This window comes from Paramisgurnus dabryanus, chromosome 1 (genome assembly GCF_030506205.2).
Source record: "Paramisgurnus dabryanus chromosome 1, PD_genome_1.1, whole genome shotgun sequence".
NCBI classification, from domain to species: domain Eukaryota; kingdom Metazoa; phylum Chordata; class Actinopteri; order Cypriniformes; family Cobitidae; genus Paramisgurnus; species Paramisgurnus dabryanus.
In genome coordinates this window covers 50723844-50843287 of record NC_133337.1, presented here as the reverse complement: position 1 = coordinate 50843287, position 119444 = coordinate 50723844, and the positions used below count along the sequence as shown (strand labels likewise).

General features: G+C 37.7%; 14 protein-coding genes across 25 annotated transcripts; 8 read left to right on the top strand and 6 right to left on the bottom strand.

Annotated features, from left to right (window-relative positions):
* Positions 1 to 1165: 1165 nt before the first annotated feature.
* mrpl10 (mitochondrial ribosomal protein L10) lies at positions 1166 to 3621 on the bottom strand. The gene is made up of 5 exons (XM_065262679.2): positions 3491 to 3621; positions 2390 to 2559; positions 1872 to 2036; positions 1638 to 1782; positions 1166 to 1553 (listed from the first exon to the last, which is right to left on the bottom strand). The coding sequence occupies exons 1-5, from the start codon at positions 3528 to 3530 to the stop codon at positions 1318 to 1320; spliced, it is 756 nt and encodes a 251-aa protein (XP_065118751.2). The 5' UTR covers positions 3531 to 3621; the 3' UTR covers positions 1166 to 1317.
* A 119-nt stretch (positions 3622 to 3740) lies between these two features.
* pnpo (pyridoxamine 5'-phosphate oxidase) lies at positions 3741 to 5979 on the top strand. Its single transcript, XM_073815389.1, has 7 exons — positions 3741 to 3959; positions 4271 to 4395; positions 4533 to 4632; positions 4713 to 4767; positions 4850 to 4977; positions 5087 to 5157; positions 5256 to 5979. Exons 1-7 carry the CDS (start codon positions 3771 to 3773, stop codon positions 5419 to 5421), a joined length of 834 nt encoding a protein of 277 aa, XP_073671490.1. The 5' UTR covers positions 3741 to 3770; the 3' UTR covers positions 5422 to 5979.
* A 14813-nt stretch (positions 5980 to 20792) lies between these two features.
* Positions 20793 to 27594, top strand: cdk5rap3 (CDK5 regulatory subunit associated protein 3). 2 transcript variants are annotated; one of them, XM_065262708.2, is made up of 14 exons: positions 20793 to 20946; positions 21390 to 21435; positions 21701 to 21832; positions 21918 to 22018; positions 22125 to 22173; positions 22255 to 22433; positions 22556 to 22692; positions 22777 to 22921; positions 22992 to 23099; positions 23198 to 23273; positions 25781 to 25869; positions 26147 to 26352; positions 26529 to 26700; positions 27090 to 27594. In XM_065262708.2, exons 1-14 carry the CDS (start codon positions 20941 to 20943, stop codon positions 27153 to 27155), a joined length of 1512 nt encoding a protein of 503 aa, XP_065118780.2. In that variant the 5' UTR covers positions 20793 to 20940; the 3' UTR covers positions 27156 to 27594. The 2 variants fall into 2 exon arrangements, with proteins under 2 accessions (XP_065118780.2, XP_065118779.2); XM_065262707.2 differs by having other exon boundaries at positions 21387 to 21435.
* Positions 27595 to 29620: 2026 nt separating this feature from the next.
* LOC135744550 (BEN domain-containing protein 6) lies at positions 29621 to 32673 on the bottom strand. Its single transcript, XM_065262760.2, has 7 exons — positions 32251 to 32673; positions 32045 to 32140; positions 31213 to 31278; positions 31010 to 31115; positions 30645 to 30892; positions 30370 to 30556; positions 29621 to 30289 (listed from the first exon to the last, which is right to left on the bottom strand). Exons 1-7 carry the CDS (start codon positions 32335 to 32337, stop codon positions 30099 to 30101), a joined length of 981 nt encoding a protein of 326 aa, XP_065118832.1. The 5' UTR covers positions 32338 to 32673; the 3' UTR covers positions 29621 to 30098.
* A 3001-nt stretch (positions 32674 to 35674) lies between these two features.
* On the top strand, positions 35675 to 41617 carry nfe2l1b (nfe2 like bZIP transcription factor 1b). 4 transcript variants are annotated; one of them, XM_065262519.2, is made up of 6 exons: positions 35675 to 35879; positions 36713 to 37586; positions 38174 to 38401; positions 38594 to 38644; positions 38742 to 38873; positions 38957 to 41617. In XM_065262519.2, exons 2-6 carry the CDS (start codon positions 37035 to 37037, stop codon positions 40331 to 40333), a joined length of 2340 nt encoding a protein of 779 aa, XP_065118591.2. In that variant the 5' UTR covers positions 35675 to 35879; positions 36713 to 37034; the 3' UTR covers positions 40334 to 41617. The 4 variants fall into 4 exon arrangements, with proteins under 4 accessions (XP_065118591.2, XP_065118588.2, XP_065118590.2 ...); XM_065262516.2 differs by having other exon boundaries at positions 35676 to 35879; positions 38555 to 38644; XM_065262518.2 differs by lacking the exon at positions 35675 to 35879 and adding an exon at positions 36175 to 36279 and having other exon boundaries at positions 38555 to 38644.
* Positions 41618 to 43924: 2307 nt separating this feature from the next.
* On the bottom strand, positions 43925 to 48765 carry cbx1b (chromobox homolog 1b (HP1 beta homolog Drosophila)). 2 transcript variants are annotated; one of them, XM_065262521.2, is made up of 6 exons: positions 48607 to 48765; positions 48082 to 48148; positions 46890 to 47064; positions 45490 to 45640; positions 45273 to 45367; positions 43925 to 45128 (listed from the first exon to the last, which is right to left on the bottom strand). In XM_065262521.2, exons 2-6 carry the CDS (start codon positions 48125 to 48127, stop codon positions 44984 to 44986), a joined length of 612 nt encoding a protein of 203 aa, XP_065118593.1. In that variant the 5' UTR covers positions 48128 to 48148; positions 48607 to 48765; the 3' UTR covers positions 43925 to 44983. The 2 variants fall into 2 exon arrangements, with proteins under 2 accessions (XP_065118593.1, XP_065118594.1); XM_065262522.2 differs by lacking the exon at positions 48607 to 48765 and adding an exon at positions 48363 to 48537.
* Positions 48766 to 49682: 917 nt separating this feature from the next.
* phkg2 (phosphorylase kinase, gamma 2 (testis)) lies at positions 49683 to 54887 on the top strand. The gene is made up of 10 exons (XM_065262458.2): positions 49683 to 49845; positions 50093 to 50196; positions 50352 to 50527; positions 50621 to 50675; positions 50767 to 50832; positions 52471 to 52634; positions 52727 to 52817; positions 52888 to 53041; positions 53424 to 53549; positions 53619 to 54887. The coding sequence occupies exons 2-10, from the start codon at positions 50102 to 50104 to the stop codon at positions 53862 to 53864; spliced, it is 1173 nt and encodes a 390-aa protein (XP_065118530.2). The 5' UTR covers positions 49683 to 49845; positions 50093 to 50101; the 3' UTR covers positions 53865 to 54887.
* cfap119 (cilia and flagella associated protein 119) lies at positions 54656 to 58753 on the bottom strand. The gene is made up of 9 exons (XM_065262459.2): positions 58616 to 58753; positions 58476 to 58510; positions 58319 to 58384; positions 58055 to 58218; positions 57883 to 57953; positions 57631 to 57747; positions 57460 to 57532; positions 56914 to 57042; positions 54656 to 55058 (listed from the first exon to the last, which is right to left on the bottom strand). The coding sequence occupies exons 1-9, from the start codon at positions 58628 to 58630 to the stop codon at positions 54880 to 54882; spliced, it is 849 nt and encodes a 282-aa protein (XP_065118531.2). The 5' UTR covers positions 58631 to 58753; the 3' UTR covers positions 54656 to 54879.
* Positions 58754 to 59170: 417 nt separating this feature from the next.
* Positions 59171 to 74788, top strand: rnf40 (ring finger protein 40). The gene is made up of 20 exons (XM_065262911.2): positions 59171 to 59213; positions 59900 to 60043; positions 60286 to 60453; positions 61195 to 61516; positions 61853 to 62044; positions 62158 to 62279; positions 62385 to 62531; positions 64102 to 64176; positions 64287 to 64406; positions 68184 to 68363; positions 68463 to 68598; positions 68872 to 68993; positions 69520 to 69782; positions 71399 to 71516; positions 71619 to 71768; positions 71898 to 72110; positions 72253 to 72378; positions 72489 to 72629; positions 72708 to 72809; positions 73456 to 74788. The coding sequence occupies exons 2-20, from the start codon at positions 59906 to 59908 to the stop codon at positions 73630 to 73632; spliced, it is 3012 nt and encodes a 1003-aa protein (XP_065118983.2). The 5' UTR covers positions 59171 to 59213; positions 59900 to 59905; the 3' UTR covers positions 73633 to 74788.
* Positions 74789 to 84785: 9997 nt separating this feature from the next.
* Positions 84786 to 92430, bottom strand: znf646 (zinc finger protein 646). Its single transcript, XM_065262903.2, has 4 exons — positions 92273 to 92430; positions 88516 to 91426; positions 87329 to 88420; positions 84786 to 87198 (listed from the first exon to the last, which is right to left on the bottom strand). Exons 2-4 carry the CDS (start codon positions 91179 to 91181, stop codon positions 86295 to 86297), a joined length of 4662 nt encoding a protein of 1553 aa, XP_065118975.2. The 5' UTR covers positions 91182 to 91426; positions 92273 to 92430; the 3' UTR covers positions 84786 to 86294.
* A 234-nt stretch (positions 92431 to 92664) lies between these two features.
* Positions 92665 to 96072, top strand: znf668 (zinc finger protein 668). Of its 2 annotated transcripts, none has more exons than XM_065262905.2 (2): positions 92665 to 92947; positions 93774 to 96072. In XM_065262905.2, the coding sequence occupies exon 2, from the start codon at positions 93781 to 93783 to the stop codon at positions 95644 to 95646; it is 1866 nt and encodes a 621-aa protein (XP_065118977.2). In that variant the 5' UTR covers positions 92665 to 92947; positions 93774 to 93780; the 3' UTR covers positions 95647 to 96072. The 2 variants fall into 2 exon arrangements, with proteins under 2 accessions (XP_065118977.2, XP_065118976.2); XM_065262904.2 differs by having other exon boundaries at positions 93771 to 96072.
* Positions 96073 to 96390: 318 nt separating this feature from the next.
* Positions 96391 to 99800, top strand: gjz1 (gap junction protein zeta 1). Of its 6 annotated transcripts, none has more exons than XM_065262767.2 (5): positions 96391 to 96494; positions 97466 to 97509; positions 97610 to 97658; positions 98473 to 98549; positions 98699 to 99800. In XM_065262767.2, exon 5 carries the CDS (start codon positions 98731 to 98733, stop codon positions 99436 to 99438), a length of 708 nt encoding a protein of 235 aa, XP_065118839.1. In that variant the 5' UTR covers positions 96391 to 96494; positions 97466 to 97509; positions 97610 to 97658; positions 98473 to 98549; positions 98699 to 98730; the 3' UTR covers positions 99439 to 99800. The 6 variants fall into 6 exon arrangements, with proteins under 6 accessions (XP_065118839.1, XP_065118836.1, XP_073671480.1 ...); XM_065262764.2 differs by having other exon boundaries at positions 96392 to 96494; positions 98415 to 98549; positions 98699 to 99799; XM_073815379.1 differs by having other exon boundaries at positions 96392 to 96494; positions 98399 to 98549; positions 98699 to 99799.
* Positions 99801 to 99838: 38 nt separating this feature from the next.
* On the bottom strand, positions 99839 to 107666 carry cd37 (CD37 molecule). Its single transcript, XM_065262762.2, has 12 exons — positions 107575 to 107666; positions 106285 to 106352; positions 106132 to 106195; positions 105904 to 106034; positions 105652 to 105726; positions 105248 to 105355; positions 104921 to 105082; positions 104744 to 104827; positions 101011 to 102012; positions 100802 to 100869; positions 100438 to 100569; positions 99839 to 100098 (listed from the first exon to the last, which is right to left on the bottom strand). Exons 2-9 carry the CDS (start codon positions 106348 to 106350, stop codon positions 101941 to 101943), a joined length of 762 nt encoding a protein of 253 aa, XP_065118834.2. The 5' UTR covers positions 106351 to 106352; positions 107575 to 107666; the 3' UTR covers positions 99839 to 100098; positions 100438 to 100569; positions 100802 to 100869; positions 101011 to 101940.
* A 2660-nt stretch (positions 107667 to 110326) lies between these two features.
* On the top strand, positions 110327 to 112624 carry gall (galanin-like). The gene is made up of 6 exons (XM_065262922.2): positions 110327 to 110425; positions 110998 to 111081; positions 111168 to 111222; positions 111294 to 111392; positions 111717 to 111770; positions 111876 to 112624. Exons 2-6 carry the CDS (start codon positions 110998 to 111000, stop codon positions 111932 to 111934), a joined length of 351 nt encoding a protein of 116 aa, XP_065118994.1. The 5' UTR covers positions 110327 to 110425; the 3' UTR covers positions 111935 to 112624.
* Positions 112625 to 119444: the final 6820 nt, after the last annotated feature.

The window sequence follows — 119444 nt, the reverse complement described above, 5'->3', positions numbered from 1 at the left end:
TTTTAAAAAGTGACAACTTAAACTGTCTAAGATTATTTAACATATTATATAATAATAACAAATGCCATGAAATAAAAGTAATGCTCCTATTGTTTGTGGTCCCACTGCCCAGATCAGGACTAACCAATCAAACTCCACCAAGATCCAACCTTACAACACACATGCCTTGTAAATTTTATAGTAAAAATATTGATTTGCTGGCTCAAATCTGTGTTCATGGCTGGAGCCATAAAAAAATGACTGCTTCCCTTGGCCCATATGTTTTCAATAAGAAAGCTAACAGGAGGGTGATTCTTACCAAATTAACCACATTTTTTTTCCACATTTAAGGGGAAATTTTTCATTACCGCAACGTGTCCATGACTGGATTTGGGTTCTTTGACATGGAAATATTTTTTATTAAAAATATCTAAAAAATAAAAAAGCTTCAGTGCATGTTATACTATAAACATTTACAGTAAAGAAACATGTGGTATTTTGTGATCATTGGTAAATGTAGAGACAATAATAAGGAATATAAATGTGTCGTAGAAACATTTTCTCATCCTCCGCAACAATTTTCAATCATTGTTTAAGCCCTCAAGGAACTAACATTTTAAAAAAAAAATTGTTGTAAGGGACATAATTGACTGTGACACACAAGATGGCTACCAGGTAAGCAGTTCTTATTTTTTTCTCTCCAGATAAAAGTTTACATTTTGTTTGTCATAGTACCTAGATAACTTTTTAGTTCTCATTACGGAAAAATGACTTTGTAAATGCATATATTTAATGTAATATCATGTTGCAGTAACGATAAATTTTGATAATCTAAAAAATTTAAATAATTCTATAGGAAATATTTTTTAAATCCTCTAAAAATAATGGTTATAGTAAGTTCAGACCTTTATCTTATATGTGCAAAAAAAATTGGCTTCAAGGGCTTTTTAAAAAAAATCTGATTCTGGACACCTTCTAAATCTGGATTTCATGAGAATCACCCAGGAAGGTTTTACTATAGGTGTGATATTTAGGAAAATTAACACCTTTCCATACAGTTAGAAGTACTGTGCAATGTATATGTAAATTGCAAAACCTCCAACTGCCAATGTTTGCACATGCAAAAATGTTTTAATGTAAGAGGAGACCGCATCTTGAATGCAGAGAAGTAACAAATCTGTCTAGATACCACTTTAAATAACAGAGTTTTATTATATGCACATGCATGTATCAATCACATAGAGCAGGTTTTTTCCCAATACATATTGTGATGCTGCCCCAAATTCATTCAGACATCGAGACAGTTACTGAAATTTCTCATCTATGTATTAATAAAATTCAGGCAGCATCTTTGTCTGCAACAGCATCTGTTGTGTCCCCAGCGCCCTGCTGTTTGATATACTGCTGAAGCAGCGAACAAAGATGGGTTGGGTGATGACGTAACAACGAAACAGTCTGTGAGGTCATCATGGTTAGACTACTAACCAGCTCACCCTGAATGGTGGTCATTGAAGGAAGTTTGGAGTAATTGAGAAGGCCTTGACACGAGAGTAATGTGTTCTCTATACATGCTCCTAAAAGGAAAGGTTAAAGAAAGTCCTTTGTTAGATAATAACAAGCACAATGAAATGACAAGTTTATGTATATGACAGTATTACCTAGAAGCGCCATCTGTGGACTGCCCCTCAACACTTGCAGCATCTCTTTAACTTTTGGCTCTTTACTAACACATATTACAGTCTGGCCAAGGAATAGCGGTAACATGTTACTGTATACACTGTTGTTGAGAAAGGACCTCATCACCTGCAAAGAAAAACAAGCAGAATCTTGTTACATAATATTATAGAGTTAGTTCTGGTCCTTGAATGCAATTGGACATGGCTTTGGTTTACCTGATTTGGGAAAAATTTGACATTGATGTTGTGTCTTTTAAGCCTATGTTTAAGAAGTAACATGTCTTCTGCATTGGATGCATTATTCTGGACCACAGCAATCATCTTACATTCCTTAAACAACCTTTCCAGGTCTTTCCTCAACAGAATTGCCAGGGCGCTTTCCTAGAAGAGGTGGAGTTGAGTTAACATATAGTATCGTAAACGTACACTTTTTATATTTTGAACACAAATTAAAATACTAATCATTGTTTAAATATCTGTTGAATAAAGACTGAACAGTATCAGTAATATATTTTTAAGTGATTGACTGTCGTAATCAAACACATCTAGATTTATTGACCATGTAAGTTCAAATGTTTAAAACACTGCCAACATATATTCTATTTTGCATTCTTTTTTGATTTAATACAAAAAATATCACAAAAAGAAACATTTTGAGAAAAAGGTACATTTTTATTATTCAATCCTTTTATCATAAAGATACTGTTTTATTAACTATAGTAGTAGCTGTTTACCTCTTCAGTCTTTCTAACTCGTGGAGTCAGGGCACCAGGGGGAGCAATGGGTTTAGGAGGAATGTACGCTGTGACAGCCATCAGCTTTTGCTTGAGAATGTGCATTGGCTTTCTGTGACGTGTGACTGATTTGGAGCCATGGCGAACACTTTGAGTTAATGGTACCCATCCTATGGTTTTTAAAAGAAGCGTATTGGTGACATTTGTTTATGTTGCCTTGTATGCACACAATTACATTGTCAACACTGTATAAATTACTCACTAATTATGCTGCTAAAAAGAAATTGCATTACTCATTACTTCTTTAAATCTGTATAACACAGATGCACATGGACAATATTCATTTAAATTTGTATATTCATTTAAAAAAATGAAATTCAGTGTTTACACTTCAATACATGATATATCAAATATGTGTATATATAGAATTATATAGAAAAATTGATTTAGAATGCATTACTAAATCAATAGCAAATACCTACATTTAAATTTAGATTGTTTTATACAGAATTGTTGATGACACATAGAGTAGGTAAAGCAACTACATTATCAGTAAAGGCAAATAAATTATTTAAGTTGCCCCTTATTTTATCTTTTCCAGAGGAAAGGTTATTAAATTACAGTAATTTAATTAGTTACTATAGTAATCCATTACAGCCAACACTGATGTAATTAAATTTGGTTCTCAATAACAAAAAAAAATTATAAACAAATAGAACAAATAAATACAAATAAATGAAAAAAAAAACACAAAAAGCATATTATTGGGAAGAAAAGTACTCATGTACTACAGTGGCAGCAGAGCCAAAACACAGAATAAAAGACATAACATTAAATAAAGACTTCTTATATATTTAATGAATAACACAAACATCATGGGGAATATTTTAAATCATCATCTCAAATAAACTCTAATCTCAAATAAACTCTATGTATAAGCGTTTACAGTATTGATGTTGTGCAGTTACCTGACTAAAGTCTTATATTTTACCTTTAACATTTTATAGCCTAATTACAAACCGCAGACATCGTCTGCAATATTGCACGAGTACGATAATACAGCTAATAAAGCTAGTAATTATTTTTAAAACAATAATTTACCTGCTTTCGGCAAAAGCCTGCTACACAAGGTCGCTGCCATCTTGATCCGGATATGATGTATGACAGCGTAGGTTCGTCATATATACAAAATAAAAGTTCAGCGTATAAATGTTTTAGTGCAATTTAATGTAATTTTCGAAATAATTTATTCCATTAAATTGATGAACAAATAAGTAATTTGTTTATGTATTTATTTATTTTCAAATTGAAAATTTAGTTGTCAAAACGAGTTTTCATAACATTTTACGTAACGCAATGACGTTGGTCTGTGCATTCAGGCATGAAACGAATACTGAGCTTCTGCACGTCAAGGAATATCGGCAATATCGTGAAAGCTTTAAAGCCCCGTATTTCCTTTGCGAGCTATAATCAATCCTTTTACACATCGTTTGTCTGCAGTAAATCTACGGACAGCGGCACCAGCATGGATCTGAGTAACATGAGAAAAAGCTATAAGACCGACCAAGAGGTGGGACTTAATATTTGTTGCATGTGTTATGTTCATGATCTCAGACCTATTTTAATAGTAAAGACATTGCACAGATAAGCAAATGAAATTTTATAACAAAACCTACGCAGTTAAGTCAAATATTTGTGCAATACATAGTCATTAAGTTAAGAAATATGACACAATCTTTTTAATGCTTTTATTATCAATTATACGTGTTAATGTGCAATGTATTGTGATGTCTGTGCAATAATCCTATGCAAACATTATTAAAACAACCTAGCACAGCCAGTCTTTTATGTAAATGCAATGTTACTTTATTTTATTTACAGTGTTTTGAGGAAGACCAGCTTGCTTCCCTAGATCCAATTAAGCAGTTCGGCAACTGGTTTGAACAGGCAACAAAATGTCCTGAGGTTGGAGAAGCCAATGCAATGTGTCTTGCAACAGCCACCAAGTAAGAATCCTGGTGCGGTTCGTAAATACCTTGTACTACAATATGCAGAGTAATACAGAGATGCATACTGAGATACTTAACTAATCAATGATAAAGGCACTTGTATGTTTGAAGTTTTCCTCTGTCTCTTTTAAAAGAGATGGCCGTCCTTCTGCCCGTGTGGTCCTTCTTAAAGGTTACAGCGAGGAAGGATTTTGCTTCTTTACCAATTACGAGAGTCGGAAAGGTTTGGAACTGGTAACTGCACTTTCAACTAAAATTCAATGAATATCTATTTGCATTTAGTTATTCACAATAACCCTTTCTTATCCAAATAGGAAAGTAATCCCTATGCCTCTCTTGTCTTTTACTGGGAACCATTAAATAGGCAGGAAAGTATGAATTCACTGAATTGGAGATGAAAGTGTCCCTTTAAAATGTATGCTGTTAATGTAAAAAAAAATGTTGTCCTAGGTTCGCATTGAAGGCACTGTAAACCGGATCCCGTATGATCGTTCGTGTGAATACTTCCATTCAAGGCCCAAGAGCAGTCAGATCGGTGCTGTTGTCAGCAGGCAGAGCACAGTAATACCAAGCAGACAGGTGAGGGGACTTTCACCACCTTTTTAATCCGCATGATAATTCGCACCTCCATGCTATCATTCTTGTCCTGCTTGTTTCATTGGTCTATTTTTGTGTGTTCCCCTTTAAGTACCTAAGAGACAAGAATGCAGAACTTGAAGAAAAGTATAAGGACACAGATGTGCCGATGCCAAGTTACTGGTAAGCCTTATAAAATGAAATGCTTTACTGTGCCAGAGAAAACTATTGATATTTATATATGTACTCAATGTATTTTTTGTGGTTATATCTGTTTACAGGGGTGGATACATCGTCAAACCTTTCCTGATTGAGTTCTGGCAGGGTCAGACTAATAGATTACATGACCGAATAGTCTTCATGCGACCAAAAGAGGGAGAAACTAAGCTGGGAGATATGCAGCATCCAGCAGAGGGAGGTTGGAAATACCAACGGTTGTCCCCTTGACAGAGTACATAGTATGTGATCAACATCATCATCTGTGACATCAATGCCATCATAAATAAAAAATGAATGTTACATGTTCATTTTAAATGTGTAGTCTTACCGAAAGGGAAATTTGATCATTGTGGAGATGAATTATGAATATATAAAAGTGTTTGTCATTAGGATCAACAGACTGTAATCTCACTTGAAAGTGCAAAGTCGTCTGCCTAATGTTGTTTAATAATTAAAAAGCACAGCTGTACGTGCAATATTAACTGTAGTTTTACCGAACTTAGCCTTTGGACCTTTGTGAAACCTATGAAAACTGTCACTTGTCTTGTGACTGAAACTGGGTTTCCGTGTTGCCATGATATTTTGCACATTTTTAGATAATGATACACATTGTGCGATTTAAAATTTGTTAGTGGATTTTTCCGCAAGACTAAAAAAAAAATCATAGTTAAAAGTGCCAAGTTGAACTGAATTAATTTGATTGATGACTGGGATGACTGGTTATCTGTTCTGCAACAGTTAAAACCACTAATAACCTGTTAAATTAATAAACCTCTTTAATTTGTCCAGGTTGTCATTGTGTTATTTTGCCACCAGATGGCAGTGGCTTCTAGACAATTTGTGCTCTTCTAAAATGAGGGCCCTGTTCAATACAAGAAGGTTTGCCTTTGGAATTATACACAATCGCATGCCAGCAATGTCAATAAAATATCTTTATTGGGATGTTTAACAATAGCCCGCACAGTTTACAGGAAACAATAGACAGAACAAATCAGGCAAATTGAAAATGTTGTTGTACCGGGTAGTTGGAGGTTCAGGCTATAGCCTTATCTGGTTTCTCACATGTCCACACCCCAATTGAAACTCTTTTATGGTAAGCTAATAAAAAAGCAGATAAAGGAATCAAGATCTATTTTAACCACATAAAAAATAATACAAAAAAACACATCAACAAGTGATAATCAAAAGGCACAGCAGTCCATTTGAATGCAGGCTAAACAAAAGTCTGTTTCCTGCAGGTCTGTGATCATTTACTTTATGCAAAAATGTGCATGCAACTTTATGACCATCCTATAAGTGCAATGCAAAAGTTAATTTGAAATTGGGATTTGTCTTTAAGACTTTTATATGTTCGACAGTGATAATAGCACATTTAATAAGCATAACAATACCATGTTTCGTGATTTACAGTTAAGCACAAAATTAAACACTATAAAGGAAATTTTCCCCAAAAAAATTAAATTCTGTAATTTACTCACTCTCATGTTGTTACAAACCTGCATACATTTCTGTTCTCATCAACACAAAAAAATATTTTTTAAGGAATGTTTTTATCCAAATCGATCTCGAGCCCCAATCACTTCCATAGGAAAAAAGAATACTATGAAAGTGAATGGGGCACATGAATTTTCCTTCGAAATTTTTACAGATTTGTGAGTAAATGATGAGAGAATTTTCAACTTTGGGTAAACTATCCCTTTAATGTGTTTGACATTTTAAAAATGTTGAGACATTTGCTGTTCCAGTTTCTTCCATGCATAAGTAGCTCCGTTGGGACTTGGATAAAGTGACAAAAAGTCTTGCAGACATAAACTGTTATGGTCCCATTTAATGTAAAATATTTGTTAATTTTCAACCACGTTATTCTTGTCTGTCCTAGCAGATTCAGGGAATAGACTGGGATTTTCCGCCAGAGTTGCTCGAATCTTCTTCTTCTCTTTGAACCGCCCAGAATTGGAGACTTTAACATGACGGCCCTTTGTGGCAGATTTGTCAACAAGTTTTTCCAACCTGGCATCTAAATTGCTGTCTGTGGCATTGTTGCCTAGTTCTTTATTTCCATTGTTGGCGCCGAGATCAGGAGGTATCTCATACAAGACCTTTGCCTCTGACTTTTTCTTCCGCAGGAAAGTGAGCTTCCACCACGCAGGGTCAGCCATGATGGGTGCAAGGGTGATGACAACCTGTAACATGGGTGCACCTTTGGTTAGTGAAATAAAGTTACAAATACAGAATAAAATATCAAAACTAGGGCTGGGTATCGATTCAGATTTTCCAGATCGATTCGATTTCGATTCACAAGCTATCAAATCGATTCGATTTCGATTCTCGATTCAATTTTCGATTCCGGTTCTTGGGGCGGTTTTTATACTCAATTTTCGATTCAACTCGATGAATATACATTTATTACAAATACTATATTAATAAAAAGAACAGTGAACAGCAGGTTACAAGTGGGTAATTAATAAAATCGATGAAGCACCTGAAACTACCATTTTAAGCACTGAATGAATGAATGACAGGTTCGCCTCTCTCTCCTAGATAACATTGCGCAAGGCACAAAAGAGGGTGACATCTAGTGAAGAAGACTAGTAATTCGATTAACGTTAATCTTTCGTTCAATGTTTGCAGAAATAAATATGAAAGAAAAAAAAATCGATTCTGCTCTTTGAGAATCGATTCTGAATCGACCAGGTTTTAAAAAACGATTAATCGAAAAATCGATTTTTTCGCCCAGCCCTAATCAAAACCTACAAAGAAAAAATTGAGAATCAAATAAACATGGACATTCATGCATTGGGCATAAGATCCATCAAGAAACGTATCTTTCATGGTTAAATTGTACCTGCGGCTGTTGTTAGTATGCATAGGTAAAAGAACATACGGGACACATGATGACAGTAAAGAATGGCTGATGTTGTATATCCAAAACTGCACCGACACAAACAAGCTTTTTTAATGGCTAATAAGTACTTCATTAACTTCAGTGCATAGTGTCACAGTATGCGATTTCGCATACAGATTAGGTCTCTATGTGGTCATACATGTGTCTCCCTTCATCCAATGATTAGATTCGAATAACAAGAGGGACATCTGACTCTACTCCTCAGTTGTTTTATTCATGAACATCACCACTGGATCCCCGAGATCCACGGTGCACCCGAAATAACACGCATGAACCAAGATACAAGAATCAACTTTGTATTTGGTCTCTCCGCTCTGATAGTCTTCTACCTTTGTTATGTAATATTGGATAGTGAATGGCTATTGTAAACATCACAAGGCATATACAATGACTAGCCCATGTGATACCAACCAGTGTAAACACAGAAGACCCACACACCTGCATATGGGTAACAATAGCAGAGAGCCAGCAATGCTTTAGTTGGTGTGGCTTGTATCACACCAGGGTGTGTCATTCTGTCCCTAGCAACACTGCTGTAGTCAACATCAAACGTGATGTATTAATGAATGGGCTATCAGTGTGACCAATGTATTTTATAACGTTGTTCTGCGATAAGATTTCAAGTTTAAGGGAGATCTTACGATAGCATAAAACACTGGGTAATAATATAAAAGCACAATCAGTAGTTTACACACCCTTCACAAGGGAGTTATGGTTATTTCCCACGTCTATATACTTTAATGTATCTGACATAGATATTCGTGGTATTTGGTTATTATTCGAATGACCTTCAGTCTTTGTTTTAGTTTATCTAATGCAATGCTTATTGAAATCGAATAAGAAAGCTGACTCAGTATTGACAATTAAAACAGAATGCATGCTATGAAACATATCTGTGACCCTGTCTGTGAAATCCAGACTATGTCTCATAATATAATTAGGAATTTAGGTTTAGGATTTCAGTAATTGATTTCACTTAAATTACAATCTTTGACATGACCTCACGTCGAAAGATATCAAGGTTATATTTTCAGGTTATGTTCTTTACATAATGTGGGATGATTTTATGTTTTCAAAAAGTAAATGTCTTTAACTGGGTTTTTACGTGCGGGCAAGGCCGGCTTGTAGGGTTGTGGGGCAATAGACAAGATCATGAAGATGGTAGAACTGTAATTCTGTATATATTATTTTCTGTTAATTGTCAAAATGGACTGATGTCAAGCTGTAACAACTGGCAGATGTCCCGTTTCGCTTGTAAATGAAAATCGAGCTGATGTCACAACCCAACGTCCGTTTGAAGTCAAAGCCCAACTTCGATCTGAGGTCGAGACCCCTCGTCGATCTAAGTTCGAGACCCAATGTCGGACTGACCTCAAAACCCAACTTCGATCTGAGGTCAAGACCTAATGTCGGACTGACCTCGAAACCCAACGTCTGACTGACCTCAAAACCCAACGTCGGACTGACCTCAAAATCTAACATCAGACTGACCTCGAGACCCAATGTCCGACTGACATCGAAACCCAACGTCGGAATGACCTCGAAACCCAACATCGATCTAAGGTCGAGACCCAACGTTGATCTAAGGTCGAGACCCAAAGTTGGACTGGTCTCAAAACCCAACATCGGACTGACCTCAAAACCTAACATCGGACTGACCTCGAGACCCAACATCGGACTGACCTTGAAACCCAACGTCGGACTGACCTCGAAACCCAACTTAGATCTAAGGTCAAGACCCAACGTTTATCTAAGGTCGAAACCCAACTTAGATCTAAGGTCAAGACCCAACGTTTATCTAAGGTCGAAACCCAAAGTCGGACTGACCTCAAAACCGAACATCGGACTGACCTCAAGACCCAACATTGGACTGACCTCGAAACCCAACGTTGGACTGACCTCTAAACCCAACTTCCATTTGAGGTCAAGACCCAATGTCAGATTGACGTCAAGACCCAACGTCGATCTGAGGTCGAAACTCAACGTCGGACTGAGGTCGAAACTCAACGTCAGCCTTAGGTCGAAACCCAATGTTGTACTGACATTGAGATCCAACATCATACTGACCTCTAAACCCAACTTCGATCTGACGTCAAGACCCAATGTCAGATTGACATCGAGACCCAACGTCGATCTGAGGTTTAAACTCGACGTTGGACTGACCTCAAAACCCAACTTCGATCTGAGGTCAAGACCCAATGCCAGATTGACATCGAGACCCAACGTCGATCTGAGGTCGAAACTCAACGTCGAACTGACCTCAAAACCCAACTTCGATCTGAGGCAAAGACCCAATGTCAGATTGATGTCAAGACCCAACGTCGATCTGAGGTCGAAACTCAACGTCGGACTGAGGTCGAAACTCAATGTCAGCCTGAGGTCGAAACCCAATGTTGGACTGACGTTGAGACCCAACATCGGACTGACCTCGAAACCCAACTTCGATCTGAGGTCAAGACCCAATGTCAGATTAACATCGAGACCCAACGTCGATCTGAGGTCGAAACTCAACGTTGGACTGACCTCAAAACCCAACTTCGATCTGAGGTCAAGACCCAATGTCAGATTGACATCGAGACCCAACGTCGATCTGAGGTCGAAACTCAACGTCGGACTGACCTCAATACCCAACTTCGATCTGAGGTCAAGACCCAATGTCAGATTGACATCGAAACTCAACGTCGGACTGACCTCGAAACCCAACTTTGATCTAAGGTCGAGACCCAACATTTATCTAAGGTCGAAACCCAAAGTCGGACTGACCTCAGAACCGAACATCGGACTGACCTAAAGACCCAACATCTGACTGACCTCGAAACCCAACGTCAGACTGGCTTCTAAACCCAACTTCGATCTGAGGTCAAGACCCAATGTCAGATTGACATTGAGACCCAATGTCGATCTGAGGTCGAAACTCAACATCAGACTGACCTCAAAACCCAACTTCGATCTGAGGTCAAGTCCCAATGTCAGATTGACATCGAGACCCAACGTTGATCTGAGGTCGAAACTCAACGTCGGACTGACCTCGAAACCCAACTTTGATCTGAGGCAAAGACCCAATATCACATTGATGTCAAGACCCAACGTCGATCTGAGGTCAAAACTCAACATCGGACTGAGGTCGAAACTCAATGTCAGCCTGAGGTAGAAACCCAATGTTGGACTGACGTTGAGACCCAACATCGAACTGACCTCGAAACCCAACTTCGATCTGAGGTCAAGACCCAATGTCAGATTGACATCGAGACCCAACGTCGATCTGAGGTCGAAACTCGACGTCGGACTGACCTCAAAACCCAACTTCGATCTGAGGTCAAGACCCAATGCCAGATTGACATCGAGACCCAACGTCGATCTGAGGTCGAAACTCAACGTCGGACTGACCTCAAAACCCAACTTCGATCTGAGGCAAAGACCCAATGTCAGATTGATGTCAAGACCCAACGTCGATCTGAGGTCGAAACTCAACGTCGGACTGAGGTCGAAACTCAATGTCAGCCTGAGGTCGAAACCCAATGTTGGACTAACGTTGAGACCCAACATCGGACTGACCTCGAAACCCAACTTCCATCTGAGGTCAAGACCCAATGTCAGATTGACATCGAGACCCAACGTCGATCTGAGGTCGAAACTCGACGTTGGACTGACCTCAAAACCCAACTTCGATCTGAGGTCAAGACCCAATGTCAGATTGATGTCAAGACCCAACGTCGATCTGAGGTCGAAACTCAACATCGGACTGAGGTCGAAACTCAATGTCAGCCTGAGGTCGAAACCCAATGTTGGACTGACGTTGAGACCCAACATCGGACTGACCTCGAAACCCAACTTCGATCTGAGGTCAAGACCCAATGTCAGATTGACATCGAGACCCAACGTCGATCTGAGGTCGAAACTCGACGTTGGACTGACCTCAAAACCCAACTTCGATCTGAGGCAAAGACCCAATGTCAGATTGATGTCAAGACCCAACGTCGATCTGAGGTCGAAACTCAACGTCGGACTGAGGTCGAAACTCAATGTCAGCCTGAGGTCGAAACCCAATGTTGGACTAACGTTGAGACCCAACATCGGACTGACCTCGAAACCCAACTTCCATCTGAGGTCAAGACCCAATGTCAGATTGACATCGAGACCCAACGTCGATCTGAGGTCGAAACTCGACGTTGGACTGACCTCAAAACCCAACTTCGATCTGAGGTCAAGACCCAATGTCAGATTGATGTCAAGACCCAACGTCGATCTGAGGTCGAAACTCAACATCGGACTGAGGTCGAAACTCAATGTCAGCCTGAGGTCGAAACCCAATGTTGGACTGACGTTGAGACCCAACATCGGACTGACCTCGAAACCCAACTTCGATCTGAGGTCAAGACCCAATGTCAGATTGACATCGAGACCCAACGTCGATCTGAGGTCGAAACTCAACGTTGGACTGACCTCAAAACCCAACTTCGATCTGAGGCAAAGACCCAATGTCAGATTGATGTCAAGACCCAACGTCGATCTGAGGTCGAAACTCAACGTCGGACTGAGGTCGAAACTAAATGTCAGCCTGAGGTCGAAACCCAATGTTGGACTGACGTTGAGACCCAACATCGGACTGACCTCGAAACCCAACTTCGATCTGAGGTCGAAACTAAATGTCAGCCTGAGGTCGAAACCCAATGTTGGACTGACGTTGAGACCCAACATCGGACTGACCTCGAAACCCAACTTCGATCTGAGGTCAAGACCCAGTGTCAGATTGATGTCAAGACCCAACGTCGATCTGAGGTCGAAACTCAACATCGGACTGAGGTCGAAACTCAATGTCAGCCTGAGGTCGAAACCCAATGTTGGACTGACGTTGAGACCCAACATCGGACTGACCTCGAAACCCAACTTCGATCTGAGGTCATTACCCAATGTCAGATTGACATCGAGACCCAACGTCGATCTGAGGTCGAAACTCGACGTTGGACTGACCTCAAAACCCAACTTCGATCTGAGGCAAAGACCCAATGTCAGATTGATGTCAAGACCCAACGTCGATCTGAGGTCGAAACTCAACGTCGGACTGAGGTCGAAACTAAATGTCAGCCTGAGGTCGAAACCCAATGTTGGACTGACGTTGAGACCCAACATCGGACTGACCTCGAAACCCAACTTCGATCTGAGGTCGAAACTAAATGTCAGCCTGAGGTCGAAACCCAATGTTGGACTGACGTTGAGACCCAACATCGGACTGACCTCGAAACCCAACTTTGATCTGAGGTCAAGACCCAATGTCAGATTGACATCGAGACCCAACGTCGATCTGAGGTCGAAACTCGACGTTGGACTGACCTCAAAACCCAACTTCGATCTGAGGTCAAGACCCAATGCCAGATTGACATCGAGACCCAACGTCGATCTGAGGTCGAAACTCAACGTCGGACTGACCTCAAAACCCAACTTCGATCTGAGGCAAAGACCCAATGTCAGATTGATGTCAAGACCCAACGTCGATCTGAGGTCGAAACTCAACGTCGGACTGAGGTCGAAACTCAATGTCAGCCTGAGGTCGAAACCCAATGTTGGACTGACGTTGAGACCCAACATCGGACTGACCTCGAAACCCAACTTCGATCTGAGGTCAAGACCCAATGTCAGATTGACATCGAGACCCAACGTCGATCTGAGGTCGAAACTCGACGTTGGACTGACCTCAAAACCCAACTTCGATCTGAGGTCAAGACCCAATGTCAGATTGACATCGAGACCCAATGTCGATCTGAGGTCGAAACTCAACGTCGGACTGACCTCAATACCCAACTTCGATCTGAGGTCAAGACCCAATGTCAGATTGACATCGAAACTCAACGTCGGACTGACCTCGAAACCCAACTTTGATCTAAGGTCGAGACCCAACATTTATCTAAGGTCGAAACCCAAAGTCGGACTGACCTCAGAACCGAACATCGGACTGACCTAAAGACCCAACATCTGACTGACCTCGAAACCCAACGTCAGACTGGCTTCTAAACCCAACTTCGATCTGAGGTCAAGTCCCAATGTCAGATTGACATCGAGACCCAACGTTGATCTGAGGTCGAAACTCAACGTCGGACTGACCTCGAAACCCAACTTTGATCTGAGGCAAAGACCCAATATCAGATTGATGTCAAGACCCAACGTCGATCTGAGGTCGAAACTCAACGTCGGACTGAGGTCGAAACTCAATGTCAGCCTGAGGTAGAAACCCAATGTTGGACTGACCTCGAAACCCAACTTCGATCTGAGGTCAAGACCCAATGTCAGATTGACATCGAGACCCAACGTCGGACTGACCTCGAAACCCAACTTCGATCTGAGGTCAAGACCCAATGTCAGATTGACATCGAGACCCAACGTCGGACTGACCTCGAAACCCAACTTCGGACTGGCGTCAAAACACAACACAGGCAGTTGTTACATTTTTTTTGAAATGTAAATCAAGTTGACTGAAAGTAGGGTTTCAATAACATATTATTAAGTTTAAAGGTAATACAACTTCCTGAACAATACTAAAACAATGAACAACTCAAAGTCAATTTACTTAAAGAGCACCAGTTATCCGATTCACAATTTTAAATTTCCTTTGGTGTGTATTAGGACATCTTAAAGGTAGGGTAACAGATTTGATCCTGAAACATTTTTAGTTATGCTGGTTAAAAGTCTCCTCACATCCTGATAGCAATCACTGTGTTCAGTTGTTTAAATGTATTTGTAAAAATTTATGTCATCTGTGAAAGGCGTAGGACCAAAAAATGTTCAACAAATCATAGATTTCGGTCCGAACGGACGTTTCCTTTTATGTCCCTCATACGTAAGCGTAATTTGAATTCCCACCGCGCAGCGAGTCCACGCAGATACCATACGTCATCGGCGCATTCACGTGCGCTCTGTCTGTAAACAGCGAGAACACCAAACTTTTCTGCTGAATTGACAACCTACACAGGAGCAACAAAACTAAATGCACCTTTTTAACAACAACAGCAAAAACTGCCTGGATCAACAAGAGCAAAAATCCAAATTAACATCAGTAACTTTACTGCTTTACCACGAGATGCAAACAGCTACAGGAGGCAAAGGGACTGAAAGGGTCGTTGCACTGTTTATTTTGGTAAGGTAGGTACGCGATATGTTTGTATTGAGATGGATTCAGATATTATACTTTGATGAAACGTTGTGTTGCTTATGAAATTTGTGTTCGTTTACGGATTAGCATAACGATATAGTTACTACGTCTACACAACCGAACGTGTGCTTAAACTAATTCTGATGTAAACCAGTTGTTTATGTTGGTTATTTTGGAAGTGTTATTCACTTTGTACTGCAAAGTTTTCTCACTGGTGAATGAGACATGAGACGTGACCGTCTGATCTGTGCGTGTTCATGTGTTTGGAAAGAGGCGTGACTTTGGAGAGCGATTTGACTTGAGGGTGGGATCGGGATTTCATTGCTAGGCGGCTACCGTTAGCATTTTTCAAAATGTGTTACCCTACCTTTAATGATATGCAAATGGTACAAATCCCAAAGTAAACAAGGAGACGAGTTATCTCTTTTCTTGGACTACAACAAACACTCGGATTGTAGACAACAGTTTACTTCCTGGGCCTGCTGACGTGGACACAAAGATCATCATCATAATTCCTCCCACTTGTGACTCATCATAGCCTGTAAGTAGTCTATGTTTTCATATTTAAAGAATTTACTACTGACTAAACCATGATTCCAACGTAAGTTATGAGCAGAGCAGAGTAGCGCTTGTGGTTTGTCGTTTCTACAATCCCAAATGCAGACATGGTTTTAACATTTTAGTATCCTTACCTTACCAATCTGTACAATCTGCTCAAGCCATGCTGGCAAAGTTAATCGATCAGCTTGGCCATCTGCATTTTCTGGATCAGATTTGGTTCGTACAGATAACGTAAAGATGATATTAACTCCTGTCAGCATTGCATTGGGAGCTTATCCTCCAAACATGGAAAGGAGCGTCACATTTCCAGCCGACGTCCGAGGTATTCAGGCCAATCACAACAGCTGGCCAATCGGAGGACACTGCGCTTTTCAGAACGATGAGCTTTGTACAAAATCAATGCATTTCAGGGAGGCAGGACATGTAGGGTATGTGGTAAATTATGTGTTTTTGAACCACTAACCAAGCGAACACATTGTATTATACCAAATACACAAAATAACATTGTTTTTAGCAGCGTAATAGGTGCTCTTTAAATAATGAATAAAACCATTTCAGTTTATTGCAGCAATTTAACTTCTTTAAGTTCAAGTGGGTTGTGCTTTTATGGAACACCAGATATGTTGATATGATGTTTGCCAATCACAAAATAAAGGAGCCCTGATAAAATTGGGAATAGATCCATTTTATTGGATAACAAAGATCTCTGATCTTCTGCAATTACATAATAACAGGATTCAATCACTTTTAGTTGCAACTATACTCTTTCACTTAAGTGCACTTAGTTTATTGTGGCCAAGTAGATTGTGGAGTCTTATTGCGCTTTTGAAATGACTGCACAGCTTAATCCTTAGATAAACAATGCAGGTGCTTTCCTAACCTGTCCCATGGAAATTTTAGTACACTTTAAAAAATGCTGGGTAATTTTCAAACCCAGCCGTTGGGTTAAAAATGCAAACGTGTTTATATTTGACCCAACAATGGGCTAAAACAAGCATAGTAAAATTACAACCCAACAGGTAGAGTTAGTCTCTTTTGGACCAAAGTGTACTCCCAGTTTATTCATTTAAATGATTTTATTGTTGATGTTCATTGATTATTATTATTAGATTATGTCAAAATATGAGGCACAGCCTAACTGCTTCACATTATTTCACATCACAACATTTTAAGGATGATCAGTTACAGGCCTCCAAGAACATCACATCAAATGCCAAAAAATAAAGCAAAATTTATCTTTTACTATGGCTTGTTACCAGAGAGTCATCTGATCTAAGTAACTTATATTCAGGAACCATATTGCTTAAAACTGGATAATAAGTTACTTTGTGTTCCTTCTTGTGTGGCTGAGCAGCTCTTAAAGTACCTCAAAGATCACAGAGAATGTACACGGCACTTTGTCTGAACCTAGGAAATCACTAACCAAGTTCAAAGCCTTCCTGGTGATACAATGTTTGAGGACAGGAGAGGTTAACCCAAGGGCAGCCAGGCCCAGCAGTACATGGAGGGTGTCAAGTTTTCCTTCAAGGAGGCTTGGACATTACACAGCTACTGTTAGATTCAATACTATTACATTTTATTCATATGGGTCTGAAATGGGTTTTTAAGATTCACATAGATGCTGGTCTCCAAGGAGAGACCTTTGTGGTAGTTTTACCACACTTTATTATTGTAGATGCTTTACATACATTTAAAATTGAAGGTGCTTAGAAGGTTCCTCACAGCGATGCCAGAGACTAGTGGTCTCCAGCATGGTGCCCGCAGGTAGATTATATAAAAAAGTATAACTTCAGATTGTGGCAGCCCTTGCTAACAAAAAAGTTGGAAACCCTAAGGACCATTTTTGGTTCCACAGAGAACCGTTTAATCAAAGGAAGTTTCTTCATATATTTTTATAATATGAAGAAACTTTTTCAAGAAAGAAATTTTAAAGTTTTTTTTATCGGACCATTCATCTAAAAATGTCATCGTGAAGCACCTTTATTTTATGTTTTGCGGTTTATGCTGAGAAAGTCACAACTACTGGGGTAGTTTACCCAAATTAATTTGATTTGTGCTCAGTTTTGTTTTTGCAACCTGCAGAATTGTTGTCAATTTAACTCCTGATTGTTTTGCATTTATGTTGACCACCATCTTTATATAAATGTGCTATATGCATAAACTTTTCCAGTAAGAATTATGACATGAAAAAAATCTTTCTGAATGTTTAACTAAATCTGGTGGATTAAGACTGTCAGCTCTAATCTTTCATGTCAAAAAATGCATAATGAACAAATCCACCTAACGATTGTTCTCTCTTTCTCTCTGTCAAAAAATATTTATCAATTATTCTATTCATTGTATAAAATAGCTTTGAATATGGACATTGTAGCACTTATCACTGCAAACTATTTCTAAATTTAAATTAGAAATTAGAAAAGTAGCACTATGATTCATCCTCACCTGAAAAGACGTGTTCAACCCTTTCAAAAGTGGTCTTGGTTTGGACGTACAGGTGTTCAGAAGTTAAACCATTGTTGCGTTGACAACCAGCCCACTGTGTTGAGTTAATAACTTCACTCCTCAGGTTCGGTCTGTTAAGAGTTGCTAATACCTCCTCACCTTCTTGCTTCCTTTTCCTTAATTAATCTCACTGCTACTGAATGTCAGCATTGAGTGCAATGTCTAATGGTACAGGTGTTTTATTTCTGTCTCTTATTCCCTCTCTATCGCTCTTGTTTCCTCCCTCAGTCTCTCTCTCTCTCTCTCTCTCTCTCTCTCTCTCTCTCTCTCTCTCTCTCTCCAACCTCACACAAATACACTGTTTCAGTCCAAGTTGAACATTAGGTCCAACCCAATGCAACATGAGTAAATGTTACAGTCATGTGATCTAAGGGGGAGGGCAGCGTGAGCGCTACTAACCTCATGGAAGCGTGAAGTTGGTTTAACATTTGCATGCTCAACCAAAAAGGTACTAACCTTACCAAATCAAAATAAAGTAAACTTGTATATTGACTGTTATACAACAAATGTTGCCAAATTTGGGCCAGTATTCTTTTGGTTTCATTCTGGTTTCTATATAGCATAAGGCTTTGTATTCATATAAGGGATAATCTCTTTCTGCAGCTGTAACAAAGGCCAGCGTCCTCTCTCATGTTATGAGCAGCATCACCCACTCAAATGAAACAACAATGTAATTCTTTGAATACGATTTTCCAATGCAATCCTTTCATTCTGTGTGCTCTATGGTTTTATAATTGGCACCAAGCATTAAAAAAGTTTCAGAAAGAGTATGGCATTAAACAGAGTATAATACCTACATATAAGTTGTTGCCTTGTTAAGTAAACACAGATTTAATTGTGTATGTTCATACTGATAGTTGTGTTGATCTGGCTTTTCATACTGCAAAAGCGAAGGTCAGTGGTTTTTATTCACACATAGTTTGCATTTTCAAATGTTTTTTTACATAAAGGATATTTTCAATCGTACAAGGGGGTTTAAAACATCTAAGTTTGTTCAGTTTTACCTCTGATGTTTAATTTTGAAAGGCACAGATTTGCATAATGTAATGAAATCTCAGGCCGATACTGGATCTCAGCTGAGATAGGAACAGGTTTGAATGCCATTCAAAAAATATGGAAATAGAGTATTGGCTATGGGTTCCCTTAACTGTTACAGTATTGTACCCAACACAACAAAACACAACCATAAAGGAGCTTAACTGAGTTAGGATTAAAATTCTAAATTCTGCACTCTGTGAGGTGCTAAAACAGTTTTGAGATTTTCGCTTTGAGTACAGTAGCCTTGTATTTTCATAGACATCTCTTGGGAAAAGTTTGCAGAATCTAAACCTTCAAAAACCAACATAGTTTTAATATTGCATTTAGATGTGTCAAACTGTGTCAAAAGTTATTTAGTTATTTATTTTTGATGATGTTCTTTTGTTAGAATGCAGAGAAAGTCTGAAGAATGATTTATTTCTTACTGAAAGCACCTGAGACAACTGCAGTCTCATTTACAGGCAAAGTCCCACTGGGCACTGACACATCAGATAAGGTGCGCTGTGAACCAACAAACAAAAAATCCATAAAACTACCTTGTTCAAATAAACCGAGGAATGAACGGGATATACCATATATTTATGTACACATGAGTGTATATTAAATAAATCTACTCTGCAAGCATAGAGTGAAAAGCAGCACAGATATTATAAACCTACTGAAGGAAATAAAACCGAAAGCAGTTTTATGTTGTTAATAGCCAATGCCAGGACTATGTGAACGTATTATGGTAACGATGGTATTATGGTAAAATATCACACAGCTTTTTCTAGTCATGCAAGTAATGTTCAGTTACTGTAGATCTGTAAAACTCTTATCTAGATAATAAAGACTTTGGTGTCAAAATGAAGAAAAGTGTGCCATCTGGTGGACAATGCCACATACCTTTTTACCAAAGATTATCGTGAGGCCAAACATGAAATAGGAATACAAATTATTTTATTATTTTTTTTAAAGATATTTTTTATATACACTGAAGCATTAGATATTTTAAGAGAGTTCGATAAATAACCATTATGAAATATTACATTGTCATGAGTTTTTTTTCTTTAGGCTTTTTTATTATTCAATGCTTTGAACAAGAAATACAAAAAGGCATTAATAACTAGGAGAATTACAAGAGAATACTGAGATTACACTCAATTTACATTCATATTCTAAACATATCAAGTAAAAAAATGAAATAAAGGAAGAGAAAGTGTAGTAGGGGGGTTTCACATTCTTAATCAAAATCCTGTAACAATGTACATAAGTATCTTGCTTTGGGACTTTTCATCCTTTTTAACGTCTCCAAATATTTAGCAAATTACTCTTTTAACAGTGTCACAAAGTGCAACAGTTTAAAGTGTTCTATTATTTATTTGAGTGGTTACTAGTGACTTTTATTTTGACGTTTTACGGAAATGAATAGTAATTCCTCTATTCCTGAAGTTCATTGGTGTTCACGGGTGTTCATTTAGTGTTGCGTGTGTTGATTGGTCAACAGTACATGTACGTGTCAATGGAAATGTAAACTTTAGCTTTACCAAAACGGTTTGAGATTTAAGGATGGAGTTGTTTTAATTATTTTATCCAAGTGGCGATTACAGCTGTTGCAATGGAGGTAAAACATTTTCGGCTAAAATATTGACTCGAGGTTTTCCTCAAGGCTATATGCTAAAAGACAACATGCATTAAGCCACGTGAAAAATACTGTAGTATACTGTTTACTATGTAAATAATGTACAATATTTTGGATATAATATTTAGGAACAATAAACCTAATAATATTTAGGATTTTTACCATAATTTACTGTAGTAAATACTAGAGTACAATACATTATGTTTTGAAATGAGAAGGCTTTGACAAGCTGTCAAAATTAATTTAATGCATGTTGTTAGAACATATTCTTATATTTATATAATTATAATCTCTGCAACATATAATTGGACAATTGGTGTAATCAGGTGTAAAATAAAAAGGACCAAAACGTGTACACTGTGATGTGTTTTTATTGTTGTATATGTAAAGTATAACTTGGTTATTATTAAAATCCTTTTTAGCAGAATATTCAGAATCTCCCTATTGACATCCAGACTGGTAAACTCTTAGGTAAGACCGCTTTTAATGTGATTTATACAAAATTCACACATACACATTTTTACACATATGGTAATTATGTTTGTGTAGATAGAATGGAGCACAGCTTTCATATCCTATATTTTTAGACCTTTTAACCTTTTTTTAAATAATATTAAAAATAACATATATTAAAAAATAATGTCTTAATAAATAAGCCAATTGCTTGACATCTGCAAATCACAAGTCACATCAAAGTCAAATTAAAGATGGATATAATTTTGTCTCCATCTTTCAGACTGGTTGGTGGACAGGAGACACTGCACGCTCAAATGGCAAACTGCAGTTATGGCCATTAGAGAGAAAATCAATGCTGCCATTCAGGATATGCCAGAAAATGAGGAAATCAAAGAACTGCTCTCTGGATCATGTAAAATATGTTTATTTGTTGTGTGACTTTCATTATTTTCCTTTAGTAGTTTTTATTAAATCTATAAAAAGTTTTGTTTTTGCAGATATTCATTATTTCCATTGCTTACGAATAATCGAAATACTGAAACGAACAGAAGCTTCCACCAAAAATATTTTTGGCAGATATTCATCACAAAGAATGAAGGTGATGCTGCACCCCTCTTTTTTGTTTCTTTTTTTTATTGCATAGCATGTGCTGCATTATGTAAATGTAGTATGTAAATAATATATGCTTTATGCATTTTCATTAGGATTGGCAAGAGATAGTGTCCGACTATGAAAAAGAGAGTGTCTATTTAGGTAAGTCAGAATTTCCTCTTGAATATTTAGTTAAATAACCCAAAAGCAGTTGTGAATTGTGCACGTGTGTTTTTATCCTAGCTGAAGTGGCCAGTCTTTTGGTTCGTAATGTAAGTTATGAAGGTCCGGCTTTAAGAAAGCAAGTATCTAAAGCTCAGCAGCTACAGCAGGAACTGAGCCGGCGAGAACTGGAGTGTCAGAGCGGCGCTGCAGATATGAAGGACCGTTTTTATGAGGCCTGTAAACAATACGGTATAAAGGTGAGATGACAAGGTTAATTCAGTTACAGTACTTCAAAATGTCAGTTTTCCTTTACTGATAATGTACATTTTATTTAATGTTTAACAAAGATTACCAATACTGACTTGTGACTGTTGTACAGGGGGAAAACGTGGCAAGGGAGTTACAAGCACTTGTTAAAGATCTGCCTGTGGTTTTAGAGAAAACTGGTAAAAAGGCAGCCTGCCTGGAAGAAGCTATACAGTTTTACACAGCCTTTACTAACTTTGTCTCTGACTGGTAAGTTTCAATAACCACAAGTTAACCATTATTTGTATCTAACTGTATATGTAAACGCCTGTCATATGTTTCCATTTTTTTTAGGTCTGAGGAAGTTTTGCCTTTGTTGAGGTTTGTCCAGAAGAAAGGAAACACAACTGTGTATGAATGGAAAACAGGAAATGTACCCACGGTTATAGAGAGACCTGTGATGGAGGAAGCCCCACCTGATGTTGTCACAGAAGAGACAGTGAGTCGAAAAACTCTGTCCCATTTTTGTTATGACCTCTTTCTAGAATTGATCTCACATTCCTCTGCAGATTGACTGGGGTGACATTAACAGCGGTGCTGGGACGGAGGAGGTGAATTTTGGGATCACTGTTGAAGATGGTGTGGACTGGGGCATTAGTCTCGAGTCTGGCACTGAGGTAAAAGACGTAGGGATTTCTCAGTTTTAGCTTTTTGAATATCACAGATCCAAAGCTCTCATGATGTAGACCCAAGACTGTTAACTTATTAACTTTAGGAAACTGGTGGTATTGACTGGGGGGATACAGAATCTACCCCTGTGGAAATCGAAGTTGTGGATGTGGGCACAGACTGTAAGTGTTTTTGTATTTACTGAATATATATTTTTATTTACTGTATTTTACAACCATATTTATGTTTGTAGGGTTTTTGGTGAATCTAGAAAAAATGCTGTACCAAAAGATCACTATATATATTAAGATAGTTAAAGGGATACTCCAGCCAAATATCAAAATTACCCTGTGATTCACTCACTCTAAAGCAATTCGAGATACATATTATCCATCAACTTTCAGACAAGCACATTTGGAGTTATTTTAGTTAATGTCCTTGCTCTTCCAAGCTTTAAAATGGTAGAAAACAGGGACCTAAACTTCTGACTTTAAACCTTCATCCTTTACAGAGGTAATCCACATGGCTTTGAAGGGATAATAAAGGTCTTCTGTGGGTAATCGATGTGATTTTATAAGAAAAATATCCGGATTTCATAACTAACTGTAATAACTAGTGATGCACCGATGTATCGGCCGCCGATATTTATCGGCCGATTTTTGATGAATTTGAAACCATCGGCATATCGGCAATAGCACGAGAAAGGCCGATACCGATTGTTTATTAATTAACTGCATAAAGAAATCCATTATATGTAAAAAATAAGTTAATGTCGTTAATAAAATAAATGCTGAATAGCAAAAACCACCTTTGAAGGTTGTCATGTTGTCTTATTATATTTGTTTTAGCTTAATTTGTGCCTCTCTTATTATGTTGGTCAGTTGAATGTTAATTAGATCCAATCCGTGTTCAGGTAAAAATAATTTGATGCAGAAATAAACTAGATAATAGACCAACTGTATAGTATTGTATACAAGTGTTTAATATCGGTATCGGCCAAGAGTTGTCTGTTTAAATCGGTATCGGTATCGGCCCAAAAAAATCCTATCGGTGCATCCCTAGTAATAACACCTTCTTGGAATCACGCGTGAGTTTTAGCTTAGTGAGTAGGGTGGTCTTTCTTTTTTTACTTTTAAAGTTCATGCTCCCACCCCACCACTATGTTTATATAAATAAAAAATAACATAAAAAATATTAATTAATATTTAGAGGTTGCTCAAGACCTTTTGAAGTTTAACACATTCGCCTATTATGTGATACTTTGTGCTAAAATGTATAATTGTTTAACAATATATGGCATCAATGGACTTATTTGACCATGCTCCATGCAATTAAATCCCCTGTTTTAGTGTATGTAATATGTATTTCAAAGAACGCTTCAATGTGAATGAAACACAATAGACAATATACACTGAGACAATGGCTGAGGTAACACAAAGCAAGTCCGCTATATGGTTACTCGGATCAGAAGAGACTGAAATAACTGGAACAAAGTTACCCCAAAGAAGCAGGTTTTATGATGTGCATTTTTTAATGGGACAGTTTTTGCAAATATATGTGATTTCGGAAATATTCAAAGGCTTTGAGCAACCTCTAGATATTGTAGGAACAATTCAAAATTTTGCACAGTGTGTTTTTATTGATATCCTAACACATTTAGGGGGTGAGAGTTGAACATTTCAACAACAACAAAGATTTGACACATTATAAGGACCACCAGGGTTTGTTGCCAAAGGTTCGTTGCGCAGTGAGTCCAAGATGGCAAGCTAGTTATGATTAGAGATGCAACGATATATCGGCCAATAATCGGTATCTGACAATAAAAAAAATCCCGCTATAAGCTTTAGTAACAGCCGATAGTCATGGCCGATATATCCTAAAGAGTCAATCTTAAGAGTACAGAAAAATGCAATGAATATGAGCTCTGTACATAGAAAATGTAAAGAAACATCACTAGTTTAATGGTCATTATATGAATGAATAACATAATAACATAAAAAATGAATTTTAAGAAGTTAGTTAATGCAAGTTAATGTAACCACCAAAACTATTGGTATCTGCAGATATCAGTCGGAACAATTGGCTATGGGTGGAATCATTTTATTTCAGTCCATTTCTAGTGTAAATAGTTTATAAAGTATTAAAATATGGACATTTTTCTTACAATATCGTATCGATGACCCGCAAAAGACCTTTATTAACCCCTAGGAGCCGCGTGGATTACTTCTGTAATTCTGTGATACATTAAATGAGATGTACTTTTTTGGCCTTCAAAGTCAGAAGTTGTTGACCCCTGATCCCTGTTTTCTCCTAGCCTGGGTGCCAGCCGAACTTAGCCCCGCCCACAACATTTCAGGTCAAAATCTGACTAAATTAAGTATGACAATGTCAGGCTAGTTTTCTCCCATTATAAGATGGGGTATCGCTTTAAATAGGGTAATTGGAACCCCTATCATTTATAATGTTGTACACATTCCTCACACTTTCATATTCATTTAATGAAATATTTTGGCTGACCGATTACTTATAGCTACTAATAGGAGTGTAATAGTCTTATCTAAACACATTTAAGCATTTCTCCTAAATAAGTACAATCTAAGCGAGGAAAGTCAATCAGATTTTCTTTTGGGCCTGCTGATGGGTCTTAATATTTTGCAAGGTAATGTAAGGTCAAATGTTTTGTTGTCAGGTCCTGATGGTGTTGCCAGAGGTGAGGATGCTCTGTCTCTTCTGGAAAACTCCCAGACTCGTGGCCAGTTTATTGATGAGCTGATGGAGGTACAATAGCTCGCTTCTACTACTACAACCAGTGCTTGACTGATCTGATTTGCTGTATAGATGGTTTCATCAGATGCACATGCATTATCACCGTTCTGTAAAAATATTACATTGATATCTTTAATATTAATTGAGTAAGATCATGTCAAAGATTGAAATCAATGATTAAAATCAAACTTTGATGCTCATTATTAGATTGATACTTCAGCCTAAATTTACAGGCAGGGTCACAATTATAAAGAAATTGAACCAAACTGTGCCTTTACCTGTGCATTAGTTGGAAGTTTTCCTGTGTCAGCGACTGAGTGAGATGAATGAAGAAGGTGATGTGGTGTCCATGAGTCAGTTCCAGCTCGCCCCCTCAGTAATCCAGGCTCAGACTCCAGAGCGAGTACAGGCCATGCTGAGAGAGTTACGTGACCTGCTAAATGAACTTACCTTACAACGAATGCAGCACCTCTTTATGATCCAGGCATCACCACGGTAATTATGCACCCCCAAATTTTTTACACACTTACTAGGATTCAAACATCCTTATTGTTTACATGTTTTTTTGTTTCTTCTTGCTAATATGAATATGTCAGTGACCTTCGCATGCCTTTTATAATTCGAGCGCAGGAATCGCACATTCACTGGTGTTTTCTGTGTGTTTGTCTCAGTTATGTAGAGCGTGTGTCTGAATTACTGCGACAGAAAATTAAGCAGGCAGATATCTTACTGCTAAAGAGTAGGACGATGGCCGAAAAACAGCAGGAGGCCCTTGAGGAACAGGCTAAGTTGGAGCCCCGCATTGATCTGCTGGCTGCCCGCACAAAGGAACTACAGAAACTGGTACAGCAATCTATTATAATATGTTCACAAATTTGTTTTAGTACTACTGTATCATAAAACTTTGTAGTGGTAATGTAGTGGCATGTGGTATGATCACTTCCTTGCTTACTTCTCTACAAAAGTGAAATTAGCATCTTGGCAAATGTTTCCTGTTTTGTGTAAATTGAACAAATGCTTGTCAGTTTGTCAGAGGTTAATGTTCGACTATAAACTCTGCTGTTGTCTTTTAAATAATTTATTCCTGTAAAATATTGTCTGAAGAGAAATGGTTGAATTAAATGCCAAGGAAAGCTTCTGGTTAAACATCATGGTAAACCTAACTTGTCAAAAGGAAAATGATCAGACTAGTCAAGAAAACAAATGATCATTTTTCTCTTTCACACACACAGATTGAAGCTGACATCTCAAAACGATACAACAACCGGCCCGTCAACCTCATGGGTGTACATGTGTGACCAAGAAGAGATTGGGTCTCATTCACCAAGCATGCATACGCACAAATTTGTTTGTACAATGTGCGTAAAGACGTTTTAACTTACAAATCATGATTCAACAAAAACTTTTATACTAAAATGTATTTGAAATGTATGCAAATGTATGTAAGAAAAACTTGGACCACATGTACGAAATAATCATGAACAAGAAAAAAGAACCCTATAATATATATCTGTGTTATATATTTTATATTTATGTGGTCTAAGTTGTTCTTATGTTTTTTGCATACATTTAAAATACATTTTAGTATAAAAGTTTTTGTTGAATCATGATTTTTAAGTTAAAACGTCTGCACATTTTACGAATAAATTTGTGCGTACGCATGCTTAGTGAATGAGACCCATTTACTTTTCCACAGATCATTTCATTTAAAAAATAAATGTTTTTTTCTCATTTAAATTGTGTGAGCTATTGTTTTGTTGTGATTCCTGTTTGTAATGGAATAAAATGTTTGAGTATTTATTGAAGGCTGTAAATTTTGAATAAATTATGTTTAAAGAGGCAAGAGTTTAAAAGGATAGTTCACTCCAAAATGAAAATTGTCATTGTCGGTCACCATCCACTCCCATAGTAACCACAAAACCCTTCAAGTAAAAAAAAACGTGTTAAATAACTCGACTTGTGTCATATATTTTAAGTGTCCTGAAGACATTTACTCTTTTTCTTGTCGCAGTTGTTTCAGTTACACATTATTTAAAAGTAAACATCTTAAAACTGCCTAAACAATAAAGTGCACTGAATGAAAGACATTGGTAAAAACTTTCATCATATAATGGATATTTTGTTTTCACCCAACATTTTTATATGCCTTCAGGACACTTGAAATATACAGCATGAGTCTGTTTATCACCTTTGGGTCCTTGTGAAGCTTAAAGGGTTTTCTGGTTACTACAGCAGTGGATGGGGACCCAAGCGGTCATCATCCACTCCGATAGTAACCATAAAACCCTAAAGATATTTTTTAAATCCGTTTGGTTTCTGGAGAACAAAGAAATACATCAAAGTAAATAATGACAAAGTCTTTGTTTTTGGGTGAACTGTCGCTTTAAAAAATATAATTGATGGCCTTGTTATTTGAATATCTTTAATATTTAATTTTTAGATCAGAGTTTCAATTTTATCAAGTATTACCACTCCTGTGGTTATTTGAAAAATAATCACAATGTTTTCTTCCATTTTACACTTGTAAACCTAAAATTAAAGTAATCTATTTTTTTAATCATAATTTATACAAAAAAATATTTTTACTGTTTTAGTAAATACACCTCAACACAACTGTAGGCATCTAATCATTATTGAACCCTAATGCTTCTTTGTTTTGCCCTGGAGCCGCTGTATTAATCACATGGCTGAAACACATTATGCTCACAAGATTGAAGATCTAATGGCAGTAATCTTTACACACCCCCTACATCAAGACAAGGCAGCAACTGTAAAGGACCACAATTCAATTTCAGACACGTGTCTAAAAACACATTTTGCATGCATTGGCATTAAATAGGCTGTGTTGATCATGGTGACATTTAACCACTTATTACTTCCCTATAGCTTAGCTGGTATATTAATGGGCATTTGGAAATAGGCTACACATACTGATAAAATGCATATCCTAAACGCATTGTAAGAGGCTTTGGATAAGCGTCTGACAAATGCATAAATGTACCAGAGTATTATCTTTGACATTCAATATTGGTTTTTAAAATCAAAAAGCCATCCTCCAGATTTACACATGCATGCATGCACGCGCACCCATCCTCTCCCCCCCTTCGCCTCTGATGAAGCTATGATAAGTAGAGGGTTGCATTCTGCCCAATCATTGCCTTCACCATCAATCAGACCAGACAGACCCCTGTTTACTGACACAAACGCCTCAAACAGCAGCCATTACAAACACTTTGTTTTCCTCCTAGTAGACAAGACTGGAATAATAAAACACAGATCCAAGCCTTTATCAAATAATCCTTTACCCACTCGAAATATCCTCATGCTGATAAAAAGCCCAAATTGTCACTCAATGACGAATCTAATTTCTTTTTGCAGCTGAAAGCTCCAGATCTTTCCCTTCTTATGCGTTTATTTAAAAAATCCTCTCGTCCCTACAATGGGCAGATGCTGAGAGGCGATGGCCAGGGTAGGACACAGACTGCTGTGGCCCAGAAGGTTAAGGTTGCCAAGACAACTGGCCCAGCACCCCTGCTGTTGTCACTCCGCCTGTGTCGCTCAGTCATTGATTCTCTCCATCTCACCAGCTCTCCACATGCGCCTCGCATTGTTCTCAATGGCCCTCATTGAGCAGGCATTATACAGGATAATACACCTACCATCTTTCTCACATCTATTTTACCCCTTCCATAGCGTGTCATATAAATAATCAAAACATATAATTAACAAAGATGATTAAAATTGTGCAACTCTAATACCAATCGACATTCATTTTTCATTATTTAATAACAAAAGAACTACATACATAAAGCTATGTTGTCATAAAGAACATCATCAAATAAAAAGTACATTGAAAATACAATGTGAATAACTCTATGACTTTTCTTGCGCACTGATATATCCTGAAATCCTATGGATCCATTAAATACAAAATATTAAAAAAAGACGTTCACAAAGACACATCATTAATATCTAAACATTTGATTCATCAACTGTGCTCATAGCACCCAGAGGCCTTCGTGAATGCAACATTCGGACTTATCTGGAATTGCTAAATGGCATTTTAACATAAGTAACGCCACAACGGTCAGTAGCCAAATTACTATTGCGAGAGACGATCGTGACACTCTCTGAAGACTGTCAAAGCACAGCATTTTACTAGAGTTTAATTATAAGTCACAACGAATAAGGCTAGTTTAACTGAGAACACGAAACTGATATCAACTAACCAACCATACGATTCAATTCTGGTCCATCATATCTAAGTGCTGACTGTTTGATCTGGAGCTTGGTAGACTATGAACTCTAGACTCATATTGGCCTGAGAGTGAAGGTTTCTTTCTCAGCCTCTTGGCTTCATTCTGCAGTTTCTGTCGGATGTAGCCCTTGATCTCCGCATCGGTCTTGCCAGGAAAGAAATACTGCACAGTTCCTGTAAAGAAATTACAATATAAATCTTAATAAATAGTGCATCAAACATATCAGTGATGAAAATACCAGAAAGCATCTTACTCAGGATTGCCTGAATTTCTTCAGTGGGAAGGGCAGGTTTGGGTTGGCCTCTCTTGTTGTACACGACTCCAGATATGGAGTGAGAAGCTAGACATTCTCGCTCATAGAGTCCACGGAGCAGGTCATTGGTCAGTTTCTGGGCAGTGGTTCCTGTGTTACACCTCTCCAAAAGTTCAGGGGTGATGAACTGAGAGTAAACCAACCAACATTTATAAATATAACAAAATATTCTGTATGTTAAATTTAACCAGAAATTTATTTTTTTTAAATGTTACCTCTGTAAAGAGCCCATCCTTCTGAGGATTCTGGGTCTCATTAGGTTTCTGTGTTCCTGGAACCCGGTTTAGCCATTTCCCATTCACAACAGCTGGAGTAGACGGCATGTCTGCTATTAAAGCATCCGCCGCAGCAGGCACCTGTGCCACGGCAGAAGAAACTGAAAGAGAGGACCCATTGTCCCCATTTAACCCCATCTGGGTCTTCTCAATGAGAACTTCCAGGTTTCTGGCCAGCTTTCCACATGCTATAGTGAGTCAATCAACAGTACATTAAGTTATAAAGCCAGACAAATGTTGAAAAAAGCATTTAAACAGAAAATAGACAATTACAAAGAAATCTAAATAAACGAAAAGACATTTACCTGTAAGGCACCTAAGTTGTTCTTTCAAGTCCTCCATTTCCCTCTGCATGCATAAGACCATGGCAATGAGCTCCTTCTTCGAATAAGACTGTAAATAATGAGCCTCCTGCCATCATATAAAGTACACAAGCTCACGTCTAGACTGTCAACAAGCAAATGCCCTGAATACTAAGTGAAGATGTGGCCACAAGTGGCTCTCGTACCTCAAACTCAGAAGCTGGTGGACTGTCAGTGTAGAGGTCTGCGGAAGAACAATCCAGCTCATTAACCTGTCATGACAAGAAAGAGTCCTAATATTCTCTATTTACCCAAATCAGGTGTCAGTGAACTTAGGTAACCCTGCAAAAATTCAAACCATATTTTGACAGTAAATATTGATTGCTTATTGTTGGCTGGCTCCTTGAAAGTCAAGTTGAATCTTATTCGTAAGTTACTTTGTATAAAAGTGCCTACTTACTAAATGAAGAAATTTTAATATTTTATATTAAATACTAATAAAATAAAACTGGGCACTTTGTCGTCATAGTTTGACAGTGATCTCATATCAGGTCATTTTAACAAATGGTGGTCAGTTTTTTAAGGGCACCACCCAATATTTAATAAAAATGAGATGGTTTCAAACTTTATAAACTTTCAGTTGCACGTTTTTTAAAAATACCACTTTAAAGCAATGACGTACATGCCCTTTAAGAGAAATGATAACGAGGCTTTAGTTATGGAGGACGCCTGATGAGGTTTCGATCAAATGGTGTATTGTACCATGCTTTACCCCATTGTTCTCCATTAGCGGACAGGCATGGCTGCCTGCCCTGCCTCACGCCACTGTTGCGGGTATCAGTCTACAGCCTGACGGCGTTTTACCGAAAAAGTGTAGCAGTCACACAACAACAGTAAATTATCAACAGGATTGTTGAGTAAAATGTTGATAACAACCGACGAGGACACATTCAAAACAGAAACATTTTGCGCTTCATTTCCTTTGCCACAATGCATCAAAAATAAAGATTAAACGCACGTAGAAGTAAAAGTACAAACCTTCATATCTAACTTCTGAAGACCGGTATCGGCTGATATATTTTCCTCTGTTTTCTCTTTGGCAGGATACATTTTTCTCCGTTTCTGTGCACCGTTCTGTTGGACAGTTGGGTTGACATGATAGTAATTTTTGTTGGGATCAAATAAATTATGGCATTAACAGTTACAAACAAACATTCAAAACACATATACATCGATCATCTTACACTAAAAACGTCCGGTTTTTGTTCCTCTTCCTCATCTTCTTCATTTTCGTAGTCAAGAATACGTTGGGCTTTTGTTTTCCTTCTCATTTCTCTCCCATTATTTCATTTGCGAGCGAGAAAAAGAGGCTCCGCTCTGCATAATGCAGTTACGCTCTATTATACTGAAAATAAGACTATCCCCCCTATTATGAGACTTGAACGCTATTACACGCTGTCGATATAACGATAGCAACAACTGTGTTGCGATTGTCGTACTTCAGTTCAAATACTTGAGTGAATCCATGAAGAAGAGACTTTACGGAAATTACACAGACACATTTGAAGCAAACGCACCGGAGCGTAACGTGGCACGAGCTCGAGTCCCGTCTCGAGCGAATCTAACGGCAGATCCACAGAACAACAGGAAATCCCTTGCAAAAAATTTTACCATGGTAACCCTGGTTTCCGCCAAAATACCCTAGTTAGTACTGTCACAGAGTAACTGCGGTTCAAGTATGATACATTAACGTAGGATATCATTTAACGTGCGAGATACTTTCATAACAATTTTTATTGAATATTTTTTTATGTTAATTAGTGGTGGAAAATACTAAGGTACCAGATTTATTGCTGTCGTAACAACAGTAACGTTAATTGATATGTTTGCGGAAACTGGTTACCATGGTAAATATTTTCAAGGGGTGTCATTATAAATCATATTTCCATAATTTAAAAAAATGCAGATCAAGGTATTTAAAGGGGTATTTCCAGCGGTGTTTTTGTGGGTATTTTTATCTGTAGCCTTTAGAAATACGTTTACAAAATATTTATCCTGATGATTAAGAAAGTTAGATTCGTCGTGCACTTTTAAGAAAGGTTCCCTGAGGCGTCAACAAAATAATGTCTATTACTTTGCAATCACCCAACTGTGGAGAATCACTCACTTTAATCTAAGTAATTAAAAGACAAATTTTAAAGGGTTACTTTAACTCCAAAAATACCCCCAAACACCAAAGTTACTACAATAAACTCTAGTAACTTAATAGGGGGTAGTATTATTAGCCACCAAAAATACATAAACAGTAGCAGTAAATAAACACCTGTGGTATTTTTCTACATCCCTTTTCATGATAAATACTTGAGTCTTTAAAGTCTCTTATATTCAATTACAACTTTTGTATTTTGTATTAGTCCACTCACATGAGGGGGTAGACTTCTTAATGAGCCATGCATATGCCATAAAGTTGTGCACACTACATAGTGCACAGATACACTATTTAGGTCAACTGCAATCACACAGACTGATGTTTATACCAGTAGCGTTTCCTGGAATAAAAAGACCTTCTCTGAAATATTTTTGACTGATTCATGTGATCATGCGAACCAAATGAGAGGTTAATGCCTTCAATGACAAGAGATGTTTACTGCCTCTGATATTTGCATGTCTGCTTTTGCTCTATAATTGATTATTATACTTTCCTCTAATGTTTCTTCAGTACCTCCTGACTTTTGCTGCATAGCAGTTTCTTTGTTTGAGTTGAACAGTTTAAACTCAAAACTTTAGAGCAATGGAGTCCACACAACTAAAGCATTTAAACTTATCTTACAACATTGAAAACCTATGAATCTTACTTGCAGTCATTCTTTAAAATAACTAGTATTCTTAGATACAACAATGCAACTGTTTGCCAGTAATAAATTCAAGAGAAAACAATGTTTACATTTATAAATTTGGCATATATCCAAAACAACTTACGGTGCATTCAAGTTTTATCTGTATGTGCATTTCCTGGGATTGAGCTCATGGCTTTTTCTGCTGTTAATGCAATGCTCTACAAGTTGTACAACACAGTTGCCTTTTTATGTATACTTTATACATTCCTAATTGTTGCAAAGTAAATCAGTATCTGACTTTCACCAATCAAGTGAAATAGACAGTGCATCTGAAATGTATTCCTTTAGAGCAGCAATTGCTCACAAAGTTAATCACAAAGTGCATAGGCAAATGTACTGTTACATTATTTGTTTGGTTTTTTAATGCTTGTAAGAAAGAAATCATGGTTTTACACAGTTGGGCCACATTGCAGCAACTGATTGCACACAAGAGACAGAAATATATTAGGGTTATTAAATGAGAACTAAAGGTGTGCAAGCAGTTGTAAACATTTCCACCCTTATTGCCCTGAAAACAAAATACATTATCCCACTATAATAAAAAAGAAGCAACATGTAACATACAAAAATATCAAACCATTGTTTTCTGCCAACCACTAATTGAAAACATTTACAATAATTTTACATTCACAATTATTAATTTAGCAGTTAATTCATTTTTTTTATTAATTTGGCATTTTTGTCCAAATCAGGTAAACAATAGAAGCAAATAACACAACACAAGAATGTGAGACTTTTATGATCAAATACACATTCATTAACTATGCTCTGTAATGTTTAAAAAAAAAAAAAAACACTTAAACCACTGTTACATAAAAACCAACACAGCCCCTGTGACAACTAGCCCCAGTCTTTCCTATTATAAGTAGAACTATAAATATTTCCCTTTCTTATCATAAATTGTAAACATAAGTTTAAGTACAATATCAACATACATACAATTTATTTGGCTTTTTACATTAACTTTCTGAACACAGATGAATATCAGTAAACCAAGGTTTTCAAAACACGTGACTGCTGGCCTGTCATACAAGTTCAATAAGTGCCATCTAGTGGTTTATAAAGGAACAAAATCAGGTCTAAAAATCTTATAAATGATGTTAAAAATTACGTTAAACATACTAATCAACACGTTGGTTTATACATTTTTTATCAAAATAACTTTAGACAATCATATTTTAGTCTTGGAACATGTTGTTTTTTAGTTTTCACATTTATTTAAGTTCACTTATATCTGGAATTCCGATATGGTTATAACAACCCAAACCAACAATCCAACCCAAATAGAAATAAGTAAATTTCCTATTAAATAATTGCATGCAAAATTTTTAGTAGTTAAGTAAAAACAATTTAGCTTGCTTGTAATAAACAATTAGCACTATTATATTTTGGTGCGATATTCTTTTTAGCTTCAGATGAGTTCATGTGTGTCTATTGTAAGTTGCATACATGTTGCATTATATAATAATACAGACGCAAAAATAACAAATTTTAGCACGTACTAATAAGTGTAAATAAATTTGGACCCAGTCATAATCTTCAGCACTCATAAAATTATTAAAGTGAGTTTAATTTTACGTATAATAATATGTAGGCGGAATAAACCAACGCAACTGTCTTAAAAAGAGTATACGTGGATACATTTTAAATTTTTTGAACATTTATACTAAGGATGGTTTACACACATAGGTTTTGAAAACAATTGGGAATTTTGATTTATGATCTCATATCTTGCGTAGGCACTAGAATGTTCTACGCATGCGCATTGTCGGCATGTTTCAGCGCTTCGGTTTCAGTTAAGTTGTCGGCAAGAGGAAATTTTGCAAGTCATGGTGGGCCATTCAAAGCAAGAGGGGAGTGACAACCATATGGATATTTAGGAAAATAAGTGCGTAGTTAGTTGAAAGTGACTTATGACAGTGGCTGTGTATGCATATGGAGACATTCTGAGTCATTTGTCAGTCAACTCCTTTTGAGTAAGTATGAAAACAGACTTATTTTAATGCTATATGCTAGCGGGCTAAGTTAGCTATAGCTTTCGAAACCGAGGATGTTGGCCTGTGTGGCTAATGCATTAGACAGTGTCACTTTTACTGCCGGGATCCTTTTGAACGTTTAGGCGTTACCAGTACAATGAACTTTGTATTTAATTAAAGTTGTTATTAGTAATTCAATGTCCCCTGTGGAAACCTGTCAAGGCCCGCCTTCGCTATTGGTTGTAAATCGAGGAGAAATTGAGTGACAGGCCTCTTAACCAATCAGAGGCTGTTGCGCCACTTGTTGCTAACGGGGCTGCTCGGTTCAGTTAGCGGAAGTGTGAGAGGTCAGTACTTCCCGGTGCTTGGGCAAGTAAATCGTGTTTTGCTAATTTAAGGGGTGAGTCAATGAATAACATCAGACCGCAGCTCAGCCACTAATCCGAAGTTTATTGATGGAGAACACGGCCTATTTCTTTACGTCGTTTATTTTTTATTTTGCTTATTATGAGGGTAACGGAATAGATGGGTTGATGTGGGTGTGATGGAGAGGTGGGTGTATGTGGTGGGGGTCAAAATACATGAATATTTTATAATAATTTCACAGAAAACTGTGTTGGCACCTAGACATGGAATATAATTAATAGAATTTATACTAGATTGTATTGCAAGCTTTTTGTTGTAATCTTTGATGTTCTTTTAATTCACTTTGGTTACCATTCAGATTGTTTAAATCTTGAAATGTTTTTATCTTTAAATAATTGTTCATTGTAAATTTATTGTAAATGTATAATTGTCATCGTTAAATAAGATTTATTTCTCTTTCTGTGCAGAGTGGATGAAAGTTCACGTACACACATATAAAGTGGATAAACGTTGGACATTATTTGGGTGAAAATACCTTCAAGGACGACAAAGAAGACTATATTTTTTTAAATATAATTTTTAAAAATATATATCTTCTGTTTATTAGAAGCAGATGATAGAAAAAAGAGAGCACACTTTTGTTTATTTTGTTTTTTTCCCTAAATCTGCTTCATTTTTCTATTATATAAAAGCCTAAACCTAATTAGGTTTGACGTTTGTTTGCGTGTAATTTTTGTGTTTACTTTTTAGTTACTTTTTGAGTTTTCTTTTTTGTTCCTTTGCAAAGAAATGCTTTACTTGAAAAAGTACTTCACAGAGGGTCTTATTCAGTTCACTATCCTCCTGAGTCTAATTGGGGTGCCGGTGGACTTGGACACCTACTTAAATAATCAGCTCCCCCCACTGCGTGAGATCATTCTGGGCCCCAGCTCGGCCTACACCCAGACGCAGTTCCACAATCTCCGTAACACCCTGGACGGCTATGGGATCCATCCTAAAAGTGTGGACCTTGACCATTTTTTTGCCACCCGTCGGTTGTTGAACCAGGTGCGCTCCTTGGATCATTTGCGCGTGCCCAGCACAGAGCTGAGTGCTTGGCTGGTGCATCGTGACCCTGAGACTGTGGTTTCGGCAACCAGCCAGTCCGGCCCCAGCATTGCCCTGGACAATGGGGGCAGCCTGGAGGACGTGAACAACTCTGAAGCCTCGGCCATGAGAGGGGCTGGCAGTGCTACTGAGACCACTTACAGCCCCAGTGGAGAGGACAGTCTGGGAGCTGTGGCCCCTGAGGACATTCAGGAGCAAGCGAACAGAGAAAGCAGTGACGATCTCTCCAAAGAGGTACAGTAGCTGTAAGGTTTTAGATTAGCCTACTATAATTAGATTGCTTTGGGTCTCGTGTTCGATTTGTTCGAAGAGAGAACTGTTTTATGCTATTATCTCTATTAGATTTGCTGTATTGTATATGAGCTATTGAGTGGGTTTCAAGGGGTAGTAGTTGTAATCCGAAATGTGTGCTTTGCAATAGTGGCCTGACAGGGTGTGGCTACAATAAAGCCTCTCTCTCTCTCAGGGTTAGAACTGCGTCTCTTTTAAAGATAGGTTGTTGTGCTGCTTTATATTATGATGGCTACTTTATCCCGAGCCACTGGATGTAGACATTTATATGACATTTTTATCAGTGTCGCAGTTGTAAAGTGTCAGACAGACATTGCACTAAATTAGGCTATACGGAGACACGTTGTTACTCTAAAGCTGCTTTTTGTAGACTTGCCCTTTAGATAGAGGTCATATGCTCTTATTTTACACTGTATGTAGCTTTTGTTCGTTTTAAGAAATAAGCTAGATGGATAAAAACTAAATCATTAGTATCATGTTTCTGTGCCTGCATGCTTTATTGACACCCTGTTTTATTAATATATTTCTAGGACATTGACCTCATAGACATCCTTTGGAGGCAAGACATTGACCTTGGTGCCGGACGAGAAGTTTTTAACTATAGCAGTCGACAGAAAGAGAGTGAAACTGATAAACCCAGTGAAGAGAATGAGGAGGCAGGTGGAAGAGAGGAAAACTGGAGAAATGGACTTAATCTGCAAGCAGTACCGAGCCTTACTCATGTTGATGGAGAGACAGGAGAGAGCATACCTGAAGAGGTATGTGCTGTAACATGCTAGGATTACAAGAACAGGTGATGGCCACTTGGAGGTTTTGTTTAATATAGCTTTAGATTGTGCAAAGAGGCTGGATAGTTGTAGATGCAGATGAACCTAAGCTTTGTATTTACATCGACTTGGTCATCTTTCTAGCTTACCAGTCTCGGTGCTCAGACCTCGTTGTCCCTGCAGGAATGTCTGAGGCTTTTGGAGGCCACTTTCCCGTTTGGAGAAGAGCAAGAGGTAGCAACCACAGAATCTTCATAGGGAATATTTGTTGCATTACACTTAACACAACATGGTTTGAATTACTAATGCATTGTTTTAATATGGTTCACAGCTGAGAGCTTCAACTGAGGAAACTCCATCTACATCGCAGGGGCTGCCCATACAAGCCCCTCTATCCCAATCTGATACACCATTAGACCTGGAGCAACAGTGGCAGGACATTATGTCTATAATGGAACTGCAGGTTGGTTTATTTACTGCATCCACATCAAAATAGATGAAAAAAATAAGCTATTATTAATAGAACATCTTTTATAAATTTTTTAGGACATGGAAGTAAACAATACTGCTGTAAACATCACCATTAATGATCCCAATAACAACAACAATGTCAGCACCCCAGAATCGGCCACAGTGGAGAGCTTTGGTGCCCTTCCATCAACTCTCATTAATGAGGATGTTAGCCTTCACCAGGCATCACTTCCCAGCTGCAGCCAGGATTTTCCTACACTCTTCAACCCCGAGTTGGATTCCACTGGGGTACAACAGCCTACCTTAGTCAGGCTGTCTTCCAGCAATTCATCCAACATCAACTCAACGTTTGGAGCTACTAACTTGACCGGACTCTTTCTTCCACAACCTCTAAACATTACAACCAACCTAACCACCACTCCTGTGATGCCAGACCCCTTTACTACCCTGCTGGAGGAGTCTATGCTGGATGAAATTAGCCTGCTAGACCTTGCAATGGAAGAAGGCTTTAGCCAAGCCCAGGCATCTCAGCTTGAGGATGAGCTTGATTCAGACTCGGGTCTTTCACTGGACTCCAGCCATAGCCCGGCCTCTCCCAGCAATTCGGAGACATCGTGCTCATCTGCTGCATCGTCCTCGTCCACCTCTGCAACATTTTCAGAGGAAGGAGCTGTTGGTTACAGTACTGATTCGGAGGCAGCTACAGCTGAAACGGAGGAAGGGGCAGTCGGAGGCTACCAGCCGGAGTACAGCAAGCTGTGTCGCATGAGCTTCCAAGATCCATCTCAGTTCCATGGCGTACCGCAATTGGAAAGTGTCAATCACAACCACACTTACAATCTACCACTGGCATCGCCCTATTCTGAGCACTCCCAGGTGTCACCTTCCAGCAGTAAGAAAGGTAATAACAAACAGACGCAGCAAACAAAGCTCCAGCCACCACATGACTTTGTAGACAGGCATTCAAGCCGTGACGAACGTAGGGCGAGAGCCATGGACATCCCATTCTCCAACGAAAAGATAATAAACCTACCCGTCGAGGAGTTCAATGAGCTTCTGGCCAAGTATCATCTGAATGAGGATCAGATGTCCCTCATTCGTGATATCCGCCGGCGTGGTAAAAACAAAATGGCTGCGCAGAACTGCCGCAAACGCAAGCTAGACACCATCCTCAACCTCGAGCAGGGGGTGCAGGATCTGCGACGTGATAAGTCTCGGCTCCTGAAGGAAAAGATGGAATTCATTAAATCCATCAGACAGATGAAGCAGAAGGTTCAAAACCTTTACCAGGAAGTGTTTGCACAACTGCGGGACGAGGAAGGGAGACCCTACTCCGCCAGCGAGTACTCGCTGCAGTACGGCCCCGACGGCAGCGTACTCCTCATGCCTCGCAGCATGACAACAGAGCAAGGCAAAAAGCCTGAGAAAAAGCAGAAGGACAAAAAGAAGTGAGGAGCTTGAACTGCTGCCCTTTTATTTTTTGCAAAGGCACTGTCATAAAATGTATTTCAAAAGGCAAAGGAAGCCTTTTTCTTTGATGAGATTCTAGCAAGGAGAAGAAAATTGCATCATTGATTACTCTTCCTGCATTGGGTTTTCTTTGTTCTTTTTCGGTTCAGAAGTTTTCTCCTGAAAGCGGCATTAAAGCAGACGTGCTTTGTGTAGTTAAGATATTTCATCGATGCACATGTAATGAGAAGGATTGGAGAGAAGGATGCTTTCAGTTGAACTGAAAGAATTGTAAAGAATGTGAGGGCAAAGTTCCCTCCCAAGATGCTTACCAATGGTCCTAAAAGTAGTAAATGAAAATATATAAATGAAGGTAGGCTGACCATAAAGATGAAAGGATTGTTACAGCACTATAGGGGTGTTTGTTCATACCCTGGTTTTACATCTGTGGATGAGGAAGAACCCTGTGATGCTGAGAGCTTTTGCGAAAGAGCCTACAAGAGGCTGAGCAAGAAGTATTGAAATACAGGCATGCCAATACTAACCAAAGGTTAGATGGCGCGATTCTCGTTCCCATAAAAAAATCATACTCGTCTCTCTGTGGATTTCAACAAATTCATGTTGTCACTTCAATGAGAAAAAAAGATGTTTCTGTCATTGGACAGAAATCACGCCCAAATTTCAATGCCATTTGCCAAGGAACCGAGATGACGGGACATGTCGTGGTAAAGAGCGTACTTGGATTTAGCTTGAAGCTTTGCGGAAAAGCATTGGATTAAAAGAGGTACAGATGGAGGATGGCTGCACACTGCATTACTAATAAATCAGCTTTTGTATCCTCTTCTGCACTGTAAATCAACACTGTAGTTTGCCTATAAGCTTTTGGTCTTTAGCTTATAACTCTTCCGCTGGGGAAAGGGTTTCTTAGTCCCTCCATCAGCTTTTAAAGCTACTGTCCCATGTGCATAAACTTTAATAAGCCATCAGACGTGGACACCTGAATGGCATCAATGCGGTTTGCTTCTGAATGATGTGATCAAGTCTGGTGTTTCTTGATTGGTATATGGGATTACAAACCATTTGCTTCACATTTTGGCTTGGTTGCAGGGCACAATGCTCTGTCGCTATGGCAACTTATGCCAGCTTTTTTGTGTTGTAATAGGGTCTTGGAGGAAACTCCATTTTATGAAAAGCATTTTTAAAGTTTCAGTTGCAAAATGCACACTGAAATTTCATAGCAGCAGACACTTTTGAGTATTAGTTGTCATTAGATGGGTGAACGTCTTAGCTTAAAGTCGCCATGAAACGGAAGTAGCGATTGCCTTATTTTCCCCGTGGTGACGTATATCCGAATGAAACGGCTTTTGAGATGAAATAAGGCAGGGCTGGATTTGAATTTGTCCATCGAGATCTGATTGGATCGTTTGAAGTTGGGTCGTGTTGCTAATTGCTAATCGCTGCGATCTTCTCCCGGACCCCGCCCACCTGCCATACTTTTGACCGGAAGTGAAGAGAGATCGTTTTGAGGAGGGGAGGAGATTTGCATTTTTGATTAAAGATTATGAGCACACACGAATTTTTAAAAAATAATGAAGCTCACAGATAAGTCATTTGTTAATAATACCACAATATTAAAAAAATATATATAGTTTTTCATTTCAATTTCATTGCGACTTTAACGTGTGACGTGAACCTCTGTCCCTAATGCAGCATTTATAAACACTACTTTCACAGAAGTACCTTCATTGCTTTTTGAGTCACAAATGGTCTCCTGGCAAATTTAAGCAGTTTAGCTTGTGCCAATAACCAGCTGGATCATGCTTAACTGCAGCTTAAAAATTCAGCCGACCTGACGTATGGATTTATTACAGAATGGGGAAAAGAAACGTTAACGCTGATGTGAATGTTTAATCTACACAATGTTCACCTTCATTCTGTCTCTGTCGCTTTTGTCTACACTGTTCAGATAGTACCATTTGACACAGTCAGTGTCTGGTGCAACATGAATAAATATGCAAAAAAAGTCATTTTTGTCTCAAAACATTATAAGAGACGATATGTTTTATGTTACTGGTTACAGTCAATTAGTGTAGATGGGCTAGAGACAATGGACTAAAAGGAGTGATTCCTTAGATATGTATTACAATGTCATAACTACTTGTCATTAAGCACTGTTGTTTTTGTTGGTCTTGTTTGTTTTGTAAATATTTTTATGTTCTGTACGTCTCTCGTCCTAAATGCTTGGTTAGCCAGGTCTTTTTGCACCTTGTTTAAAGTTGCCTGTTCGGATATTCCTGTTCAATTTACATTGAGAGAGTTGCTGGCAATCTGGAATTGTTGTTTTATTAATTAATAAAACTTGGTTTCATTTACTAGTTTTTTCTTTTTTTAAATGAATTTGTGAATATAAAATAATGGCAAAATTAATTAAAAATAAAAATGTATTTAATAAACCTGTGGGAGGATTTGGTAATATTGTAATAAGAATTTCTTGTAGAAATGAAGAGCTCTGATGCAAAGATCATGATATTGACCGAATGCTCACAGCTCGTATTATTCATTAGTGAAATAGTTTCACTTCAAATACGCTTAATCCCCACATCAGGCCATTCATAAATACAGATATTTCTGGGTAGTGCAAAGAAGGCTTTTAACTTTTTCTTAAAAAAACCTCCGGTGTGTGGTGTCATTGCGATTATTTTTCCTGCTCATGATTGCATGGAGCCTCCCCGATCTACGAATTGGATGAACGACAGCATGAGTAGGTCACGGTGCAATAGTTTTTACTTGGTAAAGGTGGTTTATCCAATATATGAGGATGTTGAATTTTTTTCCTTTATTTAGAAGGAACAGAGAAAAGTGACTAGAGGCTTTTTGGTGGAGATTTTTGCATGTTCTTAAAGGGATTTGCAGCCTAAGACAAACAAATGTATTAAATGCCAATTAAATGTTTAAAGTGACATTTTTGAAAACAAGGGATTATTACTAATCACCTTTTTATTTCCATTAAAATGAAATTACTGAACCTAAACTTAAAGAAATAGTTCACCCAAAAATGAAAATTCTGTCATCATTTATTCACTCTCAGGTTGTTACAAACTCGCATAAATTTCTTTGTTTTCATGAACACAAAGATTTTTTCAGAAATTGTTGTAACCAAACTGTTTGTGGACCCCATTTACTTAAATATTATTTTTCTCAAAATATGTTCATCTAGAATAAAAATGCAAAAATTAATTTATGCAGGTTTGTAACAACATAAGAGTGAATGAATTATTACTGAATTTTTATTTTTGGGTGAACTATCCCTTTAAGAGCTGGATAAAAAAAATGCTCATTTACAAAAACAAAAAAAACATGTCGGACGCACAAACGATTTTGCATCTAAGCTCTTTATATCTCAAGCTGTATTTCCCGGTGTTTTGAATTCTGGTGAGACTTTAGTTTTGTTTGTCGCTGAAAAGAGCTGAATGTTTTATTACTGTGCCATTGGTTGATTTCTGAACAAGATGGTTTTTAGCTCCTTTATGCTTCTTGGATCTGAAATAAAAGCGAAAACTGATGGAAAGTATATTAACAAGACGTATAAGCATATTTGTATCAACAGGGTTGACAATTACAACAAACCTTTTTATTTTTTCAAATGATATTCAATGGCGTGATGATAATATGCAATAGTTACATAGTTAAACAAAACTAGCAAACAATTAGCATACAATTGTTAAAGCTTGAGACATAAAAATGTAGTTGATTTTTTTAAAGAAGATTGTTACTATTCTACTTTTCTTTTATGCTGTTTGGCAGTAGTAAGTATGAAGGTAACAACTAAACTGACTGTACATAGTAATGTTGACGGTATAGAAAATGGCAAAGATATTTACAAACACAACGTCAAGACAAGAAAGAAAATCATTATATTAGGGCTGTTCCACAAATAGCACCTATGGCAGAACTGAATATATAATCTAGTACATGGATAAATAAACACTGGATAATAACACTGTTGGCATGTCTTTAAAAACCAATTGTATCAAAAGCAGGTCCAAACATTCAATAAGGCCTGTATTATTTTTCAATGGGTCTTTCTAGATCAAGTCATGCATTTAATGATCAACTGTTTTAACAGATGTAAAAAAATTCATATTCTGTTAAGGCAGACATATTTTAACATTATTTATATACACAAAGTTGAAAAAAATATAGGGTTTGAGACTTCTACATCATCAAACAAAACAGACAATGTATGATCGACACTTATAAAACAAACACTGTAATCTACACAGGGGGAGGCAAAGTGTTCAACATAAAATCTTGTAAAAGCTAATTGGATTTAAATCTGAATGAGATTTAAACGTTTTGGTCAACAAAACATGGCAAGAAAGCATGAAAAGTACATTTAAAGGGGTGTGTATGTGTGTGTGTATGTTCATATATATATATATTTATGTCATTTGTTAAGCACACTAAAACAGCAGTGTTCTACTTGTTTTTAAATATGGCAATGGTACCAAAACTAAAAAATATACTGAAACCTATGTAGATAACAGCTCAAACTGTTGTGTGAGTTCTTGACCTCAAAACTTGTATCTGACAACAAGAAAAAAAATCAAATACACATTTCAATGGCCAAAATTTAAAACTGTCCCTTACATTTTAGTTTTTATCATCTTTTTTATCTTCCTCTTCAGTAGGATATGAATGCCAAGTGAGGCGTTCCTCATAAAAGGAAATGACCACTTGCGGGCACTTTACATTGGCCTCCTTGGCTGGTACAAGATCAGCTTCATCAGAGTTTTTCCTGTAGCATAAAAATACATGCACAGACATTACCGACTTTTCATGCATTTTTACTCTAGATGAATTTATTTAGTCAGTATTGCTGCTCAGGAACTGTCCTTGTAATCCAGCACTTTTTTTGAGAGATGGCAATTTCTATACAAACCATTTCATGAGGAACATGAGCTCTCCACTTGAGTCTGTAGCACCAATAATCCTCTCAGGATCCAAACCACGTGCAAAACCTCTGAGTTTCTCAGGCTAAATTAAGAGAAACGGTAAGACACGTTTAGCCCAAAGTAATTTCGTTTGGTGTGCTAAATTTAAGACACTTCCTGACCAGCTTATAGACCAGAATTTCCTCAGGTTTTCAAAAATCTTACCTCATCCTTGCGCCTTTTCGATTCTTTTCCATCTCCGTCCGTCTCGGCCCGCCTCTTGCCTCCAGATTCGGCAGATTTCTGTGACTGAAGGTATTCTGCTATGAGGTCAGGACAGTCCAGGTTGTCTTCTGGTTCCCAGGTATTGTCCTCACTGAGGATCCAACCATGCATAATAAAAAATTGTCAGATTTTAACACTGAAACATAACTTTTGGAACCTAACTGAAATCTGAATTCCAAAAACATTACTCAAAATCAGCCTGAAATAATAATACTAATTGCATGTATTAATACTAATTTTTAACTTAAGTAACCGTTTACTGGCTATGTGAGACCATAGACCACAATTTTTTTTTGAGATTTATATATCTGAAACTATTTAAAAATCTGGAATGTGAAATTGCAAAAAATGACTAAATATTGAGAAAATGGCCTTTAAAGTTGTCCAAATTAAGTCCTTAAAGGGATAGTTCAGCCAAAAATGATATTAAACCCATGATTTACTCACCCCCAAGCTGTCAGAGTTGCATATGTCCATCGTTTTTCAGACAAACACATTTTCGGATATTTTAGAAAATGTTTTAGATCTTTCAGTTGATTAAACGTAATGTTACGGGGTCCACCCATAGTCCACGACCTTCAAGTCCAAAAAAGTGCGTCCATCCTTCACAAATTAAATCCAAACGGCTCTAGGATGATAAACAAAGGTCTTCTGAGGGTAATCCACGCGGTGTTGTTGTAGAAATATCCATATTTAAAACTTTATTAACGAAAATAAATACCTTCCGGTAGCGCCGCCATCTTAGACTCCTCTGCATTCAGGAGAGAGTATTAGCGTAGTGTACGCACTTTTCTTAGTGACGTATGACAAATTCGGAGGGCGGGGGCACAGAGCAGCAACAGAGTAGCCTCCGTAGGCTGCGTAAGCTCTCATCCTGAATGCGGACGCGACTAAGATTGCGGCGCTACCGGAAGGTATTTATTTTCGTTAATAAAGTTTTAAATATGGATATTTCTACAACAACACCGCGCGGATTACCCTCAGAAGACCTTTGTTTATCATCCTGGAGCCGTTTGGATTTAATTTGTGAAGGATGGACGCACTTTTTTTTCGAATTTTGCGTAAAATTAAGAATTTAGTTTTGAATACTGACCAGATGCAATACTGAGTTACTGGTGTACTGGTGGTAACCGTTTTTTTTAAATGGCGTTTATTGCGTTTTGGAACCAAACTCTTCAAATATACCCTTGCTACTCGTGACCTTGTGGTCTAAGGTTACATATTGCTATTTTATATTGAGTTATAAGTATTCTTATTCTTTGTTTAAATATTTTTTGTGGCACAATCTACTATAATTTCTTTCTGGATTAATTAAAGTATCAATCAACCGATGTACTCACTCAGTAAAGCCTTTCCATTTAAGGAGGTATTCAACTCTTCCCTTCACCACACGCCGATCCAAGACTTTCTCCACAACATACTCCTCTTCTTCTTCCTCCACCACCTCTTCAACTTTCTTTTTGTTTTGTTTCTTTCCAGCAGTTGACTGCTTGGTCTCAGTTTGAGGAACTGGAGCTACAAAAAAATCAATACAGTCAAATATTAACCGGCAAAAAACAAAAATGTACCTCAATTTAACAAATAAGAAACAAGTTATTACAACAGTTTATATTAGTTTATTGTTTAAAGGATAGTTCACCCAAAAATGCAAACTGTCATTTGAACCCCCATTGTTCTTCAAAACCCAAATGCAGATTAAAGTGTTTCACCCCCCCAAAGAAAATGTTTGACAATTTTGTTATAAAACGTAACATTTTAATTAGACAAAACATATTTAAGTATAAAAAGTAGTCCTTTTGGTTAGTAGCCTTATTTGTTTTTTTAGGTTTAATTACACAGAATTCATGATACATTTATGTATTTTATAAAATGTCGTAAAACTGGGGACCCCCTGGCACCATCTTGTGGCCCCCAGTTTGAGACCCACTGATTTATTTAACACTTGGGGGTTATTTTGTGGCTTGAAGGGTTTTCTGGTTACTATGGCAGATGATGTTTACTGAGGTGGTCACCATTCACTCCAATAGTAATCAGAAAACCCTATACAACACTTTTAAAAAATCTGCATTGGGTTCTGAACAATGCACCGAAAGACACTGGGGTTCAAACAACATGAGGGTGAGTAAATAATGAGAATTTTGGGGTAAACTATCTCTTTAACCCCTACTCCCTTGGGAAAATTAACAAAAGTTTTATTATAGTAAAAGTGTGGGTTTTTTGTGCACATTTACATTTTAATTGCTAAATCATTACTACTAAAGTAGAATAATTGTAAATTTGTGGTTGCTGTGTTTTTTACCACACAGCTAAAATATGGTTACTGTAGTAAAACCATGGTTCATTTTCGTTAGGGCTGTGATCAATACATAATGTAAACAAAACTACTGAATGGCTAGATTAACTCAAAATGGAGATCGCAAATGAATGATGGGTTTACAGTAACGATTGCCCTATTGTGACGGTTTTGTTACGGGCTACCATGGAAAATTCGTGAATGGTTTTAATGCAAACTATATTGAAAAAAATCCAAACCTTCAGTCACAGCAGCATCGGCTGAAGACTCTGTCGTTTGGCTCATATTTCCAAGGGCTGTTAAAAGCTGGAAATGTATAAAGATTCGTATAAATATAGATGAAACAAATCAAGATATTATCTGTGAGTTAAATCATTAGACTCATAGTTTTGTCTGAACGTCACGTGTTGATAAGGGATGCAACTGTATGAGACACATCTGCATGCAAAATATAATCAACATTAAAACCGTTATGCATTTAAGACAGTAAAGACCACAAAACACATTTTGCACAGCGTGCCTTATGTGCTGTGCTCGATGCGATGGGTGAGTGGAACCTTGCACAGAACTGTACAGAAATGGTCCTCCATGTTGGTTTAGAGAGACTGTTTGAGCAAGCACGCTATTCGATGTCTGCTGTGCTCAAATCGGCTTGTATCCCTGCCGCAGCGCACATTGATCACTGCGATTTGCAAAAAATAAAAATAAAATCACCGTATGCACGGGCCTGCATGTCGGCAGCTGCCAGAAATAAGTACACTTACTTGTATGTCGTCGACAAATAATGCTGATCTACATATATTTAAATCCGAAGTGAATGTGCAGCAGTGATTAATTACGAAAGGTATGCGGTGCTGATGGTACCGACTGTGGCAATTCTTCACGCCCACTTCCGCAAAAGAACCGTCCGAGACGAAACGGTAACTTCCGGTGTATTTATAACTGTTACTTTCATCATAAAAGTAGATAGATTTGTTACTTTACCAGATGTTTGCATAATATTGCATCTTCTTGAGCCATATACTGATATTACAGCCGTATATTTATTACTTCCTCTTTTGCTGTGCAGTAGCATCCAAAGCTCTAACTTATACTGTTTTATGCATAATATATACATTAAATAAGGTAGAAAAAAATAAATTAATGACTTAAATGTATGTGAAAATAGCATACAGAATAGTGCAGTAGGAATAGTGTCTATAATTCATGTCTTTGAAGCTGAATTCGGTACTATCAAGGGTTTTTCCCATTCCATCGCATATCGAGGATCATATGTCGAGGATGACTTTAGCTTGCTAACAGTGAGCATCAAGTACATGTTTAACTGTAATATTGTGAAAAGCTCTATACAGATCCACTTTACTACATGCTAATATAAGTCATGCATATATCACAATCTTCAGTAGGGGTCTGCCTAGGTTCTATGTTTCTCATTTTTTTTATATCAATCTCATTTTAAGAAGGCATCAAGTAAAAAATGCAATAGTAAGTTGATAATGAACATTAAACCTTATTTAAAACGTATTTAAAATGAAGAGAATTTATTTCTATTAAATAAAAGTAAAATGTGATGTTGAATGTTAACAGTACTTCTTGCATACAAAGTAGTTTTTTAAATATATTTAATGCTACACATGAAAAAAAAAGATAAATACAAAGTGTAACTCTGGGCTAGACTTTATACAATATATTATATTAGCCTAGGTACCTGGGCGCGGTCCCTGCACTTTTCTATCCATCAAGAACCTGTGGAAGTCGATGGCGCAATAAAATTGCTATTACCCGCTCCATCCTGTAGGGGGCAGTGATGACTAACAACTGTATAGCAGCCATCATCACATCGAGATAGAGAAGCATGAGTCGACGGTGTTGTTGACATTGGCCAGAAGCGCTACAAGTTTAATATAGTGATATGGCAGTATTGTCAAGGCATTTTAATACATGTTTTTTTTAGTCGGACACTTAGCTATCAGATGCACTTTATTTGATTTGTGGCGCTAGTTGTGAGTACACTTTTATGTACTTTGCTTTCAAACAAGGCAGCGTACGAGGTCATTGACAGCTGCAACTCATTCCTCTCAGAAGAGGAATGTTACTTTTTTGCTTAGTTAGCTGTTGTTTGTATTACACTTGTTAGTTTGCACGCAGGTTGATTGTACAAACATGACTGATTGATTAGTTGATTGGGCAATTTCCCTCTCTCTCGCTGGAGCATAAGACTTGACAAGTAAAATGTTTTGTTTTGTTTAGGCTGTCAATATGACTCGTGATATCGTCCTTGGAGATGAACTGCCTGACTGGGTCGGAGCAAAAGAGTTTTATCAGAAATATGATCCCAAAGAAGTGATTGGAAGGTGAGTGTAGGAGACAACTGCAGGGGTTAGCCGGAGATCATATTCTGTGACGTCATTACGTTCAGCTGAACCTTTTAATGTCATGTCACTGGTTATTACAGCATTGTTCATTTTAAGATGTGCCTTATGTGTATCATAATTGGTCTCCTGAGCAGAGGTGTGAGCAGTGTGGTGCGCAGATGTGTACACAAACACACAGGACAAGAGTTTGCAGTTAAAATCATTGAGATCACTGCAGAGAAGATGACACAACAACAGTTAGATGAAGTTAAGAGCTCCACACTGAAAGAAATCCACGTGCTTAACCTAGTAAAGGGTCACCCATCTATCAGTGAGTATGAATTGTGCTGCCAGTGTTTTGCAGAATTTATATTTTTGGCTCCTTCTCTGTAGTAAATGACCTTTTTGTGGCCTGTTTTTGTAGTCACACTTATTGATTCCTATGAGTCAACAACCTTCATATTTTTGGTCTTTGACCTGTAAGTATAGATTACATTTTTAGATGAGCATAATAAAATGTATATTTTACATGTCCATGTGAACTAAATTAACATAAAATATTTACAACAGCATGAGAAGAGGAGAACTCTTTGACTACTTGACTGAAAAAGTCACGCTCAGTGAGAAAGAGACAAGGCAAGTTTTCTGTTTATTCACAAATTTAGCTAAATAAGTTTCTAAGTTTTAAGCATAAGCATTTAGATCAAGTGTTTTGATAATTATTAAAATTATGTATTCACTCAAATGTGTCTATAGACGGTTTCAGCGGCAACAAGATCAAAGGGACCCTCTTATTCTCATTTTTCAGCTGATCTCAAAGTCTGGTGGTGCCACTTTTAGCATAGTTTAGCATAATCCATTGAATCTGATTAGACCATTAAGATTGTGCTCAAAAGAGTTTAAATATTTTTCCTATTTAAAACTTGACTCTTCTGTAGTTAAAAGATTCAGATTCAAAGGATTGTGCTAAGCTATGCTAAAAACTGTACCGCCACACCCGGAGATCAACTGAATGGATTCCAAAACTGTAAAAATAAAATGTTTAACTCTAGGGGAGCTGGAAAATGAGTATATGTTCAAAAAAAGTGGAGTGTCCCTTAAACAAACTGCTTTAGTGGCCCAAACTTAACTTTGGGCTAGGCACGTATATGGCAACGTCCAATGAAACCGTCTATACCAGTGGTTCTCAAACTGGGGGACCCGAGATGGTGCCGGGGGCGCCCAGTTTTATGACATTTTATAAAATACATTCATTTATCATTAATTCTGAGTAATTAAACCTAAAAAAATTAAGGCTACTAACCAACAGCACTATTTGCATAATTAAATTTTTTGTTTAAAGGGGACAGAGAATAAAAAAACATTTTTACCTTGTCTTTGTTGAATAATGGTAGTCTACCTGCATTCACGAACATACAAAAAGTGCTAGACATGCTAAACATCTCAGTCTCATAGAAATTCCTCTTTTAGAAATGTCAGACAGAAAAACGGCCCAATATGAAAAACTGATGCTTATGAGATCACAGGCATCTCACTGCCCCTCCACTTTAAAATAATTGGCTACATTTTTTGAGTGGCAGCAAAGTCAGCCAATCAGTAATGAGATTGCAAGTTAAGCCAATAGGGGGAGCCAAATAGGTGCAAAACCACTTGTTTAAAATCCCCCACCCTAATAGAGCTATCTGAGAGAGGTTTTTAGGAAGCTTCTAAGGCATTACAGACCCCCCCCCCCCCAAAAAAAAATTGTCTACATTTCACATCACAGAACAAGGATAAATACCCCGTTCAATCATTCTATGTCACCTTTAATTAAATTGTTAAGTTAAAGGAACAGTATGTAGGATTGTGGCCAAAACTGGCATTGCAATCACAAAACTTGTGGCTAAAACTGGTACTGCAATCACACAACTGGTGGCCAATACACAAAATGACAACATAAACATCAGTTGAGGGCTGCAACTCCACTTTTTAAATGACAATATCCTGGCCAGACCAATGTTGTCAGTGATATAAGTATTTGAAATGAAAATGATTTCTCAATGTCTAGTGATATATCAGGGCCATTTTATGATTAATTGATATAAATTTCTTACATACTGTTCCTTTAAAACTGTTTTTTTTTTGTCATTAATTTTCTTTGGGGGGCACGAAGGAATGCACCGTACACAAGGGGGGCCGCATGTGAAAAAGTATGAGAACCACTGGTCTGTACCATTGACTGGTGAAAGTGTCCCAAACCCAGTGTGAATTGAACTGTGATTTTCTGACATTTAGGAGTATAATGCGTGCTCTTTTGGAGGCTGTTGAGTATCTACATTCTCTAAACATTGTACATCGGGACCTCAAACCTGAAAACGTTCTTCTAGATGACCAAGGACACATCAAATTGTCTGATTTTGGTTTTTCTGTCCAGCTGGGGCCTAAAGAAAAACTAAGAGGTGAGAAATCAGCACTGTGCACATAAGAGCAAAAAACTTTTGGATTTTTCCCAATTACTTATTCTTTGCGGCAACTCTATTTTCAATTTCAGAGTTATGTGGAACTCCAGGATATCTGGCACCAGAGATTCTGAAATGTTCCATGGATGAGACTCATGAGGGATATGGGAAAGAGGTTGACCTGTAAGTAAATCAATTAATCACCACAATGATGATTGAATAATTCACATAATTTTTTTTGTTTTTCACACAGGTGGGCCTGTGGTGTGATCCTATTCACACTTCTGGCTGGATCTCCGCCGTTCTGGCATCGTAAACAGCTGCTGATGCTGAGAATGATCATGGATGGTCGGTATCAGTTTAGCTCTCCGGAGTGGGATGACAGGTCTGACACGGTGAAAGACTTGGTAAGATTCACTTTGTATCATTAAGCCCTCATGATTATGCCCAGGTGGAATCTACAGGGTTGTTCTATTTTTAGGGGGAAGTCAATATAATTATGTATTTAAGCATGCTAAATGTCTTTAACTGAGCTAAAACTACTAAACACATTTCAAATTTGCAAAAATATTTTACTTAAAATCTAGTCTAAAAGTCTAATTTGTTAAAATATATTAAAAACACAAAAGTGGGGGATGTGTAACATCAGGTGTTACAAATTCTTGGTTAATCTACAGCAACAATTCTGTCTGAGCTTATTATGTTTAGTTATTTTATTTATGATGTTGAACTGTGCGTCTGCAAGCTTGAACTATACTTGTGTTACAAATAAAGTTTCTTTTAACGTAGATCTCAAGACTTTTAGTGCTGGACCCCACAATTCGTCTCACAGCCGAGCAAGCTTTATCTCATCCTTTCTTCCGTCAATACCAAAAGGAAGATGTGCGACTGTTTAGCCCCAGGAAGACATTTAGAGTAAGTAAATGCTAAATTGATACATAGTGATGTCACTACTTATAAACTAAAACATTTTTACATTTTCAGGTCTTGATCTTGAGCGTGTTAGCCTGTATACGAATGCAATGCCGTTATTACCGAGCCCGTCCGTTAACAAAGGAACTTCTGGCGAGAGACCCTTATTCCCTCCGTGGTGTGCGTAAGCTTATCGACGGCTGTGCTTTCCGCATATACGGGCACTGGGTCAAGAAAGGGGAGCAACAGAACCGAGCTGCTTTGTTCCAGAACACATCTAAAATCATTCTACTGGACCTTGATGAGTTTGAAAGCTAAAGGTCATTTTTCTGCTTCTAAAGATATTCCTGATTTATCCATGATCAGTTTAGTTTGAATTATTATTATTTTTTTGGTCACATAACATAGGCCGTCCAAAAAGGCGCACAAAACTAATATATATTTACATATTATTTATAGGCTATCTTTTTGTCTTTTAAAAAAAATAGTTTAATTATTTACCCACCTTCATGTTGTTTCAAACCTTTATGACTTTCTTTCAAAGAACACCAAAGAAGAAGTTCAAAATGAGCTGCTTCGATTATGCTGTAAAACTGGATGGGCTCCAAAAAGGAGCATTATAAAGGTGTTTCTTATGCAATTTAGTGTGAATAACAAGTCAATACTCATTTGTTTAAAAGAAAGTCATATGTTTTTTATAATTTAAAGGTGGGATTTTGTGTGAAATATTTCTTTAATAGGTTATGTTTTTGATTTGTCAGCAGCATGTCATGTGACCTCACTTTAACCACTCATTGGTTTTTGGTTTGTTTTAAATGCTCTTGTTTTATCATATTAGTGTTATTATCCGATATTGCAGGTATCAGTCTCACATTCAAAATTACCTGTATGATTGAACGGGGCTTGTTTCCTATTGAAGCTCTTTAGTTCAATTAATATGCATTCTTTGACTGATTTTAATGGTACTTCATATCATTCAGATTTTTCAAATGTAATTCCATAGATGGACAGGGAACATGTAAAAACGTGGAAGGACAATAGAGAGGATAGCCTACTTGAAATAAAGCAATACAGCTGTATAACCCTAGGAAAAGTTACAAAACTGTATGTAAAGGTTATAATTTTTTATTGTGAAATGATTCCTCTACATATGTTTTACCACTTGCTTTTAATTACAATTTTCTAGACATTATCTATTCATTAAAAAGTACTGTACTGATTCTACAACAGGAATACATATAATAATTTTTTTTGTTATATGTGTGTTTTTAACTTTTGTGAAACTTTTAGGATTTTTGCATATGTAACAAAATGCAGAGAATAAAATATATATTTATAACAGCACATTTTCTTTCTTCCTAGCTTGGATTTTGGTCTCGAGTTTACTGATGGTACTGTTAAGCTGCTTAGCACTTTGCTGCAACCGTTGTTGTAGCTGAGCAGTTAAGCGCATTACTTCATCTTCCACTTCCCTTTGAACTATAGTCCTGAGCTCAGACTTTGGAGTCGAACCTTGAAAAACAGAAATATATAGACGATGAGCCATTACATCGTGACAACCGCCAGCCAAGAGCAATGAGCACACCTGGCAACCAAACAATGGCACAGGTGCAGCTTTCGGTCAGTAGAGTGTTTGGTGTCCGAATAAGAAAGCTGCTGAATTATGAATTTGATACTGGAAGAATTGTGTGCACCTTGGCACTTCAATCTCAAAAATTGCACGCCTTGTGGGTTGTTGACGTACCACTGTAGTGAGTACATATCTTAAATGTAAGTGATGCTTGGATGGCCAGATGAAGAACTGGCATCCAGTTGCATGACTTATGAAGCTCACTAGTGCCAGAGGGGAGACTGTCGCACATTATTCACAGCGACTGCAGGGCCACAGCGTGACAAATCACCAGCATCTACAACAGTGGTGACCAGGGCAATGTGTCAGGGCCATAGACTGTAAAAAAAGATGGACGTAATGTCCGTGATGTCACCCATAGGTTTCTAAAGATCGTTTTTGAAGCTTAAAATAGGCGGTGTCTTCCATCGCCATCTTGGCCACGCATCACTCGCGGATATCCGAACATGGGTAAAGAGGCAGGATGTGGGTGAAGCTGAGGTGACTGGTTGCTGAAACCACGCCCGCCTAGCTCGACTTCAATGATGGTAGTGGCTGTTCAACCGTCACTCAAGTGGCCACTCCCTTAATTATGCGGAACTTTAAGGCTTAATATAGTTTAATGACGGATGGGCTACAAAAAAATTCACTCCCTCACAGTTGTCATGAAGGGCAAAATTAGCATACAGACCAAAAATACTTTTTGTACCAGGCTGTAAACATATTATTTTCTACTGTAAAGTTGGCCATTTTTACATGGAGGTCTATGGGAATTGTCTCCCTTTTGGAGCCAGCCGATGAATTGCAGTTTAAATCACTTCCGTATTGGCTTCATCAGAGAGATCGGAAGGTTGCCCCCCGGTCAGGGCACACAGTTCAACACAGCCTTCTGTGCATGGACCTGCATAGCTAATAACCAAGCCAGGTCCCATGCTAACTCCATGTCATTACCAACAACACATGAAATGGGCCCAAGATTATTGTGATCACATTAATAACCAACAGAGGATATGGCCCCTTGATGAACTATTAGGCCATCACAGGCCGTTTTTTTCACAGGCCACGTTATGAAAATGTCACCATCCCTGACTGCTGTCATATCTGAACATCGGTGGGAACCAAGAGCACCCATTCATGGTAATTGTGCTCCATGCCAGTGCTGGCCGTTACCCCCGGGATAATGTGCCATCATGGCACACTGCCAGAATCATCAAGAAATGGTTTGAGGAACATGATGGTGCATTTCTGTTAATTCCTTGGCCTCCAAATTCAACTTTTATAACCCAAACCAAGCATTAGTGGTTTGATCTGGAAAAGCAGGTTTGCGCTACATCACCAGTCACCCCGTGATATTTAGTAACTGGAGTACCTCCTGTTGAATTTATGCTATCAGATACTCCAGGAAACCTATCGCCACCATATCGAATCAATGCAATCATGTCATGACTGCTGTAGGCTAAAGAAGGCCCTAAATAATATTAGGCAGGTGGTCATAATGTAATGGCTCATCGGTGTACATACACACATGTAAACATTTTATTTTGATCATAACGCATGTGAACCTCTTTTCTATGTGCCTTTTAATTATTACATTTTTATTTCAAATAAAATGGGAAAATATATATATTTGTAATGTTTCTGCAACTTCTTAAGGTCACTTCTTAACTAGATATACAACCTATACTTTGTCTTGACTTGTATAGACTTACAATTTGGAGATGCCTTAACATGCATTTTATTAAAGCAGTAATATATTACCTTGTTTAATACTGTCTGTCTCTGTTGTCTTCATTGTTCGCGATGCAGCATTTTGTTGAACTTCTTCAGTCACCTCTTTTTCTTTTACAGTTTCTCTTGTCTCATCTGCATCATTCGAGACTGGGGTCTCTGCAGAACAAAAAGAGGCGTTTCCCAATTTTAGGGCGTTTTCAAATGGAAATAAGTGTTATTCCACCTCTTTGTCTGATTGGCTTAAATCCCAAATGCATTTTTAAGAAAGGAGGTCTCTGAGGAACAACTAGAGGCGTTTCCCAATTTTGGGGCGTTTTCAAACTGAAATAGATGTTAAAAAATAATGATGTATGGCTTTTCAGGGCTGCCGTACTTTTTTGATTGGATGGTTAAAAACGCCTAATCCCCAGTTAGAAAACGCCCCAAAATTGGGAAACGCACCTTTTATTTGTTCCACAGAGACCTATAATTCGATCACTCTCTAAGATGATAATTTACTGTGTATGATTTCAAACCCCACTTGCAAAATTTATAAATAATGGTTATTATCTTGAAAAATAGTTTTTTTTTTACCAGATCTGACAGTTTCTTCTGTAGCTATGACCTCAGGTCTTCCAGTATATGACAAGTGTAAGTCCAAAAGTACCTTACCAAGACAAAAAAAGGTGCTATAATTTACAAATTTTGCTCACACCATCAATTCGATGTTATTTTAAATATTGTGCACAGTGTCATAATACGTACCTCTGGGGTAAAAATGTATTTGTATAAAAAATAGTGTCTCATATACGTGTTGATAAAATAGGATAAAATCTCTGTAACTTGATCACAGTTGAAAAGGTCAATACTGAAGGGAGGCCTCTATATTTAGAGAAAAAACATAAGACACAATTTCAAAAAAATGTTTTTGCTTCTGATACGCTCTTAAAAATAAAGGTGTAAGAAACTAAGAACCTTTTAGGTGCCTTTATTTTTCAGAGGGTATGTTGTACTTACTCTGACTGAATGACAAAGCAGTAGTTCACTGCAATAGTTAAAACACTGATCTGTGTTGTTAAGGGGTGTTTCTGGAATGGTGACAAGAAAGGACATTTACGTTGATCTACTACAAAATTATAAAGATAGAATTAACTTTATTAAAAGATAACAACACAAAACAACTAGTAACCTGTGTTAAACTGATGCACATTCTTGACAATGGAGATGAGAACAGAAGTTTGTTCCCTGTTGAAGTTTTTCTCCCTGCAGAACAGCACTAGATTGGTGTAGAGTTCAAGCAGAATTCCCTGCTTTGGCTGGGGCACATCGGAGACCAGCGCACCACACAAAATCCTAAAGGACGCAATGTGAGGTCAAGCGATGTCCTGAACATCATGCATCACTTATTGATTGTGGTATTGAGTTAACAGTTTAATATAACAGTTTTGTAAACCTTTCAATCTCCAGTGTTGACTTGGTCTTCTCAATTTCCTCCATATCACTCTGTTTCAGATCTGCCCTATGAAGTCAATCACAAACATTAGGTTTTGCGATGTTTGTGTCTGGCTATAATTTAATGAAATGTAGTTTTTTTTTGTTGAGAAACCAACCATAACAACACTCTGGCCCTTGGAGGCTGGGGCACCTAGAAATACACTGCGATTACTGTTAAGAAACTCATGAAACCTTATGGAAATTACAGTTTTTGATCTCTGGGTTCCATGATTAACACCAGATCAAGATGTCTTACCCTAATCTCCTCCATATGCTTTATTTCTGATTACTAATATGTACCAGCAAACATGTGTTACCCCAGCAGCCTCTGAAAACGTCTTCTGTAAATGTGAACCATCTGTGCGTGTTGTGGTGCGTTGTATAGTATCCTAGCAACTAGTTTTTTTCCAACTAAAAAACAGAACTACTTCACACGAGGAAGAGGGCTGTGGATTATTTCAATCTGAACGGTTCAAGTGACAATCAAAAACGAAATATAATAATTTTCTACATTATTATTAATTAGTAACTTAATTACATTAGTTAATATTAATAAGCTAATGACAGCGACTACGAACTTTTATTTTATGAAAATACTACGGGAAGTGACGTAAGCACTATCCTAGCTTGAAAGAATTCGCAGCGGTGTGTTATTCAAATCACTCACTTCAAGCTTATTCATCAATGAAAAAATGTCCAAAAAGGTATGAGTATTACAAACAAATATTTTGTTTTACACATGCGTAAGAACTGGCCTATATTCGCTAAACTTTTATTTTGATAGCCAATGTTTTGTTCTGTAGTGTACGTCTTCACACATTAGCTGTTCTTCCTGTTTTTTGGTCCGCACAGAGGTTTGTTTCTATGTGCAGGAAAAATATAAAAAAACATAAAACGATGTTGCAATTTATATTCATAACTGAACGATCTAAAACGGCGTTGAATTGCATAATACTTATTATTAAAATATAATATAAATTTATAAGGGAAGCTTATGTTTTTGACGGGTATTAGCTCGCTAGCTAGCCTATAACAGCTAGTATAATTTGTAAGCTAAACTCTCAAAGCGCCAAAAATTAATGAATAAAATGAGAATTTAAATGTAAGAACATCTGGGCTATATTTAACACATCTGTTATAGCTTAATGTGTTATGTAACAGAATTATGTAGCTTTAAAAAAATGATCATATATGGCGAAGACGGCTCCGGTGTTAGCCAGCATAAATACTGAAGTCAATCACAAGCGTTTTAGTTTAAATTATATAAGTATTATCCTTAAATATACTATGTTTTAATAGATATTTCATTTTGTTTAGGGTGAATAAATGCGTTTCATTTATACATGCAATTTTGGGCCAGTGTTAGGAGTTAACTGTGTAAAATCTCTTTACTCTGACATTTATATGATATTATAAAGTTACTTTTTTTATTAACTACTAATAGTGCAAGTAATTATGTCTGCAAGGTAATTCATGTTTACTTTTAAAATGGCCAGTCCTGAATATATATCTGTTCAATCTAACATTAAATGTTTTTTAGGGAAGCATGTCTGGAACTGGGGGTGGGAAGCGGCCCTCAGGAGGGGACAGTCCCCCGGGCCCACCTGAAAAAAAGACCAAAAAAGAGGAGAAAACTACTACAACTCTCATAGAGCCCATTCGCATCGGAGGAGTTTCTTCCACGGTTAGTTTTTTGCTCTTACCAGAGCATAATGTTTTGTAGATGGACCGTTTCAATGTTCTCATTATCCAATATGTGTTTACAATTTATATTTTTAACCCAGATTGATATATTCCTTTCTCTGGTGTGCTAAATCAACCTTGCAATCTCGAGTAAAATCTTCCTTATTGTCTTAATTTAGTACACATAACATTTGAAGCCTTCATATACAAGCAATTAATTTTCCCATTTTTTGGTTTGTGCAGGAGGAGATGGACATGAAGGTCATTCAGTTCAAGAACAAGAAGCTCTATGAGCGCCTCGAACAGAGGCAGGCTTTGGAGGATGAATTAAGGGAGAAGATTGAGAAGCTGGAGAAGAGGCAGGCCACCGATGACACCACCCTGCTGATCGTCAACCGCTGCTGGACTCAGGTTCATCATTTTATAGTTTTCTTGCAGTGCAAAACTCATTTGCTTATTAACACTATAACAAAAACAAACAATGACAGCTGAAAATGCTAGGGGTCAGAGTATGGTTATGTGTAACTTCGTACTGCATTTACATTTAGGCATTTAGCTGATACTTTTATCCAAAGGAACACAAGCATGTGTGTACATTTGCATTCTGTGTGCATCATATCTGATTTGCGAGTGGTCATGAGATTTTGGTACTATTTGCAAAGCAACACTGTGTACATCGGGGTCTCCAACCCTGCTCCTTGGAAGCTCCTGTCCAGCAGATTTTAGCTCCAACCCCAATCAAACACAGCTGTACCAGCTAATCAATGTGTTCAGGATTGCTTGATCATTACAGACAGGTGTGTTGAAGCAGGGTTGGAGATCCCTGGCATACATATTCCTCAAGCATTGTGGTCAATCCCTAACCCCTAAGTATTAAGCTTCAGCAATTAATTCAACCTGAAGCACTTACCATGCACACTTCATTCAAACTCATTCAGATTATGGTTTATATTTTCTTTGTGTGTATGTAATTGGTTATCATTAAATGTTAGTTTGTGTGCGTCTTTAAATAGGAATGTGATGCAGCAAAATTTCCACAGAACTAAAACCTAAGATCACCTAAAATTGTAGCACTATTTTTTAACTCCATATCAAACAAAATCGTTTTTAGGTTCCCATTTTAACCCAGTATCTCTCTTTTATGTTCCACAGCTGGAAGAAAATATTCATGACCTGTTGCAGCTGGTGGAGCCTAAAGAAACCTCAGCACCTGTCCAGACTCCTGCCACACCTCCTGTCCCTGCAGATGCGTCTCTCCCTGCTGCTCCTGCCCCATCACCAGCCCCTGAACCCTCTACTCCTTTACCAGCTCCAGTAGAGGGAGAGGACGGCCTCCCCCAGCCTCCATCTACAGCTGAGGGGGTGGAGGAGGAACAGAAACAGCCAGATCAGGTGAAGGAACCGGAGCAGGCTCAGCAACCGCTTGAGACCGAGGAGAAACCACCTGAGAAACCAGTGAAGGATGGCATTTCCGGTAAATGTACAGACAGTTACATTCAGATGTAGTGTGTTTTAAATGAAATGGTATGCTTAAATTGTAATTTCACATTGATAACATTGCATTGGATGCAAAATTAGATGTTTGGCAGAATTTCTAATTGCTTGTTAAGTTTGATGTGACAGTGACCACAGTGTGACATGCAATACTATCTAAAACTGTTTAAACAGATGTGACACCCCGTCTGTGAATTCCAGGTTAAAGTCTCTAATCTAGTGATGAGATTAGGAGCATCAGTTTGATTTCACTCATTGATTTCCCATTTATTTCAATCTTTGGCATGACCTTACTCAGTGTGTCTGTGTTTTATAGCCCCTCCACCACCTCTCAGTGAAAGTGCAAAAGCTTTCCTGGCTACTCTGGATAACAGTAGTGAGGAGGAACTCACTCTGCAGCTGCAGGACAGAATGCAGTTCAGCAAGGGGGCCGTAGCCTGCATGGTCTGCATCTTTGACCGTCTGCACAGTAGCATTGAGGAGCTGTGCGCTAGAGTAGAATCAGCAGGTAAAATGTTTTTACCGTAAAAGGCATAATTCAGCATAAATCTGCATTGTATCTGTACGGTTTGATCACTGTGTGAACAAACTGTGAACTTGCGCACTCTGTTTTCTTATCAGTTTGTGAGGATGACAGTCAGCGAGAGATAATCGCCACAAACCGCAAACTTCTGGAGGAAAACAATCGGCTACAAGACCTTGCTTCTTCTCTTCAGGGGAGACACCATAAAATGTCATTGGAGGTAAATGAGTTTTTTTTCCACAAGGCCTTATTTTCTAGTTATTAAATTGATGCTGACTATTACTGTTACCACATCCGTCCTTAAGAACTGTTCTTGTGTTTACAGTATAATGAACTAGTGGACAAAGTTACAAGTTCTGAAACTAAAGTGTCTGAGATGGAGACTGCTGTGGAGGACCTGCAGTGGGACATCGAGAAACTTCGTAAGAGAGAGCAGAAGCTGAATAAACATCTAGCAGAAGCTCTGGAGCAGGTCAGCATTTGTCTCTTCATGGAATGATTCTTATCCTATGTCTTCTGTAATGCTGAGCACTTAAATTTTAATGGTGAATATTTTCAGGTTTGTTGTATAGTTCTGTGAAATTTCTTTGCAAATCTAGCTCCATCCTTGTAGTTGAAGTATGACGGCACTTGCTTTCAGGGCTTTGAACCAGATTTTTTTCCCAGTTGGTTTGTTCCGAACAGAAACCGTATTCTAACGTTTCCGGTTTTCGGTTCAACCCCAAAATTGACGTTCCTGAACCGGTTAGAACAAAAATAAAGTTCCCGAACCGGTTAATGACGTTCCATGTCAGCTGTGGGACATACAAATAAGTAGGCTGATGATTAGGACATTAAACTTAAATTATTAGTCTACATAATTTTCCTTAAGTCTCTATCATTAAAAAAGGCTACATTATGTAAGCACATAACTGTAATTCTGACATGCCTACATTTGTTTCAGCATTTTACATGAATTGAGACAAGGACAATTTCTGCCATGTCGTTTATTGGCAAACAACTTAAACAAATGTTTTTATTAGAAAAAGAATACTGTGGTACGCTTGCTTTTTGAAATGCGTCTCTCCATGTATGCACTTTTGAGTGCACTTAAACACGCGCACACACACACAGGCGGAGAATGAATTTCAAACGGCACTCTGGGAAGAAGATGCAGCATAAACAGTCGCTCCACATAAAGTGAAAATTACATCGTTTTTCAGTTCTTTATTCGCCAAATGTATGTTAATGGACTACAGTATAAGACATAGTAGTGCATGTCTCTCAAGTTTATACATCAAGAGTTCTGATCTTTAAAGGGCATAGGCATAATTGCGTTTGATTTTGACCAGACACATTCAACCGTCTGTGCGTACAGAAAATCTCGAAAAGCTCTCTTTAGCGCCTTTTTGTGGTTAAATTGTTTATAATCACTGTGTGAACAATTGCAAGCCTTTGAAACGCAGGCAAAGGATCAACTTTCACCCCATTTAAATTTGCGTATTAATCCATGAATCGCATGCGAGCCGAACCGTGGGGTGTGATCTGTACCGATCAACTGCGATCTGTTACACCACTAATTGGTATTAAAAAACAAACATCTTGAGATACTTGGTAGCTACAATATTTACCTCTTATGATCGAGCATTAGAGACTTGGGCTTAAGTATAGGCTTCTTGCTGGTGGCAAGCTTCACATTTCTTCGCACTTCACAGAGTCATATTACACAGAAATCTTGTCAAAGAACGAAAAATAACGGTATTAACCGGTTCCCATTATTAAAAAAAAAAACTTTTCTGTTCCGGAACATATATTTTTTTGAAAGTTTTTGGTTTCGTTTCTGTTCCTTGCAAAACATCAAAAGTTTCTGGTGTTCGTTCCGTGAACCGGTTCAAAGCCTTGCTTGCTATCAGTACTTCCTTTGAGAAAGGAAGTTATACAAAGATTACAAACTAGTCATTTTGTTCTTGAAGGTTTTGGTAAAACCTAAACCAAAACTTCATGTGTGATGTGGTAAAATTATGGTTTCTAGTGCCATATTTATTTGAAATGTTTTTATTCAGCTTAATTCAGGTTATCATGCCACTGGCAGTTCTGGCGGATTACCTGGTGGTCAAATCACACTTACTATACAAAAGGTAAAGCATTACATAAATTGTTTGTTTATTTGAATGATGAAGACCCAGTTATATAAAAAGTTAATCTGTTATTGTCAGTGTGTATGTAATACATATTTCTTTATTCTCAGTTTGAGTCTCTGAATGCAGAGCTGGAGCAGAATCAGGAGCTGGCCAACAGCCGTATGGCAGAGCTTGAGAAACTACAGCAAGAGCTACAGGAAGCTGTTCGAGAGAGTGAAAAGCTAAAGGTGCGACAGCACACATCAGCCTAGACTGCCTAATAGTAGGGGTGTCACGATTCTCCAAATCCTCGATTCGATTACATTTTCGATCCTAGGGGTCACGATTCGATTCGATTCACGGTTTGTAATTTTTTTTTTGAAAGACAAAAAATGATAGGCCATTATTATTATTATTATTATTATTATTATAGTTTCACATTAGCATGCACATTGCGTGCTTTTCCTCGCATGGAGGTTTGTGGGCTTTACTTACGCGAGAAAGCTTGTAGAGAGAGGATTCCTTCTTGCACGCACATGGACTTAATGCGCGCATCTTGGACTCCTCCTAGCATCTGAAATAAAACTGGTGCGTTATAAGCAGCTGCGCTTCTCTCTGTCTCACGTGCACGCGCTCTCGCATCTGTCTAAACATAAACTAAAGTAGTAATCCTTACGTATTTGTTCGATTTAAGCGTTTCATGCGAGCTGAGGCAAACTATCCCTTTTGTTTAAAATATAACCCGCTTCATCTTGGCGGCTCTCTCGCGCACGTGCAGAGAGCTGGACTCTGTCCAAAGGCAGGTCACTAGGTAGTAATCCTGTTTATGATATCCATTACAATGAGTTGTAGCAATACATCCTTCGTGTTTAAAATATAAATCGCGTTCCACTGAACCAATGTTTTTAAAGGCACCTCTGAGAGGTTTATTTTCCCCCGCTTGACAAGCCGACCAGACGTGACATTGGGGCGTGGCAGCATCGACAATCCATTTTTTAATTCGAAGTTCAAGGTTGTGACTTAATTTCGATCGATTTCGATTTAAAATCGAAATCGTGACACCCTTACCTAATAGTGATTTGAAGATCCTATTTTTTATCCTATGAAATTATTTGACGTGTGCAGTTTTCCATGTTGATGTTTTTCCTGTTTTAACATGAAGTTGGGAAGTTGGAATAACTGCAATTCAACTATTTGATTGGACAATAAGTTAAATATATACAGGTGCTGGTCATATAATAAGAATATCTTCAAAAAGGTGATTTATTTCACTTATTCCATTTCAAAAAGTGTATCTTGTAAATTATATTCATTCATTACACACAGACTATTATATTTCAAATGTTTATTTATTTTAATTTTGATCATTATAACGGTCAACTAAGGAAAATTCCAAATTCAGTATCTCAGAAAATTAAAATATTGTGAAAAGGTTCAATATTGTAGACACCTGGTGCCACACTCTAATCAGCTAATTAACTCAAAACACGCAAAGGCCTTTAAATGGTCTCTCAGTCTAGTTCTGTAGGCTACACAATCATTGGGAAGACTGCTCACTTGGACAGTTGCCCAAAAGTTGACAATTGACACATTGCACAAGGAGGGCAAGACACAAAAGGTCATTGCAAAAGAGGCTGGCTGTTCACAGAGCTCTGTGTCCAAGCACATTAATGGAGAGGCGAAGGGAAGGAAAAGATGTGGTAGAAAAAAGTGTACTAACAATAGAGAAAACGGCATCCTGGAGAGGATTGTGAAACAAAACCCATTCAAAAATGTGGGAGAGATTCACAAACTGTGTGGACTGCAGCTGGATTCAGTGCTTCAAGAACCACTACGCACAGATGTATGCAAGACATGAGTTTCAGCTGTCGCATTCCTTGTGTCAAGTCACTCTTGAACAACAGACAGCGGCTAAAGCTTGGCTAAAGACAAAAAGGACTCCACTGCTGCTGAGTGGTCCAAAGTGATGTTCTCTGATAAAAGTAAATTAAGCATTTCCTTTGGAAATCAGGGTCCCAGAGTCTGGATGAAGAGAGAAGAGGCATACAATCCACGTTGCTTAACTCTTTCCCCGCCATTGACGAGATATCTCGTCAATTAAGAGAAAACGCTTCCCCGCCAATGACGAGATTTTCCGTCTTTCCGCAATACCGCTATTATCCACCAGGTGGCGCCCTTCCGCAACTTTTTAAAACCGGAAGTATTGCCCTATGGCAAGCTGCTGCATGTCCGTGTCTGTTTTAAAGATCGCTCTGAATGGGATCTCTATGAAAAGTCCGTCATAAAAATGGAATTATCTCTGCTTTTTGCTCAAAATATGGTGTTTTTGCAAAAACCTACCCATATTCAAAAGCTGATTGCAAAAGAACCACTAAAGGTAGGATGAAACGTTTTTTTTTGTTTGAAAGCAGAGGGTCTGTTCTTTCATTTGGTATATTGTATGTTTATATATTTAAAGAAGAACATTTTCTGGAAGGCATTAAACTTTGGTGAAAATCATGAAAAACGCTGGCGCTGGCTGGCAACTTTTTTTAAAAATGCTGGCGGTGAAAGAGTTAAGGTCCAGTGTAAAGTTTCCACAGTCAGTGATGGTTTGGGGTGCCATGTCATCTGCTGGTGTTGGTCCACTGTGTTTTCTGAGGTCCAAGGTCAACGCAGCCGTACACCAGGAAGTTTAGAGCACTTCATGCTTCCTGCTGCTGACCAACTTTATGGAGATGCAGATTAGATTTCACTTTCCAAAAGGACTTGGCACTTGCACACCGTGCCAAAGCTACCAGTACCTGGTTAAAGGACCATGGTATCCCTGTTTCTTATTGAAAATATATTGGGTATTGTGAAGAGGAAGATGTTATATGCCAGACCCAACAATGCAGAAAAACTGAAGGCCACTATCAGGGCGCACTCACATTATCCAAACCAAACCAAGCCCCAGCGCGATTGTCACCCCTCCCTACTCCCCCAGATGCACGCACTCACACTGTACTTCTTATCGATCCGAGTCCGGGCGCGCTTTCGTCATTAAGATGCGATTGTTTTGAAAAAAGCAGGAAGTAAAGCTCTCTCTTAACACTGGAACCCACCGTAATGATTAGTCGGTGTTTTTCATTCGGAGTCGTTTGGTGCGCGATTACAGACAGCCCTCTCACATGTCATCATATTGCTTAGTTCATCTGTCACGTGCGCAGCTCAGACATTCACGTAACCCCGCTGCGCGAATCAAAAGGTTTTTACGGAGGCAGATGAAGGTGAGTGGTCGCGCAGCTGACGTCTTCACCTTTTGAATCGCGCTCAGGCGCGATTGCGCTCACACCACAGCCTTCCGCGCCTGAGCCCAAGTGAACCGCGCTCTGGCCCACCTCTGCAACCCGGCCGTGGCGTGAATAACCAATCCGCGCCCGGGCGCGGAACAGAGCGATCACACTAGTCAAACAAACCAGGCTTTGGGGGTCAAACGCGCCCGAGCGCGGTTTGGTTTGGACAGTGTGAGTGCGCCCTCAGAGCAACCTGGGCTTTCATAACACCTGAGAAGTGCTACAGACTGATCGACTCCATGCCACGCTGCATTTCTGCAGTAATTCAGGCAAAAGGAGCCCCAACTAAGTATAGAGTGCTGTACATGAACATACTTTTCATTTTCATACTTTTCAGATTTCTAAAAATCCGTTCTTTGTATTGGTCTTATGTAATATTCTAATTTTCCGAGATACTGAATTTGGGATTTTCCTTAGTTGTCCAATGTTTGAAATATATCAGTCTGTGTGTAGTGAATGAATACAAGTTTCACTTTTTGAAAGGAATTAGTGAAATAAATAAACTTTTTGATAATATTCTAATTATATGACTAGCAACTGTACATATCCTTGACTGCAGATTTTATATATATATATATATATATATATATATATATATATATTTTTTTTTTGTTATTTTTACCTAAGAAAAAAAACTATGTAAAAGGCGTTATCCTTCAGAATGTCACAAAACTAATGGGACCTATTGCTGACCTGTGCATTCACTTGTAGATGGATCTTAGAAACATACCTGAGGATGTCTTAAAGGAGACACCTGAGTACAAGTGCCTCCAATCACAATTCTCTCTGCTGTACAACGAATCGCTGAGTGTAAAGACCCAGCTGGATGAAGCTAGAGCTCTACTGCTCACTGCCAAAAATGCTCATCTGCGGCAGATAGAGCACATGGAGGTGAATTGAATTATGGGATGTATTTATATCCTGGCAGTTTAACAGTGTATGTTAAATTTTGTTTTTGTTACAATCGTATGTCATTCTCTGTGTTTGTAGAGTGATGAGTTGTCTCTTCAGAAAAAGTTACGAACCGAGGTCATACAGCTAGAAGACACACTGGCGCAGGTCCGAAAGGAATACGAAATGCTTCGGATTGAGTTCGAACAGAACCTCGCAGCCAATGAGCAAGCAGGTAACAATTCCTTTAATAGATCTTTTTCCCTGGAAACAGATCGACATTCCCAGTGGTGTAGGTCAGATTCCTCCGCTCTGTGTTTCCCAAGGCACGTTTGTTTCACAGTAACCATGGCTGCGGTGAGGAAGTCTGTGGGGGTGGTGTATCCTGTCATCACTTCTGTGATTGTTCATGGTTTTGGCTGGAGTTCACTCGTAAACCAAAACGTCTGTCAGTGTTTGAATGCTATCTGCATCACCATCTCTCTCTTTTCTCTCGATATTTCTTAAGGCCCAATAAACAGAGAGATGAGACACTTAATCAGCAGTCTGCAGAACCACAATCACCAGCTTAAAGGGGATGTGCAGAGATATAAGAGGAAGTTACGTGAGACACAGATGGAAATTAACAAGGTATTTATTCTGCTGTTATTTGCATAACAATTCACTCATTTACATAATACGCACTTTATTTAGTACACATTTTTTATGTGCTGTTGGGGTGGTATCCCATACAGGGATTAGACTCGTCCTAGACTAAAATAAATGTAAGAGCTGTCCAAACCGAAAACAACTTGCACTGACATATATAAAAAAAGATCAGTGCCCTTTATTTTGCATCAAATTTATTTTGCCTAGTCCTAGCTATTCCCTGTCTGGGAAACCACCCTATATAGATTTTTATGATTTTATTTTAGTAATATGCACAGGGCCTGCATATCTGTTTTAAGACTTTCTTATGGTCACTTCGAAGCACGCCTTTTTAAAAGGATTAAAACATTTCTCAAGTTTATTTTTAATGGTATTCACAGTTTTTCCCTAAAGCATTTTAATAAAATAGTCTTTTGTTGTAATGTATGTAACCTGTTACTTTCCTCTAAATGATTTCAAACTCCCCAAATTCTGTCTAAAATAAACCTACATAATTTTTTTATTTCAGTTGAAGTGCCAGAGCGGAGATGCAGGCGCGCTGCTGTTAGACGAAAGCGTGGGTGATGGAGGACTGGAGGTTAAGAAGGAAGAAGACGAAGACCAGGATGAGGAAGAAGAGAGGAGGAGAGAGTTGGAGAGGCAGCGAGCTCGGGAGAGAGAGAGGGAGGCTGAACGAGAGAGGGAGAGAGAAAGAGAGCGCGAAAGACAGCGCACCGAGGAGATGAAAAGGAAAGACTCTGACACCCTGAAGATGCTCAGAGCAGAGCTCAAGTATGTCTCATTTAACAGAAATAATATCCGCTTTGTTTGCATTGTTAAAATCATGCTAAATATAAATTTAAGAGTCTTACAGTGTCTCTGAAAATTGTTTGGCATGTAGCACACACAAAAATGAATGGATGTGGAAGTGATATTGACGACTTAAAAAAACATTTCACAAAGTATAAATGATGCAAAATAAATTTAAAATGAATAAGGAGGCTTTGGTGACTGAAATTAACTTCAAATCACCTATTTTTTTAATAAAATAGAAAAGTCGATGTAGCTTAGTGAAAAGTTCCTGCATTGTTTACCTAGTTCTCATATTTTGTTACAACCATATGAGGAGTTCAGATGCAAAATCCTCTAATGGCGTAGCAATGGAAAAGCATAATAAGTGTATCAGATATGTTTTCTTGTGTTTAGGTTCAGTAATTTCAATGAAAAGGTTATTAGTTATCAATTTCACAAATGTCACTTTCATTGGTATTTAACTGTATTTCGCTGCAAAACCCTCTAAGTGCATGTAAGCTTTTATAGCAAAACTTTTTTTGGCAAGACAGAACAGTTGCAAAATCCCTAAAGATGCAACCGGAGTATAAGCCGCATCATTCAAAAATGCGTCATTAAGACGAAATAACATATATAAGTCGCAGTGGACTCTTAAGTCGCATTTATTTCGAAAATTATTTCACAAAATCCAAGCTGAAGAACAGACATTTAATCTGGAAAGGCAAGGTATTTAACTAAACAATAGCAGACAGAACAGCAGGCTGAATATATGTCTGTACCTTAAATAATATTATTAGTTATTTAAACGATAAACCATAGCATACAGAACTTACCTGGAAGGTTGAATAGGCTAAATTATCCGAACAAGCATACTAGCATCAAGTTCGCAGGCTCGTCATTCCACATCACTGAATCCATTGAATTACATAAATACAGGAGCAGCAAATAGCGGACTCTCGTGGCTGTAGACGGTAATGTTGTCTCTTGCCTCATAAATGTCAAAATAAATTCATACTGACTTACAAGGCGCACCTGACTATAAGACGCAACACCTGCCCAGTTATGAAAAAACTCTGCTTATAGTCTGTAAAATAGGGTAGAAACAAATAATGAAAGTCAGAATGTGAAACTAAAGTAACCAAATCACACCTTAGGGGACGCCGTGGTCCATGTCACTGCCATATTTGGGTTCTTTTCATGAGTTTCAAAGGACCCAAGGGTTTGAATGTGATGGTCATTTCATTCGCCGTCATTCATCTAGTTAGTATTCCATGCATTTAGAGGACTTTGCTGAAAAATCGAAGTGGTGCGATTTGGTGCGTTTGGTGCCAACAAAGTATTTTTTCTGAATAGCCTGAGGGTGGGATTAAGCAGATTTGAAGGAGGTATCCGATGAACCTATAATACGTGCCGACAGCATTCGATCAATATCATCTCATTTTTGGTGACATTTAGCAGCTTTTGCATCTGAGCTCCTCATATACTTTTTGGGTTCACTATAGTTTCTTGCTGTACGATGTGTACCCTTAAAAATGCAATATCACCTTGTTCTAAAACATTGATGAACTACTGATCTGAGTCACCTCACCCACACATCATCTGCATCTTTCATCCAGAAAAGCTCAAGAGTCTCAGAAGGAAATGAAACTGTTGCTAGACATGTACAAATCGGCTCCAAAAGAGCAGAGGGACAAAGTGCAACTCATGGCGGCAGAAAAGAAGTCCAAAGCGGAGGTATGCGGCTTCACTCGTCTTCTCTTGCTGCCAGAATCGTTAACATGCGGTTCTCTTGAGACGTTTCGTTCTCTTACTGTTGATGTCGACACTGTCTGGCAGGTGGACGAGTTGAGGCAGAGAGTGCGAGAACTAGAGGAAAGAGAAAAAAAGGAGAGCAAGAAACTGGCAGATGAAGATGCCCTCCGCAAGATACGCGTGGCTGAGGAGACCATCGAACACTTGCAGAAGAAACTGGCTGCTACGAAACAGGTGTGATAAATTAAACCGAATTACTGTCATCTTGATCTTTTAAATGATCAATGTAGGTCGACAGACTCTGTCGTTAATGCTGGCGCACTCTTAACAAATAAACTGACACTCCCGCTGTGAACATTTCAGGAGGAAGAAGCTCTGCTGAGTGAAATGGACGTAACGGGACAAGCGTTTGAAGACATGCAGGAGCAGAACAGCAGGCTCATGCAGCAGCTCCGAGAGAAAGATGATGCCAACTTCAAGCTCATGAGCGAACGAATCAAATCCAACCAAATTTACAAGCTACTGCGGGAGGAGAAGGAAGAGCTTGCAGATCAGGTGCTCACGTTCAAGACCCAGGTACGCATCTCATGCGATCGTCGTGTACCCATACTTGAATTAAAGCTTAATTTATCTCACTTTAGGAGGCTTAAAATTTGCACAAGTGATTTACGAGTTCTGTTTTTCGCAATACTGACATTAGTTTTACTGCTACTCCCAGGTGGACGCGCAGCTGCTGGTTGTGCAGAAACTAGAGGAAAAAGAGGGCGTCCTGCAGAGCACGTTGGCTGCTTTGGAGAAGGAGCTTGGACTGCGCACCCAAGCGCTAGAACTCAACAAACGCAAGGTAAGGCTGGAGACGCCCACCTCTGTTTCCTGTGACTCAGCTTAGCCGCTGTATTAGGATGCATTTCCAGATGTGTGTTCAGTGAGCTGTGTTTCTCCGCTATGTCTCAGGCGGTGGAGGCAGCCCAGTTGGCAGAAGACCTTAAAGTGCAGCTGGAGCACACTCAGACCAAGTTGAGGGAGATCCAAGCCTCAGTGTTAGACAACCGTACGGCCCGTGAGAGGGAGAGTGCCAACCTTAAAAGGGCACAGGTATGGTTACGTATGCTGTGTAATAGTTGTAAATAAGTTTGAGATCGAGTAAGTGAGAACTATATGCTGGATTTGTAGGAGGACTTGTCCAGACTGCGGCGTAAGCTAGAGAAGCAGAAGAAGGTCGAGGTGTACACAGATGCTGATGAGATCCTGCAAGAAGAAATCAATCAGTATAAGGTGATGATTTGTTGTTACAGCTGCTGTTTTGATGTACACTACCCAAAGACATGCATGGATGTACTAATGTTTTGTACATTTTTAAATAACGGTTATGTCCCTTGAAGTGTGAAAAGGACTTGCAGGAATTATGTAGTGACCAAAAAATGTTAAACAAATCACAACTGTCGTTTATTTTAGCTTCTTCAAAGCACCCACCATTTGCTTAGATTACAGCTCTTGCCCACTCTGGGCACTCTCTCAACCAGATTGAGGTATCCAACTGGGATGCTTTATAACCGTATGAGAAGTTCCCATATGCTAGCCACTTGTTTGGCTGCTTTTCCTTCTTATCCGGTCCAACTCGCCATAAATAGGGATTTTTTTTTTATACTATAAAACTTTACTCCTTTTAACCATTTCACAAATTCGCATTAACATCAAACAAATGATAAATCAATTTGGCGGGCTGTCCGAGCGGAGGGCTCCAAGCTCGAATTTTTACCCGAAACATAGAGTACTCCCCCCTCCTTTACTTGGATAGAAGAGGGATGGTGCAAAACTTTATATTATATTACAAAAATGGGCATAATAGTGCCCTTTGTTGATAGCCATTTTATTTGCCTCTGTTTTACATCCTCAACTGACTTTTGTGTCTCCCTGCCAGGCTAAACTGCGGTGTCCTTGCTGTAACACCCGGGACAAGGAGACCGTCCTCACCAAGTGTTTCCACGTCTTCTGCTACGAATGCTTGAAGACCCGTTACGACACCCGCCAGAGGAAGTGCCCCAAATGCAACGCCGCTTTCGGTGCAAATGACTTCCACCGCATCTACATCACCTAATTTAGGAAGAACTACGCGATGGACTCTGAATCCAGTGAGAACGAACAGGATGAAAGTGGACTACGAAGCACAGTGTCACCATGCTGTGGTATTTTAATATGCTCTGAAGTGCCACTTTCACTCGCATCTGTGAGAGGTGCCGCTGATGACCAAACAGACAGTGACGGAATGGAAACAGTTGTGATGAAGTAACCGTGAAAGTAGTCATGGTCTATAGCACACAAGCAGTGCTGCTTCATTGCAGAAAAATGCATTGAGGTTCGTCTCTCTTGCTGTGTTCTGTGAAGTTTTACAATGTATTTTCTTTTTAATTTCATTTTTTGAACATCAACCATAAAGCAGGAAAGGTTACCAAGTATCATAAGCATCATAACTGCAGCTAATATGACAAACACCTTCACGGGGTTTCACTGAATATGTTTTGACCATTTTAAGCCTGGTTTCCTTTGAGTCATACAGTAACTCTATCTGGTAATAATCAGAGCCTGTTAACACAGTGACGTTACTGAACCCGTTTTACATACTAGATGTGACGGTATAGTATCTCTATCCAGTAATGATGAGACTGGTTTCTATGGTGACATTCAGTGGTACTCAACTCCCCTTATTATGACCAATAAACACACGTGATGAGTACAGGAGAGAAGGGAGATGCAGAATTTGAAACATGGATTGTGGTGCAGTGATTTCTTTTTGGTTTTTATGCAAACTGGGATCAACTTTGGAGTTTACAGTCACAAATGATGTAGCTATAGTAATGAGATGTGTATATTCATACAATAAATAACCATATATACCTGTGTTAGTTGGATGCTAATCATGAAACTGTGCAAATACCAGATATTTCACTGAGAATAGTAGATCAAAACCAAGTAGTTTCTGGCATTTTCATAAACTTGGTTCTCTGATTTGATGTCAAGCAGAAATCAAAAACATTAAGTTGCGCAGTGTGCTTAAGCAATTGTTTCTCATCCGTCTATTCCCTTGTTGAAACTTTTGTGTTGTTTGTTTAAACATATTGTGACGCAAAATCATGAGTTTTAATTCTAATGAGCTGTTCATGTTGATCTTGTTGTTGTACAGAGTGCTTTCCAAGTGTAAACCCTGACATTTTACACTCCTCGTGCTGTCTGCCAATACAACCCTGAGAAACATTTGTTTCACAATGTATGTGTCTTAAGTAAATGCAGATGACTTTGGACGTGCATAAGATGAATGTTAGACATTACAAAAGGATCACCGGAGGGGGAGAAAAGAAAGCGTACGCATTCCTTTCTCTTGCTAATCTTTTGCGCATAATTTAAGTGTACGTAAATATTATCCATTGTGTTGCGCAATTGACATCTAGTCTATGGGCTTTGCTCTGATCATCCTAATAACTCTTGTACTGCTTTTCCTCTCTGTCTGCCAAACACTGAGCCGTTGTTTGCACCCTTGGACCAGATACAGCAAATTACGTAGTTGGGTGGGGTGACTTCAATATGCCTGTTTTCCTCAAAACAGACTTGTACGGGGAGACTGGGGTCTGTCTTTTGTCCACTTAACGAAAACTACTTGTTTTTCACACAGACTTCGCGCCAACGTATTTTTTTTACGTCAAATGCTCATGTCAGTACTAGGGAACTGTCATGTACTACAGATTATTTCCAATGAATGAAGAGTTGGGTGATTTGTTTTTCTTTCGCGGAAGGCGTACCAATGAAAAGTAAAAACGAAACAGGAAAGGTTGCCTCGTGCGCGTATCCCGTCGGTGACGGCTTCGCGCTCGTGCTGTGAATACAGAGCTTGGTGCTCATCGTGTCTCAAAAGCTAGCGAGGCGCCTACTTGCATGCTTCCTATAAACTTCACAGGCACAAGGACGAATATCTCAGAAATGCTGTCTACCTAGGCAGCTCACGTTTTTTTTAAGCAACCACAATCTCAGTACAGTACATAGGAAATGACTCATAGATGAGTTAAACCCAGCGCGTGGGTGTGGACGCTATTAAAACAAGGCTGAAAGTTAGGGGTGGGCCATTCACATGCTCTGCTTTTGCTAGAAACCCAATTGTGGCTTTTAATCTTTTGAAATCGTTGTGGGATTTCAATATACACACATACATATAGCTCAATGGATCCCGTTATGGCACGTGCCCTCTGTTGGATTACACTAGTGACCGTCACGATTATTAACGGAATACACGCGGATACAAGTAAGGTTATATATGTTTGTGTGTCTGAAGTTATAATACAAAGCATATGTACTCGCAGTGTGAGGTCTGATGGTGTTTTCTGTTGATGTTGTTTAACATTAAAGTTTTAGCCTCTTGTGTAGCCTATGAAGACTTAGTGCTTTATCCCATGTCCTCGCTGTGAACATGGACAGACGTGGAAACTGGACTTGAACTGGTTCATTCGTAATAACTTCCTTTACCAGTTACAGTTCCCACCGGTTCCGCATTCCTATGCTCTTATTTCACTCCCGCGCGCTCCACGGGCTTCATTGTGCCCTATTGAGAACACCACAGTACATGACAGTAACGTTAGTGCTTTGTAGGGCTTTTGTTACTTAAGCAGTGTTTCAGCGATTTGCACCTGAAAACCTTAAAACAAAAATATACCACTGCGATGTAAAACTATTAGACAATATTTTGTAAAAATGGCACGACCCCATTAAGGGAATTGATGCAGATGCAGACTTTTATTTGATATTGATATGACTGTCAAGTGTTCAAATCAAAATATATTTGCTATGTTTAGAGACTTAAGTTTTATCTCTTGATACAAAGTTATACACCATAACAAGGACAAAAAGTAGATAAGATGTAAAAACGGTGTGGATTTAATCATACATATGTTTAAAAAATATTGTAAGGTCTGTTCATTACATGTTAACATCTTCTACAGTATTATCTTAACTGAGTTAATATAAGTTTCAACAATTGCTAATATTTGTTTTTTAATCAAATTTTAAACTTGTCATTTGGTGCACAATGAACTAGCACGAGCAAACAGTGAACAAATGTAAAAGTTTATTGTTCGTTCATATTAGATAATGCATTAACAAATATAACTTAATTGTGAAGAGTTACCAAAAATGTTTAGATTTTTTTAAATAATTGTATTACATTTTAAATGTAATGTTCAGCACATAAAGCATGTCTGTGCATTACAAAGTGCACAAAACCTTACAGCAACTTTCCTATTGTTCAAGGGTGTAGCGGTAATAAAACAGGACTGTGATTTTAGTTACATCATCGGTTTCCATGGTAACACATGTTTGGAGATTCATGTGAGCAACATACATTTTCAATCTCAACCACTAGGCTGCCATCTGCCACAGTGTGTGAAGTGCACGTCATAGTTAAAGTATGCATTTAATGTATACAATACAAATCATTTACATTAAAGTGCACTTTAGTTAAACACTTTAATGTATAACATCTCCTCCTATCAGACTGCAGCCAACGTAAGCAAACATTTCTGATGCATACGGTTCACAGTAAGTTTTCACTGCTTTCTGGCCAATAATTTACATTTGTTTACATTGATCTTAACCTGAACACAAGAAGTGCATTTACTGTAAATTCACATGGATTAGAGGAAGTTGACTGTGACTTCATTAGAAATGGCTCTCGTGGTCTTGAAGTAACGTCACATTCAACTGCAGGTGATATAAGTTCGCAGATTTTTGTCATCTGTAGACCACAACCGTAGGCTTTTGTGAAACACATCCATGTTACCTTTGTTTTAGTGTGTTACCACTCTATACATTCTGTAATTACAGACATATGTAAAACATCAGCCCTGCGGCTCTCCCAGCTGCCTAAACTTTAACTAAACTATTCTCCGTCACTTTTCCATGTCCTTAGTGCTCACAGCGGGACACTTTGCATGCACTTAGTGGATGCATCATCGTCCTGGCTGTCAGCTTAGCCTTGCTTACGCACTCAGAGCATGAGTAATATCGTTTCCCCACGAGTGCACCACCACATCACTTGAACGGAATTTCCCATCTCATTTCATATGAAATAGAGGCAGAGCGTGAAAGTCTCTTGGATGTCATTGTTCAGATACAAAATGTTACATATTCACCATAGGCAACCCACCAAACCTTTCCCTGTTTCCCGAAATCTCCAAGGTATCAGGAAATGTGTCCACAAAGGGCGTTTTGTCTGTACAGCTCTTTGACACCCTATTGTGTATTCATTTTTGTCAGGTTCAGGCCAGTGTTTGAAATCAGAATTTTGGAATAGAGATGTTGGACTATGTGTACCTTGTTCTTCATGCATGCAGTATCCCAAAACTCCATTTTGCAACACATGTAAGTACATTCAGTCAATTTTATTCATGGTAAGCAAAATGTCATTAGCGGTGTTGGGGGTAACGCATTATAAGTAACGTGCATTACGTAATAAAATTACTTTTTTGAAGTAACAAGTAAAGAAATGCATTACTTTTAAAAGGGCACATTAATATTTGAGTTACTTTTTCAAAAAAGTAATGCAAGTTACTTTTTTAGTTTAATTAATTTGATAAAAAATATGTTCTGAATTAACCCTATAACTGTCACCCACCCTTTTCAGTGGGGGGGGGGTGAAAAGGTGATCTGCACGTTCAAATTACTATAACTCTGGCATTCTTTGGTCTAGAAGCAAAATCTTGGTCTCTTTTTAAAGAAGACAATTTATAGTTTTACACTGAAATGTTTGAAGTTGTGAATATTAAATAAAAAAACACCACATTAGGGGTGTGACGGTCATTATATAACCGTGAGACCGACGGTTATAGTTGAACACCGTCATTAGAACTCTATAACCGCCAAAACCGTGTTATTAAAATAAAATTAAATTATTAAAACATTTTTTATCATAAAGAATTTTTAAATACTAAATAAAAACAATTGTTAACAGTCTGTGTTATACGCCCCCTCACGTTCCCACGCAGTGAAAAATACAGAGCGGAGCAGACACTGACAACGCGCTGACATACAGGACAGATCAGGTTACTTTTCGGTTACTTTTGAGATTTAACATATTAAACAAAGTCTCACCTTTCAAATAATCTCTTCCTTCTAGTTAATTTATAGCATCAAATAAACATGAATGACCATGAGAAGGAATGTTGTTTTAACCGGGGAAAGGCGTCAATACACTCCGCTTTTCAAGTTCAAATCCTCCCATGCTAATCTACTAACTCTCTTGAACGCACATTCACTGCTAGTTGTCTTGCTGTTAATTTTAAAGAAACATAGAGCAAGTAGCTAATCAGTGTCTAGTTTATTCAAACGCCGGGTGAGCACTGTGCAGCGTGTCTGCGGAGAGTGTTTGCTGCGCGTGGCCATTGTGCTTTTACACCGGCTGCGTTTAATAACATCTCAAGTTCATATTACTTTCTTTTACCTGCGCTTTTTTTTTAACAAAACCTCTTCAATACGCTTTTAATCCACATTGTTTTCGTGCTGTTCTGGTCCGTGTAATGACAGATATAGACACAATTACAGACATAAAAAGCCCAATGCACAAATATGTTTCTCCAAAGATTATTAAAATAGATGATAGATAGAGGATTAATTTATGCTGGGCAGAGAGTGACAGCGCGGTCTTCTGGCAACCGTGTGTTTTTTTGAAATATTTCATTGCTTTCTGTTAAATTGTTCAAAGTTATTACTGTTTAAAACACACTTGGTATCACATTCATGATTTTATGGTAAAATGACACTTTCCCGTCAATCCACGAGCATTTAAACGAGCAAAACGCCCCCCACTGACGGTTATGTGACGAACCGTCACATTTGACTCCCGTCATAACCGTCATCACCAATTCTGAAACCGGCACACCCCTAACCACAACAATAAAGACACAAGTCTCAACTAGTTCTGAACCATATTTCAAGTTAAAGGTGTAGCGGAAGATTTTCTCGAATTTTAGAAAAGAACCGTCTTCTCCACTTTTTAAAAAAATGCAATTGCGCAACACTCTTGATTGACAACTAGGAGGACCAATATAGTCCTAGGAAGACCAATATACACTAGTCAACATTTGAAGTGGATCAAAACCTTTCCTAAAAGTTGTCTTAAAACCAATACCCAAAATCCGTTCTTGTCTTAGGACAACTTGGATGAAAGTTTTTGATCCACTTCAAATGTTGACTAGTATAGCTAATAATAGTCTTGATGATCCAGCCGGAAAAAGAAAATCCTCCGCAATACCTTTAAAATAACAAAAAATGAAGTGTTTCTGTCACACTTTTAGTGGTTTTACCAACCAAGGCCACTAGGTGTCAACGGTTAGCTGCATTATCTTGTCACAAGTTCATAAATTACTGTTTCTGCATTGTTTTAATGCAAAAAGGTTTTGAAATATGAAAACTACATTCTTATAGCTTTCCAACGATATATAGGTTGTCAAGATTTTTGAATAGATTCATTTTGAATAATATTTTGAATAATATTAGAATTATGAATATACGAATTCATATGTACTCCTACGGGGTCAGTGACAATTAACAAAATGACTGTCGCTACAAAATTTCCATCATCAAATGCCCTATAAATATGGAAACTACATTCCCAGAGCTTTCCAACAATATATAGTTTGTCAAGATTATTTCAAGTTTATAGGGTATTAGTGTTATAAATATGTAATCATTCATATGTATTCCTATGGGGTTAGTGACATTTAACAAAAATGACTGTCACTATACAAATTCTATCATCAAATGGCCTTGAAATATGAAAACTACATTCCCTGAGCTATATTCCAACAATATATAGTTTGTCAAGGTTATTTCAGGATATTTACAAATAAATATGTATGTTCAAAATGGTGTTGAAATATAAAAACTACATTCTAATAGCTTTTCAACAGTATATAGTTTGTCAAGATTGGTGTAGATTTAGACTATGAAATTTTTGTTTTAAATATGTAATGCCAAATGTCCCACCTGTGGGAGCCTCAGCCAAGTAAGAAAAAGTAATGCAAAAGAAACTTAGAAGTAACGTAAGCATTACTTTTCATGAAAAGTAACTAAGTAATGCAATTAGTTACTTTTTTCAGGAGTAACTTAATATTGTAATGCATTACTTTTAAAAGTAACTTTCCCCAACACTATTCGTTAGCTTTATGTTACTGATAAAAAGAATGTAGATGGTTTGCAAATTTAAGTAGAGAAGAGGAGTGGTTAGATTCCTGCTGTAAGATCTTTAGCAAAAGCTGGAGGTCATCCAATAACATCGTCCTGTGTTTTTAAGGCCCACCCATAGAGCCTTCGGATTCCTGGAGGGTGGCAGCAATTACCAGTTTGTCTGTGCTGGCAGCTGTAATTGTTGTTGGAGCTTTGCTCATAGGCGTGCTGGTACATCAAAGCAGGTCCAGGAGGACCTTACGGGGTGAGATGTTAACAGTGTGATACATTACAGTATTTTCTTACATAAAAATTGTTTTTAAATATTTATCTTGGTTTGCATTAACCAAATGATTTAATGTTCACAATTTAGAGCCGATAGAAGAGACTACAGGACCGCTTTATCCGGTATAAGTTCTTTAAAAGGTAGGAGTTCAAACTATCTTCACTTACTGTATACAACATTTTGCTTCTTTTCTTTTTCAGTTTTTCTAAAACACAATTTTTTAAATATTTGCAGCTTTGCAGAAACCAAAGCTGAGAGGATATGAAAATGGACTGTTACTCCAGTGAATTATTACTCCAGTTAATGAAGCATTGGCTGGTACCTCAACCACAGAGTGTTTTATGAGTAGCATTTGATTTTCTAATTTATTATATTAGGGTTATGCAATTCATTCTGTATGGTTATGCGCTTGCGCATTTCCATCGGCACATAATCTGCACTGAGACCTTTTCATTCACTGTGTGCAGAGTGTGTTTGCAAGCCTTAGGTGCTAAGTGACATCTCTCTTTTAAGGAGCGTATTTTTACATTCCTCCGTTGGAACCCAAAAAATGCCAAATGCAAAACTGTTTAGGTTACACTGTCATTTCGGCCATTTGAACTTGTAGTGCATCATGCACATTGTAGACAATGATTCACTTTTAAAATATCTAAAGTTATTAGATTTGTGAATATATCCACATAACCCTAACCTGTTTAACTGCATATAGTAGGATTAGTGTCAAAATTGACCCTTTTTTTACACTTATGCACTCTAATCAGATTTAGTATGGCACATAGCCATTTGAATGTATTTGTATTCATAATTTGTACAGTGTAATTATATATTTTATAGTGTTGGATACTACGGACTGTATTTATGTAGCCATTTTTTAACAACATTCTGACACTGACCGGCTCAGCAGCCTGTCTATGGCATTGATGAAGATTCTGGTGAAATGGAAAAAAAAGGACCAGCAAAGACACCAATGGCATTTGTTTGTCTCTAAAAGACTGCCATCCTGACACTTGAGATTCTCTCTTTAGAGAACTGCAGGTGCAAGATTACAATCTCCTTAACGTCCCAGCATTCATGCGCAAAAGAGATTAGATAGTTTAGAGCAATATATTTACATGCATATATCTCAACACATTTTAATCTCTTGTGTTTGATTAGTTTAGCTTAGTAAAACATTATACACTGCAAAAAAATGACTTTCTTACTTAGTATTTTTGTCTTGTTTTCAGTAGAAATATCTAAAAGTTCTTAAATCAGGATGTATTTTCTTGATGAGCAAAATGACCTAAGAAAACAAGTCTTTTTTTTAAACACTTAATTCAATAAAAAATTTTCTCACCCCATTGGCAGATGTTTTTGCTTGTTTTAAGCACAAATTCACTTAAATTGTTTAGTTTTTGTCTGAAAACTATAGACTTGTTTTCGTCATTTTGCTCATCAAGAAAATACATCTTGATTTAAGAACTTTTAGATATTTATACTGAAAACAAGACAAAAATACTAAGTAAAGTCTTTTTTTGCAGTGTAACAAGATAAATCAACATGTTTAGATGTGTGTAGCCAGCAATGGGCATTAGAAAATGTATATTTTTATATAAAGATATTGAGTACTTAAAGTGATTTCTTTGAATGATGTCAAACAGAATTACTAAGGGGTGAAAGTCATGAAAACATGTCCAGGTCACATTTTTTACTGAATAAATGTGTATTTCACCTAAAATGAAGCCTATATTTAGGACCATTAAGTTATGCAAACCAATAAAATAGCCTGTATTTATGAATAATGGTAGTGTATGTTCTCTTTTATGCTAATTTGAGTGCAAAATCGTATTTAAATACTGTATTACAGTAATGGGAATTTTGTAAGAAACATAAATTGATAGAAAATCAAATAAAATGTCATACAATATAGGCGTTATTTTTTATGCCATATATATGTATATATATATATATATATATATATATATATATATATATATATATATATATATATATATATATATATGTATATGCCTATATTGTATATATATATATATATATATATATATATATATATATATATATATATATATATATATATATATATATATATATATATTAGTGTTCCTCTAGCTCAGTAAAAAAAAAATGCAGCATGAAGTTAAAACAAATTGGTTTTGCAAGTCAATTCAACCTACTATTTTAAAGAGCACCTATTGTCCGATTCACGTTTTTACATTTCCTTTGGTGTGTAAGTGTGTATTAGTACATGTTAACAATATGCAAAAGGTACAAACCCCAAAGTAAACATGACACGAGTTATTGTCTCCAACGTAAATCTCTTTTCTTAGACTACACCAAACACATGGATTCTAGGCAACAGTCTACTTCCTAGGATTGGTGATGTAGACACGACCGACATTATCATAATAATGTCCCGCTTCGGACTCACAGCCTATAAGTTAACTCCTGTTAGCAACCAAATCTTTCAAACATGGTAAGGAGCGTCACATTTCTGGCTGACGTCAGAGGTATTCAGGCCAATCACAACGTACAGATTAGCTGGCCAACCCGGGACAGAGCTTTTCAAATCCGTGCGTTTCAGGAAGAGAGTGAAATCTGGAGCTACAAAAATGTACGCTATGTGTTTTTAACCATAAACAACGCGAACACATTGTATTATACCAAATACACAAAATAGCATTGTTTTTAGCAATAAAATAGGTGCTCTTTAAGTTTAGGCTTGTGGTAAGTTGACAAAATGTATAATATCAAGTTGAAATTTTGTAATGTTTAGTTAAAGTAACATAAAAATATATGTTGATTTTACAAAAATGCTGCGTTTTTTTTTACAGTATATCATAAAGCATTGCATTAGCAGTGGATAGCATTGCAGGTTCAATCCCAAGGAACACACATCCTGAAATATGTATACCTTGTAATGCACTGTAAGTCGTTTTGGATAAAAGCGTCTGCCAAATGCATGAATGTACTATGTATATGACCTGGACATATTTTTGTTATATTCACTACACTCTAAAAAAACAAACGGTGCTATATAGCACCAAAACTGTTGCTTTGGATCGTAATCATAGAAGAACCGTTTTTAGTGCCATATAGCACCGGTGAAGCACCAGTGAAGCACCTGTGTAGAACCATAATAGTGCTTTGTAGAACCATATGTGGTGCTATAGTGGTGCTATATGGCCCCTATATGGTTCTATAAAGGTGCTTCACCGGTGCTATATGGCACTAAAAACGGTTCTTCTATGATTACGATCCAAAGTAACAGTTTTGGTGCTATATAGCACCGTTTGTTTTTTTAGAGATTAAAATAGATCTGACCTGCAGTATATAAAACTCTATGTACCTCATTTGTTATAACGAATCACTGCCAGATGTTTGTCAAAAATCTAGAAACCAAGTTAGTCAAGTCCAGAATCTGCATAAAAGGTGAATCTGTGAAGCATGCACGGCGCTGTCACAGTCTTGAGTTGTTTATGCCTTATTTACAATTACTCCACAGACTGCAGAACAAACAATGCATTTTATGCAATAAAGAGACAAATATTGTACTGTATTTATTGTGAATTTGTCTTGTGAATATGTCAGTCTTCTATATCTGTTTTAAAATATCTGCTTGCACAATCTCACTCTTACGCATATTTCAGCAGATGACTTATTTCTAATTTGCATGTTCCAAAATAATCTCGCAATGCAACTTTTGATATATGCAAAGGCATTCAAGTGTTAAAATAGATAAGCACACGCAAAAAAGCCAAATAAACGTTTTTACATTGTGTTTATTATGTTGAAGAACGTGAGGGCATTAATACCTACAAATTAACAGCGTCAGCTTATCAAGGTCCTTATTGAGTAAGAGAAACATTGACCGTGTAAACAAAATAAATATCTTGTATTTGTTTAGGATATATGTAACCGATTACAGAGGATGCAGATCTCAGTTCTCTTATCTGATGTGATGAAGCCATTAATACAGGAGGCTTGCAACTTCTTCTTTTTTTAACCACCAGTAACCAATGATCTAGGCTTAAATGGAAACTATCTTACAAATTATTTTAATCTGAACAGGGAAAATGGCACATTTCAATTCAGTCTGGCATCAAAAACATACGTAAAGATCTTGATGTGAGAGACATCAAGGTAAATGTGTTGCATCTTCTTACACTGCGTCTTATAAGATGTGAGACCTGAGCATCTTAAAAAAAAAAAAATAGTTGAAAAGTGTTCAGTCTGTGAATTCCTGCCCTAATAGAGCCCGACCGATCGTGGATTTCTAGATCCATTATTTTTTGTGCTCTAAATATTGTTAGTAACGACTGCTAAAACATTTATTTAAAAAAGTATGAGATGAAAAAATCTTTTGTTGTTCTTTCGAATATACTGCTGTGAATGTTTTTAAAGAGGTATTTCTTACATGTTCTTAACATTATTTAAAATACCTAATAATCAACCAACACGCCTTACTCATGCATGCATAACCACATGTACCACATTTAACAGTGATAAAGACAAAAAAATGCCTAACTTTCAAATATTAATGTAATGTATAAATAGTTATTTTTAAATAAATAAATATTCGATTTTCTACAGCGCAAACCTCATTGAAGGGCTGTTCGCTTGCTGTTCAACAGCCTAACCAGTGCCATCCATAGAGAAACTGCAGTAAAAAGTGTACATTGGTCTTAAAGAGACAATGAAGTGATATACCATAAGCAGTACAATAGCATGAAAATATGGAAGCTCTTAATACAAACATAGTAAAACATTTATTAACTTATTGCCAACTTGAAAGGCAATGCTTGTTCTGTTTCTCCTCTTACAGAGGTTTGCTCGATATCATCCAAACAATCGGTCGGACTCTTATCTTAAAGGCATCGCTGAATAAGACCCTGGATAAAAAAACTCATCCAAGCCCGCAATCCGAGACCTGTCATAGTACCGTACAATTACCGTAGTTTTGTGGGGACACAAAACAAATGAAACAAAGTAGAATCTGACAGGCACTGTCACTTATTCTAAAATTCCTACAGTATTACTGTCCCTACCAGAGGTAGTATCTTATCAATGCCAGTCTCAAGTGTGTACAATATTTGAAAATACAACAGTAGAGGAGGCAAGATGAGCATCTGCACGTGACGCCATCTTGACAAGTACAGCAGAAAACCTGACGTTTTGCGATTATTGGCATTTGGCCTTGGGTGGAGGAAAAGTCTTGCAAGAGAATACTGTTTTGAAATCTTCCCCTGGAGCAACTTGATTCGAGCGTGGCCTCAGAGGAAAGGGTCCACACCCAGTCCCATGAATGCATTATCATCCAATGCATTGAAGGGGGACTCGTAAGTCTGTTGGTTGTTCTGATGCATTTTTTGATGATGTCGGAGGTTTGACTTACTAGAGAAACACTTGTCACAGAGGTGGCAGGAGAACGGCTTCTCTTTGGTGTGGATGCGCCTGTGACAGATAAGCTGGGTGGAGACCCGGAAGGCCTTGCCACACTCCAGGCACTGATAGCGTTTGGGCTCTGTGTGAATGCGGCGGTGATTCTTCAGTGCCATCAGATTGGTGAACTCCTTCTGGCAGACCGAGCAGAAGAAGGATCCGGTCTTGTGACTGTTCTTGTGGTTGAGCAGCGAACCAGCGTGGCGATATGTACGCCCACAATGCTCACAGACGTGACTCTTCTCCTCCGCACTGTATCCTTCACTGCTTTCTTGCTGGTCTTGGGTCTCTGGGAACCGGTGTACTCGGCTGAAGGCAGACTCGATCTTTGGAAGGCTCTGAATTTCTATATGTTGGTCCAATGCGGAGTCCCAGCCCAAATCCTGTTGCATCTGCATACCTTGCTGATCATGTGACTGCCCCTGCAAATTGACATGGAGCTCCTGGTGCTGCTGAAAACTTGCTAGGTTTGGAAAGTTCTGCTGACACGGGTTGCAGTAGTAGGGGAGACCCTTGCTATGCACCTCCATGTGGCTCTGCAGATGTGCGAACTCGCAGAAGGTTTTCCCGCAATCTGGGCAGCAGTGGCGAGCCATTTGTGTGTGGCTCTCTAAATCAAGAGGGTTAGTGAAGGTTTTAAGGCAAAGGGTGCAGTGAAGAAGGTCGGCTGAATGAGTCTTCTTGTGGTTGAGGAGGGAACCAGCATGTCTGTATGAGCGCCCACACTGATCACATCTGCACAGAGATAAAAAACAAGTGAATACTGATTTATGCTTTAGCATAAACAAATTCACAATAAACCAATTACATAAAAGTGCGCAAAATATGACATTATGACCAGAACTAAAAATATTAAAAGACTCACGTATAGCATTTGTCACCACTGTCTTGACTGACAGTCGAATTAGGATTGCCATTTCGGTAACAGCGATGCCTCTTTAGCCCAGACCTTCCTTGAAAACTTTTGCCACATGTTTGACAGCTGTAATGAGAAATTCCTCTGGAATGTATTTTTTGATGGTTGTAGAGGATACTAGAGAGACGGAAAGCTTTGCCACAGGTAGGACAGACATATTTTTTTTTCTGTGTGTGAATGCGAGTGTGGTTTCTTAAAGCCATGGGGTTCGAGAAAGGCTTGGCACAAAAGGAGCAGGTGAAATGGCCTGTTTTGTGAGTATTCTTATGGTTCAGCAAGCTACCTGCATGACGGTAACTTCTGCCACAAATGTTACACTTAAACGGTCGTTCTTCCTTTATTAAAGGTGCGCCATCGCTGTCAGCATCTGCACTTGCTGGAGTTGCAGATTTTGAGCCAGCCTCATTGGTGCAGCCATGTCCTAGAAGCAGCTCAGCATCAGGAAACACTAAAAGGCAGCGCTTGCATTTTAAATCCTTGTCTTGCTTGTGACCCCTGACCTTTCCTCTTACTCTATTTTTTTTATGCGTTGAACAGGAGTGGTTGACTAACTGTTTGTGTCCCCTGAATGCCTTCCCACAGTCTTGGCAGCGGTGTCTTCGGACTGAAAAGTGTATTCGTAAATGGTTCTTCATTGCTAACTGGTTGGAGTAAGTGTTGTTGCAAAGGGCACAGTAATATTCACCCGTCTTATGCGAGTTCTTGTGGTTAACCAAGCTTCCTGCATGGCGATAGCTTCTTCCACACTGATCACAGACATAGGGGCGTGGATCACTGGGATCTCCCAAGATGCCTTCTTTTTCTTGGCAGAGGGGATCGGCGCTTAAAGCATGTCGCTGCTTACGTCGCCTGCTGATTCTCCTTCTGTTGGAATTAAGAGGCTGCTGTCCACTCCCTGAGGCATTCCCACTCATTTCCATGAGTGTTTGAATTTGTCTGTTGAGCTCCTCGATCTTAGCCTTGTTTTCCTGATGGACCCTCTGGTGGTTCAGAAGTTGTTTATGGATTTTAAATGCTTTCCCACATTCTGTGCAACTATGCCTGGAAAAGAAAAAAAAAGACACAACGATCAGATAAACAAGTACAAGTACAGGCTAGAGGACAATCAAATTTTGGATATTCCAAAAAATACTTGCTTTTTAACGTCAAAGTGTGTCCTCTGGTGGTTCTTGAGGGCCAGTAAATTATAAAAACGCTTTTGGCAGACAAAACAGCGAAACACCCCGGTATTGTGAGACTTTTTATGATTAAGCAGAGACCCAGCATGTCTGTACGAACGACCACATTGGTCACACTTGTACTGTCGCTCTCCATCACGTTGGCTCTCCTGTAAAAGTCTACGATTAAATGTGCTTCTAAGAAGTGGTTTCTCTTCACATTTTTCCTCCTCTTGCTCGTCTCTTTGTCCTGTGCAGTTATTAAGATGATAAAGGTCACAGCTGCTTATACCGCATTTCTCACAAATAATACTTTCGACTTCAACTTTTGGCTTGAGCTCATGCTGGCTGTCTATTGCATTTTGTTCTGGTGGATCACTTTTAACATTGACATGCAAGAGCTGGTGGGCTTCTAGGTCTTGTTTCGTTGCGAAGCTCTCTCCACAAGTGCTGCAGATGATCAAACTGACATCAACCTGCGGATTGTCGATAGGTTCATCTTGCTTTACCTCAATAGCGGACAATGATGAAATGCCGGACTCTGTAGGTGTGCCATCATTCTGAGTGTGACCTCGCAGATGGCTACGTAAAGCACGCAAGCTATCGTAGTGATTTCCACAAACTGAGCACTGATACATCTCTCCATCATCCTCTTCATCATCCTCTTCATCGCCGTCTACGCTCTCAGCCTCATCTTCGTTGTCATTCATATGCATGGTGTCATGAAAGGTCTGGTCGTTGAAGTAGGCCTCAGTGCTACCGTGTTCCTCAAAACCAATATGCTCCTCAGGCTCTCCTAAGAAATCTTGATGGGTTGCATTGTGAAAGTCCATGTGATCAGATGTGATGCTTGCCGTGGTCTGATACTGCTGATTCAGAAGAGGACAGATGTGTGACTTGATTCCTGCGATATCAGTAAATGTTTTTCCACAGTCTGCACACATATGCCTCTCCATGAGGTTTTCATCCTGAGGTAGGTGCACTGGTCTGTCCTCTGGGAAGGAATCGTCAAACTGCTCACAAAATTCAGTAGCATTTGTTTCGTTCACTTGCTCTTCATCAGATGCATTTTGCACAGAGTCTATCAGATCCTGAGAAAGGCCTAACATCCCGCTTACATCTCCCTCATGTGACTGAAAGCAGCCCTGCTGGTTCTCATGCGTCAGGGGCTCTGAAGAAAGCCAGTCACCCTCGGTACTAGTAGATAAAGGTGGTTTTCCTTTATGTATCCGAAGGTGGCTTCGTAGAGCTGCCAGATGAGGGTAATTCTTGCGGCATATGGAACACTGAAAGATCCCAGTTTGATGGGAGCGTTTGTGATTTATGAGACTACCTGCATGCCTGTAGCTTTTGCCACAAACGTGGCACTTGAAGCGCCGATCGGAACTGTCAGCATCTTCTACTTTGATGTTATCAGTACCCTGTGCTGACTGACTGAGGTTGTCTGATGGTAGGACCATTGGTTGTCCCTGAGCATGTATAGTTAATGAATCCTCCTCTAAAGGATTGAGTACATATATGTTACCATTTTCCATTGGCCCCACTGATTGGTCAAAATCAACGGGTTTGTTGAGTAATGGAGGCAATGTTGGAGTGTCACTGGAGGGGGGATAGGGATTAGACTCTGAGGAATGAGTAACACTATCGTTGTAAGTGAAACTGTGCTCCTCTGACAGCCTCGTAGGTAACTGAAAGGACACAGAGGAGGAGTTGTGTAACAGAATATGATTTTGAAACTCATCATCATTAGGAAATGCAACCTGACAGAGGTGACAAAAATGTACATTAGCGTCACCGTTTTGTGGCATGACATGAGTGGCAAGCTCTGGTTTGCAGTCTAGAAGGGCAGCGCTAGATGTTTGAGCACTAGGACGACCTCTAGTTTTACTGTGGATTCGCTGGTGGCTACTAAGGGCTGCAAGATTGTTCAATTGTTTAAAGCAGACTGGACACTCGAATACTCCCATTTGGTGAGTTTTTTTATGATTTATCAGGCTTCCATGATGTCTGTATGTCTTGTCACACAATTCACATTTAAATGGCCTGTCCCCATCATCATCAGCCGCCGTGTCACTTCCTGGTGTGGAGTTTGGGACATGTTCTGATACAGCACCATTACTAAGGCTGCTCATAGGAGCAATGTTCAGCTTCATGTCTGGTTGCAGATCTGGTATATCAAAATCCACCTCATCGAGATGTGGCAAATCATCCACTTTGTAATCGTTTTCCATATGAGTTTCAGCATAATCCTTTGTTCTGGTCCTCACTTGAGACTCTTTATTGCGATGGACCTTTTGATGTGTGGCCAGCTGAGTTGCCAGACGAAAAGCCTTTCCACATAAAGTGCAGGAATATTTCTTCCTAGACGTGTGGATGCGCAGATGGCTCTTCAAAGCCAAAGCATTCGAGAGCTTCCTGGAGCATATGTGACACTGAAATGAGCCAACCTCATGGGTTTTTCTATGGTTAGCCAAACTACCAGCATGCCTGTAGCCCCGCCCACATTCCTCACATTTAAACTTGCGGTCCTCCTCTGATTGATAATAAGTGTCTGTGTGATCCAAAAAACTGGCCATACTCGCAATTTCTACACCAAACTGCCTACGCGAAAAGCCTCTGGTCCGGCCTGGCTCTTGCATAGCCATAATGGTATGGTATACTGTGAGAAATGAGAAAGGTCAACAAAAGCCAGTTTGAATGAATGTGAGGGACACACCTTTCAGCAAAGGTGAGGTCCTTGCCCTCACTTTTTTTAAATTGGCTTGTTCCGTGGGGTCTGAACGTGAAGGCAACATTTAAAAAATAAGTTGAGCATACATTATGTCCCATTCCTTTGGAAATATGTTATTGAATTGAGATGATGATAAAAGCGCAGACACTGGATGAGAATCTGTAACAGAAAAACCCATACGTTATTTAATATTAAGTTCACACATCGCAGTTAAACATCAAGAAAATGAATAATCATGAAAAGCAAACCATTTACGCATAAAGGTAAAAGTGACAGTAATAACAACAGCGCATACATAACCAATGAGTCTTACATACTAAATGCATATTTAAATAACGAGACACTAAAGCGGACAAGGGAGCATCACTGTAACATAACCACTGAAATTTATTTTATTGACTTGACAACTTTTTTTGAAAGGGTAAAACTATTAAAGTTGCAATTCCTAAACATTCAAAATTTTTATGTAACGGTTAACAGTTACAACTAAACCAGCTTCAGGCGTTATATGAAAGATTTTACAGTGGAAAAGGGATTTTACACTTAAACACCTACAAACAATTTTAACATAAATAAAACCAACCGCTACTTCACTGAAAGTTTTTTTTCTTAGTCGCAACATACAATTTAAAACATAATCAAGATTGAAAAAAATAGGGCTGACACAGTGAATCTGTCGGCATCTGTCCGCATGAAAGATCAACTTCAGCGGCGAAATGACAGACCCTGCCACACAATGGAGCTCTATTTACACAGTAAACAGTTCCCCCAGTACAGTGGCCAAACAGCTAACGACATAAAACACAATCATGGCAGCAAAATCGAAGCGATTTAATATAATTCTAAATGAATTATGAAAACAAAAACATACTTGTTGTATTAGATGAATAAAAATACATTTGGGAGAAGCAGTAGCATTGCGGGCTAGTTAGCAGTGAGCGGCTAGCAACAGCGGCTAAATGTAATCAACTGAAGCTACAAAATATATCTTTTGCCAATACATACTTAGTGATGTAGTCTCCCTACGTGGATTTGGTTCACGTAACGTTGGCATTCCGTTCACTTATTTTTGTTTCAGGACGGGCGTGTTCGTCCCCCTTTTTACCATTGTCGCCTCTTTTCCCCATCCCACTCGACTCACTTCCTGCTCTTGTTGCTAGGAAACAGGAAATGTGCATCGGTGAAAATAGTCCGTCTCGTATTTTCATACCACTTGGGCGTTTAAGACCTTTTATACATTTTTAACATATTTGAGCAACTGCACATTATTAACGCACTTGAATTTCCTCAATAATCCCATTTATCCAACTGACATTTTTTTTTATATGTGCCTGTAAATGAACAAAACAACTGCACATCCACGTATATTAGAGTGGGCATACATAATTCCCCTCCCACAGAGTTTCTCTCCACCCTTTCTGTTACAACGTACATTGTAGTCCGTGGAAGAAACACTGATTGAGGTTCAAAAGACCAGTGAGCTGAATGCATTTTATTATTAAAATTACAAATAATTGTTAGTGATTCCTTAGCTGCGATAAAGTCATGAAGGCACATCTCAACGCGCGCTGGATAATTTCGTCATGGTCCTAAAGCCGCCTACTCCTGTCTGCGATTGAACGTTTAATTCAAATTCAAAGATTTTAAGGGGACAACTGTCCGAGCTACAAGCAAATAAAGGTACGTATAACAAATATCGCATTTTCACAATATTGGTGAAATACTTTCAACCACATACTGTTCAAATATAGATTATTAAGGGGTGACAGAAGAATCTGACTGTAAATGGCTTCGCATGTTCAGCGGTCCTAAAGCCAGCCATTTTGTGTTATACTGCTTGGCGAAATAGTAGCTGTATACGTTAAAAGGCCTGTCGATTAGCCCTTGAACTATCGATGTAATGCAGTTGTATTGTTTCGATTCCACCTTCGAGTCTTTTTGAATAATTCCTAGTTACACTTAGATAAAGTGCAGTTTTGCCCTCAAGCTGCCCAGATGCCAACTTCCTTTGACAATAAGAGCGTTTCTCTATTAATTGTCCCTGAGGTCCTAATGCCGGCCATTTTGATCCGCTCCCTATTCTAACGCAATTACAATCAATGTACAAAAATGTACAATGGTAAATGTAGTTTATTTCAGATACCCTATATACAATAAATAAACACAGTGATTATTTTTATTATAAATCTGTGTTTTAGCTACTACAGCCATAAAAACAAAATGACTCTGATATCCTATGTTAATTACTTGAACTTATTTATTATGACAATTTACAGTATGAAGAATAACTATTAGCCAAACAAACTATGGGTCCCATGATAATGAACATGACTTAGGGTTAGAGGGAATGCTTAACTGGTGAATTTAGGACCCTAGGAACATAAGACCCTTCTTATTCTAACACATAGTAACAATCATTAAATCTATTATTATGTCCTTTTATAAAGCTCTAAATTAAAATACTGTAGACACTTATTGTGTGTTGTTGAAATGTTCTCCCCAGCAGCATCAGGATGGCCTCACCCCAACCAGGCAGCCCTCCATCGACAGAGCATTATACACCACCACCTTCTGAGAACGAGCCAAGCAATGACCAAGAGAACTTCTCTGAACAACCAACAAGAAAAAGAGGCAAAGGACGGCCTGCAAAAACTCTGCACACTTTTAAATGCTCAACCTGTCAGGATGCCTTTGGCAGCCCATCAACCCTACAGAGTCACAAGCTATCCGTGCATGGTAAAGACAAACAGCAGCAATACAGCTGTGGTAAATGCACTAAGACTTTTTCCAGCCGGGCACAGCTTTCCAAGCATCAGCGCTCCCATTCTGTTCAGCGTCCATTCCAGTGCTCGCAATGTCATAAGGCTTATAAGACAGCGATAGAGTTACGCAACCACGGCCGTTCGCACTCAGGCGAGAGGCCTTTTGTGTGTAATGACTGTGGCAAGGCATTTATGCAGGCTATTTGCCTGCGCATCCACATGACGCAGCACAGCGGCGAAAGGCCGTTCTCCTGCCCTCATTGCTCTAAGAGCTACCCCACGTTATCTAAGCTTAAAGTGCATCAACGGACACACACAGGTGAGAAGCCTTACTTTTGTGCAGAATGTGGCAAGAGTTTTGCCGACCCATCTGTATACCGTAAGCACAGGCGTAATCACCAAGGTCACCGCCCGTATTCTTGTGACCAGTGTGGTAAAACATACACAGAACTGAAGGACTTGAAGAACCATGAGCGTTCACATACGGGGGAGAAGCCTTACCTGTGCTCTGACTGTGGCAAAGCCTTCTCCCGTTCGTCATCTTTAGCGTGCCACTTGCGAATTCACTCTAAAAGCAAGCCATACCAGTGTGAACAGTGTGGGAAAGGTTTTACTCAGCTCTCTTCTTACCAGTCTCACCTTCGTACACACTCGGGTGAAAAGCCATTTCTATGTCCACAGTGTGGCAAGATGTTTTCAGATCCCTCTAGTTTCCGACGACACCAGAGGGCACATCAAGGATACAAGCCGTACCCGTGCGATAAGTGCACGAAAAAGTTTCGTCAGCCGGCTGACCTTGCAGTGCATCAGCGCGTGCATTCCGGTCAGCGGCCCTACAAATGCCAAAGCTGTGATAAAGCTTTCGTTGCTTCCTGGGATCTGCGGCGCCATATGCTGGTTCACACCGGTCTGCGGCCTTTCTCTTGCACGGAGTGTGGCAAGTCCTTTGCAGAACGCTCCAGTCTGAACAAACACAGAAGGGTGCATTCGGGTGAGCGTCCCTTCAAATGCCAGCTGTGTTTCAAGTCATTCGTTGTTTCTTCTAGTTTGCGCAAACATGAGAAGACGCACTTAGCTGAAAGGCCCTTGGAGGACCAACCTGCTCCGGAATCTGCTCAAGTGTTCCCCACCACTCTACCCCAGTTCTCCTGCTCTCACTGTGATATGATATTTGGGACATGGGAGGAGGTGCAGGCCCATACCACCCTTCACACTATCTCTCCCCCAGCTGATTCTACAGTGTCGGCTTTACCTGTTGGTCCACATGTTTGTGTGACCTGCCAGGCCGAGTTTGTTCAGCTGGCTGATCTACAGGCTCACGAGAAAATGCACCCTAAGCCACGACCCCACGTCTGTGACAACTGTGGTAAAGCTTTCCTGAATAAAGCCGGCCTTCGTAAACATCAGCGCATCCACTCAAACAGTCGTCCCCATTGCTGTGGTGTTTGTGGCAAGGCCTTTCTCTTTGCCGCCTACCTTCGCAAACATTTACGCACTCACCGCGACACAGAGTCCACAGCCTCCCTGCCACAGACGGACATTGTACATAGCCAACCCCTCCCATCTCCACCAAGCACTACATCACCTGATTCAGCTTCTATGTCTGTGTTCCTGTGACCGTATCATCATCGGCATTCCAGACAATGCCAACCATGTATATATGGACAAGGAAGAGGGACTCTTCAAATGAGATTACATTTTTGTAAAACAGAATTTTTGTAATCAAGAATTCTGAAAACCGTTAAAATATCATTTTTAAATTTGACAAAATTTCTCAGTGCATTAACATTAAAATTGACTTCGTTTGCCCTGTGATTGAAGTTAAGTATCTTTTGTTAAAGTTTATTTATCTTGTGCCAAGATTGCCAAGCTTTTTTAAGGTGTTTTATTAAAATGCATTGATTCATTTGTATCATAAGCACAGGTGTAACCCGGTTCATGTTACAGGCTATACACTTTTAATGAGTGTAATATTTGAATGATGAATTACTGTAGATATGAACTACTTCAACAATAAGAATCAATAAAAAATTCTACAAAATTTTGAACTGTATTTTTTAATTTATTTAAATGCAGGTTTAAATGCTTTGTCGAAGCACCAAACCGTATAGAGATTAATTTTTCATTATGCTTTTATGTTCGCATAGCCTACTACAAAGTTAAACTATATCATTGAACTAATATATTACTCCAGTTTTTCACAGATTCATTCCAAATAATGCTTCAGGTCCTTCATAGAACTGACACATTTAAACATCGATGACATTCTTCAAAAGTATATGCAATTAAGTATTTACGTCTAACGTGTCTAACATAAAAATGTAAGGTATGTGTTAGAATTACTGTAGCCATTTGCGCATGCGCGTAACAAGCTCAAACACCGCGCGCCCAGGTATTTGACCGCATTTTCCTCATTTCCTTATTTAGTAGATTGGATCTACTGTATGCGGCGCTTGCTGTTGTTGGTAAGTAACTTTTTTGTATGAAAGAACTGTTTTTGCTGTCAAAGACTATATCATTTTGAGTGCGTTGAACATTTCAGCGGCGTAAATTGTATCAATGCCTCTTTCGCTTAAAAATGACTGATACAATTAAAAATGTCTGTGAGGTTTAAAAATAGAATATATAGGTGTGTTCGACGTATCAGACTGATTGGCTTTTGACATCATAGTACTGCGAGATTAGACTGCTGCTCCGTATGCATGGGAGTCGCTCTCGCGGCGTTTTATGTCAAACGCCGTTTCTTTCTGCGCAGGCGAGAGCACTCACTGGTGTTGAAGCAGGTTAGACTTGTCGAGCTAGAAATGATTTCTTTATGGAGTCTAAAATGACGTTAACTTGTTTCCTCAGGGCTGCATATTTTAGGTGTGTGTTGAACAATCTTGTTCTCAGTCCAACTTTTTATTTTTTGGATGTGACTCGTGCCCTGAGTTCAAGTTCATGTTAAACTGTTCCCTAAATGCATGCATAATAATGAAAATAACATCATGGATATGTAGGAAAAATACATTCACTTGTGTTTGTACCATGTGTGGTAACTTTAACTAGTGCCCCAGGCAACGTACTCTTTTATCAAAATGCAAATTTCAGTGAAGGCGCCTGATATACAAGATAATATGATGCTACAGTTTAACAGAAAAAAAGTTTATAAACAGGACCCATAAATAGCAAAACATTATTATTTTTAATATTTTAAATTAATATGTAAATTATTTTCCCCTATTCTAATTCTCTTAATATATTGATCAGACAATAGAATAACCTAAATTAGACCGTTTAAGTAGTTTGTAAATAGAGAGTTTAGATCCATGTAAACAAAAACGTTGGTTTGCTTGATTGCACATATTTAAATTTTAAGTATTTAAATGCACTTTAAATAAGCTTTGATGTTTTTTAATTTAAAAACATATTCATATTTAAATATTTTCTCCCACAGTTGTTGCAGTCTTCTTTCTTTTGAATGTGACAGCCCTGCAAATAGTAAGTCATATGTGGCTTTAATAATCTGATTTATTTATGTTATTTGTTAAATATAATATGGTATCCGATAAATGATAATACTTCACATTTTTCTGTTTAGTATTGTGAACGTGGCAGAGTAAAGAATGCAAATTGCAACTAGCTAGCAGGTATTTGCTTCTGCATAATCTTAGGTACCACACATTTATATTTATGCATTTAGCACACGCTTTTATCCAAAGCCACTTACAGTGCTTTACAAGGTATACATTTTTATCAGTATGTGTGTTCCCTGGGTTTGAACAATGACCTTTTGCTAATGCAATACTAGACCACTGAGCTATACAAGAGCAAACAAAATATATTGTATGTCATATAGTATACAGGATACAAAATGTTCAGTTTATCGTAACCTTCAAAACTATAAGCATGTTTGGTTAAATGAAACACATGTTATTTAGTGCCCTGTCTATTTTTATAGCTACTAAATATGTTCCTTTATCTTATATATTGTGTAATAAATAAGTGAGTTGCACACCTGTTTTATGCGTTTTACATTAAAATATAAAATACATAAACATCATAAGAACAACAGGATAAGAAAAGCTTTTGCCTAACAGCTTACTTCTCAATTAAATGTTTACATGCATCGAAGCTCACTTAAATGTACTGTAAATGTAGCCATTGCATTGAGACTGTATTGATTAAATAGTTAAATTACATTTTATTACATTCATCTCTTAATGAATTGGGGATATATGTGTGCCCTAAAAATACACAAAGTTTGCCAATGATTTTTTTGTTTGAGTGTGAATAATCTGCCCTCAGGGTTTAGGTGTTTAGGTGTAATGTAATTTATATTGCAATTTGATATGACATCTAAATGATCTCATTCATCTGATCTTTTAAGTTCAATTCGGTTTCAGTTAAAAGTGGAGCAAAAAAGTGTGAGAAACCATATTGATGACGCTAACACTTTTGCAGACCTTATACAATGCAAAGCTCAGAATGACATTAGTGTTGGACAAACACACCAAGTCCACCAACGCCCTAAGAAACAGGTATGGCTACTTTTTCTTTTTTTAAATCAAAAGGCTGCTTTAAAAAGTTACATGTGTATTACATAGCATGCAAGCCGGTGCTTCAAAGATTATTTTATTTTAATGATGCAAACAAATTCTGAATTCAATAATTTCTATTCCTGAAACAGAAGAAACCAAAACATATCCACCTTAAAGAACAATGGCAGCGATTGTTACTGGTCTTATACCAATCCTTCGCACCGCAGTGGACTCAACCGCAACCTATAAAGGTCGCACGGTGTGGTTCGGCCTGCTCTCCATTCGCCTGGTGGTGATCTTTTTGGCTCAGTTTCCCTGGAAATCCCTGAACGAAGACTTCCACTGTAATGACACAGTCATCTGCAATAAATTCTGCTTTAATAAACATTTTGACAGGTCAATAACAATGACATGGCATTTCCTCTTCATCCTCCTTGTGCTCTCGGTTCTTATCATGGAGTTGTTCTCATCCCAGCTTCGACATTCCGTCCAAAAGAAGCAGGTGAAAGAAATGGAATCCCAAAATGAGCAGGTGTATCTTAATGATCCCATCACAACGGTGGGCGGTAAGATGAGGATAGATCTTCACAAGAGCAAAAACAGCGTGTTGGTGTACCTGTTCAGCGTGACACTTCGGATCATTGTGGAGGCTTTATTTGTGTACGACTTGCTCTTCTGGGTTCTGCCTAAAGTGAGTGACAGCATATACCAATGTAATGCAGCAGAGTTTAATGGATGTTCATCATACAACCTGTGTGTGGTCCGTGGATTAGCCGAAAAGAGAATGTCTGTCTATGCGCTGCTTTTTATGTCTATCCTGGTCATTGTTTTGAGCTGTCTGTTCTTTTTCTACTCAATATTTCACTATATTATTTGTAGTAAAGGGTAATGCATCTGTGTATGTGTTGTTTTATTATCTAAAATGCCTTCTCATTGTTTAATATTGCAATGATTGTTGTATTTTATAACATTTTTGTAATTTACTTTACTTTTTATATATGCTATAAACAAGATTTTTTTAAAAAAAATGCTAAAGAGAGCAGTGCATTGTTAAAATCATCTTTCATCATGACTTTTAACATGGTGTTTCTGCATCAGGGGTTTTTGTGTGGGTTGGGTGAGAAGTTGTTTTGTTTGCGTCCGTATCACTTCATGTTAGTGCTGACCTAGCTGTTTCATTTCAAAGTCCAACAGTTGTCCTTTCCAACCACTCAACAGTGCATGTGACCCATGCTATTGTATGGCAATTAATAAATGCTTTAGAAACAACAAAGTGTCATCATTAATGCTTGCTTTTGCTGGTCAGATTTTATTTATAATATTTCTCCTATAATTTACATGTATTAAATAAAGAGCAATCCAACTTCAACATATGTGCATTTTTAAGTAGTACAAGTTCAAGGTTTTAACAGACCACATTGCAAAATACATTTGGCTGATGGAGCCGGTTAGTTGCAAAGGTCACCATCACTGCAGCATTGTTTAATAACCTCCTTAGGCACTCGGGCCTCACACTCCTTTTCGGTGGCACATCTGCGCACCTCACCGTCTATGACAAAGAACATAAAAATTTTCAATAAGACATGCTTTTCAATTTTTGATAACGCTTTACAATAAGGTTCATTGGTTAACATTAGTTAATTACATTAGTTAACATGAACTAATAATGAATGATTTTAACAATTACAAGCTTTATTTCTATTAACTAACATTAACAAAGATAAATAAATACTGTAACAAATGTATTGCTCATGGTTAGTTCATGTTATTTAACTAATGTTAACTAATGAACCTTATTGTAAAGTGTCACCAAAGTTTTAAACATGACATGTAATAAAAAAGGTACTGTTCCAGTTTTTATTTGAGAAAACAAATTTGGCCAACTCACAGGCTGGATGTTGCATTGTGATCTTAATGCATTTATTGTGACCGGAGGCGCATTCTCTCTCCTCTATTTGATCACAGTAGGGATAGTCTTTGTCGATCTTTTTGCAGTGGTTACACCAAAGTGCCTGTGCAACTAAAAACACCAACATTTTGAATAGTTTTTGTTTTATTGTACTTTGCTGTAACTGTGATTAAAAACCTTTGAAACATCTGCTGTTATGTGATGAAATCATGGTGGTGCTGTACTGCATTATCTGCTAAGAAACAACCTCATAATAGGCTTGTGTATTGTATGAATTATAAAAATTATACTTATAAAAATTATAAAATTATACTTATTTGAAAAAAGTCATTTGCACACTCACCGCAGACGACACCTAAAAACACCACCAGAACCAATGTACGAGATTCCATGTTTTTGCTTTAAACTAGTCTATTAGAAAAAAACAATAATAATTTATTCAATGTGGAACAGAAACCACAGCAACAGTGAATGTGAAGGTTAAGAAATACGGATTTATCAATGTAAGTCAAAAATAATAAATACGATCTGACATGATATTAAATCTCTTACCTTCTTAATCTGAACTGTTCCTCTAGAAATTGTCTAAAAGATCAACAAAGCAAATACTTTGTATATATATGACATGCAAGTGTCCGCCTCCCTGACCTATTATATCGGCTCAGGTGTATCACATATCTTCTGTATCTTCTGTGCCAGATCCTCAGATTAAATACCATGTTTAAATAGCAGCTCTAATAGCATAAAAACAACTTTTAAATTGTAATTTTTAAAGTTTATTAACATTTCATTCAATAGCAAAAGTGACTTATTGAATACACTGACATCTTTAAAAACAATGAAAACCTCATTCAAAAGCTGACCATGTACATAATACTGTATCTGTGATTTAACTTGAAATTTTGTTAAAAAAGAAATATTTTAAGGTACAAACTGAGAATTAATAATTTAGATATAAAAGACATGATTCCCACAGTTTGCCACAATATTCAGGTCATAGGCTTTGTGTGCAGAACAATGGTGTAACATTACACTGTCCCACCCTGATGTGCTGGTTATACCCTACGGCTAAAGCAAAAACACAAACATTCTTGTTTACAGCAACAACAGATTCATTTCTTAATGTTTCTATCTTTTAAAATTTTACATGAACAGATTTGCAGATGTTATTCTTTATAAACACAAAGTAAACTTCTTATACTGAATAAGTATAATAGAAAAAATATGTTTTTTTATCTAAAAGTGATTGACTTATCACACTGATCCAACAAACACCAACCAACACCAATCAACTAACATTGATCCAACAAATGTAAATTGCAATGTTGGTGTTGGTTGGAGTTTGTGGGATTGGTATGAATTGTATAAAAATATACTGAACGCTATCCAGAAAAATAATAATCGCAACAAAATCCCATTAACAAATGATCACATTTATGAATGACAGAAAGGGTCTTTTTCCGTTGGCGGTCTCTGGCCATCTTAATACGGAAATGTGCTGTAATCCACAGAATTTTCTTTATACAGATACATCGAAAGGATCATACCACATATCTGCAGAGAAAACAGAATGTATTTATATAAATAAACATCATATAATATCTTAACATAGCACTCACTTAACCATCCCAGTCAAATAATGCTTATTATACTGCTCAAACAAACCCTAAGGGATGAAATAGTCACATTCGCACTACAAACTAGGGATTATTCAGTGGGAACTATCACACCTCAAACAAGATATACCTTGCCAGTATTCCACTCTGAAATCTCTGTGAGGAAAAAATAATTAACAAATAACCATATGGACCTTTGTGCAATCATATTCTGTAACTCCAAACTTACAAAACAAACGCGAAACCTACAGAGCCCCTAAGGGGACATGGAGCAAAAATTTAATTAAGTTTAGTTTCATGTGCTCACGTGAAACTTTCATGTGCTCATTCGAAACTTTCATGTGCTCATGCGAAACTTTCATGTGCTCACGCGAAACCTTCATGTGCAGAATTCTTTTTAAAGTTTAGTTTCGAAAGTTTCACGTGCGCGTGCGATAGTTTCACGCAAGCACGCGATAGTTTCATGCGAGCACGCAAAACTAAACTTAAAAAAAATTCTGCACATGAAGGTTTTGCGTTAGCACATGAAAGTTTCACGTGAGCACATGAAAGTTTCACGTGAGCACATGAAACTAAACGTTAGATTTTTTACTCCAATGTCACCTTAGGGGCTCCGTAATAACCTGAGAAGAATGCTTGTGAATAATAAAACTAAATGTGTGTGAACACAATTTTGTTTTTCCCATGCCAAGCACCATGCATTAATGTAGCTTATTACACGGCACTAATATATGCTTCATTCTGATTGGTCAGTCACGACATTCCATGGTGTGTTATTCAGAGATAAAAACCGCCTGAAACTAATAACAAACGTTAACCCAGATGCAAATCATTTTAACATGTAAGGTTTAATATTACACAAAAATTTAATATAAATGTCTTTTAATAACATATACACTCATCTAAAGGATTATTAGGAACACCATAGTAATATTGTGTTTGACCCCCTTTCGCCTTCAGAACTGCCTTAATTCTATGTGGCATTGATTCAACAAGGTGCTGAAAGCATTCTTTAGAAATGTTGGCCCATATTGATAAGATAGCATCTTGCAGTTGATGGAGATTTGTGGAATTCACATCCAGGGCACGAAGCTCCCGTTCCACCACATCCCAAAGATGCTCTATTGGGTTGAGATCTGGTGACTGTGGGGGCCATTTTAGTACAGTGAACTCATTGTCATGTTCAAGAAACCAATTTGAAATGATTCAAGCTTTGTGACATGGTGCATTATCCTGCTGGAAGTAGCCATCACAGAATGGGTACATGGTGGTGATAAAGGGATGGACATGGTCAGAAACAATGCTCAGGTAGGCCATGGCATTTAAACGATGCACAATTGGCCCTAAGGGGCCTAATGTGTGCCAAGAAAACATCCCCCACACCATTACACCACCACCAGTATCCTGCACAGTGGTAAAAAGACATGATGGATCCATGTTCTCATTCTGTTACGCCAAATTCTGACTCTACCCTCTGAATGTCCCAACAGAAATCGAGACTCATCAGACCAGGCAACATTTTTCCAGTCTTCAACTGTTTAATTTTGGTGAGCTTGTGCAAATTGTAGCCTCTTTTTCCTATTTGTAGTGGAGATGAGTGGTACCCGGTGGGGTCTTCTGCTGTTGTAGCACATCTGCCTCAAGGTTGGACGTGTTGTGGCTTCACAAATGCTTTGCTGCATACCTCGGTGGTAACAAGTGGTTATTTCAGTCAAAGTTGCTCTTCTATCAGCTTGAATCAGTCGGCCACATTCTGGATGTTTTTCTCTTTTCACACCATTCTTTGTAAACACTAGAAATGATTGTGCATGAAAATCCCAGTAACTGAGCAGATTGTGAAATACTCAAACCGACCCGTCTGGCACCAACAACCATGCCACGCTCAAAACTTGCTTAAATCACCTTTCTTTCCCCTTCTGACATTCAGTTTGGGGTTCAGGAGATTGTCTTGACCAGGACCACACCCCTAAATGCATTGAAGCCGTGTGATTGGTTGATTAGATAATTGCATTTATGATAAATTGAACAAGTTGTCTTAATAATCCTTTATGTGAGTGTATGACATTATATTTATAAATTATTAAACCAAATAGGGTGTTTGTGATGTTTGAACTACTTATCTTAAAACGTAAAGTAAACAGAGTGTCCTCGCGGAAGGTCTGCATTCGTTAAAAATGAGCAAATAAAATATTTAAAATCAATATTTATTGTTCCTTGCCTTACTTTTGAGATAAATAGCCGTGTAATAAGCAGGATAATGTAATGTTGTTATCGCGAAATAAGCCCCTTCAGTGTGATACAAGACTAAGCACTCTGTCGGGGCTTATTTCTGCGATAACAACGTGTTGCCTACATTATCCCTTACATTACACCTCACAGGTTTAAACCACTCAACACCACATGAGTCACAAACATTAACCTTGACAGCTGAACATGGCTGCCATGCGATTTTCTACGACAACATCGCCGTTTGCAGTTGAGGCAATAGTAGATCACGAGACATATCCATTGAAGACACTATAGGACATAACATCAAATAGTCCAGACATTTAACGCAGGCTTAACTTTTTAAGGATGACTTCAGTTTGAATAAAGTCTGGATATAGAAAGGATTAAAGTAGTTTGCATCAAAACTGGGTCTAAATAGTTTATGATTCTTATTTTCTTACCTCCACCGCAGCAGTGGCTAAAATAACCACCAAAATGAAGAGAAGATTATTGTTCACCCAGTCTATAATTTTTTTACTGCAACCCTTTGCAACAGAAAAAAACGCATCAAATTAGTTTAAAGTAAAATTAAGTGATCTGTTATAAAACACGTGGCAAAATAGCCTCTGAAAATATACCTTGTCATAAGTGCTGCAGTTGTAATTTGAAATGGAAGAATTTTTACATTGGGGACACTGATCCTCGATTTTATGTATTGCGTCAGTGGCATTTTCTATATAGTAGCATGAACAGGGTACATGATTCCAGTCGTATTTTCCGCCCCATCCACAGCATTCGCCCTGCAGATACATGCAGATATATTTTTGAATGCAAGTGTCAAACAACAAAACTTTCAAGTTTCATCATATCATGATCATATGTACAGACTGTTGAAAATGTTTGTCTTGTTGCATACTTCAGTGTGTTGTTTTGTGTATATATTGTGCTTATGCGACACATCTCACCGTTTCCTGAATGTACTCAAGGGTTTTCTCAAATTTCCGAAGACTGGAATCATTCTTTTCAAATGACTTTATTAGTGAAAACGTTTGCTCCTTCAGTTTATTCTCCAGCTGACAGAGGGAAGTCAAAGATTTTATGGGTATAGTTTTCTGATTTACTTGAACTAAAACATGACACCATCAACATATTAAAAATTAAGGTGCTTAAAAGATAATTCACATCAATGCCATAGAAGAAACATTTTTGGTACCATTTAGACAAAGGTTTTTTAAAGAAATTTTCTTTCTTACTTTTTTATCATCTGAATAACCATTTTTCACAACAAAAAACTGTTTGTTAAACAGAAAAGTTCTTCAGATGGTAAAAGTGCATGCAACCAAAAATGTGATCTTCATGCTTCAGTTACCTCCGTCGTCTGTGTGTAGAGAAGAACCCCACCCACTATCTGTGCCGCGAAAAGAACCGTCAGAAGAATGAAGTACTGCAGATGAACAAAACTTATGTCAACAGCTGTTAACAGCTCAGTGAAGCAGATCTTAGAGAAGATCGACTCACTGATAAACCATAAACAACAGGGTGTAGCTCAACCCCCAAGAGATATTAGTGACTGTTACCAGAATCATACCAAGGAGTATTTGCATCTCATATACAAACTTACAGTTGCTAGTAAGCATTTGACAGTCCTCAGAGATCCCAAACACCCCAGAAAGCCCAATGACAAAGTCACAGATCCACTGATGATCAGTAAGTTGGAGAAGAGAGAGCTGGAGATGTAGGGAATGATGGCCACTGCAAAACACATTGAATAAATGCTCACAAGAAAATAGATAAACAAAAAAAATCAGTGATTTGTTAATAAAGTCCTTGCACAAAATATAAGACTTACTGAAATCGTTTTCATTTGAAAATTGCACCAATAGTCCCAAAGCTAAGACTAGCGATCCGAAAATCTAAAGGATAAAATCTTAATGTTTTAGACAGTTTTATTCATTTTTTTTTACAGACATCATGCCTTAGGACACATAAGTAATGTACTCACAAAGAACATTAGGTTAAAGAGGAACAGGAAGTATTTGGTGAAACTGAGGCAGAACTCAGACGCCATATCTGTAAGCACAAAAAATTAAAAATATAAATAATTTTAAAAAGGTCAATTGTTTAAATCTTCTAACATTCATTGCTAAAAATGAAAAGTCTCATTATTTCACATTAGTCTCAGCGATTGAGGATCGAAACATAGTTGTCAAAACTGTACAAATTTTGGTGTGACTCAGTTTGGTGCTTTTTACAAGAACTTTTCACTTTTCTCTGTGGGAACAGCATGTGTTTCACATTTGTTTTTTATTTGTTTACACTGATTTTGTGCCCCGAAGAATACAACATAATAACTCTCAATTCCTCTCACAAAAACAGGGTAAAGAATCTCCCCCGTATTCTCGTATTTCCTTGCCTATGGTGATGAAACCAAAGCTATCATTTTACACAGGCATCTCATTAACTTTTCAAGCACTCACCGGCACATGGGACAAAAGTGCTTTGTTAGCTCTGATGACAATGTGAAAATATGTCCTTTGGCATTTACATAAATTCACAATGTTTTTAACCACTACATCCTGTTCAGTTTTTATATTTCTCCCTTACGGTGTTTTACTGTGGCTAGAAGCTGTGATAACATACAGCATTTACGTAAAACAATGTCAGTTTAAAGTAAAAAAAAAAATTCTCATCAGCTTTTTCAGTGGCTGGATTGTCTCATAAATGTTACACTCAGATAAAAGTTGTCAACGGGGCGGTACCTTTTCAGAAAGCACACTTTGTACCTAATAACTACATGGTACCTCTAAGGTATACGCTGGTACCTTAGAGCAGTGGTTCCCAAACTTTTTCAGCGTGTGGCCCCCCTTGTGTACGGTGCTTTCCTTCGCGGTCCCCCAAAGAAAATGTGTGACAAAAAACTGTTCTAAAACTCAACATTTTAATAAAAAAAACATTAAATTATACAAAAATTTGTGCTTTTGGTTAGTAGCCTTATTTTTTTAGGTATAATTACACAGAATTAATGATAAATTAATGTATTTCATAAAATGTCATAAAACTGGGAAAAAATCTCACGGCCCCCAGTTTGAAAACCACTGCCTTAGAGGGACATACTGGTACCTACATATCTGTACCTAAATGGTACATATTAGGACCTTTTTAAAAGATACTATCCCAGGTACAACTTTGTACCTTTTTTCTGAGAGTGTTAAGCTTTTGATTAAGGTCTTACATTTCCTGCTAGATTTAAAACTAACATTTAAACCAGAAAAAAATAAAGATTTTAACTTACCTTAAATAAACAGGTCAAAGTCAGATACTGTTGATAATGCAGAAAAATGAAATGTGGTCGTCTCTCTTGAGATCATGTAAAACAAACTTTGCATAAGTATAATACTTAATTCTGATTCGTTGTATTGCCTTTGAGTTCCATCCTGTGCGTCAAGCATCATAGACTCCATCAGCGGCGAGGCATGTGCATAAGACACCTAGCATAAATAAAATATCAGCTTCCTTTCTCTTTAGAGCTATGGGGGCAGTTTCATGGACAGGTTTAGATTAATCCACGACTATAGGCCTTAGTTATATTAGACACTTAAGTCTTTTTATTTTTACAAACATACCTAACAAAAAACAGGTGTGCATCTTGAGACAAAACAATGGCATTGATATATGTTAAGATATGTCAGTGCAAGGTGTTCTTAAATTAAGCCTGATCAATTATGCATTTTACTCTGGGACATAAGCCCTGTCTGGGAAACTCCTAATGTTTTTGTGAGATAGCGCATATACACATTTTGAGAGCCATTCTCATTTGTTAAAAATGTTGGTTTGTAAACAAGGATGTGTTATTTTTTTTACATATTTTTTGTATTATGCTATTTAACACATTATCTCCTGGTTTCACAGACAAGGCTTAAGACTCATGATTCATCTGTCTCAACTGAAAATAACTTGCACCATTAATTTGTCTCAAGAATAGATACACACCACTAACAGTTTTTCTAAGGCATGTTTATAAAAGATACATCTTAATTTAACTAAGGCCTAGTCCTGGCTTAAGCTAAGCCTTATCTGTGAAACCAGTGGCCGGTTGCATAAACTTGTCTTAAAATTTAGTCATGATTTTTTTCTTCAAGACGGATTATAACTGTTTAAAGTATGTTACATATAAAGGTAGATTGGTCCAATTTAAATCCAAATAATAAGACTGATTAGCTCTAACTAATTGCTGGTTAGTCAGGCTCATTCTTAAGACGCAGTCTCAACTTCACGGCTATATTTTTATGCAACCGGCAACAGGCCTATGTGTCATTTTAACACATTATGGGTCCTATTTTAAGGATCTAAAGGCATGGTCTAAAGCACACGGCGCAAATGGAGGAATGGCGAAGAAGACCACCAGTTTAAGATTGATTTTAAAAAATCTGTTGTGTTACATTTATTGAAATGGTTATTTTTGTAATTAGAGCTTTGGTTCTCCTTAAAAATCATTATTTCAGTCATTGGAGTAACAAGTAAAATAAGCAGTGTTTTACTTGCTGATAACGTATGATGCATGATCACTGTAATCTCAAAAAGTTTTTTATGAAAATAATTTACAAATATGCAAAAAAAGTTTTGCATAAGTAAAAATAATTTATTTGTAACATACGGAGAGACGTGGAGACGCGTATCTCATATATTCAGAGGTACACAGTCATCATATACAATAAGTCTGTGGGGTAGCATGAAAAATTTGTACAAAATAAATAAATAAATGCAATATAAGCACCTTTTAAAAGCAAAAAAATCTGTGTACTTACCAGGCATGGGTATATAATAATTTACATTACATTTTAATCCTTTCATTTGTCATATTTGAAGACGTTTGTGTGCTGCTGCGCCTCCACATGTGTATGCTGGGTTGTTATAACCCAGGTTTAGTAAAATATGGGCAAACCAAATTGATGGTTAAAAACTCAGTATAGTTCATTTAAACTAAACAGTTAGGTTTTTAGTTGTACCCACTATGGGTTTAAAGCGACCCAGTGTCTATGATTTCAATTTGTGTTGATTTTTCTGACTTTTTGTGATATTTTTCAAACTGTGTGCATCCCATTCTGCCAAATCTGGAACATTTAATAGATTTGACATTCATGAAAATTAACCATAACTCATTTATTCTTTTTTTAAGTATGCACTTGATTTCAATTCATTTTTACTTTGCTGTCAGGATGTCAATGAAGAGTTCTCCAATGGGACAAAAGAAATGATCTCAGACGAAAGAGCCTCCTCGTAAGAGTCATTTAAACAACATGGAACATGAGGTCAGAGATCAGGGTTAATTCATCTGAGGTCACAATTATGCCTCCCACAGGGTCAGAAATTTCTGCTCTCATTCTCTGTTTCAACACACCTAATGGTACATCTGCCTTACCTCCACCCCGTCCTATATGTAGCTATGGCACAATTAGCGATAGGTAATTAGGTGGTGCTTTTCAGGGCCTCCCTGTTAATGGATTGCAAGGGGCAAAAAGTACAGTAATTACATGAAGGTCAAAGTGCAGTTATTACATTTTTCGGTAACATTTTACAATAAGGTTGTATTAGTAAACACGAATAAATGCATTACCTTACATGAACAATTAAATGTTTTAATTCTTGTTAGTCAATGTCAATACAGTTATTCATTGCATTAATTAATATTAACAGTTACAATGCTTGATTTTATAAACATATTAGTAAATGCAGAAATTAACATAAACTAAGATAAATAAATGCTGTGAAAGTATCGTTTATTGTTAGTTTATGTTAGCTAATACATTAACCTATTGTTAACAAATACAGCCTTATTGTAAAGTGTTACCAAGTTTTCTATAGATTTTATTTTTAACTTTTGTAAATGTGAACTGAATTGATTAATTGCTCTCAAGTGAATCTTAATTTTCACTAATGAAGGGTAATTCATTTGTGTGAACATGCTGCATAATGTGTTCTGTGATGCCACCAGGTGTATAAAAGAGAGACATGCCCTCATTCAGACCTACATACACAGTAATTCCCGTTGGTTTGCTACAATTTATTTTGTGTCAAAGGAATACAGTCTGTTTTTCTGAAATCCAGTATTTTTATTATTTTTTCACATCAACAACTCTCACAAGGTAAGTATTATCTGTATTTATTGTAAGTTTAAAGTTAAATGTACTTTACAGAAATCAATTTACTAGAAATGTATTTTTTATTATACTTGTAAAGTTTTTTCAGCATTAGATGAAACAAACAACATATTTGATTTAGAAGTTTTTTTGCATGGTTTCTAATGTGCATAATGTTTTATTGCAAAGAGGAGAGGAAAAATAAAATATTTATGAACACATATTGTGAAGAAAACAACTGCATTTTAATGTATTTTTTAACATTTAAATGTCAAATATAACCCCAGTTTGTCCTGTTATGTGTTTAACACGTGAGTATGTTTTATCATGATAAAACCAAAAGAAAATGTATCATCATAAAATACATCTCAAGCCATAACGTTTATTTGCGTTTTATATAGATGCCTTGCAAGTGACATCAGAGATTACATTTCACAACAATAAATGTAATGTTGTCCTGTATGTTAGTATTATACATTGCTAAATAAATAACATAACAATATTTTTTCTTAACTGAGAAAATGAATAAGGGATGAGGACCTTGAAAAGATTTTACCCTCCACTGTCTGTCTTCACAGATGCAGACAGGCTTTGCTCTAATATGTGTCTCACTCTGTATCTTCACTGCACATCTCTCAAGGACGTATGGCATGACACTCATGGTACATCTACTATCCTCATTTATCGTACTACAACCAAGATGACTATTATTCTTCATTCGGTTTATGTATTTCTGTCCATCCCACAGAATCCAGAGAAAAGGGGCTGGACTCTGAACAGTGCTGGTTACTTACTAGGACCATGTAAGTAGATTTCATATAGACCATCACAAAAATATTGGGCAAAGATGTATTTAAACTGTTTTCTTTCATAGATGCTCAAGGAAATCTTAATGTACGACACAGAGCTACGGTGGGCAGGAGAGACATCTTGAATGAGATTTCCAGCTTACCAACATATCAGACATCAAATGGTTAGACTTTAAAGCATTTATAGTGATTGATTATTATCATTATTATTTTTAATAATAAGAATAAAGTAATAAACATGGCATAAGGGACAACCTTAAAGATAAGGATTTCAGTACATTAATTATTTTCTACAGTATGTCATTTAGTCCCTTTATCAAATTCTGCATTACGTTTTTATCTTATTAGTATTTTATATCAGGTTAGTTCACAAATAAACCATAAATGTGTCATATTGTGTGACAAAGCAAAAATTTAGACAAAATTTGAAGAAAAACTCTCTATTTCTGAATCAAAATCTAATTCCTTTTTTTTTTTAAATAATATAGATGATTCGTATCTTCTTTCACTGTTGGCTAATCTCGCAAACCTGCGTTCAAAAGGTAAATAAGAGAATTGCTTATTTAATTAGATTACTTTTATTTCTACTCAAAGAAAAACATTTTATTTGATTATTGGCAGGTAACATTGGTCTTTATCTTTTTCAGAAATGGCAATGAATGAAGATTTCAGTAGCCCTTTAATAAGTGACCATACAAAAAATTAACCCATTTTTACTTTTGTAGTGCTGCTACTCTGTACCCTCATCTTTCATGATTTATGTTACAAAATTCATTTGTTGTTATAAAAGTAGAATACAGATCCACATGCAAAATAAATCACACTGACTTGTTTATTAATCTTCTTTATGTACAATCAATCTGTCGCTGTGTTGGTGTATTATTTTCTTCTTCAGGGTTGAAATAAAGTTAACATTCAATCTAAGTAATAAAAAATAAGTTTTATTAAATTACATTTATTTCTGACTTCTTTGAAAAAATGAGGTTTCACCTTTCCTATTCAAGGAGAGATAGCCTTTTGCAGTATTTTTTTGCAATAATGGAGAAAAACGCTATTGGCGCCATCTAGTGGCAAATAGCTGAAATGACATGGGATTGCAATGCAAAAAACAAACGAAAAAGCGTATAATGTAAAAATAATGTACGCCAATTTACTAAGAATAAGTAGCCTATTTCACAATCATAAAACCAATAGTTAAAAAAGTAAAATGTCGTACACAGGGTTGAAGTCCAAAAACAAAGGCAAACAGGGCCGAACACAGGACAGTCTGGTAATCCAGAAACAGGCAATGGTCAAAAAGTGACACCCGCTTTCGAAACACTTATGAATGATCTATTGTTGGTTTGGAGCGTGTATCAAATTAGACAAGTCACGTGATTTCGTTACGTCATTACTGTTTCAAAACTCCTATGACTGTACTATGGGGTTTCTGATTTTTGGGTCAATTCAGTTTTGAGTTTTATTATAAATGTTAATAAAAATTAAATGGGCCAATTGTTTTTATACTGATCAATGGACCGCAAATAACAGAAATGCAGTGTTAGACCAACAAGACTTTACAACAGTGGCGGTTCTACACGGAGGCCAAGGGTGGCCCGTGCCTCTGTAGACATGTCCCTGGCCACCCCTGTGGCCACCCCGTGCTGACCAAATAAAAAAGTATATATTTATTTTGATTTTACACGCGAGCGCCAAAAGCGGAACTAATGCGACGCAACGTTCAACACGGGCAAATTAGAGCGGCGCACCCAATCACTGTAGCCGTGTGTGGTGCTGCTCGGCGAGTGTCTCAATTCGTTCCCAACCTCCCGATGTAGTGAATGTGTATGCAGGTTTGGGCACTGGTAAGGACTCTAGCTCACTTCACATTGGGACACTGTTCACTTGTTCTCCTGTGACGTGGCTGCTTTAGTGATGGGAGAAACGAAGCTTTTCGAAGCTTCGAATCAAATGAACCAATTGCTTCGAAAATTGATTCAGTTTTTCGAAGCAGTTCGAAACAGCACACACGCTGGCGACCCCTGCTGGTCAAAATAGTGTAGAGCAGATATGGCCAAACATTTTAGACTTTTTTTTTTACAAAAAAATAGCAAGATTTTTATTAAAATATGTTTAAAAAAATTATTTAACTTAATTAAGACATAGTTAAAAGTTTATTATGTGTTTTTTGTTTTATTTAGGGCAAACAAATCATTAAAACGAACTACCCTTTTAATTATGCACATTTTTGTCATTAAATCTGTCTATAAACAATAAATAGACAAAATGGCAGTGTAATTAGTCAGAAGGATAAATGTTTTATGAACTTTTATAATAAAACTGACCCGAGTTCACCGAAACATATTAGACACTGGTCATGTGATCAACTCCCCCTAGTGGTGAATCGTCGGATTTTCGAAACGTTTCGAAACAGTTATGACGTAATGAAGCCTCGTTTGCTAAAATCACGTGACTTGGGCCAGTTTGAAACATGCTCCGAACCACTGATTCGAAACAAAAGATTCGTAAATGTTTCGAAGCCTCATGAAGCAGTGCTTCGAAAACGACCATCACTAGGCTGCTTAAGCGCGTTGTGATCATTCACAGCTGTTACTCATCAACAACCAGCAAAACCAACATCTCGCAGACTTTTTAAAGTTTACACATTGTAAAAAGCGCTGTAATTATGCTCTTACATATACGTGCATAAAATTGGAGGAATATAATTAAATGTTACATATAAAAATGTTTACAATTTAAAATAAATATTATTTTAAATACTGATTAGATTGTGGTCCCTAACTGTCTAGCAATGTGTGTTTATATGTAAACTAAAACAAACGTTTGTCTTTATAAAAGTTTGCATTTCATAAAGTTTTTTTTATTGAGTAGGCTTGCATGCTTTTCGGTTGGGGGGGCTTTAGAAAAGAGCCCAGCTCCCCTTTGCACCTGCACTCACTCTTGTATTAAATAAAAAAGTATATGATTGTAAAGTAAAATAAAGTTTACAGGGTAGTTTCCCGGAAAGGGACTAGTCCTAGACTAAAATAAATGTAAGAGCTGTCCAAACTGAAAACAACTTGCAATGCCATATCTTAAAATACAGCTTTGTTTTGCTTCAAAATGCACACAAATAATGTATAATGTATGTTAAAACTAACATACTTATATTTCCTAATTAAACTAAGGCCTAGTCCTATCTTAAACTAATTATTGTAACCACCCTTATAATCTCTAAATATAATTTCTTTCATTTTTTTTATGTGCCCCTCTGGTAAAACACTGGCCCCTCCTTGGCCCCCCTAGTGAAATTTGTCTAGAACCGCCACTGCTTTACAAAGAGTCACTGAGTAAACCGGTTTAAATGGGCTGACTTAACAATGCTTAGAACTGCTGTGCTGAAGTCTTCTTGCCACTAACAAGTCAATGCAAAGGATTATGGGAGGTGTAGTTCAATATGGTAATGAATGTCCTAATGCACCTGACGGATGTTACAGCAGATAATTTATTACAAATTATTTATTACAACCAATTAATCAACTAACACATGTGACAAATTTCAAAATATGACATTATGCGTGGAAATGGCCCAGTTTAGAAATAACTGTGGAATGCCTTTCATTTTAGGTAAAATGTAATGTATATAATGCATATGTCTTGTAACTGCCTAGCATTAGCCTACCTTTTTGACCTTTTTAAATTACTTCTCTTGCCTTCACTGTTTAATTGATAGTGTGCTTATTAATTTAAAATATTTTATGTAGGGTACGAGTTTCAGAATCAGTAAAAGGTAATGCAAAATAATCCTGACTCTCTGATTATTTAAAAATTCAAATTTCCCCAACTGGCCTTCCCGAATGCCCATTTAATATTTTATACTGTAGCTGGTGTCTAGGGAGTGTTCTGCACGAGAAACTTTAGGTTAAAGGGGAGATTTCACAAGACTTTTTTAAGATGTCAAATAAATCTTTGGTGTCCCCAGAGTACATATGTGAAGTTTAAGCTCAAAATATCATATAGGTAATTTATTATAAGTTAAAATTGCCACTTTGTAGGTGTGTGCAAAAATGTGCCATTTTGGGTGTGTCCTTTAACATGTAAATGGCCTGATCTCTGTACTAAATGGCAGTGGCTTGGTTAAATAAGGCAAATTTGGGGCAGTATTATCCCCTTCTGACATCACCAGGGGAGCCAAAAAATTATGTTGAACAACTTTAACTAGTTTTTATAAATTTTTACAGTGTGGAAATATTAGAAAAATACACATTTTACCTCTTTTTATAGTTGAGTAGTTTTTATTAATTGTCATAGTCATTAATTGGACTTTGCATGACCAATCGTATCCCATTGTTTGCGGATTTTCCTGACCCACAGTTTGAAAACCCCTGCTTTAGCATACAAATGCTATTTTTGTATGGTTTGTCAATTTAAGAAAACCTACTTTCCACTGTGATGGCGCTTTTAATGTGTTGCTTTGAATTATCCTGCTAAATATCTACATGTAGAAAAACTTAATGTAAAAAAGAAAAGGGGTTAAAGGAAAAAATATTGTTAGAGTATGGAGTGGCTCAGATGAGTTTGAGGCATGAGAAGATGTCGCAGTCTGGCCCCCGAAATTCACAGATTAGAAAGAAGCTAAAGGCGTAATGAGCCAGATGGGAAGAGGCGATTTAAGGCTTGGGGGGCAGAGTAGGTCTCTGGGTGGATGGCTGCCCACTTCCATTTGATGTAGGCAACGGTAGGAAGCTTCCAGCACAACATCTGAGCACATAACATTTTCTCTAAAGCTTTTTCAAACATTATGTCCATGCTGAATGAGGCCCAATGCGTTCATCAATCCCACGCCAAAGGTTTTATTCTCATTCACCATCTATCATGAATGGAGTTTCAGTGTAGCTTCCCCACAGATTTCTGCTTAAAGAAAACGTCACACTTTACGTGTGATGTTTGCATCCTTTCATTAAGTCAACAGGAATGACATTACGATCAATCTTTTTCTGAGAATGTTGGCTGACATTTTCATCTTCATGGCTGATGCTGTGAAAGGCCAACCAAGGTTCTGTTTAATGATTCTGCATTGGAAAAGGTTGACTGACAATCACTGGTCTTTACAGAAATTCTCGCTTGATGTTCAGTTTGAACTGTTTCAGTTTGAATTACTTCTGCTCAATAAACGGCGTCTGGATTTATAAAGTTTACATCTGACCTTTGGGATACCTGTTTGTCAAACAGGTAAACCAAAAAGCTGAAAAGTGTTGTTACACTTGCCTCCAACCAAAAAATGTGAGAAAGAAAATATATTACACTTGAGGGTCAATGCCAGACATCATCATAATCTACCAACCATCCTTTAACCAGGGGTCACAGTAATGTCACCCTTTAAAAGCTAAGGCATTAATTAAGTCGCGCACAGATTTCTTACATGACGGACAGCCTGTCATCTTCTACTGCGCGACTGTGAGATGAAGAAGTCAAAATGCTGATAAGAGGGTGCAAGGTAAATGAGAATATTTAACTGCGCAGCAGGACTTGGGTCATTTTAATGCCACTGCGACCAGTCATTTAAAAGAGTCTGCAACTGTGCAAAAAAAACCCGACAGCAATTTTGACGTCTCCCATTATGCTTTAAAAGGTCTTGGGATCAGTTCTGTGACCTAACTGCTTACATTAGAGCAGGGACTGAAATTATTTGAGCTGTAAAACTATATGCACAAAAAAATGTCTATTCACACTGTGTGGTTACAAATGTTGGAGCACAGACTGTAATGTAGACAGTCAGACACACTGACAAACATAAACAGATCCTCAAAGAGAAAGATCTAACCTCAAATGTCAAAGCTCCCTAGATGGACCCCACTCAAGTTAATTAAATTCGCTCTAGATCAATTAACCCCTTTTTTACAGTAATATTGCAATTCATACAAAACCTCATGGCGGTTCTGTGATCTGAGATTACCTTTAGGCTACAAAGACGGGCAAGGAAATCAAATTTACATGCTAGTCTCAATCAGTCCCCACATGATGCATAAATTATTTACGTATTCAAGGGCTGTGGTCGTGGTGTGAATCTAAGGATTTAAGAATTCTCTAGGGATTTTTCATTGCTGGACAAAATAAGGAGAGGGTAAATAAATGCTTTTAGGAACTTGATATTTTCTGTTAAGTTTTATTGGAGAGATATATACAATTCAAATGAACTTCACAGATATTGGATGAAAGGATTTTCCATATTTTCCACTAAATTGCTTTAAATTAGGTCCCTTGTTCTCTTTCTTTGCATTTTACCTTAAATATTTAAAGGTGCCAAAGAATGCATTAAAATAATTATTTGTTAAAGGACAAGTTCGGTATTTTACACTTAAAGCCCTGTTTTCAGATTGTTTATGATGAAATAGAACGGTTTTGACTGAAATTTCCACATATGCGGCTGCCCCGAGAATTTTCGGGTGTTTGTGTTTCACCTCCCACCTCTACAATGGGTTTATAGGTGCACTGGAACAATCCTTCCTAAAATGCATTAAAATTTCGTTTACAAAGACGTGAAACTCACCGAGTGGTCAGGGGTGTTCACTGGTATGCTCACACAAAAATCGCTGCAAAATACGCATTCCAACAGGTTTTATCGTTGTTTTTTCCATCTCCATTGACTTGTATTAGATGTGCTGTGAGGTACGGTATTACTCCGCGCCGGGAACTTTGTTTCTATTCTTGCAATTGGCAATGGCGGATTAGTGCCACCACCTGGGCTGGAGTGTCTATTATTCAAGTTCTCAGCGGAAGAATGTACGAGTGTGAGGCGTTTGGAAAAATAGGTCCACAAGTTAACAAGGAATGCTAAAACAGCTGTTGGAAAGCATCTTTTGCAACGATTTTTGTGTGAGCATATCAGTGAACACCCCTGACCACTCGGTGAGTTTCACGTCTTTGTAAACGAAAGTTTAATGCATTTTAGGAGTGATTGTTCCAGTGCACCTATAAACCCATTGTAGAGGTGGGAGGTGAAACACAAACACCCGAAAATTCTCGAGGCAGCCGCATATGTCGAAGTTTCAGTCAAAACCGTTCTATTTTACCATAAACAATCTGAAAACAGGGCTTTAAGTGTAAAATACCGAACTTGTCCTTTAAATTGTTCTTTGATATTTACATAGAAAGTATGTAACTTTTTTAAGTGCAAAAATGAATCAGAAACGTTTTTACATGTCCATTTACAACCCTAGGATTTGTTCTTTGAATGAAATGCTCTATTTTTCCCCTATTTTGTGAGGGTCATGAATAGTAATATTGAGCTCTGCTCTGATTACTCTGCTCTGAGGCTCATGCCAGTAGCTCACATTACTAAAAATACCTTATATTGAAACTCTATCAGACAAAAATACAGTAAAACGTAACTGTAAAGTCAATAGTAGAACTTCAGCCTTAACGCTATAGCATTAATTAACATGCAGCTAACCCAGCAGTCACAACTTGGTTTTTAACATTTTAACAACATTGTAATTAATTAAATGTATAATTTAATTTTGAGGGCATGCATCTCGACTGTGACATCACAGTCGGTGTTATGTTGAGATTGGCCTGTTTTCCAGCGGTCTTTTGCGTGCACGAGGTTTACATAAAAATGAGGAAACAAACGCATTTAAGGCTCACGTTATGTCATTATCCAACCTGATCTCACGAGAATTCGTACATATTTTACAAGTTGGCTAATTCATATATATAAAATATGTACAAATCTCGTAAAATATGTACAAATTCTTGTGAGATAGCATTGCATTACCATGTACAGAACTCTTATTATTCATCTATACCTACACAGTTTTTAATTCTATGGCACCTTTAAGTACAATAAAAATGTACTTTCTTATTAATACTCAAGTAAATATGTTTATTACTTTTACTTATGTAAAAGTATTTAAGTAGCCTACTAGATTTGAATGTAATGTATTAATGTAAGTATTACATTTAATTTAAAATGAAATGTTGTCAAAAGTGCTTTAGAATGTAGTGAAGTAAAAGAAAAATACTCAAAGCATATAAAGTACAGATACTTGAAAAACGTAGTTGATTAAAGTTAATATACTTGAGTGCATAGCTACTCTGATTCAATATATTGCCATAGTATTGCAAGTGGCAATATAAAGTAGGGGTTTAAAAGTTTAATGTGCAAAAGTATACTATGATACAAAAATCCTAAAGAATACTACAGTATTTATCATATGTGATATGCGTTGTTGAAT

What these genes read in the sequence shown, in the direction of transcription:
- cd37 (XM_065262762.2), bottom strand. Translation starts at nt 106,350, where the DNA reads ATGGCGTCTGAGTTCTGCCTCAGTTTCACCAAATACTTCCTGTTCCTC. An exon ending in TCTTTAACCTAATGTTCTTT is followed by an intron (nt 106,196 to 106,284) that starts GTGAGTACATTA and finishes TTTATCCTTTAG; the next exon opens with ATTTTCGGATCGCTAGTCTT. An exon ending in TCTACACACAGACGACGGAG is followed by an intron (nt 105,356 to 105,651) that starts GTAACTGAAGCA and finishes TCCCTCTGTCAG; the next exon opens with CTGGAGAATAAACTGAAGGA.
- gjz1 (XM_065262767.2), top strand. Translation starts at nt 98,731, where the DNA reads ATGGCAGCGATTGTTACTGGTCTTATACCAATCCTTCGCACCGCAGTG.
- LOC135744550 (XM_065262760.2), bottom strand. Translation starts at nt 32,337, where the DNA reads ATGAGAAGGAAAACAAAAGCCCAACGTATTCTTGACTACGAAAATGAA. An exon ending in CACCAGCTTCTGAGTTTGAG is followed by an intron (nt 31,116 to 31,212) that starts GTACGAGAGCCA and finishes ATATGATGGCAG; the next exon opens with GAGGCTCATTATTTACAGTC. An exon ending in AGGATGGGCTCTTTACAGAG is followed by an intron (nt 30,557 to 30,644) that starts GTAACATTTAAA and finishes GTTTACTCTCAG; the next exon opens with TTCATCACCCCTGAACTTTT.
- cdk5rap3 (XM_065262707.2), top strand. An exon ending in ACTAACTTTGTCTCTGACTG is followed by an intron (nt 22,693 to 22,776) that starts GTAAGTTTCAAT and finishes CATTTTTTTTAG; the next exon opens with GTCTGAGGAAGTTTTGCCTT. An exon ending in ATGTTGTCACAGAAGAGACA is followed by an intron (nt 22,922 to 22,991) that starts GTGAGTCGAAAA and finishes ATTCCTCTGCAG; the next exon opens with ATTGACTGGGGTGACATTAA.
- rnf40 (XM_065262911.2), top strand. Translation starts at nt 59,906, where the DNA reads ATGTCTGGAACTGGGGGTGGGAAGCGGCCCTCAGGAGGGGACAGTCCC. An exon ending in TGCTCACGTTCAAGACCCAG is followed by an intron (nt 72,111 to 72,252) that starts GTACGCATCTCA and finishes TGCTACTCCCAG; the next exon opens with GTGGACGCGCAGCTGCTGGT. An exon ending in CCAACCTTAAAAGGGCACAG is followed by an intron (nt 72,630 to 72,707) that starts GTATGGTTACGT and finishes CTGGATTTGTAG; the next exon opens with GAGGACTTGTCCAGACTGCG.
- nfe2l1b (XM_065262516.2), top strand. Translation starts at nt 37,035, where the DNA reads ATGCTTTACTTGAAAAAGTACTTCACAGAGGGTCTTATTCAGTTCACT. An exon ending in GTGACGATCTCTCCAAAGAG is followed by an intron (nt 37,587 to 38,173) that starts GTACAGTAGCTG and finishes ATATATTTCTAG; the next exon opens with GACATTGACCTCATAGACAT. An exon ending in TGTCTATAATGGAACTGCAG is followed by an intron (nt 38,874 to 38,956) that starts GTTGGTTTATTT and finishes TAAATTTTTTAG; the next exon opens with GACATGGAAGTAAACAATAC.
- cbx1b (XM_065262521.2), bottom strand. Translation starts at nt 48,127, where the DNA reads ATGAGCCAAACGACAGAGTCTTCAGCCGATGCTGCTGTGACTGAAG. An exon ending in CGATGCTGCTGTGACTGAAG is followed by an intron (nt 47,065 to 48,081) that starts GTTTGGATTTTT and finishes ATTTTTTTGTAG; the next exon opens with CTCCAGTTCCTCAAACTGAG. An exon ending in CTCATGTTCCTCATGAAATG is followed by an intron (nt 45,129 to 45,272) that starts GTTTGTATAGAA and finishes TTTATGCTACAG; the next exon opens with GAAAAACTCTGATGAAGCTG.
- phkg2 (XM_065262458.2), top strand. Translation starts at nt 50,102, where the DNA reads ATGACTCGTGATATCGTCCTTGGAGATGAACTGCCTGACTGGGTCGGA. An exon ending in ATATTTTTGGTCTTTGACCT is followed by an intron (nt 50,676 to 50,766) that starts GTAAGTATAGAT and finishes TATTTACAACAG; the next exon opens with CATGAGAAGAGGAGAACTCT. An exon ending in GCCTAAAGAAAAACTAAGAG is followed by an intron (nt 52,635 to 52,726) that starts GTGAGAAATCAG and finishes TTTCAATTTCAG; the next exon opens with AGTTATGTGGAACTCCAGGA.
- pnpo (XM_073815389.1), top strand. Translation starts at nt 3,771, where the DNA reads ATGAAACGAATACTGAGCTTCTGCACGTCAAGGAATATCGGCAATATC. An exon ending in TGTCTTGCAACAGCCACCAA is followed by an intron (nt 4,396 to 4,532) that starts GTAAGAATCCTG and finishes CTCTTTTAAAAG; the next exon opens with AGATGGCCGTCCTTCTGCCC. An exon ending in GGAACCATTAAATAGGCAGG is followed by an intron (nt 4,768 to 4,849) that starts AAAGTATGAATT and finishes TGTTGTCCTAGG; the next exon opens with TTCGCATTGAAGGCACTGTA.
- znf668 (XM_065262905.2), top strand. Translation starts at nt 93,781, where the DNA reads ATGGCCTCACCCCAACCAGGCAGCCCTCCATCGACAGAGCATTATACA.
- znf646 (XM_065262903.2), bottom strand. Translation starts at nt 91,181, where the DNA reads ATGGCTATGCAAGAGCCAGGCCGGACCAGAGGCTTTTCGCGTAGGCAG. An exon ending in ACACACTTTGACGTTAAAAA is followed by an intron (nt 88,421 to 88,515) that starts GCAAGTATTTTT and finishes TTTCTTTTCCAG; the next exon opens with GCATAGTTGCACAGAATGTG. An exon ending in AGTGGTGACAAATGCTATAC is followed by an intron (nt 87,199 to 87,328) that starts GTGAGTCTTTTA and finishes ATCTCTGTGCAG; the next exon opens with ATGTGATCAGTGTGGGCGCT.
- cfap119 (XM_065262459.2), bottom strand. An exon ending in AGGGCCAGAGTGTTGTTATG is followed by an intron (nt 58,385 to 58,475) that starts GTTGGTTTCTCA and finishes TTGACTTCATAG; the next exon opens with GGCAGATCTGAAACAGAGTG. An exon ending in AATACATTTTTACCCCAGAG is followed by an intron (nt 57,533 to 57,630) that starts GTACGTATTATG and finishes TGTCTTGGTAAG; the next exon opens with GTACTTTTGGACTTACACTT.
- gall (XM_065262922.2), top strand. Translation starts at nt 110,998, where the DNA reads ATGCAGACAGGCTTTGCTCTAATATGTGTCTCACTCTGTATCTTCACT. An exon ending in CGTATGGCATGACACTCATG is followed by an intron (nt 111,082 to 111,167) that starts GTACATCTACTA and finishes TCCATCCCACAG; the next exon opens with AATCCAGAGAAAAGGGGCTG. An exon ending in AACATATCAGACATCAAATG is followed by an intron (nt 111,393 to 111,716) that starts GTTAGACTTTAA and finishes TAAATAATATAG; the next exon opens with ATGATTCGTATCTTCTTTCA.
- mrpl10 (XM_065262679.2), bottom strand. Translation starts at nt 3,530, where the DNA reads ATGGCAGCGACCTTGTGTAGCAGGCTTTTGCCGAAAGCAG. An exon ending in TCAAATTTTTCCCAAATCAG is followed by an intron (nt 1,783 to 1,871) that starts GTAAACCAAAGC and finishes TTTTCTTTGCAG; the next exon opens with GTGATGAGGTCCTTTCTCAA. An exon ending in TCCACAGATGGCGCTTCTAG is followed by an intron (nt 1,554 to 1,637) that starts GTAATACTGTCA and finishes CTTTCCTTTTAG; the next exon opens with GAGCATGTATAGAGAACACA.